Genomic DNA, 144,179 nt, shown 5'->3' with positions numbered 1-144,179 from the left:
ATGAAGACATGTGAGAGGCTGACAATTAGCTGAACATATACTAGTTTAATTAATTAATGACACTCAGCCTACATTTTAAAACCTTTATTTGAATATGGCAACATTTATTAAAAAATATTTATTTGAATAGGGCAACATTTGTATTTTAAAATCTTTATTTAATATGGAAACATGACACCTCATTCTACCATATTTCTTTGATTAAATCGCTGACTCCTCCCCCATCAGCCAATCACTGTGTGTTTACTCCACAGCAACGAGGTCAACCCCGCCCTTACTCTTAGCTTAAGACTTCTCTCTGTTCTTAACTCGTTAGTAAAAGTTGGTCTCAGCAGCTTTGTGAACAGGTTTTAAGAGAAAACTCTTAGCTAAAAACTTTTACTGCCATTTAGGAGAACTCTTAGTGGTAAGATAAAATGTTTTGTGAATACGACCCCTGATCCAGAAGTCTTCAACAGAAGAAGAGCGTCCAGAAATAACCATCAAGCTCTGATTAATCAGATACTCAGGAAGGTAGAGATGTTCTTGAACAACTGTAGATGTGATATTACAAGAAATATCATTTTAAGAAATATAATTTTATCATTTTAAAAATCATTATCATTTTGTTCAGAATCTAATCTCTCATTTTTAGTTTACTCCTTTTCTAATTTTCACATCAGTTGTGCTTGTTTGTCACTTTTCACAATATAAATCATTTTAAAGCAGATTTTCAAATAATTTGTCTTAAAATATACACTGTGACAAATCAGATAGCAATAATATATATATATATATATATATATATATATATACACACACACACACACACACACACACACACACACACACAGGTGCTGGTCATATAATTAGAATATCATCAGAAAGTTGATTTATTTCACTAATTCCATTCAAAAAGTGAAACTTGTATATTATATTCATTCATTACACACAGACTGATATATTTCAAATGTTTATTTCTTTTAATTTTGATGATTATAACTGACAACTAAGGAAAATCCCAAATTCAGTATCTCAGAAAATTAGAATATTGTGAAAAGGTTCAACTTTGAAGACACCTGGTGCCACACTCTAATCAGCTAATTAACTCAAAACACCTGCAAAGGCCTTTAAATGGTCTCTCAGTCTAGTTCTGTAGGCTACACAATCATGGGGAAGACTGCTGACTTGACAGTTGTCCAAAAGACGACCACTGACACCTTGCACAAGGAGGGCAAGACACAAAAAGTCATTGCAAAAGAGGCTGGCTGTTCACAGAGCTCTGTGTCCAAGCACATTAATAGAGAGGCGAAGGGAAGGAAAAGATGTGGTAGAAAAAAGTGTACAAGCAATAGGGATAACCGCACCCTGGAGAGGATTGTGAAACAAAACCCATTCAAAAATGTGGGGGAGATTCACAAAGAGTGGACTGCAGCTGGAGTCAGTGCTTCAAGAACCACTACGCACAGACGTATGCAAGACATGGGTTTCAGCTGTCGTGTCAAGCCACTCTTGAACAACAGACAGCGTCAGAAGCGTCTCGCCTGGGCTAAAGACAAAAAGGACTGGACTGCTGCTGAGTGGTCCAAAGTTATGTTCTCTGATGAAAGTAAATTTTGCATTTCCTTTGGAAATCAAGGTCCCAGAGTCTGGAGGAAGAGAGGAGAGGCACACAATCCACGTTGCTTGAGGTCCAGTGTAAAGTTTCCACGGTCAGTGATGGTTTGGGGTGCCATGTCATCTGCTGGTGTTGGTCCACTGTGTTTTCTGAGGTCCAAGGTCAACGTAGCCGTATACCAGGAAGTTTTAGAGCACTTCATGCTTCCTGCTGCTGACCAACTTTATGGAGATGCAGATTTCATTTTCCAACAGGACTTGGCACCTGCACACAGTGCCAAAGCTACCAGTACCTGGTTTAAGGACCATGGTATCCCTGTTCTTAATTGGCCAGCAAACTCACCTGACCTTAACCCCATAGAAAATCTATGGGGTATTGTGAAGAGGAAGATGCGATATGCCAGACCCAACAATGCAGAAGAGCTGAAGGCCACTATCAGAGCAACCTGGGCTCTTATAACACCTGAGCAGTGCCACAGACTGATCGACTCCATGCCACGCCGCATTGCTGCAGTAATTCAGGCAAAAGGAGCCCCAACTAAGTATTGAGTGCTGTACATGCTCATACTTTTCATGTTCATACTTTTCAGTTGGCCAAGATTTCTAAAAATACTTTCTTTGTATTGGTCTTAAGTAATATTCTAATTTTCTGAGATACTGCATTTGGGATTTTCCTTAGTTGTCAGTTATAATCATCAAAATTAAAAGAAATAAACATTTGAAATATATCAGTCTGTGTGTAATGAATGAATATAATATACAAGTTTCACTTTTTGAATGGAATTAGTGAAATAAATCAACTTTTTGATGATATTCTAATTATATGACCAGCACCTGTATATATATATATATATATATATATATATATATATAAATATAAATATATATATATATATATATATATATATATATATATATATATATATTTTTTTTTTTTTATTATTTATTTACAGTTTTTCTCAGACTTTTTAAGGAGTTTATGGAGTTAATACCATTTATTTATTTATATCTAATTGATTTATTTTAATTTTATTCAATTTTGTACATTTTCATCATGTTAATTTAACATTTAATCATGTTTTATTTATTTTTTTATGTTTTTATCATGTTAATTTAATGTTAAATAAATTATACTTAAATAAATAAATAAAACATGATTTATCTTAATATTTATTTTTTTCTTAATTTTTTCTTTATTCCTATGTGTGCATGAACTCATAAAACTGACTAAGATATTATACAGTAGTTGATCATTAATTGTTTCCTTCTAATTTCTAGTGGCATCTCTCCTAACAAGACTTGTAAAGCTGTGTTTTGAAGCTGATTCATATACCACACGACCATAATCAAATACAGATCGGATCAGTGCCACATAAATAGTTTTTAATGAAGAAAAACTCCACTTACACATCTCATGATGTTTAACACTTTCTGACATTTCTCATCTATTTTGTTTATATGTTCAGCCCATGTAAGTTTCGTATCAAAACAAATATCTAACAATTTAAAAACCTTCACCCTCTCCAACAATCTCTCATTCAGAAGATTCGTAATAGCGCCCCCTAGCATATAACAACAAAACATGGTTTGCTGGAGTACGAGTTTAGGCCAAATATAGTTTTTCTGTCAGTATAAGTCAAGTATACTCTAAAGTGATTTTTAGTATATTTCATACAAAATAGACTGAAAGTATACACTCTTATTTTTACTTTAAAGAAGTATACTAAAAGCACACTTAAATAAACTTTTTTCATAACAACACTTGGGACCCGTTGTGAGGAAATTGCTGACAAAAGTATTTCTGCTGTATTTTCTGTGCTTGTGGAAAGAGGACGGATAGATGTGCCAATAATGTGATGAATACATTGATGAACGGTGCTTTTGTGTTTTTTTTCAGAGAGCTACAGAGGAGGATAATGTGGTGTACGCAGGAGTCTCGAGACGTTGATCAGATCTTGATCATTTGAAAGATTTCCCAATAAGTTTGAAGTTATACATAAATACCGGCCTGCATCATATTAGCTGAATGACATCCAGCACTTGTTTTGCATTGAGCCAGATGTTTTTCTGTTACAGATATTATTAAATTACATTAAATAATTAAATTACATTAAATTACAAATATTATGGAAAAACTATATATAATTATATAATTTTTATTTATTTATTTATTTTTTAAGTCATAATTTTTTAAGATGCAGGGTTAAGTATTAAATGAAATCATATGATCAAAAAAAACAAAAAAACAAAACAAAACAAAAACACCCTGTTGTTCCAAATGTGCTTTTATTTGTGTTTTGTTTAATATAAAGTTTCTGTGAAGGATTTTTGTCAGTTAATGGCTGTGGTGTTCACAGTCCATGTCAAAAGGTCAAATATTATACATTAATAATGTCATATTAATGGATTTTAATTGAGGAGATTTTAACAGTGTTTTTGATTTATTTTATTTATGCTTGTTGTGTTCACGCCACATCGTAATTACTGTAATTACCGTAAATTATAATTTGTAATTTGTAATTTTCTGAGAGCTCCAACTTCTTCCTGACTGCTGGAGATTCATTTTGGGATTAATAATGTTGTGACAGAAGCACATAATTCTGAATCTGATGACATGAACAAATAAAATCATGTGTTTCTCATCTCGTAATAACGGTAATCACGACATGGCGTGAACAAAACATGTTTTCAATAGATTTGTCAGTCTTGATTGTCTCTGTTGAAGCGCCAACTAATGTGTTATTTCACTGACAGCTCTCTCTCTGTCTCTCTCTCTCTCTCTCTACACTGTAAAATGTCAAAGAGAGAAAGTTCTTAAAAGTTTATATGCAAGATATATCTATATTTCACATTTTTCCACATTTCTACATGCCTCCTTTTGTGCAATTATAAATAAATATGCATTTATATATTTTTTACATTTTTCAGCCTCCTTCTTGTCCTTTTCATATGCAATTCTACTCACTGTTTATCTGATTTTACAGATTTATGCTGTTAGTCTTGAAAAATAAATACATGTAAACACAGTTAAAACTATTTCAGGTGTCTTGATTTAGCTTCACATGAGCACCAAGACTGATATAACCACTGAGAATAACAGATCCATACACAATATCCCACTGACAATAACATGCACTGCTTTTCAAGATATTAAACCACTTCGTTTTGTTTCTGGATTCTACATTTACTTACATTTAATCATTTAGCAGACACTTTTATCCATATAATAAACACTAGAGAAACTACCAGACCATTCAAAAGAAAAACTATTAGAAAATTGGTGTAATATTCAGTGAATTCACATTTAAACTTTAAAAATATCTTTTAAAAGCTGACAAACATCGATCTCATCACGGCTGTGGGTGAAAACACACTGTCAAACAGTTCGAAGAAGACGCTGACCACTGGAGTGGAAAAAACAATGAGTGTGAAATGAGACGAAAAATAAACTGATCACACGGTGGCAAAAATAAATGTGTGAATGTGAGTCATTTCTTCAGTTTATATTCCACTCTGCTCTTAGTTTGATCTTTATCTCTCATCACATATACTTGAGCACATTTGTTCACACATGTCGGTTGAATCCACAGATGTTTGGCCTGATCAAGTGTCACTACATTCATCTTTCTGCTGTTAAACTCAGATTCAGTTGGTCGTTTGGTTGAGATCTGTCCACACAAACCACACTCAACCAAACTACAGACGTCAGGTGTGTCGGTCAACCGACAAATATAATATACAGGTGCTGGTCATATAATTAGAATATCATCAAAAAGTTGATTTATTTCACTAATTCCATTCAAAAAGTGAAACTTGTATATTATATTCATTCATTACACACAGACTGATATATTTCAAATGTTTATTTCTTTTAATTTTGATGATTATAACTGACAACTAAGGAAAATCCCAAATTCAGTATCTCAGAAAATTAGAATATTACTAATGACCAATACAAAGAAAGTATTTTTAGAAATCTTGGCCAACTGAAAAGTATGAACATGAAAGTATGAGCATGTACAGCACTCATTACTTAGTTGGGGCTCCTTTTGCCTGAATTACTGCAGCAATGCGGCGTGGCATGGAGTCGATCAGTCTGTGGCACTGCTCAGGTGTTATTAGAGCCCAGGTTGCTCTGATAGTGGCCTTCAGCTCTTCTGCATTGTTGGGTCTGGCATATCGCATCTTCCTCTTCACAATACCCCATAGATTTTCTATGGGGTTAAGGTCAGGCGAGTTTGCTGGCCAATTAAGAACAGGGATACCATGGTCCTTAAACCAGGTACTGGTAGCTTTGGCACTGTGTGCAGGTGCCAAGTCCTGTTGGAAAATGAAATCTGCATCTCCATAAAGTTGGTCAGCAGCAGGAAGCATGAAGTGCTCTAAAACTTCCTGGTATACGGCTACGTTGACCTTGGACCTCAGAAAACACAGTGGACCAACACCAGCAGATGACATGGCACCCCAAACCATCACTGGAAACTTTACACTGGACCTCAAGCAATGTGGATTGTGTGCCTCTCCTCTCTTCCTCCAGACTCTGGGACCCTGATTTCCAAAGGAAATGCAAAATTTACTTTCATCAGAGAACATAACTTTGGACCACTCAGCAGCAGTCCAGTCCTTTTTGTCTTTATCCCAGGCGAGACGCTTCTGACGCTGTCTGTTGTTCAAGAGTGGCTTGACACAAGGAATGCGACAGCTGAAACCCATGTCTTGCATACGTCTGTGCGTAGTGGTTCTTGAAGCACTGACTCCAGCTGCAGTCCACTCTTTGTGAATCTCCCCCACATTTTTGAATGGGTTTTGTTTCACAATCCTCTCCAGGGTGCGGTTATCCCTATTGCTTGTACACTTTTTTCTACCACATCTTTTCCTTCCCTTCGCCTCTCTATTAATGTGCTTGGACACAGAGCTCTGTGAACAGCCAGCCTCTTTTGCAATGACCTTTTGTGTCTTGCCCTCCTTGTGCAAGGTGTCAATGGTCGTCTTTTGGACAACTGTCAAGTCAGCAGTCTTCCTCATGATTGTGTAGCCTACAGAACTAGACTGAGAGACCATTTAAAGGCCTTTGCAGGTGTTTTGAGTTAATTAGCTGATTAGAGTGTGGCACCAGGTGTCTTCAAAGTTGAACCTTTTCACAATATTCTAATTTTCTGAGATACTGAATTTGGGATTTTCCTTAGTTGTCAGTTATAATCATCAAAATTAAAAGAAATAAACATTTGAAATATATCAGTCTGTGTGTAATGAATGAATATAATATAAAAGTTTCACTTTTTGAATGGAATTAGTGAAATAAATCAACTTTTTGATGATATTCTAATTATATGACCAGCACCTGTAATAGCAAGTGATCAATTGAGAGTCGATGAGAGAGAAGAACTGTAAGTGTAGAGACACTTTAACCTTTAAACACACTGTGGTTTAATACGCTTCTGCTAAAACAGATATTCATAAACAGTTTCAGATATCACTGATGCCTTCAAGAGCCACAAGTTTAAAAAAAGGAGGTGATGTTTGTGTGTATTTTTTGCATGTGAATGTGTGTGAGAGAGAGATGAAGTGTGAAAACCAGCAGAAATGCAGTGCACTGGAAAATTGTTTTTAATATTGAGGAATGAAATTCAATTAGAGTAGTGAACCTGCGACAGGGTCATGGGCGGACAAGGCTCACTGATGCACGTGGGGAGCGAAGGCTGGCCCGTGTGGTCCGAGCCAACAGACGAGTTACTGTAGCTGAAATTGCTCAAGAAGTTAATGCTGGTTCTGATAGAAAGGTGTCAGAATACACAGTGCGTCGCAGTTTGAGGCGTATGGGGCTGCATAGCCGCAGACCAGTCAGGGTTCCCATGCTGACCCCTGTCCACCGCCGAAAGAGCCAACAGTGGACACGTGAGGTACTCTCTGGTGGCTGTGGCCTCTTTCAGCAGGATAATGCACTCTGCCACAAAGCCAAAATGGTTCAGGAATGGTTTGAGGAGCACAACAATGAGTTTGAGGTGTTGACTTGGCCTCCAAATTCCCCAGATCTCAGTCCAATTGAGCATCTGTGGGATGTGCTGAACAAACTAGTCCGATCCATGGACTAGTCCGATCCACAGCACACCTTCAGGGGTCTCGAGGGGTCAGGGCTGCTTTGGCAGCAAAAGGGGGACCAACACAATATTAGGAAGGTGGTCATAATATTATGCTTAGGGCTAGCGTAAGGGTCCCTAGCAGGCTGCCCTCACTTAACCCCCAGGAAGCCCTCACTGGGCCCACACAGGGCCCTCAATATTAATCTACAACAATAAATCTGGCAGCAAAGGGTGCCAAACATTTACCATTAATGAAAATAACGATTAATGATCATTAAAAAAAGAAATGGTCAATGACTGGCAGGGGCATCTGCCACTCCAACATTCCCTAAATCATACTGAATCAAATTATCAAAATGTAAATCTCTCTGATTATGACCACTGCATGATGATTGAATCATCAATAAAGTAATCAACTTCATCTAACCAGAGTTTCTCTTGCAATTTTTGTTTAAACAAAAGTGCTTCAGAAACACACAGTTACAGCAGCCAGAGAAACACTGAAGTTAGGAAGTCAAGGGTCAAGAGCCCAACTAAAGCAAACACTGACCTCCATAACGGCGACTTCAAAATGTACTATTTTCAATGAAACGTCAGCATTTAAAAGTTTTGTATGAAACAAATAGTCAAACTGTATTGTAATAAGTGAAGATGCTGAGATCTACACAGATCTGTTAGTGTTTAATGTTCTGCTGCTGATCATGTGACAGTGTTTTCAGCTTATTTAAATAAGGAGATTTTACTTCACTGCCAGTCATTTGACCGTTTTATCATCTAACTGTTTTGTTATTGTATTAATTACAGATTATTTTTGTAATTTTTTTAAGTTGCTCTGGGCCCGAACAGGCTGGCCCACACTGGGCCATCTTGGGCTTAATGTGGGCAGTTCACTAGTGTGGGCTGATCACAGAGAGCCCGCAGTGAGCCCAAAGCTGTGGGCCTCGCCTAGGCAAGCCCGCACTGGGCCTGTTTAGGTTTGTTGTGGGCTGGTCCTAGCCCACTGTGCCCGCAAAAAGCCAGTATGGGCCCCACAGGGGTGTGTTTGCAGGGATGTGAATAGCCCTGTAAATAAAAAAAAAAAACAGCCCCTTCACTCCCCCATGTTGCTAACATAATTTAACACATTGCTATATTGACTAGCAGCTGTTAGCATAATTTAACATGTAGGTAACATGAATAGCACGTTGTTAACTTGATTTAAAATGGCGTTAGCATGATTAACAGGTTAGGATGATTTAACATGTTGGTAGCATGTTAGAGTGTTGTTATGTGGTTGCTAGGGTACGCGGGGTGGTTGCTATGGTGCAATTGCTAGTGTATAGCTATGGTATTCTGAGTGATTCCTGGCATGTTACTATGCGGGTGCTAGGGTATTCTGGGTGGTTTCTAGGTGTTGCTATGCGGTTGCTAAGTTACTCAGGGTGGTTGCTAGGCTGTTGCTGTGCGGTTGCCAGGATATGGGTGGTTGCTAGGGTCTTGTTTTGCAGATGCTAAGGAACTCAGGGTGGTTGCTAAGGTGTTGCTATGCGATTGCTAGGGTGTTATGCAGTTTCTAAGGTACTCGGGGTGGTTGCTAGGGTGTTGCTATGTGCTTGCTAGGGTACCTGGGTTGGTTGCTACGGTGTTGCTAAGGTACTCTCAGTGGTTGCTAGGGTCTTGTTTTGCAGATGCTAAGGAACTCAGGGTGGTTAAGGTGTTGCTATGCGGTTGCTAGGGTACTCAGGTTGTTTGCTTGGGTGTTGCTATGTGGTTGCTAGGGTATCTAAGGTACTCAGAGTGGTTGCTAAGGTGTTGCTATGCAGTCACTAAGGTACTCAGTTCAATTACTAGGGTGTTGCTAGCATGATTAGCAAGTTTTATTATAATTATTACTATATATTATTTATAACATCTTCAATCTCATCCAACCCTCCCTAGGAAAAGCCATTAAATATGAATAATAAAAAATTATGTCAGTCCATTAACATTGAATGGGGTCAAATAGACTCCAATAGGAACGTTAATAACAATGTTTAGCTCACGAGTTATTGATCCAGGAAATTTGAATCTGTGAATGTTGCCAACTTTACTAAACTGATCCAGTTCAGGTGTCTTTCACTTACGTCAAAACCGTGTCCTTGAACTACAGGTGCTGGTCATATAATTAGAATATCATCAAAAAGTTGATTTATTTCACTAATTCCATTCAAAAAGTGAAACTTGTATATTATATTCATTCATTACACACAGACTGATATATTTCAAATGTTTATTTCTTTTAATTTTGATTATTATAACTGACAACTAAGGAAAATCCCAAATTCAGTATCTCAGAAAATTAGAATATTACTTAAGACCAATACAAAGAAAGGATTTTTAGAAATCTTGGCCAACTGAAAAGTATGAACATGAAAAGTATGAGCATGTACAGCACTCAATACTTAGTTAAGGGCTCCTTTTGCCTGAATTACTGCAGCAATGCGGCGTGGCATGGAGTCCATCAGTCTGTGGCACTGCTCAGGTGTTATAAGAGCCCAGGTTGCTCTGATAGTGGCCTTCAGCTCTTCTGCATTGTTGGGTCTGGCATATCACATCTTCCTCTTCACAATACCCCATAGATTTTCTATGGGGTTAAGGTCAGGCGAGTTTGCTGGCCAATTAAGAACAGGGATACCATGGTCCTTAAACCAGGTACTGGTAGCTTTGGCACTGTGTGCAGGTGCCAAGTCCTGTTGGAAAATGAAATCTGCATCTCCATAAAGTTGGTTAGTAGCAGGAAGCATGAAGTGCTCTAAAACTTCCTGGATTACGGCTGCGTTGACCTTGGACCTCAGAAAACACAGTGGACCAACACCAGCAGATGACATGGCACCCCAAACCATCACTGACTGTGGAAACTTTACACTGGACCTCAAGCAACGTGGATTGTGTGCCTCTCCTCTCTTCCTCCAGACTCTGGGACCCTGATTTCCAAAGGAAATGCAAAATTTACTTTCATCAGAGAACATAACTTTGGACCACTCAGCAGCAGTCCAGTCCTTTTTGTCTTTAGCCCAGGCGAGACGCTTCTGACGCTGTCTGTTGTTCAAGAGTGGCTTGACACAAGGAATGCGACAGCTGAAACCTTGCATATGTCTGTGCGTAGTGGTTCTTGAAGCACTGACTCCAGCTGCAGTCCACACTTTGTGAATCTCCCCCACATTTTTGAATGGGTTTTGTTTCACAATCCTCTCCAGGGTGCGGTTATCCCTATTGCTTGTACACTTTTTTCTACCACATCTTTTCCTTCCCTTCGCCTCTCTATTAATGTGCTTGGACACAGAGCTCTGTGAACAGCCAGCCTCTTTTGCAATGACCTTTTGTGTCTTGCCCTCCTTGTGCAAGGTGTTAATGGTCATCTTTTGGACAACTGTCAAGTCAGCAGTCTTCCCCATGATTGTGTAGCCTACAGAACTAGACTGAGAGACCATTTAAAGGCCTTTGCAGGTGTTTTGAGTTAATTAGCTGATTAGAGTGTGGCACCAGGTGTCTTCAGTATTGAACCTTTTCACAATATTCTAATTTTCTGAGATAATGAATTTGGGATTTTCCTTAGTTGTCAGTTATAATCATCAAAATTAAAAGAAATAAACATTTGAAATATGTCAGTCTGTGTGTAATGAATGAATATAATATACAAGTTTCACTTTTTGAATGGAATTAGTGAAATAAATCAACTTTTTGATGATATTCTAATTATATGACCAGCACCTGTATAAGCACTGAACATATTTCTTTATACTTAAAGGATTAGTTCACTATAAAATGAAAATTAGCCCAAGCTTTACTCACCCTCAAGACATCCTAGGTGTATATAACTTTCTTCTTTCTGATGAACAAAATCCGAGAAATATTACTAAATATCCTGACACATCCGAACTTCGTAATGGCAGTGAATGGGATCAATGAGTATGAGCTGAAGAAAGTGTCTCCATCCACATCCATCCATCATAAACAACACGGCTCCGGGGGGTTAATAAAGGCCTTCTGAATCGAAGTGATGCGTTTGTGTAAAAAAAAGTCCATATTTATCAAGTTATTAAGTAAAATATCTAGCTTCCACCAGATCGCCTTCCGTATTCAACTTACTTTTTCGTAGGTTGAGAGGCATCACACTTTTTTCGTAAGTTGAATACGGAAGGCAGTCTGGCGGAAGCTTGATATTTTACTTCTTAACTTGTTTAAATATGGATATTGTTTTACACAAACGCATCGCTTCGCTTCAGAAGGACTTTATTAACCCCCCAGAGCCGTGTTGTTTATGGTGGATGGATGTGGATGGAGACACTTTCTTCAACTCATACTCATTGGTCCTGTTCACTGCCATTATAAAGCTTGGATGTGTCAGGATATTTATTAATATACCTCTGACTGTGTTCATCAGAAAGAAGTTAGTTATGCCTAAAAATACAATTGTATTTTTTAGCAAACTATTTTAACACAAATATTTCAAAGGACGTGTTGGATTTCTTTGTGAGAGTTGAGTGAAATAATTGTATCATTGTCTTGGTGTGAAAAAACGCTAAAACTAGCCTGAGACGGTTAGCAGGTCTTGGTTTGTTTTTGGTCTGGCCTAGCTGGTGTTCAGCAGCACAGCCTGACCAGTAAAACAAAAAGAGTGGTCAAAACCCCTCAAAACCTAGAATACTGTCTAACACTTGATGGCTGCTCTGTTAAGTCTTCGTCGTCAGTTAGGAACCTGGGTGTGCTCTTTGATACCAATCTTTCATTTGAAGCCCATGTTTCTAGCATCTGTAAAACCGCATTCTTCCATCTTAAAAATATATCTAAACTACGACATATGCTCTCAATGACAAATGCAGAACAGTTAGTTCATGCGTTCATGACCTCAAGGCTAGTTTACTGTAACGCTCTCCTGGGTGGTTGTTCCGCTCGCTTGATAAATAGACTACAGCTCGTACAAAATGCAGCAGCTAGAGTTCTTACTAGAACGAGGAAGTATGGACTTCCGGTTATGTCGGGTTGCTGAGCAGTCACGCTTCTCAATGCTCTCTGATTATCCATTTTAAAAATATTTTATTTAGACCCAATAACCCAAAACTACGCTTCCTTTTCTGTTCTTCGCTCTGCAAAGCATTCAACATGTCTTCGCGACCGCAAAGAAAAAGAGATAAAAAAGATAATATGGATACTGCTGTTGACGAAGGTTCCACTTCTGAAGCTGATGTCGCACAGTTTGGCGCCAATGCTAACTCTGAGGCAGAAACTCAACCAGATAACAGTGTAATACTTTCAGCTATAAACTGTCTGAAGAGTGAGTTTTTGTCGCAATACAAGGAGGTTTTGGCAGCGGTGAAAGAAGTTAGAGAGGATTTCTCAACCTTTACTGAGAGACTTACCGAAGCTGAGAACCGAATCAGCCAAGCCGAAGACGACATTAACGGCCTTCAAGGAAGGGTTGACAGACTTGAAAAAACAGCCTCAGACATTGCCTCTGCTCTGGACATGGCCGAGTGCAGAAGCCGGCGCTCTAACGTTCGGATTCTGGGACTTCCGAACGGAGCTGAGGGAAATAATCCTGTTTCGTTTTCAGAAAATTGGCTCCCTCAGGTCCTTGGCGTGGACACTTTCCCGGCCCCAGTGATCATTGAACGTGCACACAGGTTGTGCACAAAAAGTCAGAGTTCTGAGAGCGGCTCGGGAAAGGGGTAAAGTGATGTTCCAGAACCACCACATTATGTTTTTCCCTGATCTATCGTCCGAGGTGCTGAAACAACGAAGGCGATTTGAGGAGGTGAAGCAAGAGCGCCGAAGGAGGAAGATTAAGTACGGGATGATTTTTCCCGCCAAGCTTCTGGTTATCCACGGAGACCGTTGTCATTTTTTCAGTTCTCCTGAAGAAGCAAACAAATTTATCGTGGACCTGCAAAAAGATGTCGGTGACACCGAGCATTCTACTACAGAGTAGCCTAGCTGGGTTTTTTTTTTTTTTTTTTTGGATGCTTTGCATTAAAGTTTGACGGCTCCTTAATATTTCAAAACAAACTTTGGACTGAACTCTATTTTTGTACTAATTTTCTCTTTATTGCAAGATTGCCCTTAGTCTAACAACACTGTAATACGGTAAGGTGGCTCATTTTGGATTTTATAGTCCATAAAGGGCTGGTTCTGATTTAGTTACAGACAGTTAAAATTGAGTAGTCAAAAACCTATGTGTTTTGGTTAAACGGTCATAACATTTAAGGTAGATATATGAGAGCATTTATTTTGAATTTTCACATGTTAAGGTTTTGGATACAATTGTTATTTCTTCTCTTAATTCAGCAACCACGTAGCGTTCCTTTTACAGGACCGTTGGGGTACATAACTGTTCTAGTCGTGGAAGAAGAAATGTTCGCCGCGTGTTTCTTTGTTCTAGCGCATGTGCTGGGGTTATTTTTTTCGTTTCCTAAATTCGTTTGCGCATCTTTCTTTCTTTCTTTTTTTTTTTTTTTTACATTTCAATTTTCTGGTACATTTTTGTATGCTCCACAGCTGTTATGTGGTGTATGTTGGAACAGGTCATTTTGATGTTTAGACTATCAAAATATGTTGAATATTCAATTTTGTAACAAATGTCTAATTCTTCTAGTCTTATATTGACATCTTGGAATGTTCGGGGACTCTGTAATTTAATCAAATTGAAACAAGCGATGAACAGAGTTAAGTATCTACACTCCAAAATATTATTCCTGCAGGAAACACATCTACTGTCTGACGAAGTCGTTAAACTGCGCAGAAGATGGCCAGGTCAGGTTATAGCAGCTTCACATGGCTCACACTCAAGAGGGGTAGCTGTGCTGGTACATAAATCAGTACCATTTCATATAATTAAAACTATTCGCGATCCAGTGGGTAGATATGTTATTATCAGTGGTAGGATGCTCAATGAATATTGCAATCTTTAAGTATTTATGGCCCTAATACAGGTGAACCAACATTTTTTCATAATCTTTTCTTAATTCTCTGCTCTCTTCAAGGCAACTTAATAGTCGCTGGTGACTTTAATTGTACTTTAGAGCCTAACTTGGACCGGTCCACAGGAATTGATACCTCACATTCTCAAAGTAGGAACATAATTAATCAATACATCAAGGACCTTAATTTAAGTGATGTCTGGAGGTTTCAAAATCCAACAAAAAAATAATTTTCTTGCTATTCCGCACCCTTTCATACTTATTCCAGAATAGACTATTTTCTTATTTCAAAAAACTTGATTGACTGTATATCCAATTGTAAATACAGTAGTATTATTTTATCTGATCATGCATCATTATCGCTGAATTATACTCTTAAAACCATAATTAAAAACCCAACTAGATGGCGTCTGAACACGAAATGGTTACATAACCCTGAGTTTCTTGAATTTGTAGGTAATCATATTGACATATTTTTTGAATGTAACACAAACCAGACGTCTGCCTCAATAAGATGGGAGGCATTCAAGGCCTACATTAGGGGACAATTGATCAGCTTCACTAGTTCTAAAACGAACAGATCTGCTCTTAAATTGATTGAATTAGAACAGAGTATTAAGGACTTAGAAGAAGAAATTTTCAAACAAGATACTCCTGAACTGAGACATAACCTTTTACTATTTAAAGCAGATTTGAATGAGCTCTCTACCAATACAGCTGTGGCTAATATAACTAGGCTTAAACAATCATATTATGACCAAGGAGAAAAGGCTGGTAGGCCATTGGCATGGAGAATTAAGGCTCAACAAAATGAAAAAGTGATTAATGAAATCGAAACTATAGATGGACAAAATACCATGATTCCAACTGAAATTAATAAAGCTTTTAGAAACTATTATCAAGATCTTTATAAATCAACACCTCCTGTGAATACCCATCTCTATAAAACATTTATGGACGAAATTCAGTTATTCCCGCTATCTGAGGAAGATTCCAAAACACTGGATCAACCAATTGAAGAGGCAGACTTGAGTGCGGCCATTAATTGTATGAGTAGTGGGAAAGCTCCAGGCCCCGATGGCCTGCCTATAGACATCTACAAGATTTTTCATAACAAATGAATAACCCCAATGATTGATATGATTAATGAATCTTTCAGCAATGAAGAACTTCCTTTTTCCTTGCGTTCAGCCCTTATAACTTTAATTCTTAAGCCAGGGAAAGATCCTGCAAAATGTGCCTCCTACAGACCTAATAGTCTTTTGAATTCAGACACCAAAATTGCCAAAGTTTTAGCCAGCAGACTTAATAAATTTTTACCTTTATTGATTGATCCTGATCAAAATTGCTTAGTAAAGGGTAGACAAGCCTTTCATAATATACGTTGTGTGTTAAATATCATACATGTTATAAAAGGAGCCTTGGATACAGCCTTACTTTCCCTAGATGCCGAGAAGGCTTTTGATAGGGGGCCTATCTTTTTGATACCTTTTCCCGCTTTGGTATTGGTCCTTACTTTAGAAAATGGATTAAAATTCTATATTCAAATCCCACAGCAGAGGTATTGACTAATAATATAATCTCTAAACCATTTCTGCTTTATCGAGGTACACATCAGGGTTGCCCTCTTTCGCCGCTCCTTTTTACATTGGCTATTGAACCTTTAGCCATTGCAGTACGAAGAAATAATGATATATCAGGGATTACGATTGGCAGTCTTGAAAATAAACTGGCATTATATGCTGACGATATTATATTATTTTTATCTAACTTAAGCACTTCTGTCCCTTCCTTACTGAGCCTAATTAAAACTTTTGGAATTTTTTCAGGTTATAATGAAGTGAATGAGTCAAAATCCATGATCTTATTTCTTAAAGAATCAGAGCGTCTTACACCTCCCATCCAGTCCCCCTTTAAAAATGCTCAGGAAAGTTTTAAATATCATGGTATTAATATTACCCCAGACCTAAACAATTTGGTTTCCTGCAATTATAATTATATAACTAAATTAATCACTGAATCAATCAATAAATGGTCATCCTTACCAATTTCTCAGATTGGACATATCAATATATTAAAAATGAATGTTCTCCCGAAATTTTTATACTTATTTCAATCAATTCCCCAACCCCCTCCACATAATTTTTTCAGTAATATGAGGAAGATTTTCACAAATTTCATCTGGGTGAATCTGCGTCCTAGGCTGAGACTCTCTTTTGTATTTACCATATGAAAGGGGAGGGTTGCAGTTGCCTAATCTTAAGTGGTATTACTGGGCAGCTCAACTTAGAGCAGCAATGTTTTGGTTTACAAATGAAAATTGGTTGCGGATCAAGGCGAATACAACTGCTCCTTTACCACTAAATTTGTATTTGTACTCTGCTCCCCTGCCCAAATTGAAAAAAGCCACTTATAATCCTTTTGTTGAAAATACTATTGTGGTATGGTATGAAGTTTTGAAACATCTTGGAGAGATTCCACAATTATCACAGTTTACCCCTATTTGTGGAAACACTTATTTTACACCAGGATGATGCTGGTTTTAAAATTTGGGCATTAAAAGGTTTGAATAAGGTGCTAGATTTATTCAACAATAAAACTATGCTCAGTTTTCAGGATTTAAGACAAAAGTTTGATTTACCTAAAACTCTTTTTTTTTTTTTTTTTTTAAATATCTTCAAATTAGGAATTTTATTAATAAAGCACAGAATCACTCTCCTACCTTGCCGGATCTGTCCCCTTTAGAAAAAATTGTTGTTTGTCTCTGGTGGTAATGTTTCAAAAATCAATAAAGACAGTGTTGAAAAAAGAACTAGGAAGTATGACCATATTAGCCCAGTTCTGTCAACACTGCATTGGCTTCCTGTTAAACATCATATAGATTTTAAAATCTTACTTTTTTAATTACTTACAAAGCACTAAATGGTTTAGCTCCCCAGTACCTGAGCGAGCTCTTAACACATTATAGTCCTTCATGTCTATTGCAATCTCAGAATTCAGGCCAGTTGATGATACCTAGAATATCAAAATCAACTGCAGGTGGTAGATCCTTCTCCTATTTGGCACCTGAACTCTGGAACAATCTTCCTTGCATTGTTCGGGAAGCAGACACACTCTAGACTAAAAACACATCTCTTTAACCTGGCATACATAACACATTATCAATTTATATTTTCAAATCCTGATTGTTAGGCTGCATAAAGTAGGTCAGCTGGAACCGGAAACACTTCCTATAACACCAGATGTACTCGTTACATCAGAAGAAGAATGGCATCTATGCTAATATTAGTCTCTTTGTTTATCCCGAGGTTTACCGTAGTCAACCAGATCCGGGCCGTATCCAGGTGAGACCAAGGACCTGCGCCTTGACACGACCACAACGCAGCCCTGAAGTATCAGCAGAGATTGAGTCAACTAGATCATCCACTGTGAGGGCCTCATCGACACGACAGCCAGTGGCACAGTTCCTCAACAAACCGACCGTCCATAACGGCGTGATGAATACAATTCTCAACTGGATGGAACTGGAATAAATACTTTGAATGTTGCGATCCCATTGGACTTATGATAGCTGCCTGAATCATAATAAAGCACTGTTCGCCAGAAGAGAACTGGCCCCCCGACTAAGCCTGATTTCTCCCAAGGTTTTTTTCTCCATTTTAACACCTATTTGCCACCTGATGTCACCTGTTTGGAGTTTGGGTTCCTTGTCGCCGTCGCCTTTGGCTTGCTTAGTTTGGGACACTTGACATTTGATATTCAACAGTGCTTTGATCTGCATTGACACCATTTTCTTTAAGAGCTGCTGTGCAGCCAAAATTATACGCCAGTTATCACTGTAAAGCTGCTTTGACACAATCTGCATTGTAAAAAGCGCTATATAAATAAAGGTGACTTGACTTGACTCAAAACCAGCCTGCTAGACCAGCTATGACCAGTCTGGAAGACAGCAACTCATCTGATCCTCCAGACTCTAGCAATCCTGTTCAGCTCCAGCAGAGTTACATTGGGGTCAGTGCGTGTGTTCAGTGAGGTTTTGGCAGCCACTAGATGGCGCCCTGGCAGTGTCAGACATCTGAAATTATGTTTATCATTTCTAAAGCACTGAGAACTACAGTGAATAGAAGTTAGTGTGCGTGTTTGGAGATGGGTCTGTGTTCCAGTCAGTAAATTTCAAGTTTTGAAATGAATATGGAAAGTACGAATATAAAGGGGTCTGCAGATGGTTAACTGTTCTAATATAACAATATTATTATTATGATGGTCTTTATTTTTGTTATATCTTACCTCCATATTTAACACATGTATCATGCTTAAACATTCATGGCCTCAAAAATTAAGATCTGAAAAAAAAAAATTACACCCCCTGATAGCACACCTTCATCTCAGAGACGTCCATTTACATCTGTGTTTGCTCAACTGCAATACGTCTCTCTAAGCCTAAGACTGCTCTAAGACTAACTGCTTTTTCTAATATGTTTATCAGTTGTTTTTACACGGCAGATGTTTTCTAGATTTCTAGACCTTTAGCAGACATCTTAGAGAAGTACCTGCATTTGTGGATCAAAACACAAATGATGAAATGACTGTGGTGTCATCAGCCAGTTTTTCCTCCAGAAGACCCAGATACAGTGCTTTATCTCCCCCTTGTGTCTGAACACGAAATGACTTTATTTCAGCACTCTCACTGTAACTAACATGCAGTTAATAAAGGTAAGATACTTCAAATTGTCTGTTATTTTTGTGATTGTTTGGGGTATTCTGCAGCCCTTCATCAAATCTTTCAACACAGAGCCCACCTCAGATTGCTTTTAATCAATGCACAAATCGTAAAAACAGATCAAATCTGTTCCTAAATTCTAATTGGTTGGGCAAGGCAGACGTTTGAGTGGGCTCAGCCCACCCCTGCCCATGCCTAGAAACCGACCATGGGAATAGGGGGGAGCGGGGCACAACCTAACGCTTTTTGACTTTCTCAGTTTGTGTAAATCTACTTAGGGTTCAGAGAATTTATTTTGTTCCACATTAATTTCACATGTCTGGTACAAATATGTGGCTTTGTTTCATTAATACAGTGTATACTTTTGGGGCACGTTGTATGGCCTTTTTGACAGCTAAAAATTTTATCTGACTTAATTAAAAAAACATACATGACTGTTTCATGCAATTTCATGCATTTTGACTTACACTGTTGAAGAGTTGGATTCTCATGCTAAATATGGCCAAAGTTTCAAAACACGAGTTGGACGTATTTCTGTGCCATATTACTACTTCCTCCGAAGGACGAAGCCTCCGAAATGATACAGCTCCTGTCACCAAAGGAGTGTGTTTTTAGTTGTGAGGGAAAGATTACCTTTTTCAGCTTCCCAAAGAACCCAGCGTCAAGGGAACAAAGGATGAAGTTTGTTTTTCCGGGGCAGCAGCGGAGTTGTGCACATGTTTGTTTGTTCCAGGGATTTCGGTGATGAATACTTTGTAAACAAGTCCCAGTTCAGCGCTGGATTTGCAGATCGCGGGTGTTGAGTAAAGCTGCATCAGATGTCTGTGTTTTGTTGGTGCATAAAATGTAAACAACACGAACGCTTTTGTTCTCTTGTATTTATAATGATGTCGCAGCTAGCAGACATCGCAGAAGCTCTTTAGCTCTGCCCGCAGCACTGACGGCAGACACGCCTCCAGGAGCTCGGCTTTTTCCGGAAAGACTCGGTTTAGCGTATCTATCTTTTATAAATATGACAAAACTAAAGACTTTTCGGAGATATGAAGGATGCATTGTTACTCTATATGTACTCAAGATTAACATGAGATTGGCAGAAACTGTGTGTGATACCCCCCCTTTAACACTGCAACTAAACTCAAGCAAGCACTTGGACGCCACCTAATGGATAAGGGACATATTACATATAACAACATTAAACTGTTTTATATATCACAATGACAAACTAAAATATTTTGTCATAAAATTTTTTTCATATAAAATAACAGCATTTTTTTTAGAAATTCAAATTTAAATAATTTTGTAGTTTGACAATGAACACTCTGCAAAACACAGCTGCACAGGACTGGTCAAAACAATACAGGCAAACAGATGAAGAAACACATCCAGACATTCAGAAAAACACAGAGTTGAACAAAAACACTCCTCTCCCTCCATCACAGCTCTCACAGAAAACGAGATGAATAGACGAGCCAGTACAAATGCTGAATATTTCTTGAAATAATATTTTCTGGATGTTCAGGTTCTTCCTCTCAGTCTTTATTCACCTTTTTTTTCCATGGTTTCTCAACAGAAAATCATAAAAGTTAATTATGCCAGTTGTATCGTAACTGTATATAATAGTATAGTTCTAATAGCGGGGCACATTGTAATGCAGTGTTTACAACGAACCCATTCTGTGAAACTGGACTTTAAACCTGGTTAGTGTCTTCTGATAGCTAGTGAAGCATTAAAGAACTACCCAAACTGCTAAACAACAGATTGGAGATGAAAATAATATCAGATTTGTCTAATTTTAAATAAACACAAAAATATAGATGAAAAATTAGCTTAAGTAAGAAATTTACTTTTGCTATTGTTAAATAAATGTTCAGTGATATCTTCCAAATATTTCTGAATTTTGGCGCAATTTTTTCTCTATATATTGTCGATATGGCAACTAGTAAATAGGCTAAGATTTTTCATGCTAGCGTGTGTGGAAAGTATTTAAAGGGGGGGGTATCACACAGTTTCTGTCAATCTCATGTTAATCTTGAGTACCTATAGAGTAGGAGTGCATCCTTCATATCTCCAAAAAGTCTTTAGTTTAATCATATTTATAAAAGATACATACGCTGTACCGAGTATTTCCGAAAACAGCCGAGCGCCTGGAGGCGTGTCCTGTGAGTGGAGCTAGAGTGACGAGCTGTCACGAGCACGCGCAGCTTTTGTGTAGAGATCGTCTGCAAGCTATCAATGGTCAGCTAAACAACTGTATTTAAACACACAATATACCATCGCATTATCCATGGATAACTTTTGAATCACTATAATGAATATAGCATATGAATGATGAATAATGAATTTATGAATTCACTACGTTCGTGTTGTTTACATTATATGCACTTAGGCACCTATTGCCAACAAAACAGACATTTGAAGCAGTTTTACTCACCACCTGCGGTTCTGACTCATAACCGGGATCATTATCGCTGTGACCGCTCCATCTTTCAGTTTCAAACGATCTGTAAACCCAGTGTAGAACTGGGCCTTGTTTATGAAACCATAAGCACCGATCCTGAGGGCTCGAGCAGCCACGGAAAAACACAATATATGCTCCATTCATTTTAACCAATAAAAAAAGTGATTGCAACTATCAGTTGCAAGATAGAAAAAAATAATAATCCATGGCCGTTTAGGGCTTCCGTACCGTAGTAATGTCCGTATGTACTTTAAATAATGTTTAAATGATATAATATTTATGAATTTTACTATGTACTTGCCCATTGCATTGTGTCTGCTGTGCTCTTGCCAAGAGAGCCCGCCCACACTCTTCTGATTGGCTGTGGTTTTTGTTTGATTTTTAGCAGATCGAGGCTTCATGAAACACTGAAGCAGTTGAAGCAAATGTGTCGTAATGTGTCGAGACTTCGAAACAATCTGACACCCGTCTCCACAGTGACCCCTAGTGGTCAGAACAGTGCAAATGCAACAAAACTGAGGCCAAACATGCATGAAAACACCTTTTACAAATGTATTGCAAATGTTTTATTGAAAGTAAAATCTATCAAATGCAATTAACTAATCATCTAATACGATTAAATATAGAGTGTCTGTATAATATGTGTTCTTTTATCAATTTTCAGGGCTTGTTTCTCTGTTCCATGGCTCAAGCTAAACAGGCCAATAAGAGATTAATAACTACCATTATTCATTTTAATTATTCTAATGTCTAATTAAAACATCTACAAATGTATAAAACCATAGGGTAAAGCCCATAGACACTTGTTCAACAGTTCTCAGTGAATCTGCATGATTCATGGGTTCACTTTATCATCGCCCTCTACCGGTGAACCATTGAAATTGAAAACTGTTTATTTATTTTTTTATTGCAAGTATGAACAAGAACAACTTAATCATATCAATATAACAATGGATGACATCAAATATAAATAATGATGGAAGACAAATGCATAAAGTAGCGGAAGGAAAGCAATAAAAATAAATAAATAAAAAATACAGAGGTAATAAAGCAATTTACGTAACGTTCATCAGATCATTATACAGATTCATAAATTTGACACTTTTTTTGTTTTTAATCTTTTTTAGTGTTATAATTAAATAGTTAAGGTCACAGAGAAAGTGGTTTAATTTGGGCAATGTTGAAGAAAATTTACATTTATGAATGTAATATTTTGCCACTAAAATAACTAAATTTCCTATATATTCTATATTTTGTTTACAATGTGAAAAATAGCAGAATATATCACACATAGTGATATCAATGACCAAATTAGATTTCGAAGCCAAAAAATTTGACAGATCGGACCAAAATTCTTTAACAAGGGGGCATTTGAAGAAAAGATCAATTGACTCAATACTAGACTTACAAAAATTACAATTCAAACTAGTGTTACTAAATTTAGAAATCATTTCATTAGTGGGGTATATATTGTGCAACATTTTTGAATGTAGTTCTTTAACTTTATTGGGGACACAACATTTATAAGGTAAGAGCCATGCTTTTTTCCAACTAATCTTAACTATAAAAGAATTCCAGAAAAATGTTCCCCTTGGAGTAATTCTTTTTCTAGACTGAAACACATTTCTTATAATTTTGTTACTACATTTTGGGTCATAAATACTCCTGTCTTCAACCAAAAATTTCTGTTCACTCTTTACATCTCTTTAAATGATAAGTGACATCTCATTAAATGAACAAGACCATTAGGTATAGCTTTTACCATTGTAAAAAATTCCTTATGAACAACCGGTAAATTATGTTTAGACATGAAATCATAATAAGAATAAACATTCCCATGTGGATCTAGCATATCACAAAGATAATCAATACCTTTCTCATGCCAGTTCTTAAAAAAAAATGGACTTGTTCTTAACTAGAATGCTCTCGTTGTTCCACAGTTTCACTTTATGTGGGGAGAAATTGGTGGGAACAAAGTTTCCATGCCAACAGAGCCTGTTCATGGAATTTAGAGAGTTTTATAGGGAGTTTAGAGGGGGAGAAGTTACAAGTTAACAAAAATTTAGGTCCTCCCACTTTTTTATAGATATTGTGTGGAATAAAGTACCAAATAGAATCCGGTGAATTGACACAATTCTTTACCCAGTTTACTTTGAAGGTATAATTAACGTCAAAAAAATCAAACATGTCAAAACCTTCATCAGATTTCTTACCACATATAACTTGTTTTTTCAAGTGCTGATGTTTGTTTTTCCAAAAAAAAAAAAAAAAAAAAAATCAAACAATAAACAATTAATTTGTTTACAAGAATTATCATGGACAAATAATGAGAAAGATGGGTATATAAAGTGAGACAGTCCTTCAGCTTTTATTAAAAGAACTCTGCCAAGTAAGGATAAATCTCTTTGAAGCCAATTGTTGAATATTAGTTTTGCTTTTTTTAATTTTAGGAAGGAAATTCATTTCTTACCCAAGTGAAATTTTCTTAACGATATAAATACCGAGATATTTCACATTATCTTTAATAGGTATATCATTTACAAAAGTTTCAAGGCTATCATATAGACAAAGAATTTCACATTTGGGAATATTTAATTTTAGACCAGAAGCCTGTGTAAAGGTATCAATAGTTTCAAGAACCCCTGCAACCTGATTTGTGTTTTCTAAAAACAGGGTTGTGTCGTCCGCAAATTGCGAAATTCTAATCTCACGGTCGAAAATTGACAACCCTTTAATATCAGTATTATTTAGAATATTCAAAGACAGTAATTCCACAACTAACAGGAACAAAAAGGGGGAAATTCCACAACTCCCCTGTTAATAGGAAATCTCATAGATGTATCAAACTGTAACAGAACTGAGCTATTCATATCTTTATATATCATTTTAACCATCTTTATAAAGTTCTCTCCAAAACCAAACAATTCTAGCATAGAGAATATAAAATTATGCTCGATGGTATTGAACACTTTGTAGAAGTCTAGAAACAGTATGACTGCTTCTGATTTAATATGAGCTGCATAATCTATAAGATCTACAATTAACCTAATATTACAACTTATATGTCTTTTAGGCATAAAACCTGTTTGAGTTTCATTAATTATTTCAGATAGACCAGATTTTAATCCTTTTGCAAAAACTAATGATAACATTTTATAATCTAAATGTAATAATGTTATTGGCCTCCAGTTGTCAAGGGAGAGAAGATCTTTACCTGGTTTTGGTATCAGGGTAATAAGGCCTTGTTTCATAGAGGTGCATAATTGCATTCATAAAACATTCATTATACATTCTAAGTAATGGTCTCTTAATAATTTCCCAAAAGTGTTCATAAAACTCAATAGTAAGGCCATCTGAGCCAGGGGATTAACCTTTCTTCACAGACTGCATTGCTTTGGTAAGTTCTTCTAAAGAAAGGTCATTTTCACAAATAGCTTTAAATTTACTTGAGATCACTGGAGTGTAAGGTTTGATTTTTTTTGTAAAAAGGATCTTGCATAGTTTTCATTATAATTTGAGCAGTATAGTTTGTTAAAAAAAGAACATACATATTTATTAATTTGACAGGGGTTTTTGTTTATATTACCATCGATTTTCAAAGCTGTTAGACAATTCCTTTTAATATTTCTCTTTTCTAGAGCTGGTAACTGGTATTTTTCTCTCCCATTTCCAACCATTTAGCCCTAGATCTTATAAATGCACCCTTAGCTAATTCTAAGTAATGATCGTCTATTTCATTTCTCAGACTAGCTAATAAAGTTTCCTCCTCTGTATTAAGAGTTTCTTTAGATAATAACTTGTCAAGCTCATTGAGAATCTCATGACATCTTTTGGAATTTGCCACTTTAAGTTCTTTAGCAAAACGCATTGCCAATTGTCTGACTTTGAATTTTAAAAATTCCCATCTTTGAGTCTGACTCATAGATTTATCTTCCAAAACAGAAGCAGTTTTTCCACAAATTTTTCATCCAAAAGTAATTTATTATTGAATTTCCAATAACCACAAATTATTTTACAACTGTCTGCCTTACCATCAAAGAAATTGAGATGAATCTATGATCTGATAAAGGTGAATAATCGATTGAAGTATATGGGACAAATTGAATTGCATTAGTAGATAAGAGCCAAAAATCAATTCGTGACTTGCGTGTCATATCATTACTTGTCCATGTATGTTCTTTATCGTGTGGATGTAAAAAATGCCAGACATCAGTAACTTGTAAATTATCACAAAGCAGATCAAAAATTTTAGATGTACTGTTCTTTGGAGAGATTCTATATGGAATCATTGGGAGCTTCATTGAAGTCACCTCCAATCAGCAGATAAGACAAGTTTTTTAAACATACATACATTTAAAGAGCTATTATTGTGTCCACAGACATTACAAATGATAAATTTCGTATCGTCTGTGTTTAAAATTATTATAATCCACCTCCCTTCTCCAGAATAAATTGTTTCCACTACATCTCCCTTCAATTTGTTTAAGAAAACAGCAACCCCTGCAGAATGGTTTGTTCCATGACAGAAAAATACAGAATCGCCCCACTGCGATTTCCAAAACTTTAGGTCATTATCACAAGAATGTATTTCTTGGAATAAAATAATTTGAGCTTCTCTGTGTTTAATAAAAAGAAAAAGTGCCTTCCATTTATCTAAATTCCTTAAACCTCTGACATTAAGAAAAATAAAGTCTAATTTCCCAAAATTATGAACTGTCATCCAAAAGATAAAGAAAACAAAGACAAAACAAACAGACAAAGAACAACAACGAACAAGACCTCCTAAATTAGCTTAAGCTATTTGTTACTGTGAAAACAAATAGACCCACCAGGATCTCATGCAATAAGAAGTCAATCAATATTGCAAGTCCACATTGTAAGTTGTTAGGGACAATGAAATTGTCTGTGTGTGTCCTTTATTCAATCAATGTTAACTAAATGTCAATATTAACTTTTTTACCTTCGATGTAAGCAAAAGTACCGATGAAAGCTTCCTCCAGGAATTTCGAGCCTCTTGCATCCCTCCGTACAATATCTCGAAAGTGATGCATTCTGAATTGAATGATTACTCTCGCTGAGTTGCCGTCTTTCCTCTTTCCAATTCTGTGCACAGAATCCACCACCTCCGGTAATTTCTCAGCAATTTTCGGGGAAATCTTGCCAAGAACATTGATCACCAGATCACAAGTGTTTTCTTGTTGATCTTCCTCCTTCATGCCATGCAGTCTCAGTCCCCATCTTTGTCGATAACTGTTGGCCTCCAGCAGCTGAAGTTTGAGTTGTTTGTTCTCTTCTCTCAAGTCTAAAGTCTTCTTTTCCAGCGCGGAGCTCCTCTCGTTATGGTTGGTGGTATCTTTTCCACCGATTCATTCAAAAAGGTCATGGCATGATCAGTGTTTCTCACCGTTGTCTCCATGGATGTAACCTTTTCAAAAATTACTTCACATTTTGCGGAAAGAGACTGAATGGCAACCATAACCTTGTTGAGGTCACAGTCAGGAGATGTTATCTTTCCTTTTTTTGGCACTGGACTTTTAGCTGGTGTGCACGGCAGTGGAGCTGCCAAGGATTTCTCTGGATTGACTGTGTCAACTGAATCAGTAGTTAAATCAGCACTGTATCATACTGGGCGAATAGTTGGGATGGCACCATATTTCCATTTTTCTCCATGTTCGCCTTGGAGTGATGTTTTGCCTTGTGTTTGCCCATATGACCGAGTTTTCAAACAAAGTTAAATTAGTCCCTATAAAGTCATTGACATAAAAAGCTAAGAATAAAACAATTTTCCTCACTTATTGCATATGTAAATCTCGATGATGTCTGAGGATTAAGATCGCAGCACGTCTGCCCGGAACAGCGCCATCTTGGCCCCAAATTTCGAACTGTTCTGAAACATTTCGAAACAGTGATGCCGTAATGAAGCCTCGTTTACAAAAATCACATGACTTTGCAGTTTGATACACGCTCCGAATCACTGATTCAAAACAAAAGATTCATAAAGCTTCGGAGCTTCATGAAGCAGTGTTTCGAAATCGGCCATCACTATTGATTTTATCGCTTCTCGTTTTCGCGTCGCATCAAGTGTGGACAGTCAAATTGCTCGTCGCTGGAATCTTATCGCATCGCGTCTGGTTAGGACACGGTGTGGTTCAGGAATTATGAGCCATTTCGTACTTTTGACCGCTGTAGTGCCCCCGTCAGGCCAATCGGGGCGAGCCTTGGTGACATTGTAGGCGGTATGAGTACTACCAGCCCTCTACGACTTACGGTTTGGTCTGCCCGATCACTTTAAAGCCCTGGATACACTGCACGATTTTTGCCTGTCCCAGACGAAAGATTGCCATCGTGAAACAATCGTGGTGATTTCTGTGATCGTGGCTCTTAATCGGTCGTACAGTGAGAGAGGTTGTTTTCCTGGTCTTGCGACCAAAGATAGCCTACGATCATTTTCTGACAGTGTCAGAAATTCAGCATGATCATCGCACAGTATGTTTGCTGCTACGACCTACGCCTACTGACCAGCCAATAAAAATGCGACATGAAATCAATGTGACACGGCACTAAAACTTAAAACTGCTTACCTCAAGCTCTTTTCCCTTCTTCTTTCGCCGTTTCTTTTTTTTTTCCCCAGCGCACATAAAATCTACAACTGCCAAAGTGTGATTCAACATGGTTTTTTGTTTACCACTAGCAAATCGAGTTTGTTGCGTGTTCTTATCATTGAAAGTCAACGCCTACAAAAGTAAACATGACGAAAAATATAAAATCATTAATTTATTATTCCAACTGTAAGATAACTCTTCTCTGATTATTAATACTTAAAGATCGTTGCATCAAGTTGGTAGAGTACTGTGATTGATTGATTTCTTTATTTTTACCATGTGTTTTCTTATTTTCATTTTTTTTATTTCTGTAAACTAGCCTACACCTTCACTTCCTATTGCATATTGTTGTCCAAGAACTCAAAACAGAGTTTGAGCAAGAGAAAAAGAGAGAATTGTCTGCTTCATTCAAACAGCAGATGGCAGTAATGCTCTATTTTAGTTTGCTATCCAGTCCTAGATTATGGATGTATTGTGTATGAATCGGCATTTGTAACTATGTTAAAGAAATTAGATATCATACAAGCTAAAGCATTAAGAATCATTTTAGGAGCAGTTAAAACAACTCCAACTGCAGCACTGCAGGTGGAAACATCTGAAATGCCACTGTATAGAAGAAGAGAAAAACTAGCTATGGCTTATTGGATTAATCTACAGGGACAAAGTAATGATCATCCTGCAAAGGGAGTACTTAAGGAAAGTTGGGAAACTATGAATACACCAGGTAAAGGCTTTGCATGGAAAATTAAAAAGTAGGTTAATGAAACTGGGTTAGACATAAAATTATTTGCTCCAATAATTGTAACACCTCCAATACCACCTTGGTTACTTGCTCAACCTGAAATAGACTTAAAGCTACATGAGAAAATTAAGGAAAAAGGAGATGAGGTTAATGTAAAAACATTCGTAGAAGAGTATAAAAATACACATTTTACATAGATGGGTCAAAGAGCATAGAATCTGTTAGAACAGGGTTGCTTTCTATGTTCCAGAATTTGATGTTAGGAAGGCTGGAAGAATATCAGATGGTACTTCTGTGTATACAGCAGAGATGGTAGCACTAGGTTGGGTTTACGAAATAAGACCAGATAAAGTAATGATATGTTCTGATTCAATGGCAGTTCTTATGAGTTTACAATCAATGCAAACAAATAGAAGTGACATTTTAATAGAAATCATGATTACGTTATACAGTATAAAACAAATAGGAATAATAACTCGTTTTATATGGGTACCTGCACATGTGGGAATTCAGGGTAATGAGGAAGCAGACAAAATGGCTAAAGACACTTTAAATATGGATGAACCAAGCTTTAATATTTTAATCAGCAGATCAGAAGGAAAACATTTAATTCTAGAAGCTTGTAATAGGAAGTGGCAAACATATTAGGATTCATGTCAAACAGGTCAACACTTTCATAAAGTTCAAAAGAGTATAAAGAAATATAAAATCATTCATAATATAAGCAGAAGGGAACAAGTTATCCTCACTCATTTACGAACAGGGCATTTGAATCTTAATCACACATTACATAATACAGGTTTATGTGAAGTATGTTTAATAGTGGAAACAGTGGAACATGTAATGATGGTATGTAATGTATATGAAAGAGAGAAAAAAAAGTCTTAAGGAGGAACTGCAGTCACTGGGATACCAAGATTTCACATTAAGTAAAATATTCATTGGTGGATCAAATGCAGGGAAAATGATAAATGCAATTATGATATTTGTTAGGATGAGTGGATTAAAAAATAGAATATAGGAAATGGTTCATTCTTTTCACACTCCATCACAGTAGGTGGCGGTATGCACCTTTGAAGTTGGTTCGCAACCCGCCATAAAATCAAAAGAAGAAGTTTGTGATCTGCTGCAAAGAAAGAGAACCGTTATAGTCTCCGCCATTACAGGTTTCTGTGCTTCACTGCAGTCTTTCAGATCTGGAAACGTGGAAGTTCTTCTTTAGTAGCACATCAACAATAGCCTAATGAAAATGTATTAATCGGTTACAGTCGGTATTAAGGTCTCTTTAGGTATTTAGCGGGTTTTGTTCACACTCATCGCTGTCGGTCGGGAGGGTGTGGTTCAGAAACAACAGCGAGCATTAATGATATTCATCGAAATCAGGTTTTGCTGGAATCTTCGACAGTATGAAGAACAATTTCAAATTATTTCAGATTGTTCTACTAATGTGTGGTAAGTTCATGATTTCTGTTTATTTTTCACACTTTCGGTTTCACTCTGACACCGGAAACAGTAGAGGCTGGGGTGGCCGATATGGACCTGGAAAACCAGAGTCCTGCAGAGTTTTGCTTCAAATTAAATCTCAACAAGCTAATCTAGGTTTTAATACGGGGCAGGAGAGTTTTTTTATTTTTATTTTATTTTATCTTATTTACCATGGTTGAAGATAACTCTGCGAGACTTCGGCTCTCCCTTTTTTAACTAATGATCACATTCATCCAGGTGAATTTGTACATGTTGTTCTCAACTATTTGTAATCACTTGTAGGGCTGCACGATAAGGGTTAAACTGATTCACGATTATTTTGCTCAAAAGATTGTTTATCACGATTATTCTATCAAAAAGGGTAATGTAGTTATGGCCATTTGCACGTTCTTTACCAACCTACACTTCAGCCAAAAGGCCTGTAGGTGGCACACCGACTTCATTTAACCAACTATGATAACTTCGTTAGATGGTGACTGTTTTGTGATATAAGATACAGAATTTTGATTTAATTGTTTTAAATATTCAAATGTCTTTGTATTCCCCTACTGTTGTTTCAATAAAAAAAAAAAAAAAAAAAAACTTCGTTAGATGGTAAATCAATACAAAACACATGGTTTTGGTGAGCGCTGTGTAATCTGTATTCATATTTTTAAAGCAACACAATTCGTTTGCAAATGAGACAAACCACAGGTCCAGATTGCCCTGCAAATTCGTAAAGCAAAGAAATTATATATATATATATATATATATATATATATATAGGTGCTGGTCATAAAATTAGATTATCATCAAAAAGTTGATTTATTTCACTAATTCCATTCAAAAAGTGAAACTTGTATATTATATTCATTCATTACACACAGACTGATATATTTCAAATGTTTATTTCTTTTAATTTTGATGATTATAACTGACAACTAAGGAAAATCCCAAATTCAGTATCTCAGAAAATTAGAATATTACTTAAGACCAATACAAAGAAAGGATTTTTAGAAATCTTGGCCAACTGAAAAGTATGAACATGAAAAGTATGAGCATGTACAGCACTCAATACTTAGTTGGGGCTCCTTTTGCCTGAATTACTGCAGCAATGCGGCGTGGCATGGAGTCGATCAGTCTGTGGCACTGCTCAGGTGTTATAAGAGCCCAGGTTGCTCTGATAGTGGCCTTCAGCTCTTCTGCATTGTTGGGTCTGGCATATCGCATCTTCCTCTTCACAATACCCCATAGGTTTTCTATGGGGTTAAGGTCAGGCGAGTTTGCTGGCCAATTAAGAACAGGGATACCATGGTCCTTAAACCAGGTACTGGTAGCTTTGGCACTGTGTGCAGGTGCCAAGTCCTGTTGGAAAATGAAATCTGCATCTCCATAAAGTTGGTCAGTAGCAGGAAGCATGAAGTGCTCTAAAACTTCCTGGTATACGGCTGCGTTGACCTTGGACCTCAGAAAACACAGTGGACCAACACCAGCAGATGACATGGCACCCCAAACCATCACTGACTGTGGAAACTTTACACTGGACCTCAAGCAACGTGGATTGTGTGCCTCTCCTCTCTTCCTCCAGACTCTGGGACCCTGATTTCCAAAGGAAATGTAAAATTTACTTTCATCAGAGAATATAACTTTGGACCACTCAGCAGCAGTCCAGTCCTTTTTGTCTTTAGCCCAGGCGAGACGCTTCTGACGCTGTCTGTTGTTCAAGAGTGGCTTGATACAAGGAATGCGACAGCTGAAACCCGTGTCTTGTATACGTCTGTGCGTAGTGGTTCTTGAAGCACTGACTCCAGCTGCAGTCCACTCTTTGTGAATCTCCCCCACATTTTTGAATGGGTTTTGTTTCACAATCCTCTCCAGGGTGCGGTTATCCCTATTGCTTGTACACTTTTTTTTTTCTACTACATCTTTTCCTTCCCTTCCCCTCTCTATTAATGTGCTTGGACACAGAGCTCTGTGAACAGCCAACCTCTTTTGCAGTGACCTTTTGTGTCAATGGTCGTCTTTTGGACAACTGTCAAGTCAGCAGTCTTCCCCATGATTGTGTAGCCTACAGAACTAGACTGAGAGACCATTTAAAGGCCTTTGCAGGTGTTTTGAGTTAATTAGCTGATTAGAGTGTGGCACCAGGTGTCTTCAATATTGAACCTTTTCACATTATTCTAATTTTCTGAGATACTGAATTTGGGATTTTCCTTAGTTGTCAGTTATAATCATCAAAATTAAAAGAAATAAACATTTGAAATATATCAGTCTGTGTGTAATGAATGAATATAATATACAAGTTTTACTTTTTGAATGGAATTAGTGAAATAAATCAACTTTTTGATGATATTCTAATTATATGACTAGCACCTGTATATACAGGGTGCGATTTGTGAAAAAACCAGAGGGGGGGATGTTTTGAATATTTTATTTTTTTTTTTTGGTCTTTTTTTCCCCTTTTTGAAAATCCCAAACCACAGTGGAGCTATATACTAATTTTTGGCAGCTGCCTGTTATAGAAACATTTTTACAATAAATATTCTGATTTAACCTTGAGTTTTGAAGTATTAGACAGATTAGATAGCTTCGATATTTGCACCACTATTTACAATGGCACTAATAATTCTTAATTTCTAATAGGAATGCAAAATCATGCAAAATCAATCAGTAGCAATCACGTTTGCTCCTATTTATTTTTGATCACAGTGCATACACAAACGTTTAGTCCCAAAGTGTGCACATTTGGATAAATACACGTTTACCTCATATTTCGTTAGATAAAATAGAACCAGGGGCGTACACAGGGTTTCATAAATATCGAGGTCACAAAATGTAGTTTACTAGTCTAGGGGAGTATGGGTGCATGCTCCCCCGAAAAAATGTATTTCCTTGGTGTAGACATGTGCATTTTAAGACGTTTTAAGGCCAACAAATTGGATAACAATTGCTTTGAAACAATGTCAACAAATAGCCTATGCATGCACAGTTTTGAGGCAGCTTTAATTGCATGTTTGGTAATTTCATGATTTAATTTACAACAGAAGAACGACGGTGCATGCTCGTAGTTTCATTTGTGCTTTATTTAAGCTATAATAAAGTAATGTGCAGCATTTTATATGCTCTATTGGTGGTTTGTGGAGTAGCATCACCCGGCGGTAATATTTTTTTATCCCTACCGGGGATAAAAAATAATTCAGCACAGGCAGGGATACATAAACCAGAAGGGGGGGAAATCCAGTTAAAGAAAAAGCTTATGTCACTTAATGTAGCCTAAGTGATATTAAAAGATCAAATTCTGCACAAACCAATTTTTCTGTATAGTATGCTTTATTAGTATAGTGTATACTAAGTTTGGTCTTTTAATGTCACTGTGATGGAAATTTTGAACTAATTAATAATGAACTAACGTCTTTTCTTCTACAGGCCTAATAAGCTAACTTTGAAATAGAGAAATAGTCACTAGGACTGAGTGTTGTAACAAGTGGAAAAATTCTGCTGTGCTGGCTAGACAGCATCCTTCTAAGGATCAAAAATAATCTTTTAAAAATTGTTTTAACCTATTGAGTAATCTGAACTATTAACCCAGTGATATTTTTTGATGATCTTGTGATTCATTTGTTCTAATCTAAATTTACTCCGCCAGTGAGCAGGACAGAGGAACTGAGATGTTTTTTAAAAAATCTGAACCAATCATATTGAGACTGATGATAATGAGTAATAGATCATGCCATACTGACTGTAAAATGTACCTGAAATCCTATAAAACCTGCTGTATTCCTTTGTTCGGAGAGAGATTCTCTGGATTTGATAGGAGCTCTCCCGGCCGTGATTAAAGCTGTGAAGGACAAAAACTGGAGTCTCTGGTTATTGCTGCAGCAAGTCAGGTTAGGGAACACTAGGTTTTTGAGGGTCAAGACATTGGCCGAGATATTATTGAGTGTCGATTAGGAGACGCTCCAAAAGATCATATATTATTGAGTGTCGATTTGGAGACACACCGAAAAATCAGGAAATTTATTAAGTGTTGATTAGGAGACACTCGGATGTCGATTAGGAGACGCCCCAGGAACAGGTAAACTTAAGTCAGGTGTGTCTTGGAAAATCTACCACATCACTTAGTTAATTAAGCCACGTTAAGCCTTTTCACGTTAGGCATTTTCATGTTGAGCGTTTTAGAATGTCCCAGTGTCGGGATTATTTTTAACAGATTAACATTATGAAAACTGGTAAAACCTTAGGAACGTCAAAAGATAAAACGGCGAAACTCCTAATATTCTAATAATTCAAAATTATGTTCATTTTTCCGAATGAATTGTCACATAGGTTGAAAAAGTGCATTCTGCAAACAGTAAGGTGGAGATCCGTGTTGCATTTGTTGAAATTAATCGCTGAAGGTTTGACCATGGCAGATTTAGTCACACAAATAGTACGAGTGGCTTGTGAAGAAACAAAGACTGGCTGTATGACACTTTCATTGAAGCAGAATTTCGCTGTGGAGATCGCTAAACTCCAGCGCTCATGTTTGTTTTCAGATCATCAGCGCTTCTTCCGCATTTAGAGGGAGCACATGCACAGAGTTGCCAGATTGCACAGATTAGGTAAAACACCGGGAAGAAAGTATATAATTTTAAGGGGAAAAGCTCTATTTGGGGGATTTAAACTCTTTGCATCTGGCAACCACGAGCATATCCCAAAGAAAAAACAAGTTTTCAGGATAAATAGCGAACAGACCAATATCGTGACGATTATTTAAAATCAATCGAGAGAAGCAGATATTGTTATCGCGATTAAAATACGATTAATCGTGCAGCCCTAATCACTTGTCTCCTGCACTTTTATTCAATTGTAGGTGCTCTCTGGCTGAATCGAAGCTGTGTAAGAATAAATTAATTATAAACAAACAAACAGATAAAGCAGTTCAGATAAAGATGAGATGATGGGCTGGAAGGGAAATGAAACACAACTGTCACTGGCTAATCACTACTTTAAATGATCTTTTGACCAAAGATACTTAATTAGTAGCCTAACATTTGCTTAGTTTTCACACCGTGCATTTCAAACAAGCAGTCATTATTCTTCTTTTCTCTCTTTTTTTTTTTTTTTTCTGAAGCGAGCGGAAATGTTTCCAAGACTCTGAGCTAACAAATTCAAACCCATGTCAGAGGACAAGGAAGGGACTAAATAAATAGGTAAAGTTCGTTTTGGGTTTGACATTCGCTGCATATTCGCCTAGGCAGCTTTAGGAACTGCTTTAGTCCAATAATTAATTCAAATGAATGTTTACAGGGTTATAGTAAATACATGCCTAATGGGCAAACTGACTGATTATATTTTGCCAGTATCTCGCTTTAGACAGTACCTCCCCTACCGCAAATATTTTTAGAAAAAAAAACACAGCAATTTACCAAAATGGTTTTGTTTTCATGTTCCAAAGGTTGTAATATATTGCTAGACACAAGACTGGGTTACTACAGGTGAGATTCTGCCCATATCTGTATATACAGTTACACAGATATTTTCATGAAAAAGTAACAGTAATTCACCAAAAGGTTTTTTTTTCGTGTTCCAAAGGCAGTACGTTCCTAGATACAAGACTGACTCTGCTGAAGACTGATTCTTGCTGAATCAAAGCTGTTTAAGAATATATGAATTACAAACAAATAGTTATAGCAGCGCATTCTGAAGCACAGCCAGTTCAGATAAAGGTGAGATGATGGACAGAAAGGGAAATGATATGTGATGATTGTAGTATCAAAATGATTGATAAATGCACGCACAATTATCCATGAACTTGATAAATGTAGCAGATATGTTTTACTATCCACAAACAAATGCCTTTTAACTTGTGTGTGTGTGTAAAATTCAGAATTAAATGAATTTGCAGCAATTTGTACAGAGACATTTGTGTGAATAAAAATGTTTTCTTTTGTATTAGTGTTTCATAATTTGCACATGCAATAAAGAAGATGTGCATTTGTTCATCAGGTGACGCGTGCATCTATTGACGCCTTTTCGGAGTCAATCTAATTTGATTCATTTTGATTTTGAGACTTTCTTTTCGCATTTTTCAAGCATTTCACATCCCCCACACAAACAACTACCAATGAATAAGCCTGGTGCAAATTATTAATGTGTGCACAACTACCAAATGTGAATTACTACATTTAAACTAATAGTTTACAAATTTTGTGTGCAAAATCCAGATTTACGTGAATGTGCAGCTTTTTGTACAAATAGAGACATATATACATTATACAGTGACCATTATTAATATTGGCACCATTGGTAAATATGAGCAAAAATATGGCTGTGAAAATAAATCTGCATTGTTTATCCTTTTGATCTTTCATTAAAAAATTCACAAAATTCTAACCTTTCATATAAGTAAAACAATTGAAAATGTGGGAAAAAGCTCATTATGAAATAAATGTTTTTCACTAGTTCATGTTGGCTCCAATTATTGCAATGCCCTTTTGCCAAGATAACAGCTCTGAGTCTTCACCTCTAATGCCTGATGAGTTTGGAGAACACCTGAGAAGAGATCAGAGACCATTCCTTCATACAGAATCTCTCCAGATCCTTCAGATTCCCAGCTCCATGTTGGTGCTTCTTCTCTTCAGTTCACTCCACTCATTTTCTTCAGGGTTCAGGTCAGGGGACTGGGAAGACCATGGCAGAAGCTTCATTTTGTGCTCAGTGACACATTTTTGTGTTGGTTTTGATGTTTGTTTTGGATCATTGTCCTGATGGAAGATCCAACCACGGCCCATTATTGGATTTCTAGCAGAAGCTTTCAGGTTTTGATCTTTTGATCTATTTTTATCTGTTAGTATTTGATAGAATCCATGATGCAGATTTATTTTCACAGCCGCCTTTTCTCATATTTACTAAGGGTGCCAATATTAGTGGAGGGCACTGTATATAGTTGTGAATACAAGACTTCGATTTTGTATTAATGTAGGTCAGAATTTGTGCGTGCCAGAATTTGCCCATGTTCCAAAGGATGTAGTATTTCCTCGATACAAGACTGACTTACTACAGGTGAAATGTTGCCAATATCTCCCTTACTGTATGTACAGTACACAAGTATTTTTAGAAAAAAATATTGCAATTCCATTTTCTTTTAACACATATTGGTGAATTACTGTAACTTTGTCATTGAAATATTTGTGTACTGTATATACAGTAAGGGAGATACTGGCAAAATTGTAGTCTGACAAATATTAATGTACTACAAGCTTTGAATTTTTTTTAATGTTTAAAGTCAGTTTAATTTACCCAGATCAGATGTTTTTACGCAGTTGTGGAATTGGCAGACGTTCCCTTAGACGTGATGTACTGTTAGTTCATCAAAGCATCCTCAGATAGCGAATTAAAGCCAAACTGTTTAAAAACAAACAGTTGAACATACATCAGCATGATAATAACTACCTAAAATGACAGAAATCCTCTTTGAAAAAAAAAATGTATTTGAAGTGTAATTTGATTGTTTCGTTTGGCTCATGTCCCATTTGTTTACATGGAGGTGGTTTAAGTTGGCTTTTTGCTCACTTATAGACTGAAATTTTAAGAAAACTACACATACAGTAAGAGAACACAAATATAATTTCACTCACATAGCCTATCACTTGAAGCAAACATCCATCCCTCTTTATGTCTCTGTTAAAAGAGCGCATTGTGTGTTTAGTGGAGCTGACTGCTGTAGCCTATATATCCAAGTTATGCATGGAGTCTCCCTTCATTTTTAATTTGTAGATACTATTTGAATGATAGCTTGGTAAATTTGTTGCCGATCAAATATTCAATATCGCTACTTTCCATAATTAAGATACTTGGTAAATTATCTGCACAGTGGTAGCAGTTCAAAACTAATATCACGTTATTCATGAAATTGACGTCTCTATGATGATTGGTTGATATGCCAAGGTAAGATAGATATATCTTTTCTCAACTCTCCTAAACACTTAATGTAAAACACTTGATAGTGATTGGCTATTTTTTTACAGACTGAGGCACAAGACGAGCTCTGCTGTGCCTCCCCCACCCCTTCTCTATCCGCTTTGCAGTTGTAATGACTTCAGCACGTTTGTGAAAGAACAGCGGTGCTTACAATTTCAGTAACATGTTATGGTGTTAAAGCGGTGAAATTACTAACAAAAAAATACATTCTGAGACATGAAATAAAACAAATAACTGGGAATTTTATTAACATTAAATCCTTTCTCTTATTTTCTCCTCAATTTTGGGTAGGCTGTACCTCCTTTGCCTCCCCTGACGAGCCGCCACTGATTATAAGTCAAGATTGATTTCTGTTGAACTCTGTTCAGTAACATCAGCAGCAGTGTTATATGAGTTTAATCTCTGAGAAACTGTTTGTGTTTGTTCTGCAGGAGTGTTCAGTGCTGGAACAGATGAAGTGAAGACAGTGTCAGTGATGGAGGGAGAATCAGTCACTCTAAACCCTGATCTTACTAAAATACCAGGAATTAATCAGATGAAGTGGAGGTTTAGAGATTCACGTTCAGTCATTGCTCAAATCGATTTAAATGACATTTTATATCCCACTGTCCCTGAGATGTTCAAAGACAGACTGAAGCTGGATCAGACTGGATCTCTGACAATCACAAACTTGAAAACCAAACACTCTGGACTTTATAAACTAGAGATCAACCACAAATCTGGGACCTTACATTTGGATTTCAGCGTGACTGTCTATGGTGAGGACACTTTTATTTATGAATAATTAGATGTTTTAAAGTTTGTTGTTTTATTAATTAAAATGAATTAAACTGAGATTTAAACTGCAGCCTGACAATCTTGCAAAAACAATCTTACAGAATAGGGAGCAAACTCAATCAAAACAAATAAAAGATACATTTAAATGAAGAAGTATGTTTAAAGAAAATTAAATTCAGCGCTTAAATTGGATTAAATACCATAAACTAATATGGATCCTACATGCCTTATGTAGTAGCAGCCATGAGATAATTGACTGTTAAAGTTAATATTCTAGTGCCAGTAACTGTGTTTAATGATTAATATCTGTGAATCTGTTTCTTTCAGAGTCTCCAGATGTTATTGATGCTTTTAAAGGTGAAATGAAGAGTGTATCAGAGACGGAGGGAAATCCTGTCACTCTTCAGACTGATACTGAAACACACGGAGATGAGCTGATAGTGTGGAGGTTTGGAGATGAAGGGAAAATCATAGCTAAACAAGATCTAGAGGCCAAGAGTCCACCATTATATGATCCTGATGAGAGATTCAGAGACAGACTGAAGCTGGATCATCAGACCGGATCTCTGATCATCACAAACACCAGAATCACAGACTCTGGAATTTATGAAGTGAAGATCAGCAGCAGCAAACAGACTTTATACAAGAGATTCACTGTTACTGTCAGCGGTGAGTAACTCAAGACTATTAATGTAATGATCGTTTATCAGCTGTAAAATAATTCATAACTTCTCACCCATAACTTTTATTATCTAAAACATCTTGTCTGACACCTGTAAATACAGTAGATCTGATAATGACTTTCTTTATCACTCAGGTTATATAGTGTTGATGTTTATAGTGTTTGTTATAGATCAGACTCATTCACACTAATGACTCTATCATTACAGTATCAGATCTTCACTCAGGTTATATAGTGCTGATTTTTATAGTGTTTGTTGTAGATCAGACTCATTCACACTAATGTCAGTCTCTCTTTATCTGTTCCAGATCCAGGTCTGTCTCCAGGTGCTGTAGCAGGGATTGTTGTTGTTCTGCTGCTGGTATTTTCAGCTGTCGCAGCTGCTGGTGTTTTTTACTATCGTCACAAAGTCTCTGAACTACTAAAGCAAATGAGTAAGTATTACAGCTGATACAGCAAGAGGAAAAACACTGAGCTTTATTGTAGTACAGTACAGATTAAATGTATAATATGTTTTTTTCACAATCAATATTTCTACCTTTTTAGCAGTTCTACTTGTGGTTGATTTAGTGCAGTAATCAGTGATTTGTGTGATTGTTCGGAGTTGAGCTGAATTACATTAATGCTACTGAATCTCTGTCTGTTTAAAATGCTGAAGATCTTTTGATTATGTATTTCATGTAGTTTTGTTCTTTTGCTATCGAAGGTTGAGCAATTTAGCAGAAACAGCCCTAAAATCATCCTGCTGTCCTTTTTCTGTCATTTTGAGTTTTATTGGTTCTGCCTGAGCTCTTCATTCATTTAGACATCATAGACTATTAAAGGATTAGTTCACTTTCAAATAAAATTTTCCTGATAATTTACTCACCCCCATGTCATCCAAGATGTTCATGTCTTTCTTTCTTCAGTCGAAAAGAAATTAAGGTTTTTGGTGAAAACATTCCAGGATTATTCTCCTTATAGTGGACTTCAATGACCTCCAAACGGTTGAAGGTCAAAATGACAGTTTCATTGCAGCTTCAAAGGGCTTTAAATGATACCAGACGAGGAATAAGAGTCTTATCTAGAGAAACCATCACTCATTTTCTAAAAATAAATACAACTGTATATGCTTTAGACTAGAGATCGACCGGTTTTTCTATAACCGATGCCGATGTTTAGAGGTCAGGGTCAGCCGATGGCCGATATGTGCTGCCGATTTTTAGGGCCGATATCTTGAAGTTTTCCCCTTCATTTGCATGCTAAAATGTCACACTAATAATAAGTGGATGCAAACATTTCTAGACTTAACATCATTTATTGAACACTGACTTGATTTACATAAAAGTTTTAGAGCATTTATCAAGCTGAATTTTTCAAGTTTGTTGGAACATAAATGTAAACTTAAATATACATTTAAATAAATTAAATACAACTTTATAAATAAAAATCAATTAAAAACTTTGTCATGTTGCACAGCCTTGTATGCAAGGACAGTGCTAAACTCTTAGTGATTTCTGACATTCTTGACGGTCAACGTTAGACAGGTTTAATGAGGATAATAACTGTGCGACATATATATATATATATATATATATATATATATTAGTCATTGGTCGGAACACATCACTTTATTAGGCTGATGTCCATTTTTATTCGCATTACACAGTTGATGGAAACACACGCAGATGCGCATATTCTTGAGCTGAATTTTCATTAATGCAAAGTTGGATGGAAACCCGGCTATTGTCTGCATCAAACCATGCTTCCGAACAAATGTCATACACTTCTGCGCAGTGGCGTAGCGCAAATCCACGGGGGTTCAACCAAGAAGGGGAGCCAATGGATATCACACAAGAAGCAACGTGCAAACTTTGCGGAAATGTTATGCCAGTAAAAGCTTAACCTCGGTCAGTATTCAAAGTGAAAGTAAAAGTGACGGAGCTGCCTGACGCTGCATTAACGGAGCATTTTCTCTCAGAGACGAATTTCAACATAATATGCTGATAACGGTATATAACTGTCTTAATTTATTCCATTATTTCCTTTGTTGCCCGTACATACAGTGAAAAAAATTAGAAGAATAGTATTTCGTGTTAAACAGCTTGTTTTTGTTTTTTTTATTTTTTTTTATAAAGTTGGTGAAGTAGCCTAAAGCTGCTCTTAATTTTCATTTATGACTGCAGTGTTAGGAAATATTATAGACTGTTAATAATTTTAATTATAGGTCTAATTCATTGTATAATAGACCTAAAAAATGTTTAAAACATTTTCAAAGAGGAGCTGATAGCCTAATCTTTTATTATCCTCACAGCACGTCAGTTATGCAGTGATGCGCTGTGAAATTATTGCGGGGCAAATTTATTATAATATTAATTTAATAATAAAAGTAGCTTACCTAATAGTAATAATAATAGACTAGAAGAATGTAACAGGCTTACATTAATTGGAAATGCCAAATCCTCTTAACATTGCCAATATTTGTCGGAGTAACGTAGCTCTCAATCACGCTGCAGTGTTTGTCAGAGCTGCCGCCTTCTCCACCCCAAGCAGAGTGAAATTCTCCGACTCCGATACAGGAAAAATAAAACAGAACTTATAATATTGGGGCTAATATGTTAGCAAGCAAGCTGCTGGTAGTTCTGGACTACAGTCCTTAAAGTTAACTACAAGTAAGCGAACCTTCAACCAGCTGTAGCATTATGCCAGTTCCCGACGATTCTATGCTATCCGTTGTTTCTTTCACTAAGTGAAGCAACACTTCATAGTTTACTAGTAATATATAGTAAATATATGGCCATAGGACTTTGAAATATCAGAATTTAAGCCTTAGGCTACCTTTATCTCCCAGGACCGTTGTTGAAACTTTTGGAAATTCACATGCGGTGGCAGCAGCACATTCCACCGCACCAATAACACAGGGCTGCCCGCGGACGTGCCTGGCTTTAAATCGGCGCTACTAAACACGGATATCGGCAGATGCCGATATATTAAAAAAAGACAAATATCGGCCCGATATATCAGTCGACCTCTACTTTAGACACACATGATCCCCTTGCAAGTGGTTCCGCCATTCCCCATTCTTCAAAAAGTTTACGCTGTATGTCCTACACCTTCCCTATTCAACTTACGGAACGAACGTGGCGCCAGTTCCAGTTGTATTTTTTTTCAAAAACCTTAATTCTTTTTGACTGAAGAAAGAAGGACAAGGACATCTTGGATGACATGTGGGTGAGTAAATTATCAGGAAATTTGATGATTTATTTGAAAGTGAACTAATCCTTTAATGCAGAAACTCTAAACGGAAAACAAGAAAATGTCAAGAGAGTTTGCGTGTCTATTATCATATCATCTCTGGTCAGTTAGTGTTATTTATTTCATAAAGACTGAGATAGCTCATTCTAAAATATAAATTCATCATTAGCCCAGCTTTGTCAGTGAAAACAGGAGCACTTTACACAATAGTTTTTAGAGCTCATGTTTCTCAAACAAGTGGTAAGTGTCATCTGTCTAAAAGTGTCATGTGACTCGTTTACTTGCTTATTGGAAGTCTTAAGGCATGTGATGGTTTGTGTGTGAACAGACAGAAATATGAGTAATTATTCATTGATTGTTTTCCCCTTCACTAAAGCTCTCAAAAAGCAACACAAAAGGTATTTGGGCACAAACAGACCACCAGATTACCTGTCGTCAATGACAGAGGGAATTAGTTGTTGAATGTTTCATAGGTGAACTTGATGCGTTTTGACTATTCATCATTCAGAATGATTCAGAAATCATTCTAACATGCTAATTTGATACTCAATTATCAAATTTAAAGAACAGCATTTATTTAAAATAGAAATCTTTTGTAACAATATACACTACCGTTCAAAATCTTGGGGTCAGTATTTTTTTTTCTTTTTTTGAAAGAAATGAATACTTTTATTCAGCAAGGATTCTGTTCTTTTTAACTTTTTATTAATCAGTGAATCCTGAAAATAGTATTACAGTTTCCAAAAATATATTCAGCAGCAGAACTGTTTCCAACAATGATAATAACTGAGTATCAAATCAGCATATTAGAATGATTTCTGAAGGATCATGTGACACTGAAATAAATAACACATAACAATTGCTGCAATAAAAATATATTTTACATATTTACTAAATTAGAATTAATAGAATTAATTATTAATAGAATTAATAATTTTCGCGTTTAAAAATGCGAAAAATAAATAACTGTTATTTCATGTTATGACCAAACAAAATGTTTATTTGTTTTTATATGATACATTTTATAAAAATATTATAAATTTCTATAAATTTCCCAAAATTTCTAATTCTCATAAATTCCCGTAAATTCCCATAAATTCCTGTTAAGTTTCCAAATTTCTGTGTAAAAACACACTTCAGCTCAAAAGCCTACAGTAGATAATGTCTGTTCAGATGCATGCTGTGAAAATGGATAGGCCTGTGTCACCTGAGCAGCATTAGGGTAGGGACACTGACACCAAAGAACTAGCGCTGATGACAGCTGGCTGGGTCGCCTGCATTGGGTTGTTTTAAAACAAGAAGGGGAGCCAGTGGATATCATACAAGAAGCAACAAGCAAACTTTGCGCAAGAGTTTTTCCGGTGAAAAAGTCATAACCTTGGTCAGTATTCACTACAGAAAGTGAAAGTAAAAAGTGACGGATCTGTCTGATGTAGCATTAAAGAGATTAATTTTAACACAGGCCTAATATGCTTTTTTTAAAGTCGGCGCTTGAAGTAAAGATGCTCTTAATTTTCATTGATGACTGCAGTGTTAGGAAATATAGCCTACACTCTTAATAATTTTAATTATAGGCCTATAATTCATTTTATAATAGACCTAATTAAAAAAAAAAAAAACATTTTCAAAGATAGCTAATAGCCTAATCTGTTATTATCCTCACAGCACGTCAGTCATATAGTGATGCACTATGATATTATTGCGGAGCAAATTTATTATAATATTACTTTAATAATAAAATAAACGTAACCTAATAGTAATAATAAGACTAGAAGAATGTAACAGGCCTACATTAATCGGAAATACCAAATCCTCTTAATATTGCCAAGATTTTATGCTTTTGACAATATCTCTGGCTATCGTCAATACACGATCATCGTCTGTTGACGCAACCCGGGTTATCACGCATAATTTTAGTTATTCCTGCAAGTTTTGCATTCACACCAAAAACGCGCACGCTGATGTCCGGTTCGTGAACGAATCATTCTTTTAAACCGGTTCTTTTAAGTGAACCGGTCGAACCAGTTCACCAAATCGGACTGAATCGTTCGAAACAGTTCGCGTCTCAAGTCAGCACGGATCCACAATTGTCTAAAGTTACTCACTTTCGGACATTCCTGACAGTCCCTCTGACTCTAAATAAACCAATATATCGGAGTATGTGTTACTCTAGTAACTCAAACACACAGCGTGAACGTAGACAGGCTGTGCTGAGAGAACTGATGAGAAGCTGATACTGAGCAAGCGTGTAGTGTACGGTACAGCGGCTCTCGAATCACCAGTACAGAACTGAGAGCTGCTTCTTTCTGACATGTTCGACATACTGAGAACCGATGAGCTGAGTATGCGTGTAATTTCTTCAGAAGGATGAAATGCATTTTTTTTTTTTTTTTTTTGATCAGAAAGTGTAACAAAATATAACATGTACATTACTGTAAAGATTGGAAACACAATGAATGGATTGTAAAACTGTCAAACCAAATATTTGTTTTATCAATAATGCATTACATTTTCAGGAACAGCTTATTTCATTTTCAAGTTGAAATAAATCTTGACGTAAACTTTTGCTGTGGTGTTTAAAATGTTTATAATCAAAACCGTATAAACGTAGGCTGTTAAACATATAGGCTACATGCTTCGACTTTTTTAGTTTTGTCGACTGCATTCAGGTTGCAGCAGTTCTCAGCTCAGCACACTTACTATACTTAATGCTTTTGCAAAACAAATGTAAGAAACTTATTCAAGATTATGACGATTATTATTTAACTGAAGTTATGATTACAAATCACTTTATTTGAATGTGTTTGAATGTATTTTCATTCACATGTAATGACGTCATTACGTGATGATGTAAGATAACCGGTGTTTTTTTTAAAAAAAAATTTTGTACCGGTTCATTTATTCGTTCGTTTCAGTTAACCGTTTTTTGGAACTGGTTCATTGAAACGAACTGTCCGAAAGAACCGGTTAGCGGAAAAGAACCGGACTTCCCATGGAGCGCACAAGACGCTTCTTAGTCTCAAACAGCTTGTGAGTCACAACAAAGTACCTTTCCAGGAAATTCTGTTCACTTGGCGGCCATATTTGTAGCACCTCAGAGCAGCTGTTTCAGGTATCAAAGACCAGGTCCTATCTATTTGAATGGGGGAATGCTGAAACCTCAAAAACTGCTTGGTGAACTCACAATTAAATAATATATTTCAAATCAGCAACAAAATCTGACATGTTTTGAACTGGATCATTTTTATAAATTCTTTTTTTTTTTTTTTTTTTTTTTGTCTTGTGGACTTTATGTAAACATCCGTTATGTGAAATAGTTTATTAAGTACTAAATAAAAAAACATGCAATTTTCATGATGTTAAAACGATTAACATTTTTGCATATTCTGCAAGGGGTATGTTAACATTTGAGCTCCACTGTATGTCAGTTACCTGTCGGCACGGTGAGCAGTCGACACACCTATCTAACAGTTTCTATAAATCGCTTATCTTGCCTGAACATGCCATAAACAATATAGATAATGTCCAAAGTAACCATTAATAAACAGATAGCCTAAAACAAATCATGTCCATTGACACACTGTGACGCTGCAAATTGGGTGATTTTTGGTCAATATTTGAATATTGCTGAGCTATCAGATAATCCACATTATTGTAAAAATGTATTTGGCTGCTCACATGTTCTTGTGGTTTGAGTGTCAGTGGAGTTTTGTGTGAGTGGTTTACTGACCAATGACAGAGCAGGTGACAGACGTGGAGCAAATGATCAGTGTTGATTTTACACATTTCTGATGTTGTTAGTTTTCTGGTTCTGATTTCTGATCTCTATTTCTCTGTTTCTGTGCTGCTGCAGAACAAGTGTATAAATCAGCGCTGAAGGGACGTCCTGTCACTCTGAACTATGATACTGAAATACAGAAGGATGATAAAATACAGTGGAAGTTTGAAGAGAAACTCATAGCTGAAATGACTGGAGAGAACTGTGAGGACCCTCAATGGTCTGATGAATTCAGAGGCCAAATGAAGCTGGACCCTCAGACTGGATCTCTCACCATTGAAGAAACCAGACCTGAACACTCTGGATTATATAAACTAGAGATCAAGACCAGTGATTATTCAACATTCAGACTCTTCAGGATTATCGTCTTTGGTGAGTAACACGAAGTCTTTCAGTGAAACAGCAGCAGTGTATATGACAGACCTTGTGTCAAAATATGATTATAAAAGTGTTCCAGTTGTGTTATATTAATGATGGAGAAACTCTGACCTGTTCATCATATCACTGCACTGCTGCCATAGCAGATATATACTGATGTAGAAATCAACACACTGTTATGTCAGGAACAAGACCTTCTAGTGGAATTAATGTACAGAGTTTAATCATTAAAATGTGTCTGTAACTATTTTATCAAAGCCTTAAAGCTCAAAAAGGTCATGTGGTATTTTTTTCATGAAGTCAACTGTAAATACAGGCAGTTGCAGTTTAATTTCTGGTTTCTGGTGTTGTAGACAGATCTGGTTCCTCAATGAAGCAGCTTCAGACAGTCTTCTTTCATATGCTGTTGTCTGTTCTGAAACTGTTCTTCACACAGACTGTGTTGCTTCTGTCTGCAGGATTGTTTGATCAACTTTATCAGTCACAATCCTCCTCATTATTCCTGATCATTATTGAACTGCAGTACAGTCATTATCTGATCACAAATCAAACATTCAGAACCGTTTCTTCACACAAACTCAATTCACTCATATTTCATGTCATTTGAGTGGATTTTTACTCTTAGAAACACAGACTGGAGTTCAACACAGTTTCATCAGTGAAACACACATGAGGTGTAGAGATTTATACTTACATTCAGATTTCTACAATGAGAAGTTGAGCTCTTTTCAACTTAAAATAGAGTAAATGATATGTTTGTGATACAGTATGTCAGTGTTTCTTCTGTTTATTTCTGCTGCTGTTGGTTTTCTGGTTCTGATTTCTCTTCTGTATTTTTTTCTATTTCTTTGACAGATGAAGAGAAGTCAGTGTCAGTGATGGAGGGGACGGATGTGACTCTACGTGTCAATCCTGAAATACAGACAGGAGATAAGATATTCTGGATGTTTGGAGATGAAAACCGTCCTGTAGCTAAAAACACAAAAGATAAGTGTGAAGAAGAGTCTGAGTACAGTGATGTTAGATTTAAAGACAAAGTGGATCTGAATCGTCAGACTGGAGATCTCACCATCAAGACAATCAGAGCTATCCACACTGGAGAATACAAACTAAAGATCATCAGAAATGGCAAATCCTCATTCAAGTTATTCACTGTTACTGTTTCTGGTGAGTGAAATATTTACTTTCATTGTCATTATGATTTTATTTTAGATCAACATTGTGTCGTTCTTAAAAGATAGTTCAGCCAAAAATGTAAGTGCATTCATCATTCAATCACTCTCCATCATGTCGTTCCAAATTCACAAGATGATCTCCTCAGCTCACCTTCAGGAAATAAAGCTCTTACACTTTTAGGACAGATCAGTATCTGCTTTCTGTGGACTGCCTCAGTTTTCCTCATATGGACTGAAATTGTTGTGCACAGTCTCCTAAACTAATGAGCAGTTCACCGTATAGACACATGAAAACCTGTCCAAGTCCTTCAGTGACCCACCAGAGCCAAGACTTGAACCCACATCTCTGGAGAGAGCTGAAAATGGCTGTCCACTTTATGACGAAAGCTAGCAAAACATGCTGCTAATGATTCTCTTTAAACACATTTGTTCATTCAATTTCTAATGGTAATTAGATCTCTCGTGTCAACAATTTACTTTGACTTCTCAGAGAATCAACTACAGATCAGGGGTCATATTCAAAAAAACATCTCATGTCAGTCCTAAATTTAGGACTCAAATTTTAGTTAACTTGAACTAACAATACTTTTAAAGTCTTTTACAATTTTGGCTTATGTAAATATGCTCAAATGGCAATTTTTATAGGCTATTAAAATGAAGTTATGTAGCATCATAAGGAACTAACATGAACTAAAATTAGCAATGGACAAAAGGTTTCTTTTCAGTGAGTAATTCACACCCTGACTAGGAACACGTTGAGGGAAATGCAGGACTTCTCTGATCATTTAACTCACTCACATCCTGTTCCTGCAAGCTTTTATACGCTTCACTTACTCGTCTAGTGTGAAACAGGCTGATGTTTGCTTGTTATCTGTCTTGTGATCGACATTGAAAGTTTTTCTGGCATTTTGGGATGAGCAGAGGAACATGTCAGATGCTCTTTGAGCAAATTATTGTTTGTTTGAGGTGAATTCAGACTATTTTCACCTTTTTTCTGTATTTGCTCCTTTTAGTTTAAAAGAGGATCTTTAAATAGTCAAGCTCAACTAAATCTGTAGTCTGATGTTTGTTGTGTGGATTTCAGGCTGTTCTGTTGGTCAAAACACACATTAGATTTGAGGTCGACTCATTTAATTCATTTATATCTTCATGTAGATTTCTATAATATGGCAGAATCAGAGAAAACTGAGTTCATTACTGATATTCATAAACTGAGTGAATGAAACATTTGAGATGTTGAACAATTGATCAGTAATGCTTTGTTGTCTGATGTTGTTAGTTTTCTGTTTCTGATTTCTGATCTATATTTCTCTGTTTCTGTGCTGCTGCAGGACAAGTGAAGACATCAGTGCTGAGGGGAGATTCTGTCGCTCTGTACAAAGATACTGATATACAGAAGGATGATAAAATACAGTGGAAGTTTGAAGAGAAACTCATAGCTGAAATGACTGGAGAGAACCGTGAGAAACCTCAATGGTTTGATGATCAATTCAGAGACCAAATAAAGCTGGACCCTCAGACTGGATCTCTCTTCATTCACCGATCCAGACCTGAACACTCTGGATTATATAAACTAGAGATCAAGACCAGTGATTATACAACATTCAGATTATTCAGGATTATCATCTTTGGTGAGTAACACAAAGTCTTTCAGTGAAACAGCAGCAGTGTATATGACCAGGGTGGCCACGGGTCCTTAAAAAGTCTTAAATATATTTTACCTAATAAAAGGCCTTAAAACGTCTTAAAATGTCTTCAATTCAGATTCGATAGGTCTTAAATATTTTTCGTCGCATTACCGCAAAAATGTCTGTAGTCTGAGTGGCGAGTCTGACAGACCCAATGACTGACAGATTTCTTTATTCTCGCGCGGCGCCATCTGCAGGACAAAGGTCAGCCAAGATGTAGGAATATCTGATCAGAGCTGTACACGGATACACATTTAAATAAATCTGCGGTGGCAGAGCTACTGCAAGTGATTTTCGGTGCTGGAAATCCATATATCCTTTGCTGAAACACGGAGAGCGCAGCTCATGGTTGCTTAGTAACGGCAGACGCCACCGCAGCGCCCGAGCGCTTTGGAAAGGAGAAAGCGGCGCCGACGCGTTTTCCATGCGTTTTTAGACGCGACAAAGAGTTCAAATGGATCAACGCGCTAAATGCGAGTAGAATCAGCGCTGAAACGTGTTACTCGTTCGGTAACTTTATGAATGCTGGTGGGAATTTAAATAAAATTTGCACCGACTGTGATGTAATTATATAAATAATAGTCTGACGCGCCGCAGGCTTGCTGTGTTTTCATTTTCTATTCAGATTTCTACAATGACAAGTTGAGCTTTTTTCAACTTAAAATAGAGTAAATGATATGTTTGTGATACAGTATGTCAGGTGTGATATGTCAGTGTTTCTTCTGTTTATTTCTGATGCTGTTGGTTTTCTGGTTCTGATTTCTCTTCTGTATTTTTCTCTGTTTCTTTGACAGATGAAGAGAAGTCAGTGTCAGTGATGGAGGGGGCGGAGTGACTCTACGTGTCAATCCTGAAATACAGAGAGGAGATAAGATATTCTGGATGTTTGGAGATGAAAACAGTATTGTAGCTAAAAACACAGAAGATAAGTGTGAAGAAGAGTCTGAGTACAGTGATGTTAGATTTAAAGACAAAGTGTATCTGAATCGTCAGACTGGAGATCTCACCATCAAGACAATCAGAACTATCCACAGTGGGGAATACAAACTAAAGATCATCAGAAATGGCAAATCCTCATTCAAGTTATTCAGAGTTTTTGTTTCTGGTGAGTGAAATATTTACTTTCATTGTAATTATGATTTTATTTTAGATCAACATTGTGTCGTTCTTAAAGGATAATTCAGCCAAAAATGTCCTCATGTCGTTCCGAACGCACAAGACTTTTATTGAATTAGATCCAAATTTTAAGAAGTGATGTGATTGATTTGAATGTGGAAATTTGAAACAAAAGTTAAGTCTTTCTTCACGAAAGATCTTCATTGTGTGAGAGCTCTCTGATGCACATTAATGAGAGAATCTCAACACAGTGGTCAGCAGTGCAGATCCTCAGGGTGTGTCATCATTGTATCAATGTCCACTTTTATATGAACTCAAAAAGTCAGTCATACAAGTCATACCACTAACACTTTCTATGGAGCACTAAAGTGTTTTTTATTTCTTCCATGTCATGGTGTCCAATGTTGTTTGGACCCAAACATTTTTCAGAATATCTTCTTTTGTTTCACAGAGGAAAGTCATACAGGTTTGGAATGACATGAATGAACTATCCATTTAAGCACAAATATCATCATGGTGCTGTGAGACACACTAATACATTACATCCATTTCTAATCCATCCATTTAAGAGTTCAGAGGTCGTATTCACAGAACATCTTAAGGCTAAAAGTAGGTCCTAACTTGCCTATTTAGGAGAAACTCTTAAAAATAATGGGCGTCTCAGTCCTAAATTTAGGACTCCAAATTTTTTGCTCTAAGAGTATTTCACAAAGCATTTTAGCGCTAAAAGTAGCTCCTAAATCTGTGAAACATTAGGAGTAGTCAAGAGGACTCCTGAGTCACTAAGACAAAATCACAAACAATCCTAAAATGGCTGTTGTCGGATGTTCTCCTCAGCAATCCGCCCAAAGACACTGAACACCATTGAGTCAATAGTGATAAAGTCTTGAGCTGAGCCTTTTCTTCATAAATGTGATAAATATTATGATTTATAGGTTTTAATCTACGATGACAACATAAAGATTCATTCATGTACAGATAAAATGTATTGAATGATGGAGAATGAAACATTGTGTTCAATCACACGTCAGCTGTGTATATATTATATGCCTCCTCTCGAGTAGTGTTGTTTTTGGTGACCTGTTTTAATTTTAGTTTTAGTCTTTGTGTCAAGCTGTCATTTTAGTTTTTATTAGTTTTAGTCACATTCATACTCTTTTTAGTCTAGTCAAGTTTCAGTCGACTAAAAGTCTGAGCATTTTAGTCTTATTTTAGTCAGAATTATCCATCACTGTTTATTCTAGTTTTAGTCAACGAAAATTGTATTTTAGTCTCTTTTTAGTAATGCAATTGTATTTAACCCAGTCAATATAGTATAAGTACCTAATAGTATAGACAAAACCAACATTTTCTTTTAGCCAAACCCATTTCAAACAAGGTTATCTTATTATATTGTTAGCTTATAGATAATACCTTTATAATGCCTTGAGATGTCTCTTAACCCTTTAAGACCTGAAGGCTTCTTAGAGTTTTTTTCTGAGCGACAAACACAAAAGTAAAGACTCATAACTCCAAAACTGTAGCAAGGAGAGTCAAAAGGTAGGTATCATTTGATAGAACACTTTCTAATTTTTTAGAAAATATAAATTACATTACATTTGGACATTTTCATGTTGAAAAACTGCTGACAAAATATATATTTTTATTTTTTTATTTTTTTATTTTATTTGATATGGAATAACTCGGGAAGGCAATAAGATCAGAGAAAAATATTTTTTGGTGATGCTCTCCTACATGAGAGCTGCATCTGGTTCAAATTTTGTGGTGATAAATTGTTATTCATTTTTTCGCCGCTAGAAGGCGCCCACGGGCGGTAAACTCTGGTTTAGAGGCACTTCTCAGCACTCGTTAGGAGTTTTTCAAAATGGTTAGATGCATTAAAAAGATGAGTTTCTAAGCTTTAAGATGAACATTGGATGCACACTGCATCCTGGAAAGATGAGAGACATGTTTTTAGCCAAGTGTAAATCATTCCATGAGTAATATCTTGTGATCAACGCAATATATTATGTTGATTTTGGATTCAGTTTAATCGTAAGAATCTGCTTTAAATAATAATGTGCATTTTCTATGATCTGTGCATTTTTCATGAAGTTATGAGCACGTGAAATCTACATGTTTCTCTGCGTCAGAGAAAGTAGCGTCGCCTGCGTCTGCGCAGTGCGACCTGATGCAGCCCCTGAAGTGAGACACAGGAAACAGAAATACTGCAAAATAATAATAATAACGCGACTAAACGAGACGAAATAACGTTTAACATCTCGTCTCGTCTTGTTTTGGTCAACAAAATGAAGAGACATTTTAGCATAGTTTTTATTTTGTAAACCACATTTAGTCTCGTTTTTATTCGTCAACAATATTGCATTATTTAATTATAGTCATCATCACATGACCAGCATTTACGTTGCGTCTCGTCTCGTTTTCGTCACGTGATAAAGGTTCGTTGACAACGATATTTAGTCATAATTTTTGTTGACAAAAGCAACACTACTCTCAAATCGATTAGATAGACCGTTTGAACGTGCTGCTCCTGAACTTTGTTTATGAAACATTATTTGTCGCTTTAATTCTTTAATTGCGTCTCTGGAGATTCAGACATGTGAGAGGCTGTAAATTAGCTGAACACATCCTAGTTTATTTAGTGACACTTGGCCTATATTTTAAAATCTTTATTTGAATATGGCAACATTTTATTTTAAATCTTTATTTGAATATGGTAACATGATACCTCGTTCTACAATATTTCTCTGATTAAATCACTGACAGAGACTGTTTCCCATTAGCCAATCATAGGAAGCGTGATGACATCATCCATAGAAAGGAGGTCAATCCCACCCTTTCTCTTATCTTAAAGCTGAAGTCCATAACTTTTTTTGGTTAAAAATGATCAAAAATCAATTTTTGAGCAAGTACATAACCAGCCAGTGTTCAAAACTATCTCCCTATCTTAGCTTCACAACGGTAAGCTTGTAATAATGTTTTATAATAAGAACGACCCGGTGGATTTCCGCGGGAAATTCGAGCATGCAGCCGTTCACCATTGCGCCATTACTTCACGTCTGAAAACAGAAAGGAAGGAGTCCCGTCAAAGCCCCTTTAAGACTTATTATTACTTGTTATTCTAGTCTTTGGTCCCGTCCCGCTGGTCGGTTTTATCATGTGAGGATGCTGCTGGTAGCGGATCATTTATAGCCTGTTCTCACAGCAGCTGAAATAATTAAACTTATCGTTTTGATGGCGGATTGTAATCCAGAAAGGTCCAAATGACAATCATCAGTGACAACTGGAGATTCACCCGTAGTTAAAAAGCAAAAGGCTTTGGACTGTTGAGTGGCTACAGAAATTTAAATCTACAGGTAACACTAACACACACTAACAATTTGAGAACAAAGTATAACAGTAAAAATAATTTGCATGGTTTGGCGTGAACTAAGCGATCGTTAGATTTAACGATTCAGTTGGTCAGAACAAAAGTGGCAGACGTTACTTACTTGTTCAGATGACATTTTCCAGTGAAAATTCTTATATTGGTCACACTTTCAAGACGGAGAATCTGTGATTCTGAAGTACAGTATCCACACTGATCCGGTGACTGACAGCAAACATTAGATTCATCCGCGCTGATGAGCTGTGCCGATGCAGATTCCTATTCCGCATATGACTGCTATTGCAGGTTTCAAACAGAGATGGCGACAAAAAGGAAAAACGGCGGACTGCAGGTTTAATGCTGCGTTCACACCGAACGCGAATCGCGCGTCAAATTTGCGTCTAGTTGGACGCTTGAACATTTTGAGTTTACTCGCTTCATTCACGCGTGAAATTGACTTCACAACAGACGTGAATTTGCGTCATGAGAGGGGCTCTCCCGCTCCTTTATGTGTCCCAGACTCTTCCACTTCTTTCTGCGCACTTTTTCTGAATAAACACAACTCGCCCGCGGGAAAATAGTTGTAAATTACAGCGAATAAGATCAATTTGCCAGCTTTAGCTAGCTTGTAGTCTCAATATGTATATATAGCTCAAATTGAGTAAAGACCGTTTTTTATAACTTACCAGATCCGGCCTCCTCACTCACTTTCTTTCAAGCAAGATCCTCTTTTTTCCTGTTTCTATAAAAGTATGAAGATGTACAGCGACAATGATTTTGTCCGCCATTGTTGTTTCGGATTTCTGCCTCAGCTCGCTATGTCACGTCACTACTAGAGCAAGCTCCTGATTGGTTAACGTGGCGCGAATTTTCGCCAAAGTCCAGATTTTTCAACTCGGGTGTCTAGAGCGCCAGACGCTCGATTCGCGCATCAGACGCGTGACCGCTCAATTCGCACCGCGCCATTCGCACGTCAACGACCGATTCGCGCCGCGCTAGACGCTTGATTCGCGTTGCAGGACGTCTAGACGCACGTTTACATTGACTTAACATGTAAATCAGATGCCCCAGACGCGTTCGGTGTGAACACAGCATAAGACTCTCTATTCCTTAGTAACGTTGGTCTCAGCAGCTTTGTGAATAGGTTTAAGAGGAAGCTCTTTACTAAGACTTTTACTGTTATTCAGGAGATAAAATGTCAAGATAAAATGTTTTGTGAATACGACCCCTGATAACCAGATCTGCAGAGCGATTTTCACTCTTTTTTTTTTTTTTTTTTTTTTTTTTTTAATTAGTACATTTCCATGGCAAAAACTGTCAGTAGCTCAGTTATAACTTCCTTATACTTAGCCTGTCTGTCCTAGTGTACACTACACTGCATTATCAAATCACTAATGCGATACCTTGATTGTGTTGCATTCATGTCACCTCCTGCCACAATACAACGAAATCGGGCCATGCAACACAATAAAGCCACAACACAATGAAAATGCTCCCAGCCACTAGGGGGCTTTCAGAGCTCGGTAAAGTTAGTTGTCCTTGCCACTGTTCTACAGAGTCGTCAGTTTTACAAAGATATCATAGGGCTGTGAATCTTTGAGTATACATATGCATTCATAGGGTTATTGAAATGCTTCTCTGAATGCGTCTAAGTCAGGATGAGAATTATACAGTGACCTTCAGGCGGTTAGAGAGTGGGGACAAAAAAGAAAAAAACAACTTTTTGTCCATTTTTAAAAGTTTAGTTCACCCAAAAATGAAAATTCTGTCATTTATTACTCAATTTCCACAAATGCCAATTTTTATAGGCTATTAAAATAAAGTTTTGTAGCATCATTAAGAACTAACATTAAAGGGTTAGTTCACCCAAAAATGAAAATAATGTCAATAATTACTCACCCTCATGCTGTTCCACACCCGTAAGACCTTCGTTCATCTTCGGAACACAAATTAAGATATTTTTGATGAAATCCGATGGCTCAGTGAGGCCTGCATAGCCAGCAATGACATTTCCTCTCTCAAGATCCATTAATGTACTAAAAACATATTTAAATCAGTTCATGTGAGTACAGTGGTTCAATATTAATATTATAATTAATATTTAATTATACTGTATGTTAATTAATAATTAATATTAATATTTTTAGTACATTATTGGATCTTGAGAGAGGAAATGTTATTGCTCCCTATGTAGGCCTCACTGAGCCATCGGATTTCAACAAAAATATCTTAATTTGTGTTCTGAAGATGAATGAAGGTCTTACGGGTGTAAAACGGCATGAGGGTGAGTAATAAATGACATTATTTTCATTTTTGGGTGAACTACCCCGTTAATGTTAGCTCATGTTAGTTCTTAATGATGCTACATAACTTTATTTTAATAGCCTATAAAAATTGGCATTTGTGGAAATTTACATAAGCCAAAATTTTAAAAGGCTTTAAAAGTGTTATTAGGCCTAGTTCATGTTAACTATAGTGGAGGATAGTGTTAATGGCTACACAACCTTATTAAAGTGTTCCAGGTACATTAAACATACTACTGTAACGCTTACGTGGAGAGACTACCCTAGAATATCATGCGCTTTCCCAACTAATCCTAAACTAATTTTTCTTCAAGGAATAGTAAGAAAAGCCCTCTTTGTCCTCTTTATACGGAACATTTTCCTTATGATGATTCTGAAAGGAAACGCGCTGGGTGCCTACTGTCGCTATAGTAACGAACGCAACTTTAACGCGCATCTGATTGATAAACCGCGCGCTCTTATTTCAGTGTTGTTAATGTTGTAGTTACTGCAGCCGTTTCCTTTGTGCATTCAGTTTAACGACATTCGGTTCATAATTTCATTTATCATTCATTGGAACTGTGCGTATGCATTTAGACACTTACATTATGTGTTTGGTCCGTCCATGCATTAAATGCGCGCTCTTGAATAAGGTGGGTTTTAACGTTCCTTCAACTGCTCATGTAATGTCAATGGTATGACCCATTTCCGTAAAACCTGAGTAGTTTATCTTATAGAAAATAACGGTGACGTTTCCACACAATAAAAGCGTTGACCACGCAATGACTTGGCAGCTTTATCAATGGCTTGTGCAGTGTGACTCAGGACTATTGTATATCGTATTGTATATCACTGTATATCGACCTGAAATATTAAATCAAAACCATCTATGTACATTATAGCTGCATATTTATACCTGTGAATGAACTGACGCACTACCATGGCTCAGGGGAATGACTGCCAATTCCACCAAGTGATTAAAAACATTATAATTTGTATTCAGTAAAATCACTTTTAACATTTAGAAACAGACATGATCCAAAGCTTGTAGTCAGGGTTCCTGTGGATCCTTAAAAAGTCTTCAATTAGATTTTAAAAATTTTAAGGTAATAAAAAGTCTTAAAAAGCCTTATTTTTACTTATGAGAGGTCTTAAATTTTAGATGACACTTTGACTAAGACATATCTAAATCATTTACCAAATTAAAACTATCTAATTAGCATACATATTAGGGGTGTCCCCGACTACGGGTTTACATAGTTGAATCAGATTCGAATCAGATTGCCTATATTCGACTGATAGTCGAATCATATATGTTGGAGGTGGGGGGGCGGCTTTTATTTTCTTTCACACACAGCACAGACTTTCAATAACACAACTTTCTAATAAAGCGACCAAACTGCCTGTCAAGTGATAGACGAAACTGACAATGGTTTTATCTTTTTTAAACAAATGAAAGGCAATGTGGATAAACATTGACAGCCACGATGTACAGACCACCACTCAAAGATATAGAAGAAAATGAATAAAAACATTTTGGATCAATAAAACTTAAAATATATATAAATAACTGCAGAAAGGCCACACTGCAGATAGATATGCATTTGATAAGTCGGCATGTAATTATTAATGTAATAAAAAAATTTAATAATTGTTTAATCAAACATTAATTTACAGAATTGAATTAGAACAGAATATACCGTTCTAATAAATAAAAATTAAAAAGCCTAATTAAAAAAATGAAATAGTCATTATCAAGTCACAACTGCAAAATGCCTGAATTGCAGGGGAACATATATTCAAATATTTAAATTAGATAACCCAGAGTGATCAATAAATAAATAAAAATTAAAGAAATTATTAAAATAACGAAAGTATAGCCAGAATTGTCAACTTTGTCTTTTTTAACTGCGGAGACAATAAACGCTAAACTGGAGTGGCAGTCTTTTTAGCTAAACATTCACAGCATCCAAAAATCAAATTGGAACCGGCTGAAATGTTTTGAAATCACTTGTACCCTACCTGATCGAAAAAATCCAGTCTTTCACGCGATCTGCCTGTATCCGTTTGAGACTTTTTTCAAATAGTGCGCTAGTCAGCTAACATTAGTCAGCTCGTTAGCGTTGGCCGGCAGAAGCGCGCCGCGGTGTTTGTCGTTGTTGAGCGTAGGACATGAGCTGTTGGCACAACTTGCATCATACGTTTTTTGGATAATCTTTTACCATTTCAAAGTGCATCCAATTCTACACTTTAGATTTTCTTATCTCAGACATTGTTAAAGATTTAATCCCTGCTGCCAAGATGCTCCTCTGTCGATCACGGATCATGGAAGTGAAACTTAAAGGGTTAGTTCACCCAAAAATGAAAATAATGTCATTAATTACTCACCCTCATGTCGTTCCACACCCGTAAGACCTTCGTTAATCTTCAGAACACAAATTGAGATATTTTTGTTGAAATCCGATGGCTCAGTGAGGCCTACACAGCCAGCAATGATATTTCCTCTCTCAAGATCCATTAATGTACTAAAAACATATTTAAATCAGTTCATGTGAGTACAGTGGTTCAACCTGAATATTATAAAGCAACGAGAATATTTTTGGTGCGGCAAAAAAACAAAATAATGACTTATTTGAAACTTCGGAGCATAATGAATCAGCGTGTTGAATCATGATTCGGATCGTGTGTCAAACCGCCAAACTGCTGAAATCACGTGACTTTGGCGCTCCGAACCGCTGATTCGACACACTGATTCATAACGCTCCGAAGCTTCATGAAGCAGTGTTTTGAAATCAGCCATCACTATATAAGTTATTTTGTTTTTTTGCCGCACCAAAAATATTCTCGTCGCTTTATAATATTAATATTGAATCACTGTAATCACATGAACTGATTTAAATATGTTTTTAGTACATTAATGGATCTTGAGAGAGGAAATGTCATTGCTGGCTATGCAGGCCTCACTGAGCCATTGGATTTCAACAAAAATATCTCAATTTGTGTTCCGAAGATGAACAAAGGTCTTATGGGTGTGGAACGGCATGAGGGTGAGTAATAAATTACATTGTTTTCATTTTTGGGTGAACTAACCCTTTAAATCTGTCACGGGGTGGTTGGATTTATTCACGCACATTATCATAATTGGCTGCATTATCATAATTGGCTGTATATTAACCTATTGGGAGAGAACCGGTATGTCTATGTAAAATCCGCCATATCTCGTCTCATAACACCTCTGCGGAGATTCGACTGTGAGATTGGTAGTCAAATCAGGCTCCTCCTGTCGAAACATCGAATCGTCGACTATTCAGGGTCACCCCTAATACATATTATTATTATTATTATTATTATTATTATTATTGTTATTTTTATTTTTATTTTTATTTATTTATTTATTTCTTTGTGGATTTGCTAGTTCACGTGACAATTCATGGGTCTCGCAGCATTTACTACAGTGTACAACATAGGTTACTGTCTCCTGCATGTGAAAGGAAGAGAGCAGAGGAAAATGGGTAAATGTCAGTTCAGTAACCGTTGTAAGTTCATTCTTTATGTGTGTAGGGGTGTGTGATAGTATTGTCTATGATGATATCCTAATTGTTTTAACGATGTGAGAGCTGACACTGAGTTTGTCACTCACGCTTTCACTGTGATGTATGCAGTTATATGAACTCAAAACTCAACATACATGGGCATTTTTGCCCTGATGAGTTTTTGTCGTTTTCCCCAAATCAGAACGATTGCAAATGTGATATTTTATACAACAGTTACATGAACAATACGTTAACAGTGACCCTGTTGAAAAAACAGCATATGCTGGTAAGGTAGGTTTTGAAGCTGGGATGCTGGTTTGAGCTGGTTTATACTGGTTTATGCTGGTCACGTGCTGGTCCTGGCTTAAATTTGCCAGTCAAGCAGCACATCAGCCTGGAGAGAGCTGAAGAAAGATGACAGTACACACTTCATATGTGAATTAAGTTGATAGTTGCAGTTGTTCAATAATAATTGTTCATTTATGATACAGCATGTTATTAGCTTGTGCCTATCATTGTTGTTCAGTACGCTGTAAAACGCTGTAAAAAACAGAAAAGGTTCTGGTAATTTTCTGCCAGGGCAAGATCTGTTAAGTTGTAACCCTACAACGCAGAATGCAATGTGTAAATTATAATACAGGTAAAACACCTGAGAAAAATCGACATGGATAATTCCTTCATATTAACACAGTACATTGTGCCCTATTTTTAACTAACTACCAATACACTGCTTCAAACTATAATTGTTCAAAATGTGTAGTTTTACTAGTTAATAAGAAAATAAGAAAATGTAATTGTTCAAAAATGTGTAACTGTTCAATAATTCAATGTTGTATTTAAAAATAAAAATATCTGATCAAAAAGATGTTTATTATTTTTACAAATAAAATAGATTTATATTATTATAAATATATTTATATTATTATAAATATATTTATATTATCGTATTATATTTATATTATGAACAAATCTAAATTAACAGTTGATTTCAAATCATATTTTTATGTGTATTCTATACAATAATGCAGTTTTGCGTACTTGGGTAAAGTTGTTTTTATATTCGCACATTCGGACTTCCGCGTTTAAGAACGTTCTAATAATGTGCAATAAAGTTAATGTTTGCAAATTCTGAACAGCGACACGATATTTACAACCAACGATTGTAAACCTACAACATTTTTCACAATCGATCAAAATGGGCGAGTATTATTTTAATGGCATACTTACTTGTGAACGTCCACTGAATGTCCAATGTAGTGTACAAAGTTATTGTAGCCTATGCGGAAGTCCGAATGTGCGAATATAAAACCAAATTTACCCAAGTGTTTTGCGTCATGGTTACGTGATGACGTCATCCCACAACGTCATTTAGCAACTTTAGCAACAAATTCACCCGTCTTTAGCAACTTCCCTGAACATTAGTTGGCAACACTGGTTCGATTTCATTGTGTTGTGAACTTATATTTGCTTTTTTAATTTCATTGTGTTGTGAACTTATGTTTGTGTAGAATTCAGACTTTTTTCACACATTTTCCCTGTATTTGCTTCTTTCAGAAGAGGATCTTTAAATAGTCAAGCTCAACAAAATCTGTAGTCTGATGTTTGTTTGGATTTCAGGCTGTTCTGATGGTCAAAACACACATTAGATTTGAGGTCGACTCATTTAATTCATTTATATCTTCATGTAGATTTCTATAAACTGAGTAAATGAAACATTTGAGATGTTGATCAATTGATCAGTAATGCTTTGTTGTCTGATGTTGTTAGTTTTCTGTTTCTGATTTCTGATCTATTTCTCTGTTTCTGTGCTGCTGCAGGACAAGTGAAGACATCAGTGCTGAGGGGAGATTCTGTCGCTCTGTACAAAGATACTGATATACAGAAGGATGATAAAATACAGTGGAAGTTTGAAGAGAAACTCATAGCTGAAATGACTGGAGAGAACCGTGAGAACCCTCAATGGTCTGATGAATTCAGAGGCCAAATGAAGCTGAACCCTTGGACTGGATCTCTCTTCATTCAACAAACCAGACCTGAACACTCTGGATTATATAAACTAGAGATCAATACCAGTGCTTATTCAACATTCAGACTCTTCAGGATTATCATCTTTGGTGAGTAACACAAAGTCTTTCAGTGAAACAGCAGCAGTGTATATGACAGACCTTGTGTCAAAATATGATTATAAAAGTGTTCCAGTTGTGTTATATTAATGATGGAGAAACTCTGACCTGTTCATCATATCACTGCACTGCTGCCATAGCAGATATATACTGATGTAGAAATCAACACACTGTTATGTCAGGAACAAGACCTTCTAGTGGGATTAATGTACAGAGTTAAATCATTAAAATGTGTCTGTAACTATTTTATCAAAGCCTTAAAGCTCAAAAAGGTCATGTGGTATTTTTTTCATGAAGTCAACTGTAAATACAGGCAGTTGCAGTTTAATTTCTGGTTTCTGGTGTTTTAGACAGATCTGGTTCCTCAATGAAGCAGCTTCAGACAGTCTTCTTTCATATGCTGTTGTCTGTTCTGAAACTGTTCCTCACACAGACTGTGTTGCTTCTGTCTGCAGGATTGTTTGATCAACTTTATCAGTCACAATCCTCCTCATTATTCCTGATCATTATTGAACTGCAGTACAGTCATTATCTGATCACAAATCAAACATTCAGAACCGTTTCTTCACACAAACTCAATTCAACACACTCATATTTCATGTCGTTTGAGTGGATTTTTACTCTTAGAAACACAGACTGGAGTTCAACACAGTTTCATCAGTGAAACACACATGAGGTGTAGAGATTTATACTTACATTCAGATTTCTACAATGAGAAGTTGAGCTCTTTTCAACTTAAAATAGAGTAAATGATATGTTTGTGATACAGTATGTCAGGTGTGATATGTCAGTGTTTCTTCTGTTTGTTTCTGCTGCTGTTGGTTTTCTGGTTCTGATTTCTCTTCTGTATTTTTCTCTGTTTCTTTGACAGATGAAGAGAAGTCAGTGTCAGTGATGGAGGGGGCGGATGTGACTCTACGTGCCAATACTGAAATACAGACAGGAGATAAGATATTCTGGATGTTTGGACATGACAACCGTCCTGTAGCTAAAAACACAGAAGAGAAGTGTGAAGAAGGGTCTGAGTACAGTGATGTTAGATTTAAAGACAAAGTGGATCTGAATCCTCAGACTGGAGATCTCACCATCAAGACAATCAGAAAAATCAACACTGGAGAATACAAACTAAAGATCATCAGAAATGGCAAATCCTCATTCAAGTTATTCAATGTTACTGTTTCTGGTGAGTGAAATATTTACTTTCATTGTAATTATGAATTTATTTCTAGATCAACATTGTGTCGTTCTTAAAGGATAGTTCAACCAAAAATGTCCTCATGTCGTCCCGAACGCACAAGACTTTTATTGAATTAGATCCAAATTTTAAGAAGTGATGTGATTGATTTGAATGTGGAAATTTGAAACAAAAGTCTTTCTTCACAAAAGATCTTCATTGTGCGAGAGATCTCTGATGCACATGAGAGAATCTCAACACAGTGGTCAGCAGTGCAGATCCTCAGGTTGTGTCGTGAGAATGACCCTTTTATATGAACTCAGTGTTACTGGTATGACTTAGGGCTGTAACGATTCATCGATGAAATTCGATTCGAATTCGATTCGATTTTTTAAAAAAATCCTCGATTTCAATTTGCCCGTGTCGAGTAACTGGTAAAATACCAGAAGTGGCACTTTCCACGGAGGAGAATCCATAAAACACATTATTAGACAGTTTTCTAAGGCTGCACGATATTAAACCCGTGTAAAAATAATAAAGCATAATACTATTGTCAATTTACAAAGATTATTAATTAATGAAACAAATGTGCTGCAAGTTTAATATATTTGTGCTGTTATTTTTATCCTCCTGAGACCCAGGAAAAAAAGTTTTTTTGAATTTAGTTTTTTTCACGTCATTATATTGTTTAGGGCATAAGAACCAAATTAAAATATAACATTTTTGAAAAATTATATTTTATTCATATGTTATGATATGTCCTCTGTAGTGGACACCTGGACTGAGTTGTTTAAAAAATAAAATGACATGTATAGGCAAAAACAATGGGATTTTTTTAAATCACCAATCAATATTTAGCCTTCAGGATTGTTTTTAACCAAACTTTGTATCAAGATGATTCTCAACTATATTGTGAAAGATATAATGGAATTAATTGATATACCATTTTATTTTATGCAATATGTGGGTAAAATTGTCATACATGGATTTTCCCATTCAATACAATGCATCTGTATCTAATTTGCATATTAATGTTTTCTTCAGCAACATGTAATGAAAAAAGAAGTGTAATAATTGGCAACATTTTCATAATAATATCTAATAATCAATAGGATTATTGATATATATATATATATATATATATAATATATATATATATATATATATATATATATATATATAATATCTTTCCCTATTCACTTGTTGTATCTCCTATTATATCTCCTGATAAACATGATTTAAGTCCTGGTGTCCTCTACAGAGGTCATGTATGAAATCAATGTCCTGTTTCGTAACAGAAAGTCGTATTTTGATTTGAAACCCCATAACATTTTCCTGAGATATTGATTCATAACAAACAATTTGAAAATGAATCCGATTTAAATAATTACAAAATATTATCATTTGCATAAGAATGCTAATTTTCATTTTCAGTCATATTTAAAGACCAAGAAGTTGTTGTTGTCATGGCGAAACCTCTAAAAATTTGGTATCTCTGCAAAGCCCTGAATGTGCTCTTTACAGGACATCCAGACTTAAAACTGTGACATGTATGATGTCAGAGAAAATCACTAAAATATGATGTCCACTACAGAGGACAGAAATCTGTTCCCGGGTCCCAGGAGGATATACGTGTCTAGTGCGTCTCGTGCGGCTCCTTTCACAGTAAATGCAGCTTCACGTGAACTGTTATACATGAGTGGAGCGTCTCAAACTCCATCTCTGAATATGCTGTGAGCTTATTGTTATAATACATAAAGAACATTAGTTGTACAATTCAATACATGTATTTTGACAGTTTTGTTCAGTAAAACCATACAATTACTTGTTTTTCATACTTTACTTGAATCAATTTTTATTGTGTTATTGCTATTATATATTTTAAGCCATATGTGTAAGTGAATGTGTTTTGTTGTGTAAAAGCACCTTTATAATGATCGCATTAGTAGTTGAGCTATATGTGCGCGCCATGTTTGTTTACGCCGCGGTCAGGAGATCTGTCGGATTTACACTTGAATTCTTTCACTTCTTTCGAAATACACGGATGGATGTAAGTGTCCGGTGAATTGGGAGAAGAACAGGGTAAACTTTATAGTTGCAGCTTGCCTTCCTCACATCATGAATCAATTATAATGGAAAGGATTATTATTGCAGCTTCCAGAGACATCAGTGTATATTTTACAGACTCTAACTGTACTGTTACTAGTACTTATGTGTATTTAAATATCTGAAACCTAAAATAAACATCATGTGGTAGAAACACTGAATAGTTGTGATAAATGCCAAGCACTGAGTGCATTCGTCTCTGGCTCAGTGCCAGCGCCCGGAGGGGAGGGCGATTACTCCAGTAATCATTAGAATAATCGAACGATTACTCGATTACCAAATGAATCGTTAGCTACAGCCCTAGTATGACTTGTATGACTGACTTTCTTTCTATGGAGCACTAAAGTGTTTTTCCTTCCATGTCATGGTGTCCAATGTTGTTTGGACCCAAACATTTTTCAGAATATCTTCTTTTGTTTCACAGAAGAAAGTCATACAGGTTTGGAATGACATGAATGAACTATCCATTTAAAGTCCCCGTGAACCGGAAGTTGCAAACGACTTTTCTCCGGTGTTGTGACGTATTCCCAAGTGAAAGGGAATATTGAATAGAGGGCAGGGTTTTACTTTAGCGCTCCTCCTCTCCATCTGTCGCTCATAGCAGACTAACGGTTGGAGGGAGTGGTTTAAGCGTTTTATACTTTTCAGATTTTGATTAAAGATTACCACAACAAACAATTTTTTTCTGAGTATTAACTTGCATGGATTAATTGTTCACCACAAGACTAGTAATATGCACTAACAAAGGAAATAGGGTCAATTTTGATTTCATGCCGACTTTATGCACATATCAGAACATGGTGCTGTGAGACACACTAATCCATTACATCCAGTTCTAATCCATCCATTTAAGAGTTCAGGGGTCGTGTTCACAAAACATCGTAAGGAAAAAAGAAAGAAAAAAAATCATACAGGCTTGCGAACACAACCATGCACATGCAAACAATACACTTTTCACTCATACACGCACACACGTTAATTAATTTTTTATTTTAGATTTTTTATTGTATTGACAGCTCAGCTGTATGTGGACACCTTTTGAGTAGAAATTCATATTGCATTTTTTTTTTGCAAATAAAACTCCTATAGTCCATAACTACTGTAGTTTTAACTTTATTTTAATATAAATTCAGTTAAATCATCAAACATTTGTATGACTTGCCAGTGACTTGTTTGACCCAAGCTACGACTTGACTTGACTTCATTCTAACAAAAATTGACTTGGACTTGCTTGAGACTTGAAGGTTAAGACTTGAGACTTACTTGTGACTTGAACATGTGTGACTTACTCCCACCTCTGCTGATCAGTGAGTCGCTTTTAAGTGACCATGAAATAAAAATTCCCTCCATCTGTTTTCTGAATGCATGTTATTGATCTTATTGTGAGTAATTTATAGGTTATTTATTTCTTGACCTTGTAATTTTTAATCAAAATACCATAACCCGTCTTCCAGTGAAACTGCTGACTTCTCTCTGCTGATGAATGCAGGACTTCTCTGATGATTTAACTCACTCACATCCTGTTCCTGCAAGCTTTTATACACTTCACTTACTCGTCTAGTGTGAAACAGGCTAATGTTTGTTTGTTATCTGCCCTGTGATTGTGCAATGAAAGTTTTTCTGGCAGTTTTGGAATGACCAGAGGAACATGTCAGATGCTCTTTGAGCAAATTATTGTTCGTTTGAGGTGAATTCTACGGTGGCCCAGTAGTGCAGAACACAACGAAATTTAAAAAGCAAACATAAGTTCACAACACAACGAATCAAGCCACAATACAACGAAATCAAGCCACAACACAATGAAAATGCTCCCAGCCACTAGGGGGCTTTCAGAGCTCGGTAACGTTAGTTGTCCTTGCCACTGTTCTACAGAGTCGGCAGTTTTACAAAGATATCAATACCACGATTAGTTTTAACAGTATGTAACCACTGTATATTCACATGAAATATTCATTCAAAACCATCTACCTCCATTATAGCTGCATATTTATACCTGTGAAAGAATTGACACGCTACCATGGCTTATGGGGACGACTGCCAATTCCACCAAGTGGTTAAAAAACATAATTTGTATTCATGAAAATGACTTTTAACATTTAGAAACATGTTCATGTTCAAATTCCAAAGCTTGTATAGGTTCGTATTGGTAAGACTGACTTAATACAGGTGACGTTTTGCCAACACAAACTAATTATAGACAATAGCAGCAACACTTGTGATGTTAAAGGGTCAAGAATAAACATAAAATGGAGCTAAAAAAAATCAATACTTTATTTTGCCAACGCGTTTTGGCACAGAGGCCTCAATCAGGGCTAAAATGTCACAGGTGTGTGTAGGTTCCTTTAAATACAGAGACAGAATTCAAACTTACAAAGAACCAATGAAAAACCTGCATATAATATCATCCACCAATCACAACACTTTAAAAGTAAATAATCATACATCAACCAATGATTTCCTTACATCAAACACTGCTGAGGAAAAGAAAATATATACCATGCACACCTTCATTGAAAACTTATAAAAATGTACAAAAAATACAAAAAAATAGTATAAAATATTTTTGTGTATGTATGTAGATAACAACGATCATGTTCTTTTATAAACATATACAATATATACCCTTGTTTAAAAGGCCTTAAAATATATATACACAATGCACATCTTTTTGAAGAACATTTCTATAAAAATTCTTTTAAGACCAATTCTTCATTAATCCCAGTAGGGAACAGACTTTTTAAATAAAAAATCCAAAAGCCTCCCTTCTTTTTCTCATTAAGTCAATGTGATCTCCTCTTAGTGGAATTTTTATATGTTCAATGCCAAAGAATAAAAAGGAAGACATGGATGATTACATCCTTTAAAATGTTTTGCTCCTGGTTTTATATCACCTCTTTTAATAGAGCTCCTGTGTTCTGTAATGCGGTCCCTCAGTATCCCCTCACTGCAGAGCACTTGAGATCCAGGGGGCGGAGTCGGGTAGGTTAAGGGATATGTAAAGTGGGAGGAGTTGGATCTAGACCCCACCCCCTGGATCTTGTGTTCTGCAGTGAGGACCATCTCCCCTTAAGCGTCGAGATGTTTCTCCAACATATACTTTTTTTTACAAGGACACTGAATTAAATATTTGACATTTTTGCTGTTACATGTAATAAATCTTTCAATATGTATATCGTTTTTGTAAACAGGATGTTCAAAACATTTAATATTCCTGGTGTATTGGCAACTGATGCAATTACCACATTTAAAATTTCCAAGAGGGATTGTTCCTGTGAGGGTCTTGATTGTGGGTTTCTTTGGGGAACTAATTTATCCTTAATAGCTCTGGCTCTTTTGTGAGCAATAAGTGGAGGATCTTGAAATGTATCTTTTAGAGATGGATCGTTTTGTAAAATATGCCAATATTTTCCACCACCTTACCTATATTGAAAGTTTTAGGAGCATATGTAGTGCAATATATAATACTGACCCTGAAAATGTCTTCTTGCATTTGTTAGAATTTAGACAATCTTCACGACTTCTAACTTGTACTCTTTGTTCATAAGAGAGCCACTTTTCATTATAACCTCTCTCTTTAAATTTTGATAACATTTGACATTTTTCCATTTCATATTCTTCACTATTTTCACAAATACGTTTTATTCTCGTAAGTTGACTTATTGGTAAGCTTCTTTTTAAAGAGATAGGATGAAAACTGACCGTGTAACAATGTGTTCCTATCTGTTGGTTTCGTATATAAGAATGAAGTGAGGTTTTTACCATATTTAAACAAGTATATCCAAGAAATTTATTTTTTTCCATATTAAAAGTTAAAGAAAATTTTAAACCACCAAGATTCATATTCAGAAATTGTAAAAATTCATGAAGAATGGTAACTTGTCCTTTCCAGAGCAGAAACATATCATCAATATATCTTTTCCAGGAAACAATGTATGGTAAGAAATGGTTGTTCTTTTCATATTAAACACTTTCTTCAAGTAAACCTACAAAAAGGCAAGCAAAACTGGGTGTCTTCCTTTTTATTCTTTGGCATTGAACATATGAAAATTCCACTAAGAGGAGATCACATTGACTTAATGAGAAAAAGAAGGGAGGCTTTTTGGATTTTTTATTTAAAAAGTCTGTTCCCTACTGGGATTAATGAAGAATTGGTCTTAAAAGAATTTTTATTGAAATGTTCTTCAAAAAGATGTGCATTGTGTATATATATTTTAAGGCCTTTTAAACAAGGGTATATATTGTATATGTTTATAAAAGAACATGATTGTTGTTATCTACATACATACACAAAAATATTTTATACTATTTTTTTGTATTTTTTGTACATTTTTATAAAAGTTTTCAATGAAGGTGTGCATGGTATATATTTTCTTTTCCTCAGCAGTGTTTGATGTAAGGAAATCATTGGTTGATGTGTGATTATTTACTTTTAAAGTGTTGTGATTGGTGGATGATATTAATATGCAGTTTTTTCATTGGTTCATTGGTTTCATTGGTTTGAATTCTGTCTCTGTATTTAAAGGAACCTACACACACCTGTAACATTTTAGCCCTGATTAAAGCCTCTGTGCTGAAACGCGTTGGCAAAATAAAGTATTGTTTTTTTTAGCTCCATTTTATGTTTATTCCTGACCCTTTAACACCACAAGTGTTGCAGGTATCGCCTATATTTAGTTTTGTCTATATTCCATGTACCTTGTTAGATGTGTGAAGCTGCACCAGATTAATCATATTACATGTTGCCAACACACACAGGGAGGTACAGTTTCACCTTTAGTAAGTTAGTCTTACCAATAGACCTTTATCACAGCAGAATTGATTACCAGAAGCATTGTTGCCAACTTAGCAATTTTGTTGCTAGATTTAGCAACTTTTCAGACTAGCAAAGCACCTAGCAACAAATTTTTGTCTATGATGATATCCTAATTATTGTTTAACGATGTGCGAGCTGACATTGAGTTTGTCACTCACGCTTTCACTGTGATGTATGCAGTTATATGACCTCAAAACTCAAGATACACGGGCATTTTTGCCCTGATGAGTTTTTGTCGTTTTCCCCAAATCAGAACGATTGCAAATGTGATATTTTATACAACAGTTACATGAACAGCAAGTTAACATTGACCCTGTTGAAAAAACAGCATATGCTGGTAAGGTAGGTTTTGAAGCTGGGATGCTGGTTTGAGCTGGTTTATACTGGTTTATGCTGGTCACGTGCTGGTCCTGGCTTAAATTTGCCAGTCAAGCAGCACATCAGCCTGGAGAGAGCTGAAGAAAGATGACAGTACACACTTCATATGTGAATTAAGATGATAGTTGCAGTTGTTCAATAATAATTGTTCATTTATGATACAGCATGTTATTAGCTTGTGCCTATCATTGTTGTTCAGTTAGGTACACTCAAAGGTCAAGGTCAAAAAGATGTTGTTTATATTACTTTTTCAAATAAAATAGGTTTATATTATTATAAATATATTTATATTATGAACAAATCTAAATTAACAGTTGATTTCAAATCATATTTTTATGTGTATTCTACGCAATAATGCAGTTTTGCGTCATGGTTATGTGATGACGTCATCCCACAACGTCATTTAGCAACTTTAGCAACAAATCCACCCGTCTTTAGCAACTTCCCTGAACATTAGTTGGCAACACTGGTTCGATTTCGTTGTGTTGTGAACTTATGTTTGCTTTTTTAATTTCGTTGTGTTGTGTACTACTGGGCCACTGTATAATTCAGACTTTTTTCACACATTTTTCCTGTATTTGCTCCTTTTAGTTTAAAAGAGGATCTTTAAATAGTCAAGCTCAACTAAATCTGTAGTCTGATGTTTGTTGTGTGGATTTCAGCCTGTTCTGTTGGTCAAAACACACATTAGATTTGAGGTCGACTCATTTAATTCATTTATATCTTCATGTAGATTTCTATAATATGGTAGAATCAGAGAAAGCTGAGTTCATTACTGATATTCATAAACTGAGTGAATGAAACATTTGAGATGTTGATCAATTGATCAGTAATGCTTTGTTGTCTGATGTTGTTAGTTTTCTGTTTCTAATTTCTGATCTCTATTTCTCTGTTTCTGTGCTGCTGCAACACTTCAAGTGAAGACATCAGTGCTGAAGGGATGTCCTGTCATTCTGTACTATGATACTGATATACAGAAGGATGATGAAATACAGTGGAAGTTTGAAGAGAAACTCATAGCTGAAATGACTGGAGAGAACCGTGAGAACCCTCAATGGTCTGATGAATTCAGAGACCAAATGAAGCTGGACCCTCGGACTGGATCTCTCATCATTCAACAAACCAGACCTGAACACTCTGGATTATATAAACTAGAGATCAAGACCAGTGATTATTCAACATTCAGATTCTTCAGGATTATGGTCTTTGGTGAGTAACACAAAGTCTTTCAGTGAAACAGCAGCAGTGTATATGACAGACCTTGTGTCAAAATATGATTATAAAAGTGTTCCAGTTGTGTTATATTAATGATGGAGAAACTCTGACCTGTTCATCATATCACTGCACTGCTGCCATAGCAGATATATACTGATGTAGAAATCAACACACTGTTATGTCAGGAACAAGACCTTCTAGTGGGATTAATGTACAGAGTTAAATCATTAAAATGTGTCTCTAACTATTTTATCAAAGCTGTAAGACTCAAAAAGGTCATGTGGTATTTTTTTTTTTCATGAAGTCAACTGTAAATACAGGCAGTTGCAGATTAATTTCTGGTTTCTGGTGTTTTAGACAGATCTGGTTCCTCAATGAAGCAGCTTCAGACAGTCTTCTTTCATATGCTGTTGTCTGTTCTGAAACTGTTCTTCACACAGACTGTGTTGCTTCTGTCTGCAGGATTGTTTGATCAACTTTATCAGTCACAATCCTCCTCATTATTCCTGATCATTATTGAACTGCAGTACAGTCATTATCTGATCACAAATCAAACATTCAGAACCGTTTCTTCACACAAACTCAATTCAACACACTCATATTTCATGTCATTTGAGTGGATTTTTACTCTTAGAAACACAGACTGGAGTTCAACACAGTTTCATCAGTGAAACACACATGAGGTGTAGAGATTTATACTTACATTCAGATTTCTACAATGAGAAGTTGAGCTCTTTTCAACTTAAAATAGAGTAAATGATATGTTTGTGATACAGTATGTCAGGTGTGATATGTCAGTGTTTCTTCTGTTTATTTCTGCTGCTGTTGGTTTTCTGGTTCTGATTTCTCTTCTGTATTTTTCTCTGTTTCTTTGACAGATAAATTAATGTCAGTGATGGAGGGGGCGGATGTGACTCTACGTGTCAATCCTGAAATACAGACAGGAGATAAGATATTCTGGATGTTTGGAGATGAAAACCGTCTTGTAGATAAAAACACAGAAGAGAAGTGTGAAGAAGAGTCTGAGTACAGTGATGTTAGATTTAAAGATAAAGTGGATCTGAATCATCAGACTGGAGATCTCACCATCAGGAGAATCGAAACTGACCACACTGGAGAATACAAACTAAAGATCATCAGAAATGGCAAATCCTCATTCAAGATATTCAGAGTTACTGTTTCTGGTGAGTGAAATATTTACTTTCATTGTCATTATAATTTTATTTTAGATCAGTATTGTGTCGTTCTTAAAGGATAGTTCAGCCAAAAATGCCCTCATGTCGTCCCGAACCCACAAGACTTTTATTGAATTTGATCCAAATTTTAATGGAAAATTTGGAAAGGCGGGACTTAGCTCACCTGTCAATCATCACCATGACGCAGCCGAATGAAGCGAGAGACAAACTTGCCTGGGACCGGGAAATAACCTCAATTTGTGTGTTATTGTGTGCGTCTGTGATTGATTGTGAGTACCCGTTCTAATCATTAGATAATCTTTGTTAATCGTAGTATGTGATTACAGGTCAATTTGGTATTTCTCTGCAGTTATTGAGTTAATCAGAATGAACAGTGTTAAAGCAAACTAGCGCGTTCACGATTATAATATCGCAGTTTGTGATATCTTCACCCTGTTCCGTATATGTTTATTCATGTCGCAGTGCTACTATGCTGAGAGTTATTCATGTCAAGTTTATATTGGAGTACTGTATGGTGCGTTGTGTGATATTTATTGCCAGTATAAGGACACTTTCAGGATTAGATTACAAGATTAATTGGACTTACAAGATTAATTGGACAGTTGAAATAAATGTTGTAAGCAAATATTAAACAAGGATTAGATCGCGTTGTAAAGTGTGAAAACAATCGTCAGGCCACTGGCGCCCTCTGCAGGCGTTTGTTATATTCAGGGCTGGAAATGGCTGAGATTCACTGGGGGGACTCTATATCGAAAGATATTTTTTTTTTTTTTTTTTTTTTTTTACTTTCAATGACTTTTCAGATGTATTTAAATATAAAATATTGTATAATTATATAATATGCTAACATTAAACAGGCCTATTTCATGTTTCCTCCAAACAATATGTTCTTAATTATCAAGCAGACACATGAAAGGTCAATGAACAACATTTATCAACTGTGTGTGGCACAAACATGTTCATTCAACTGAATCTCTACTTGGAGAAAATTACCTGTTTGATTTTGGCCAAATTAAAGATACATTGTCTAGGAATTTGCATATGGTGCATACTGAATTGAACAGGTCACAAACATTTTAAATACATTTGTCCTCAGGGTAAAGAAAACTGAATGTTTTGGATGGCTACCCCTCAGTTTAGTTTACTTTGAAAATCAACCATTAAACACATTTAAAGGGGAATCCAGTTTTAACAGAAAAAGAAGCTGATGTGCATTCTAAAAAGCAAAATAATTTGGATAATAATGTATCTAGAAAATATAATATTCACTCATCCCTTTTCTTAAACAATGGTTAAAGAGGTTGAAATGTGCTGATTATCATTTTATAAAAACTTTTTGTTTTGTTACCATAGACATGGAGTTTTTTAAAACATTGCTACCTGAACATGCAGTTCTATTCTAATATTCCCTGAAATAATTAATACCCCCCCCCCCCCACACCCCCCCATGCTGTTTTTACTCAATAAATTGAGTCATTTTTTTTTTAAATAGTGTTCACAATTCTCCCATGATTCTGAATAGACAACTAAAAAAAATAACATGTAATTTACTAGAGATTCTGACATAATGTTATTTGCTGCAGTCTATTTACAAAAACCATTAATTATTTTGAATGAATTTTTTTTTATTTTTTTAAATCGGTTTGAATAAATGATTCAATGACTCAATTATAAAGATGTCACTTGTTTCATAGATGAATCAACGTTTTTGAACACTTCTTTGCAATGAATGATTCAATGACAAATACATTTTTAACAATCATTTGTTGCCACCTACTGGTGTAACGATGTAATTGACAATCTTTATTTGAAGTATCAAGTTACTTTCAAAGGTAATTTACTCTATTTTGTTCACTTCCTTTTGGGATGGGGGACTCGTTGTCTCCCTCGGTTGCGAAGAGTTTGGGTTTGCTCCCTCGTGAGGTTTATTTATTTGTTTGTTGCTTTATTTTTGCAAAATGTCCCACACATGCAAAGTTGGTTGAGAACATAACTGCAATAAAGTAACAGCCTATAGTTAACAATTACTTGTTTACAAAGTGCCATGGGAAGTCAAACTATCTATTTAAAATGCTCTTATACTGAACATGTTTATTCTTGAAATACAGCCAGCTGTTTCCTAATGGGCATATCTGTCATATTAGCAGAACACATTTTACACATGAGGAAAACTAATGTTTAATCAATAATTCTAGAAGATCCATGAATCTCACTTGTACTTGGCCTTATGAAAAAGTAGTTCTTGTAATTGTTTAACACAGCATTTGTTATAATAAGGATATAATTACAGCTAGACCACTGATGACTCCTCATTGCATGCTTAGGGCAATGTTAACTTTCTCTCTTTTTTAAAAATCTATTCCCTTAATAGATTATATATTATAAATTCTTTAACAAGTTAGGTCAAATGTACCACAGTAAATACAACAGAACGTGATAAACTCTAGTAAAGGTGGTCATGAGAAGTTTAAAAAGCTTGCAGGATCATCATCATGTTTTCCCCTCTTTTCATGAGTCTTTTTAGTAGCTGTCTCTAGATCATGTTTGACTTTCTCCATAGAGTTTTACTACATTCTCAATAGAATTCAAATGGGTTTCACATTTTATCATAGGAACGGCTTGCCAAATCTTATCACACTTTTGGAGCGCACGGCGCGTCACTCATGATTATGAAAGCTCTGAACGCGCGATTTATACAATTAACAGCCTGATTCTATGTTTCGGTGTGGAGGTTAGAGTACCGGCAACATGTGAGAAGTGCCGGTACGCAAGGCAAAGCAAGGGTAGGCTACAGATTAGGATAAAGACGTGCCGGGGAAGTTGTAAACGACTTTTATCTAGTGTTGTGACGTATTCCCAAATTAAGGGAATATTGAATAGAGGGCAGAGTTTTACTTTAGCGCTCCTCCTCTCCATCTGTCGCTCATAGCAGACTAACGGTTGGAGGGAGTGGTTTAAGCGTTTTATACTTTTCAGATTTTGATTAAAGATTACCACAACAAACAATTTTTTTCTGAGTATTAACTTGCACAGATTAATTGTTCACCACAAGACTAGTAATATGCACTAACAAAGGAAATAGGGTCAATTTTGATTTCATGCTGACTTTAAGCACATATCAGAACATGGTGCTGTGAGACACACTAATCCATTACATCCAGTTCTAATCCATCCATTTAAGAGTTCAGGGGTCGTGTTCACAAAACATCTTAAGGCTAAAAGTAGCTCCTAAATCTGTGAAAAAGTTAGGAGTAGTGATGAGGACTCCTGAGTCACTAAGACCAAATCACAAACAATCCTAAAATGGCTGTTGTCGGATGTTCTCCTCAGCAATCCGCCCAAAGACACTGAACACCATTGAGTCAATAGTGATAAAGCCTTGAGCTGAGCCTTTTCTTCATAAATGTGATAAATATTATGATTTATAGGTTTTAATCTACGATGATATGACATAAAGATTCATTCATGTACAGATAAAATGTATTGAATGATGGAGAATGAAACATTGCGGTCAAGTACACGTCAGCTGTGTGTGTGTGTGTGTGTGTGTGTATATATATATATATATTCCTCCTCTCGAGCCCATTAGATAGACCGTTTTAACGTGCTCCTCCTGAACTTTGTTTGTAAAACCTCATTTGTCACATTAATTCTTCAATCTCTAGACGCAGACATGTGAGAGGCGGACAATAGCTGAACATATACTAGTTTAATTAGTGACACTTAGCCTACATTTTAAAATCTTTATTTGAATATGGAAACATGATAACTCATTCTACAATATTTCTCTGATTAAATCACTGACAGAGACTCCTCCCCCATCAGCCAATCATAGTTAGTAAGCGTGATGACATCATCCATATCAACAAGGTCGACCCCGCCCTTTCTCTTAGCTCAAGACTCTCTATTTCGTTAGTAAAAGTTTGTCTCAGCAGTTTTGTGAATAGATTTTAAGAGAAAACTCTTAGCTAAGAACTTTTACTGTTATTTAGGAGAACTCTTAGAGGTGAGATAAAATGTTTTGTGAATACGACCCCTGATCTCCAGATCTGCAGAGAGATTTTTACTCTTGTTTTTAATTAGTACATTTCCATGACAAAATCTGTCAGTAGCTCAGTTATAACTTCCTTAGTCTCAGCCTGTCCGTCCTAGTGTACACTACACAATGTTTTCTGAATGCATGTTATTGATCTTATTGTAATTTATAGGTTATTTATTTCTTGACCTTGTAAATTATAACCCGTCTTCCAGTGAAGCTGCTGACTTCTCTGTGGTGATGAATGCAGGACTTCTCTGATGATTTAACTCACTCACATCCTGTTCCTGCAAGCTTTTATACGCTTCACTTACTCGTCTAGTGTGAAACAGGCTAATGTTTGCTTGTTATCTGTCTTGTGATCAACAATGAAAGTTTTTCTGGCATTTGGGAATGAGCAGAGGAACATGTCAGATGCTCTTTGAGCAAATTATTGTTTGTTTGAGGTGAATTCTACGGTGGCCCGGTAGTACACAACACAACGAAATTTAAAAAGCAAACATAAGTTTGCTTTTTAAATTTCAGTGAATCAAGCCACGCAACAGCATAAAGCCACAACACAATGAAAATGCTCCCAGCCACTAGGGGGCTTTCAGAGCTCGGTAAAGTTAGTTGTCCTTGCCACTGTTCTACAGAGTCGGCAGTTTTACAAAGATATCAATACCACGATTAGTTTTAACAGTATGTAACCACTGTATATCCACATGAAACATTCATTCAAAATCATCTACCTCCATTATAGCTGCATATTTATACCTGTGAATGAATTGACGCACTACCATGGCTCATGGGGACGACTGCCAATTCCACCAAGTGGTTAAAAACATATAATTTGTATTCATTAAAATGACTTTTAACATTTAGAAACAGACATGTTCAAATTCCAAAGCTTGTATAGGTTCCTATTGGTAAGACTGACTTAATACAGGTGACGTTTTGTCAACACACACAGGGAGGTACAGTTTCACCTTTAGTTAGTCTTACCAATAGACCTTTATCACAGCAGAACTGATTACCGGAAGAATTGTTGCCAACTAAGCAATTTTGTTGCTAGATTTATCAACTTTTCAGACTACCTTAGCAAAGCACCTAAAAGCACCTAGCAACAAATTGAGCTATTTTTAAAGTCAGCCTGGAGAGAGCTGAAGAAAGATGACAGTACACACTTCATATGTGAATTAAGATGATAGTTGCAGTTGTTCAATAATAATTGTTCATTTATGATACAGCATGTTATTAGCTTGTGCCTATCATTGTTGTTCAGTACGCTGTAAAACGCTGTAAAAAACAGAAAAGGTTCTGCTAATTTTCTGCCAGTACAAGATCTGTTAAGTTGTAACCCTGTGTAACCCTACAACACAAAATACAATGTGTAAATTATAATACAGGTAAAACACCTGTGAAAAATCAATACGGATAATTCCTTCATATTAACACAGTACATCGTGCCCTATTTTTACCTACCAATACACTGCTTCAAACTATAATTGTTCAAAATGTGTAGTTTTACTAGTTAATAAGAAAATAAGAAAATGTAATTGTTCAAAAATGTGTAACTGTTCAATAATTCAATGTTGTATTTAAAAATAAAAATATCTGATCAAAAAGATGTTGTTTATATTACTTTTACAAATAAAATAGGTTTATATTATTATAAATACATTTATATTATAATATATTTATATTATGAACAAATCTAAATTAACAGTTGATTTCAAATCATATTTTTATGTGTATTCTACACAATAATGCAGTTTTGCGTCATGGTTACGTGATGACGTCATCTCACAACGTCATTTAGCAACTTTCAGCAACAAATCCACCCGTCTTTAGCAACTTCCCTGAACATTAGTTGGCAACACTGGTTCGATTTCGTTGTGTTGTGAACTTATGTTTGCTTTTTTAATTTCGTTGTGTTGTGTACTTCTGGGCCACCGTAAAATTCAGACTTTTTTCACACATTTTTTCCTGTATTTGCTGCTTTTAGTTTAAAAGAGGATCTTTAAATAGTCAAGCTCAACTAAATCTGTGCTCTGATGTTTGTTGTGTGGATTTCAGGCTGTTCTGTTGGTCAAAACACACATTAGATTTGAGGTCGACTCATTTAATTCATTTATATCTTCATGTAGATTTCTATAATATGGCAGAATCAGAGAAAGCTGAGTTCATTACTGATATTCATAAACTGAGTGAATGAAACATTTGAGATGTTGATCAATTGATCAGTAATGCTTTGTTGTCTGATGTTGTTAGTTTTCTGTTTCTGATTTCTGATCTATATTTCTCTGTTTCTGTGCTGCTGCAGAACAAGTGAATAAATCAGTGCTGAATGGAGATTCTGTCACTCTGAAGTGTAATACTGATATACAGAAGGATGATAAAATACAGTGGAAGTTTGAAGAGAAACTCATAGCTGAAATGACTGGAGAGAACCGTGGGAACCCTCAATGGTCTGATGAATTCAGAGGCCAAATGAAGCTGGACCCTCAGACTGGATCTCTCACCATTCAACAAACCAAACCTGAACACTCTGGATTATATAAACTAGAGATCAATAGAAGTGATTATTCAACATTCAGACTCTTCAGGATTATCGTCTTTGGTGAGTAACACAAAGTCTTTCAGTGAAACAGCAGCAGTGTATATGACAGACCTTGTGTCAAAATATGATTATAAAAGTGTTCCAGTTGTGTTATATTAATGATGGAGAAACTCTGACCTGTTCATCATATCACTGCACTGCTGCCATAGCAGATATATACTGATGTAGAAATCAACACACTGTTATGTCAGGAACAAGACCTTCTAGTGGAATTAATGTACAGAGTTAAATCATTAAAATGTGTCTCTAACTATTTTATCAAAGCTATAAGACTCAAAAAGGTCATGTGGTATTTTTTTTTTTTTTCATGAAGTCAACTGTAAATACAGGCAGTCTCTGTCCTTCCATTAAAAGTCTGGGGAAACAAAACTTCAACACTCCAAAAAAAAAAAAAAAAAAAAAAAAAAACGGCAGAGTGGACGGCAGTGCAGCTCCTCAGGTTTATATCGTGATAATGTCCCCTTTTGTATGCATTGGGTATGCATTTCTATGGAACACTAAAGTTTTTTTTATTTTTTATTTTTTTATTTTCTTCCATATAATGGTGTCCAGTGTTGTTTGGACCGAACATTTTTCAAAATATTTTCTTTTGTTCTTTGCTCCATATCACTTCGCCAAATGTTTTCAGTTATCTCAATAGGTCCTACAGCCTACAACCGCAAAAGAAACAAAACCCAAGCAAGAGTATGAAAACGACAAATTATTGTCATGGTTTTGTTCTGAAAGCGAATTCACTCACACTCACTCACTGGATAAAGTTTTTTTTTTCAAAATTCAAATTCTCTCTCTCTCTCTCTCTCTCTCTCTCTCTCTCTCTCTCTCTCTCTCTCTCTCTCTCTCTCTCTCAATTCAATTTTCAATTCAGATAGCTTTATTGGCATGACAAAAAAATACATTTTGTAATGCCAAAGCATTTAACCAACACAGGAAAAATATTTAAAACAACAGAACATCTGAGTAAAGCCTATGTGGAAAAAATAATAAACTAAATAAAAATAATTTTAGTAACAAAATAATAAAATAATTATAAAAAAAATAATAAATAAAAAAGATAATACAGAAATCATGTAATAACTGAACTTAGAATTTGAATATTATATACATTATATACATGTGTGTAGGTCTAATGGGGGTGTGTTTGTTTACTTCTGGTTGTCCCTCAGGAGATGGCAAGATGCTACAAATCTTGCAGCTATGTTTTTGGGATCTCTGTGGGTGTGAGGTCAGTCAGTCTCAGCACCAGCTGGCACAGGGCACTCTTACTTACGCTCAGCTCTTGGTGTTTTAGGGCTTTGTAATGGTATGTGTTGGGGTTGCTTGTTTTTAGGTGTTTCCAGAATTTGATGGCTCTTTTTTGGATGTTTAGAAGGAGAGGGTATTGGCCTAATTCTGCCCTGCATCTGTTGTTTGGCGTCTTTCTTTGGACTTTGAGTATTCTTTTACAGAATTCTAAATGTAAAATTTCAATCGGATGTTTTTCCCAATTTAAGAAATCAAATTTTATGGAAGGACCCCACACTTCACTGCCATATAAAACAATAGGTTCAATTATAGATTTGAAAAGTTTGAGCCAAATTTGGATTGGGATGTCAATTTTAATTGATCTTTTAATGGCATAGAAAGCCCTTTGAGCTTTCTCTTTGAGTTCATTCACAGCCAAAGCAAAGTTACCTGTTGGAGTTATTTTCAGGCCAAGGTAAGTGTATGTTTTTGCGCTTTCAATGGTTCTGTGTGATAGTGTGAATGTGTGTGTTGGTCCCTGAGATCTGGAGCGTTTCTAGAACATCATTATTCTAGTTTTTTGGAGGTTGACTGTCAGGGCCCAGGACTGACAGTAATCCTCCAGCAGATTCAGGCTGTCCTGAAGCCCCTCTTTAGTGGGCGACAGGAGCACCAGGTCATCTACATAGAGAAGACACTTTATTTCTCTCTCTCTCTCTCTCTCTCTCTCTCTCTTTTCTTGCTGTGCTTATCTGGTATCTTTTGGGTTTTTTCCCTTTCTGTTGGTAGTTGGGCCATGTGCTGCCTGTGTTATCAGGGAAGCGTGATGGCCCCAAGTGTGCAGTTTGGCCTCGTTAACGCGACGCCATGCGATTAAAGTGGTGTCCGCAGCAAGCGTTGAGGAATGATGTATGGCTGTATGGCTGTTGGAGAAGTTGTGGGGCATGATGGTATTTTATCCACCTCTAGAATGAATAATGCCATGGTGATTTTTCTTAACAGTATTGAAAAGGTTAATGAACTAGTTGAGCATGGAGTTGTGATTAGCGGTGAGTTTGTTTCTGTTCTCCCTCTCTCATTGCCATCAAAGAGAGTTACTTTATCTAAGCGTCGCTGAGGCTGGTCCAACCTCGTCGGATCGGGGGTGTTCAAGTGCGACTCATGCTGTAAAGTCTGTTAATGATTCTGTGGATGGGGTACAGATTCTGGGAACCCCGAAAAAGAGCAGTGACGCTGTAGAGAATTCTGTCTTACCGATTTTGCGGAATGTATGTGAGGTGGATTGTGTCGATACAGAGATGGAGCAGAATATGTTCAAAGTTCAAAGAAAAGGAAAAATAGTGATAAACCTCAAATTGTAAAAATCCCCAAAAAAACTGATTTGCAAGGTAGTGATGATCATGAGACAGGAAGTGATAGTGAATTGTCAGACTCCAGCGTAGCGCTCTTTCAGGGTGATTTCTCTAGTCGAAGTTATGATGTCGACGACATAAAGTTGTTTCTCAAATCAACTAAAAATAAGAGAGGTGTTTGTGTTCAGGAATATTTTCCTGATATCAAGCAATTTGTTGAAAAAAAAACAAGAAGTCTAATGGCAGAAGGCTGTTTTACTAATAAAGAAGTTCATCGTTTCAAGAAAATTGTGAGGAATTTAGGCAAAGAATTGAATAATGATGCTTAGAAAATTAAGGGATATTCCTGATCCCTTGTGTGTTGGTGGGCTGTTGGTTTTGTTGTTTATTTTTGCCATGAGTGAGGTACGTTTGGCTACTTTGAATGTGAATGGTGCCAGGGATATGAAGAAAAGAGCCATGTTAAATGAAGTAATTAAACAAAAGAACCTTGATGTTTTAATGTTGCAAGAAACACACAGTGATGGAGAAAATGCTGCTGACTGGGCAAGGGAGTTTGAGGGGATCTCAGTTTTGAGTCATCATACTTCAACAAGTGCTGGAGTTGCTATTTTGTTTGCAAATAGTTTTAGTCCAATTTCTTTTGATTTTGACGAAATTGTTAAAGGCAGACTTTTAAAAGTGAGAGCTGTTTTTGAAAGTAATGTGTTTGTATTTATTTGTGTGTATGCTCCAACTGCTGCAGCTGAAAGAATGTTGTTTTTAGATTTATTATGCTCTACTTTACAAAATTGTTCCTCTGAAGAGTTTTTATTTTTGGGTGGTGATTTTAATTGTACTGAACATATGATTGATAGGAATCACATTGAACCTCATTTGCCTTCCCAAAAACAACTCATTCATATAATTAAAAAGCATGAATTGTGTGATATGTGGAGGCAGTTGAATGGGAGTGAAAGACAATACACATGGGTTCATACGAGGGATAATGTAATATCGTTTGCTAGACTAGATCGGTTTTACGGGTTTAAACATCAGCTCAAATTTTTTAATAGTTGTTCAATTACTCCAATAGGTTTCTCAGACCATGCTATGGTGCAGTGTGTTTTTGTTTTAGGTTCTGTTAAATCTAGAAGTGCTTATTGGCATTTTAACATTTCATTGTTGAGTGATAATTTTTTAGGGAGTCTTTTAAGTTTTTTTGGGAGAACTACAGGAAAACTAAACCTGAGTTTCCAACTTTACAACAGTGGTGGGACTTTGGCAAGGTCCAGATTAGGCAGTTCTGTCAGCAGTACACTCACAATGTAACTAGAGAGCTACAACGATCTTTGGAAAATTTGGAAAATGAAATAAATAAATGTAAACAGCTAGCTGAATCTACTGGTGATAATTATTACTTAGAAGTTTCTTTAAGGAAAAAGGCTCGGTTAGGTGATCTACTAGGCTATAAAACACAGGGGGCACTGGTCCGGTCGAGATTTCAAAGTATAGTCCAGATGGATGCACCATCTAAATTTTTCTTTAGCCTTGAGAAAAAGAGTTACTCTCTGAAGATGGGCAGTTGTTACTAGATCCTGTGGATATTCGAAGGAGAGCGATTCGTTTTTACAAAAATCTTTACAGAAGTGAGTTAAAGTCTGGGTTTGAAGAAGAAAGCGCTTTTTTTGCCTCCCTACCGCAGATGTCCGAAGAGGGTAATGCAGCTCTCTCAGGTGCTCTGAGCTTGGAAGAGCTGTATAAGGCCCTGCAGGGCATGGAGTCTGGGAGGGCTCCTGGGATTGATGGGCTCCCAGTTGATTTTTACAAATCTTTCTGGTCAGAGCTCAGAGTGGATTTGTTGCAGGTACTGAATGACAGCTTAAAGGTATGATGCCGGTGAGTTGTTGCAGAGCAATAATCACCCTCTTACCTAAAAAAGGAGACCTGTTTGATATAAAGAGCTGGCGCCCGGTCTCACTTCTTTGCAGCGATTATAAACTGCTCTCCAAGGCTCTAGCTAACAGGTTATCTGGAGTGTTGGATCAGGTCATACACCTGGACCAGTCCTATTGTGTTCCTCGTAGGTCCATTTTTGATAATGTTTCCTTGATTCGGGATTTGTTTGAAGTTTCAAAATTGTTAAATTTAGATTTTGGCCTGATTTCTCTGGATCAGGAAAAAGCTTTTGACCGAGTTGAGCACTCTTATTTATGGAGAACTTTAAAAGCATTCGGTTTTTGTCAAGAGTTTATAGAAATGGTCAAGGTACTCTATAGCGAAGTTGAGAGTGTACTGAAGATTAATGGCGGTTTATGCGCTCCATTCCAGGTTGGAAGGGGTATAAGACAGGGGTGTTCTCTATCTGGAATGTTATATTCTTTGACTATTGAACCGTTGTTACAGCAGATAAGACTAAAGGTGAATGGGTTATGCTTACCTAATTGTAAAAATAATATTTGTTTGTCTGCCTATGCTGATGATGGTTTTTATTAGTGGACAAAATGATGTGCAGATTTTACTTAAATTAATTGATGATTTTACTCTTTTGTCTTCTGCCAGAGTGAATTGGAAAAAATGTGAGACACTTTTGGTTGGGCGGTGGGCCGATGGCAAACCGAACCTTCCCGATGGGTTAATTTGGGGTAAAGGTGGTATAAAATATCTAGGAGTTTTTTTTGGGTGATAACTTGATTCAACAGAAGAACTGGGAAGGGGTTGTTGAGAAGATTAAGGGTCGTTGATTTCCAATATGTCTTACAGAGGGCGTACTCTTGTTGTAAACAATCTGGTTGCATCTTCCCTATGGCACAGGCTGGCCTGTGTGGATCCTCCACCTGAACTTTTAATGAGAATTCAAGCTGTTCTTATAGACTTCTTCTGGGACAAACTACACTGGGTACAAAAGAGTGTTTTGTACTTGCCAAAGGAAGAAGGGGGGCAAGGACTGATACATCTACAAAGCTAAACTGGCGCATTTCATTTGCAGTTTTTATAGAGACTTTTTGATGGTGTTAGCTGGAGGGCAGTTGCCTGTACCATACTGCAAAATGTTGGGGCTTTTGGACTGGACAAACAGCTGTTTTTGCTGAACCCTTTGAAAATGGACTTGTCAAAGTTACCATCTTTCTACAGAAATCTTTTTAAAGTGTGGAGTTTGTTCCGCATTCAGAAGGCTGAAAACTTATACTCTCTTTATTGGCTTTTGGAGGAACCTTTGATACTTGGAGCTCGTTTGGATATAACTGACAATTGCAACTTATCTGGATGTGGTTCTGTGCTTTTGAAATCAAAGACGTCACCTTAGGTCAGATGCTGAATTTGGCTGGATCAAGCTTGGAGAATGCAGAGATGGTATCCCGGAATCTGGGTATCAGGTCTGTTCGCCTTGTATCCCTTTTTTTGTCTAAACTGAGGTCAGCTCTCACAGCTGAGGAGATTCAAATGTTAAAAGACTCTCCTAATGCTCAGGATTTTTTCCCCTGCCTTATGATTTCACCTAATCTTGATGGGTGCACAGGCTTTTTTTTAAAGTCTTGGGAATCCTTATGGTTGGACTTATTGTCAACTAAAGGGAATGTTTTGTACAGAGCCTGTGTTATGGTTTTTAATAAGAAAAATTTTGATGGAAAGGTTGACACACCATGGCACTCTTTTTTTTGGGCTGGGAGAAAATGTAAAACCTGAGTGGAGATCTTTGTATAAACCGCCACTGTCTAAAAGGGGAGGGGATATACAGTGGAGAATCCTTCATGGTATTATTGCCATCAATTCTTTTATCTCTGTACTAAATCCAGAAGTTAGCTCTGAATGCCCTTTTTGTTGTCAAAGGGAAACAATGTTTCATGCTTTTACGCAATGTTCTAGATTGGAACCTCTATTTATGTGTTTGAAAGGATTCTTCAGCTGTTTTAATGAATTTTTCTCAGTTAAGACTTTTATCTTAGTATAGCCGGAACAAGAGGCATGTTTGCCAGTTGTTGAATTTCATGTTGGGACGAGCAAAATTGGGGATATATGTATCAGTAGGAGGGACAAAATTGAGCAAAAACTTTGCCAAAGTGTCATCGGAGTCTTTTTAAGTCGTTTTAGGTTAAATCAAGAGTGTTGGTTGATTTAAGTTTTATAAAACTATGGATGATTTGCCAACTTTTGAGATGATTTGGTGCAGCAATGGAGCATTGTGTGTTGTTTCTGAAGGTGTTCTGTTTTTTTCTTTGTAATTTTTTTCTTTTTTCTTTTCTTTTCTAAGCTGATTTTTTTGGTGTAGTTTTTTTGGGGTGTTTTTTGAAGGTTATGTTTTTTTTGTGTGTGAAGAATCATTGTGAATCTTTTTTTTTTTTTTTCTTCAAAATTCTAATTCTCTCTCTCTCTCTCTCTCTCTCTCTCTCTCTTTCAAGCACACACACATACAGTACGGACACACACTCGCACAGAAACGTGTTGTCAGCACTGCTCTGACAAATGAATCAGTAAAATAGTTCAGCAACTTAAAGATACAATCCAGATATATTCGGTACCCACTGATAGGGCTGAGCCAGTATTTACTTGAATATGACACGAGTGAAGCATGTTCACAAAAGAAATAATAGGTTAGCAATTAAATGTGACATCGCAGCCATGGAAACATTTTGGTTCATGCCGAATGAGAGAGGTACATGAGTCCATACATTTAAAGGGATAGTTCACCCAAAAATGAAAATTTGATGTTTATCTGCTCACCCCCAGGGCATCCAAGATGTAGGTGACTTTGTTTCTTCAGTAGAACAAAAATGATGATTTTTAACTCCAACCGTTGCGGTCTGTCAGTCATATAATGCATGTCAATGGGAACTCCATCTATAGGAGTCAAAAAAACACAACAGACAAATCCAAATTAAACCCTGTGGCTCGTGACGACACATTGATGTCCTAATCCCTTTTAATCTTTGTATTCTGTTTTGCGAATCGTGATCTGGTCGCCCGAATTTATCAGAATTTAACAATATTCCATTAGTTATTCCACTGAACATGGAATCCCAAATCTTCACTTACGCAGGGGATTATAAACGTTTGTTTCTTTCGTTCGCATTTAGGCCTATTATATATTCGCATTCTTTACTGTGGTAAAGTAGAAAAAACACCGTAGGACAGAAACCTTTTTGCTTGCGCATCAATTTCCATTTAACACAGTTTGTGCTTATTATTAGACTTCATAAGGCGCGTCAAGTTTATTTGTATAGCGCGTTTCACACACTCCGGTGATTTTTACTTTCGCTTTCTCTGGCAGTGCAAAATCAAATATAGCCTGAATGTCTGAAGATAAAACTCGCTCTTCAGACCTTTTACAACAAGTGTCAGTTGCTTGTAACATCAGGAGATAACATGAAGATATTATTAAAGAGAAATGGTCTCTTTCCTGCTCGTGTCCCTCATCCATCTCGAAGAGCAGAGCGGTGGGCTATCTTTGTGTGGAAATAAGAAATTAACGAACTTATTATTTAGGTTACCATTATTTACTGATATTTATTTCATAGTTTTACAGGCTGTAGTGTGTTGTTTCACTGACGGAATAGCTAAAATAAACACGCACGTCTGTTACCCCTGTTGAAATAACAGCATATGCTGGTAAGGTAGGTTTTGAAGCTGGTATGCTGTTTGAGCTGGTCCTACACTGGTTCTGGACCAGCTTTTTTTATACTTCAAAATTTATTTCATTGAGGTAGCCTATATATACACACACAAACATACACACATGCTCCAAATCATATTTAATATGTTTTTAAAATAGGCTATATAAAATAGTTCTAACAGATTTTGCTGTGATTTTTTTTTTTTTTTAATTATGTCCTGATATGGAAAACTATGGAATTGTGTGTGTGTGTGTGTGTGTGTGTGTGTGTGTGTGTGTGTGTGTAATTAAGTCAGTCAGTCAGGTTGATTAGGACACTTTTTCCAAGTCATCTCAATGGCAAAAAGTGTCCCAATCACCCTGAATTCACCCTATATATAATGCTGAATCTATAATGATGAATTAATGATTCAAGTTTCAAAATGATTTAAGTTGCTGCATCACCTCAATGAATTTATATCAGTGCTCTGTAGATAAAGCAAAAATGTATATTGTTTTCTTCTCACCAGAAACAGCAAACTGTCTGAATGATGATTATGTAGTAATGTCAAACACACATTCATTGTTTTTAAGTGCAAAAACACACTTGGTCTAATGGGAACACTTTCCTTGTATTTCTTTGTTTCTATGTGCAGCCGGCACAGATGAAGAGGAGAGGAAACCATTGATGAAGGGTGAGATTCTGTTGTTTGAATATCTTTAAAGCGTGATCATGATCTGATGTGTGAGATGTGGCTTCATTCACTTTAGTTTCTGTTCAGTTTAGTTTTTTCATTCAGTTTTCAGATTTCAAACAGTTTAAATGAACTTTACATTTTAGTTTAGATGCACGAGTTCACAAGTACAATAAATATTGAACTTGTCAAATAAGTGAGATGAACTTCTGACAGTCTGTTAAATGATTTTATACATGTAAATGCTTGACTTTAGTTTTGATGTCTCATATAATATGACTAAATCCAGATCAGTACATCTTTTTAATTTGCCATTGTCTGTGTATTTTCTGACAGATTCCACAGAAAAACGAGAGGATGAATCAGTGACTGTACTGATGCCGCTGCTGAAAGCAGAGGATCTGGATGGAGTGAATGAGCAGGAGAGTTTACTTTAATGAGATAAGACACGCCCACCAGTGTCAATCACTCTGACATCATCAACACTTCATCTCCAGCTACAACAACAAAAACACATTTCTGCTTTCATAAGCCTCTAGAATCCGTCCAGTGAAAGAGAGAAATGAAGCCGTGTCTGTTGAGATGATGAACCTGCATGTAAAAAGCTTCTGTGGTTTTATATGAACCCAGAAACACCGTAATCAAACACTTTCTAATGTTACACTTCATACCTGTACCACTGTTAACATAATACTAGTGTGACTCTCACAGCTTTGATTTTCTGTGATTATCGACAGGAATATGATTTTTATAAGATGTTTTACCACAGTATTTGAATTTGCCGTTTTATGTAATTAACACCAGTGCCAGATTAACGTTCATGTTCAGAACTAATCACGTCTTTGAGATCACATGACCTTCTCTTCATGTGTAGAAGTTCATTAGTGTGAATGAGACTAACAGCTTTGACCATTCAGTGTTATTCAGCTTCACTGTAAGTGACTTTATTATTGTAAAAATAACAATAATTATAACCAACTACTTAAGTTGACAATCTTTTTTATTTATATATATATATTTCTTTTTAAGTTGTAAATGTATGGCTTTTTTTGTTATATGACATAATTATGCTTGAATAAGAGTATATCAAAGATAAGATGTGAAGTGAATCTTCATCTTATCTGAATGATTGTAAATGTGAGTTGAATTTAAAGTGCCTTTATATTCATGCTGAAGCACTTACAGTAGCCTTATTGTACTTCTCAAAAAAAACAAAAAAAAAAACATTTTGTTCGGATTTAATACTCAGTGTCATGATACCACATTGTGGTGTTTGTGTTTTATTATTTTTTTCAGAAGCATGTGATTGATGAATATTATTGCTATACTGCTGATCTTAATGTCTGATCTCTTCTGTCCTCTAGTGGACAAACACTGATACAGCTTTTGCTTCCTAATAAATCTTTTAACATGAATTATTGTCTAGTTGTGTTGATTGTAATGACAAATGCCCAGCAATACAACGAGACTATAAAATCAGCTGTTGTTTTTTGTTTTTTTTTCTTTTTATTGTTAAATCAAGTACTGCATTTTCACCCAGTGCCAAGAAAAGGCTCTCCACATGCACTTCATCTTTTTTCTGTTGTCTTTTTATTAGTTTTGATATTTTTATATAGAAAAAAAAGAGCGAAGAAAGAAAAAAAACAATAGAAACAGCAGCAGATGGAAGAACAATTATGGTCATAATATTAAAAGTAAATAAGTAATAACAGTAGAAATTACATTTAAAAGAAAAAAATACAGTTTCAGCTATGCTCAAAAATATGATCATGCAGTTATTAAAGCATTTCCACCAATGGTGGGCGAACCTCTTCCCAAAAATGTTTGTTTTCTACATTCCCAGAAGATGTGCATAATTGATCCACCTATCTGTGATACATGTGGATACATTTCACTCAGACAAAGTGAGGTGAGGAATTTATAAGTCCGTCCTGTAATTTTGTTAAAGGATATTGAGGTAAAAACAATCTTATATAGAGCACCACTGGTCTTCATCAAAGTTACACTCAAGCTCTGTTTGCCACACATCTTTCAGTGAGTCAGGGGAGAATCATGATGGTCTAACGGTGCTCACTTTTCCTTCTTAGTGTTGCTGAATTCATCAGAATCGTCTCTATCCTAGATCACTCCAGTGAGAGTCACAAAAGTGCTTATCCGAGAATGAATCTGCAAATACTTATAAAACTGTCATGGAACTCTTGAGATTAAATCTGAAAAGGACTTTTCACCCAAAAATGAAAATTCAATCATTTATTACTCACCCTCATGTTGTTCCACATCCATAAGACCTTAATTCATCTTCAGAACACAAATTAAGATATTTTTGATGAAATCCAAGAGGTATGTTGTTTACGTCCAGCGCTGCAGGTTCTACGTCAGAACGTCGACTCATTATTGGTCGGCTCTTGCGTCAGCATCACACACATCGTGCTGATCATGTGACCAGCTTTGGCCAATAATGAGTCAGAGTTCTGACGTAGAATCTGGAAGCACTGGACATAAACAACATATGAGAATGACAGAAGAGAAGATATTGTTGAATAAAGTCATTATTTTTGCGCACAAAAAGTATTCTTGTCTCTTCACAACATTAAGGTTGAACCACTGCAGTCACGTGACTGTTTTAACAATGTCTTTAGTACCTTTCTGGACCTTGAATATGTTGATTATATTGCTGTCTCTGATGAATCAGATACTGCTCAGATTTCATCAACAATATCTTTATTTGTGTTCTGAAGATGAACAAAGATCTTACAGGTGTGGAACGACATGAGGGTGAGTAATTAATGACAGAAATTTCATTTTTGTGTGAACTAACCCTTTAAATGCTTGTCCTGAGAGCGAGTGAGTCTCTGTTCAACTTTACAGAATGAGCTCCAGCAGACGAAGAGCGATAACTCTGACTAAAATATACCTACATGTAAAACGAGTAAATGTACTTTTATGAAAACAACAACAGTAACTAAAGTGTCATTCATTGTTTTTACAGAAGTGATGTAATCTCTTCACTGCACTCTGAAAAATACTGACAAACCAATAAGAGACATGATTTTGGTCACAGAGCTGCTGAAGTTACATAAAACTGCCACTTGGTGGCTCACAAACAGACTGATACCAACTGACAGCAAATTATTATTAATATGTGTATTCATATATTTGTATTATATTTCTATTTAGTTTGAGTATTGTCCATGTGTCAGGTTTTAGAGATGTACACATCACCACATAGGGAGAGAAAGTTAGAAATGATAATGTTTGGATTTGGTGGTAGCTCAGTTTTTTCACCACTTCTCACCATTTTTGTTAGAAATATAAACTGAATTTAGAAATGCTTTTGAAATGAAAAACTCTGTTATATATATATATTTTATATATATTTATTTAATTTATTATTATTAATACATACTGTGATTTCAGACTGTGGTGATGTGGTTTCTCCACTGCATGGATCTTCATGTGTTTCTTCAGGTGACTTTTAATAGTGAAACTCTTTCCGCACTTCTCTCTGCTGTGGATCCTCTCATGTGTTTTCAGATTTTTTGACACACTGAATCTCGTCACAGTATGAACACCAACAAACTTTAACAGAACCGCCAGAGACTCAGACACACTAAAACAAGGTGAATCTGTGAGAATACAAGCATTTGAGCCTCAAAAGATCTGGAGAAAGTGCACAGTCGAGAAGCCCATCGACTCGAGATCCTACAGTGTCCAGCTGGATTCTGGAGGGGTTAAAAAGAGAAACAGGGAACATCTCCGAAGGGAGCATGGAATGACCCCTAGAGACTCTAACCAAACAAAACAAAAGGTAGTGAAACAGAAACGCAGAAACTGCTGACGCTCAGTCACAACTCACCAGCAATATGGAGAATGAGATGTAAAGCGCTGTACAGTCCCATCTGTTTTCACAAAAGCAGGACGTTTAGTAAAGAAACCTCGACAATTAAAAGATGAAAAGGGTGTAAAACTGTCACATGGAAAAAAGAAAAGAAAAAGAAAGATACGTAGAACTATTGTGATGGAAATGTGAAATAACTATATAGATGTTATAAGGAAATGGTTTATTGAATTAAAAGACACACTGAATGTTTTCTGTAAATTGTGATAAAAAAAAAAAAAGTATTATAGTAATTATTTTTTGCTTAGTGTAGCAAATTAGCTCAAGAGAAATATGAATAATTAATTATAACTCATATAAATATTTGGATCCCCTAGAGCAGGGGTGGGCAAACTCAGTCCTGGAGGGCCGCTGTCCTGCAGAGTTTTGCTCCAACCCTAATCAAACACACCTGAACCAGCTAATCAAGATCTTCAGGATTACACGCAGGTGAGTTTTATCAGGGCTGCAGCTGAACTCTGCAGGGACAGCGGCCCTCCAGGACCGAGTTTGCCCACCCCTGCCCGAGAGCATGTAGTCAAAATCTGCATGATTAGGGACTCCAGTATATGAGCATGAAACACGGACAACTTTACGTGTGACACGAACAAGACTTTATTAACTAAACACTGAAACTACTCTAACACTCACACACATGCATACAGTTTACCAAGGGAAAGAGAGCTGAAGCAGAATACAGGAAAGCAAGAAGTTATAACATTGTATAAAATTCAGCAGATCAACAGCCTTGAGCAAACCATCAGTTTCTTAGTTTAACACGCCCTTCTTTAAAAAGGGGTAGGGACGATTAAAGGCACAATATGTAAGTTCAAGTTCAGTTTATTTATATAGCACTTATAAAACAGTCACACAACTGACCAAAGTGTACAGAGCTTCAGAAAGAAGAAGTCAAGTAAAAGATATAGAATCAACAACACAGCTAAAACACAGTTTAAAAAAATAAATAAATAAATAAAACAAGGTATAGACACTTAACAGCATAAAAACACGACAAGAACCACAGAAGAAGATTAATTACAATCCATGGAAAACAAGTACGTTTTTAGGAGAGACTTAAAAGTAGTCAGGGAAAGAGCTAACCTGATTTCTAAAGGCAGATTTTTCCACAAGTATATACAAGGATGGAGTATATGGTTGCAGCAATTCAGATAAATAGATTGAGGCGAGATTACGTAGAGATTTATAAACAAATAAAAGGATTTTAAAATCAATTCTGAATTTAATAGGCAGCCATTGAAGGGTCCTCAAAATTGGAATATGATCGCTTTTACGATGTAAGATTTTTTGTAATAAAATATCCCAAAACACCTTGCACAGTGTGAAATATTTCATCAAGTTGTGTACTTACATTATCCCAAAAGTTCCCAAGGATTTGTTAATTAGGGCTGTGCAAAAAAATAAATTTTTTGATTAATCGTTTTTTTAAAATGTGGTCGATACGATATCGATTTCCAAAAGCCATGTATCGATTTTTTTTCATATTTACGCAAACATTGGACATATCTGATTGACGTTAATCATATTACTAGACTTCTCCACTAGATGTCATCCTCTTATTTATCACAGCGGGGCCGGTGTCGTTCCACTCCAGTTTTAGACACGCACTCGTGAACTTCCCTAAGCACTTCCCCTCGGGGGAATCCCTGCCACCATTTTGAAGTGTGTTCCACTTCGTGAAGTGGACGAGGGAAGTTTATATGGACAGACCCTCGCTCCCTCGATTTTGACCACAATTGTGACATGACCGCATATCGCGTTTAATTTACCCCACCACAAACAACTCTGATATATACATACATATATATATATATTTTTTTTTTAATATTTAAAACACACTTTTATACATAAAGAATGCTGCATTAAACAATTTTGTAAAGGGAAAAAATAAATAATGAATCAGCTCCATTGCTGATTTCAAGTGATCAAGGGCTTAGGCACTCATGCAACGTAAGCAATGACGTACATCCGTGTCAACGAGACTGAGGGAAGTTAGCGAGGGAAGGGCATTTAAAAAAAACGAACTGGAACGCAGCCCTGGACAGCTGAAGGAACTGTCGGTTTCTCGATCGAGCCAGCGCTGCATGGTCATTAAAGTTTATCATTTGCACGCGTTTTCTAGCTTTGCCAATATAAGCATTCAAGTCAAAGAGAACTCGCGCGCGCTGTGATAAGTTTTGTGTGCGCGTCACACACACCCGAAGAGCTCAGAGCTGCGCGCCTCCGACAGCGTGCAAATAAGAAAAATAATTCTCTTTTATCTGTCATTGAGTCTAAAACGGAGAAATTTACACAAATTACTCTCAAAATCTCCACCTTTGCGAGTATCTCGGTAAACATAGTCGGTTACGGTTTTGGTAAACAGTAGAGAAAGAACGCATGTGTGTCATTACTGTATGTCTCAGTGCATTAGTTTTAAAGTGACAGACACCTAAAATTCCAGAAGCTGTCTGTGTTTTAATGTTAATCAAACTAAAGAGAAAATCACTCTGTTCTTCACTAAATAATGTTTTTGTAACTTTAATAAGGATTAACCTTTATTTATTTTGTACAGTGAAGATTATATACAGTGTTTATTTGTCCTATTGCTTGTAGTTTAATTATTATTATTATTTTTTTTTTTATTAATGACAGTTTACTTGTCTTTAATAATCTTTGAAATTTATATTAGTAGTTTTAGCTGTCTTAAATGGAATCAAGAATTGTTAAATTTCACTTCTAAAATATTGGGTGTCATAACCTTATTCATTACAATATAGGTGGGCTATACATGGGTCAAAAACAACAAAAACAATAACTATTTTATTCATTATTTTTTTTGTGGTGGGGCCAGTGGAAAAAAAAAAAAAAAAAAAAACGAGAATCAAATCTGAAAATCGAATCGAAAATCAAATTGAGAATCGAAATCGAATTGAGACCTTGAAAATTTAAATCGAATTGAATCAGTGACATTATTTCTGAGCTATCCTCACCTTCCACTTGTAGAAGCCATAGAGATAGATATACATAGATGCCTCATTAGCGGCCGTTTCAATGTGCTGCTATACGTAAGCTGCTAATGAGATCAACTGAGACAAGCAGGCTTTGGCACAAACGGAAAAATAAAACAAGGATCAGTATCGGCGGCATGGCATTTGAGATGAAGGAGAACTTCGCAGCAAACTTGGACTTGACAGAGACTCCGCTCTCACATGTTTTAATAGACAGGTAAGCAAATATGCATTATTATATATATTAATATGCATTATTTATTATTAACCAACCAAATCATTTGCCAAATAGTCACATATCAGTAACAGAGCAATATAGCATTAAATTTCACATTCCTTGCAGTGAATTTATTACGATGACATAAAATAGTGTGATCAAACATACAGGTAATACAAAAAACAATTCATTACCTCATCCATGAACATGATTTGTGAATTTCATACTTCTCTGTATGGTGAAATCAACATCTCTCCTTCATAGCATCATCAAGCTTCACCTTTGTAATTGTTTTGAAAATGCGACCTCTGGTGGCGAAAACTTACATAGTGTGCCTTTAATGTATCAAATAATGAGACTTAAGTTTGATACTTGCATGTCTCGCCCATTTGAATTAAACTGTCCTGATGCAGTTTGTGGAGGCTCCCGTTGATCTTTCGCTGATGTTGTGTTGATGAGAGAGAATTAGTTGGAGTCAGAGGATCTTTGGTGGATGGAAAGTCAAGGCCGCAGCCTGGCACAAGCTTGAGGGTCTTCAGACGTCTTCTAGTTCAGCATCAGAATTCGAAGTTCTCTCCTGGAATATTCGGGGTCTGAAAGCAAGACTTGAAGAAAAAGATCTACTGAGAATCTTTGCAGAAAATGACATTGTGTGTGGAAGAAAATTAATGCCAAATGTTTTTGAAACAAAAAAGCTTGTTGAATTGCACTAATTGAAAACAAATGCATTGCATTAACCATGCTTGCATTTTAATGCAGGCTGAAATTCAACATGGTTGTATATTTAAGCTGTGAATATTTCAATTTCAAACATTTCACACACATTCAAAATTCAATAATCAATATTCACCTTTCAGATTTCACTTCACAATCATCCAAAATCCCGTTTGTGGCACAGCAAAGTGTCGTGAATCATCTCTAAGACTGACACTTAAGATTTAATCCTACACTTCACTTCAATTACTTGAGATGCCTGATAACTAACTTTTAAGCGCAGCTCTGAGCCAAGAATTTTTTTACTCTAAAGTCAATTCTTAGCAGTGTTCTTGTGAGTAATTCTCAGAGGCTTGATAAATACGGGCCCAGATCTCTAAGCTTTTTTTGCAGTTTTTTTTTTTGTTATTAATTACAATTAATTATTATGAATTATTATTATAATTATATAATTATTAATTAAATGTATATAAACAATAGAGATTTATTAGTTTGTAAAATTAAATTGCTACAAATGCCGTTGAATGAGCTTACTCAATACTACATCCATATTCTTGCACTATTTCACACATCCACCTTTGTAAATAACATTTATTTTGAATTGTTTTCCTTGAATCATTTATTTTTATTGCAGAAGGCAATGATAACATCAGCATAGAAAAAAATAACAATAGATGCAAATTAAATAAACTGCTTTAACATTTCCAGGCACAGTAGGTATACCTAAAAGCAGCATTCAAGTAAAAATTGAATAATCAAATGGAAAAATACATTTACATGAAATGTTACATTTTTTATGTAATTTACTCTTTTTGAATACATTACTAGATATGGAAAAAAGAGTGACATTTCAGTGACCCATATATACATACATATACACTATATTGCCAAAAGTTTTGGGACACCTGCCTTTACGTGCACATGAACTTTAATAACATCCCATTCTTAATCCCTAGTGTTTAATATGGAGTTGGCCCACCCTTTGCAGCTATAACAGCCTCAACTCTTCTGGGAAGGCTTTCCACAAGGTTTAGGAGTGTGTTTATGGGAATGTTTGACCATTCTTCTAGAAGCGCATTTGTGAGGTCAGGCAGTGATGTTGGCGAGAAGGCCTGGCTCACAGTCTCCGCTCTAATTCATCCCAAAGGTGTTCTATCGGGTTGAGGTCAGGACTCTGTGCAGGACAGTCAAGTTCCTCCACACCAAACTCGCTCATCCATGTCTTTATGGACCTTGCTTTGTGCACTGGTGCGCAGTCATGTTAGAACAGGAAGGGGCCATCCCTAAACTGTTCACACAAAGTTGGGAGCATGAAATTGTCCAAAATGTCTTGGTATGCTGAAGCATTAAGAGTTCCTTTCACTGGAACTAAGGGGTCAAGCCCAACACCTGAAAAACAACCCCACACCATAATCCCCCTCCACCAAACTTTACACTTGGCACAATGCAGTCAGGCAAGTACCGTTCTCCTGGCAACCGCCAAACCCAGACTCGTCCATCGGATTGCCAGACAGAGAAGCGTGATTGGTCACTCCAGAGAACACGTTTCCACTGCTCTAGAGTCCAGTGGCGGCGTGCTTTACACCACTGCATCCGACGCTTTGCATTGCACTTGGTGATGTAAGGCTTGGATGCAGCTGCTCAGCCATGGAAACCCATTCCATGAAGCTCTCTACGCAAAGTTCTTGAGCTAATCTGAAGGCCACACGAAGTTTGGAGGTCTGTAGCTATTGACAACCAGAAAGTTGGCGACTTCTGCGCACTGTGCACCTCAGCATGCGCTGACCCTGCTCTGTGATTTTACGTGGCCTACCACTTCATGACTGAGTTGCTGTTGTTCCCCATTGCTTCCACTTTGTTATGACACCACTAACAGTTGACCGTGGAATATTTAGTAGTGAGGAAATTTCACGAATGGACTTATTGCACAAGTGGCAACCTATCACGGTACCACGCTTGAATTCACTGAGCTCCTGAGAGCGACCCATTCTTTCACAAATGTTTGTAGAAGCAGTCTGCATGCCTAGGTGCTTGATTTTATATACCTGTGGCCATGGAAGTGATTGGAACACCTGAATTCAATGATTTGAGGGGGTGTCCCAATACTTTTGGCAATATAGTGTGTGTATATATATATATATATATATATATATATATATATATATATATATATATATATTAGATTTTGTTACCTACCTGTTTGGTACTGAGCCGCCTGTTTTAAGAACTCATCCTCCTCACGTCTAGTGGCTAAATGTGAGAAAAGCCCATTAATAAAAGTTTACAGCAGGGGTGTCCAATCCTGCTCCTGGAGGGCCACTGTCCTGCAAAGTTTAGCTCCAACCCCAATCAAACACACCTAAACCAGTTAATCAAGGGCTGTGCCCGAAATTGTCCCCTATACCCTTAAATAAGACACTAGTTGAGGGGACAGCCATTTGTAGTGGTCTCTGAAACCACAGTGGATGTTATTGAGTGCACTCCTTCAATCCCATAATGCTCTGCAATAATGAGTGTACAACTGATGTACTCATAATTCATTGTGAGGGTCATGCCGAATGAATTGCCACGTCTCCCTTCTGGCGCACTCAGTGTCCGAATTCGCTCGCTTGTTTTCATTCACTGCTTCAAATATACTATATATTAGTGGAGTAATGTAGGGAATAGTGAATGAGGGTAAAACACAGCTAAGATCTCACTTGGCATTCTAGAAACTTCCAGGCAGGTGTGTTGAGGCAAGTTGGAGCTAAACTCTGCAGGACAGTGGCCCTCCAGGACTGAGTTTGGACACTCCTGGTTTACAGGAAGCATCATCTTTATAGCCAATGCAACACTGAATGCATCAAATAATCTCTTGTATCTCCATTCATACAGTTATAAGAATAAAATGTCACTGAAGGCATCAAATTATTTTTTCTGTATTCTGTATATGTGTGTATGTAAATGAGACCTGCTTCCAGCATCAACCATGTCATCCTGGGAAAAATGAGCTCCATTCCTCCTTAGCAATTCTACAACGTCCTCATGCCTACAGACATAGAAAAATGACATATAGAGTCACATGTGTTTAATTGAGTTCACCTTACAGGTCACCTGTTGTGTATAATGGAAGAAAGAAGGTCATATTAGCTGTGTCCCAATTCAGAGGCTGCATCTTTCGAAGGCCAAATGCGTCAGCAGCGTGACGAAGGTTATCTCAATATGAAGGCTCCTTTGAATGCGGCTTACTAATGCGTCCTTCTGTCCCTCTGCCACGAAGGATAGAACAAGTGGATTTTTTTTTAAACAAAATGTTTGATTACACTTTTAAATACAAGTACTGGGTTTCAAATTAATATTACTCAAACGAACTTATATCTTCCTAAGATGCAATTTTATGTTTATAGTCAAGTCACAAATTAGTTTTGTCTCTGAATTAGTGCAAAGCTATTGTTTTGGAATGAGTGTGAGTAAATGCAATGCTAACTATGAATGATTATTTGGCGAGTTGCGTCAGAACAGACTTGCTGTGACTCATTGATGGTTTGCAACCTCCAGTTTAAAACCAGTGGTCTAGATCGCCTTAAAGACTGTGTGTGTAAAAAACACAGCAAATAGTTAAGTCAAAACTTTGAAATTATGGCAATTACTTTTTGTGGACCCAAAAAGCATTTGGACACTTAAACCAGTACTACCTGAAGCGTTCAGCATTGTGAAGTGGTGTATCACCAAAGCGATCTTTGGCATCGACATCAGCCCCTTCATTTAGTAGATACTCCACCACATTCAGATGCCCCTCACATGCAGCGACGTGGAGAGGAGAGCGGCCATCATAGTCTGCCATGTTCAAGTCAGAGCCCTATATAGAAAGATATGAATCATAACCAGTATCTTGATTTGCTAAACTGCATTTAATACTGGAAACCAGCACAGCTGACATGTCTGCATGCTCCTGGACCATTTTTAATATAATAAAAAATATTCAATAACAAAAAAGTTGCAGGCATACACTATCACAAACTGTAAAAAGTTTGGAATAGGCTGCATTTATTTGATTCTGCTTTTTACAGGTAGTGTTAATCTTCAAAAATGGGTGTCCAAACAGGTATCAATATCTTACCATTTCCCTTATGGCCTTTAAAGTGTCAGTGTCTCCGATCTTAGCAGCACCGCAGACCAGAGTGGGAGTTAGTGCATCTCGTATGGCGTCAAGCTCCTGTGAATGCTTCATCACATCATCATAGTTTTCATTAAAATACAGGGCACCAAACCTGAGTACGAGTGTACACTATATAGGGGCTTTCGCACCAGGTAGTTATAGGAACTCAGTTATAGGAACTAGCCACCAGGGTGATCCCTGAACTGAATCTTCCCCTAGAGCCATTTTATTATGTAGACGTACATATAAGTTATGCGACTAAAAGAGCAAAAAGGAGGGCTAAGAGACGAAATCTCATACAACTTTCAGTGCTACATATCATTGAGTCTAAGAGAAGAACACGATGCTGCAGACAAAGGCGACAGGTAAATGCTAACATTAGCTTTCTGTATGTTAGGGAGTAAAAGTATATGTAATCCGTGGAGTAAGTATGTACAGTATGGCATGCGTTCAGCCAATCAGCATACACTTACGTCACTGGTAGTTCCTATAGTGCTGGGTTCGACCTTACTCTGAAGTAGGAGCTAATTTAGTCCCCCCAAAAGGAGTTCCTAGAACTAAAATCATTCCTGCGGTGCGAAGAAAAGCCAGTACTTCCAAAAGTTATATCTATGAAAACTGCGAAAGCTCCTCATGTACACTGTACGAAACACAGCAGTTTTGTTACAAAATGATTCAGTGATTTTGAACGAGTGAATGATTCAATGACCCATTTATAAGGACAGGTCACTGCATCCGAAATCACATACTTCCCTACTATATAATATGTGAAAAACAGTAAGCCAATAGAGTAGTACTGTATGTCCAAATACATAGTAGTCAGAAAAAAGGCGACCATCATGGCCAACTACTTTCTGAAGTGCACGTTCAATGGACACTTTACTATCCCATGAGGCCACAGGAGAGGATTTGTGAATGGGGGATTTTGCTGATAACAGTAATTGGACGATATTTAGTGCTTTTGTAACTTGGCTGGTTAGGACTGTCATGGACAGCTGACTCCCAAAAATATTCTTCATATTCTGTGCAGTGGGAAGTTCACAGCAGTGACAAAAATGAACTTTTACATTTAAACTGATTTTAAATGGACTTTTATACATGCATGTTTTTCCAACCTTATTAGACGTATGCATGATGTTTTGAGTCAAATTTTTACATTTATTCAATGAATAAGGAAAACTGGGATTTAATTTATTTATTTTTATTTTTTTGTTCATTAATAATCACACACCCCTGTTTGTTTAAAGTGAAAAACAAAGTTAGAAACAGAAAAAGTGCAGGTTACATTACCTCGTTACAGCTAACGTTGAGGGACTTGGCCAAGATCTGAATAAAGCGACTGTCGCGGAGAGAAAGCTTTGCTCCGTCCAGATCAGCGGTCATCTCACCTCGCAGGTTACGACACAGCATCTTATGAACAAATAACATGTTTGATTAGGTTATTTAAAATGGGTAATAATTATTATCAAATCAAGTAACATGCCAAAAAAAAAAGACTGTATCAAGGTCAATAAATCTCTTAAAATATCAACAACAACAAGAAATGATAAAACTTACAATGCTTTGCGAAGAGTAAGTGCATGAACCAGGCTTTTTATAGACATGGCGAACAAGCTAATGAGAAACAGCTGCAGACAATCAGTGCTGATATGGGGCAAAGGATGCTGGGGAATGTAGATGGGATGGTAACAGTCTGTGATGGAGTGGAGTGCCCCCTGGTGGCCCTCAAGGGCACTCCAGCTGGTGATTGTAACAGGTAATGTGTGTGTTATTGACCCAAATGTGGTTTAAATGTATTTTTTAAGAGACATTTTCCATACCTTCTTCTTCTCTTCTAGACTGAGATCTTTTTCCAGCACATAGGAGAGTTTTGAAAGAGCGGCTTCTGTGGTCATATCAAACCCAGCGACCAAACCGGCATCACTCAGAGCCTGAGAGGGAATATTATATTACACACTGCTGGAATACCCCCACATAAGGCCTTTAAAGGCACAATGTGTAATTTTCGCTGCTAGAGGTCACTTATTCAAAACAAAGGCGTAGCTTGATGAGGCAGTGAATGAGTGTGGAATCATGGGAGTTGTTGTCTTCACCTCCACAGCTGATGGAAAGCAATCTATTAAAAGCTACGATTAAAATTAAGTTAAATGTTCGCCTCCTTCTTCCCCGAACTTTGTTACAGTTACATTCGATCACTTAAATTAACATTATTTTATTTCATTCTAATGAAATAGATGCGAGTTCTGATTTACTAATCATATAGGTCACTTTACTTGACAAATTAAAATTGAATTTAATCAGGGAAATGCAGCACTGTTTTACTTGGTCAAAACAATCATACTAAAATACATTTAAGTGTGTTGAAAGTTATGTTATCTGATTATATAATATTATATGATGGAGATGGAGAAAATGCTGTATTACTGTTACTGTGGCTATGTTAACCAATTGACAAAATAGCATTGTCTCAGAGGCGTGGTACAAACATGTTATACTTGCAGTAAATCAAGAAAACAAGCGATTCAAACAATAAGACTAACCGTGTTGAGCTATATAACAATGAGTAGCTTTCTGTCGATTAAAAAGTATCCAAACAGTTGCTCACCTGTCTAATAAAACACATAATATACTAAAGCGGGTTTCTACGGAAGTAAAACTGGAAATCGAGGGTAATGCGGATATGATGTCGTTGACAGACAACGTAGTGACATGGAACATTACACTGGTTCAAATAGCTGATTTCCAGTGGTGGAAAGAGTACTGAAAATTTGTACTCAAGTACAAGTACTGTTACATTGCTGAAATAATACTCAATTACAAGTAAAAGTACTGACGTCAAAAAAGTACTCGAGTAAAAGTACAAATTACTCTTCTCAAAAACTACTCAAAGTACTAAAATTACTAATTACTTTTTAGCCGGTGATATTTAATGAATTACCAAACAATATTCAATCAATTAGTAGAAAATAGCTACTTTCAACAAAGCACTTTCACCTTATTCATGAAGTGCATGAATCAGTGGTCACAATACTGGAATTTCTAACTTCAGTACAATACCTTGTAAATGATCAATGTTTAGCATCATTTTAAATACCAATAATATTGATCAATTACCATTACAATAATCTCACTTAAATATTTGCTCACTCTGTGTATTTGTGTCTTTACAATAGGGTAACTTTGTTGCAATAGCTCACATGCAGCACAAAAAAACTTGATTTCAAACTGAATTGAATTTACAAAAAAGACAAGTAAACAGTCAGTAATAAAATAAGAACAAATAAAACAAATTACCTGAATTCCATTGAAGTATATGAAATATAACAACACTGAATTTTTATATGCCCTGTATCTTAAAGGGTTAGTTTCAACCAAAAATGAAAATTCTGTCATTAATTACTCACCCTCATCTTGTTTCAAACTCCTAAGACCTTCGTTCATCTTCAGAACACAAATTAAGTTCCCTTTCAGTCGGTCACGTTCGACGTACGTCAGTAGTGACCGACGAATTGGGATATCGCTAGAGAGCCCTATCAGCTTCGAGTGAACTACAACAGGCCAGTTGGCGTGCGATATTTGCATAATGCGCACCACCCCCGCCAGGTGGTATAAATAGGGGAGCAGATGCCATCGCACTGTCTTTCGCTTCGGAGCCAACCTGTGTGTTCCTGCTATTAGTCTGAGAGTGACTTCGCAAGCCTTTGAAGAGCTTTTGTTCTACAGTGCTGGCTTTATGGCACCTTACAGCGAGGCTGCGAGCTTTCCCAGAGTGAGCTTCTCGAGCTGTTATACAGCTCTCAACTGCTGTTTTCACAGCATTATTTGCCCCGTTTGGTTTGCGATTTGGGCCGGTTCCTCTGTGTGTGTGACTCAGGGAGTGAAAAGTGTACCTGCAGTCACATCGCGGCTGTTCCCTGTGTGCTTCGGCACAAAGAACAAGAGCTTCTAAAAGAGCTTCACAGACAGACACTGCGTCTTTTTCAAGACGTCATTCTGTCGGTGCGTTTCTGGGTTGGTCGAGGCCGCCTCCCATGTTGCCGTGGCAACCCAGCGCGTTGTTCGGCGCTCTAGATGCGTGGTCGAGACTCGAGTGCCTCAAATGAGGTGGAGTCCCCTCACCTATTCCCCGATCTAGTTTCTCTTTCTGAATCAGAAAAGTACTACTTTTGGTGAATAAGCCAGGGTGACCAGAGGATCACAGTGGGGCAATACCTGCTGAGCCAATCTCCGTGGGCCCCCCACTCCTCTAATGCATCACAAACATGTTGTGACTGTGTTCGTGGGTGGTTTATGTTTGGTAAAAACATGGCCACGTCGGCGCTCAGCGCCATGTGTCGTTCAGTTAGACGACCACGTTCACTGTCCCACATGGCTGGTAGCTTCTGGGTGGATTGCTGGTCCTTCTCATGGGGGACCTAGCATCTTAGTCAGGGCTCCAGCAGAGGATCAGATGTCGACTGCTACATTGGAGAGAGGGTTGTTGGGCTCTGGACATGAAGATGAGGCTGAGCGTCCCACGGTTGTGATGTGCTCATGCTGAATCAGATTCAGAGTTAACGACCATGCTTTCCCGGGCCCCTGGGGGCGTGGTGCGACGCATACTCGCCTTGCCCCGCCCCCTGTCTTAGCCTGGAAGTGCATGAAAAACTTGGCAGTTTGGAAGCCTTTTTTGGTGCCAAATATGGAACGCCAAAAGGGTCATAATCTGCATTAAAAGTTTTTTCTCTCTCACTACCCTCTGTGGTGGGGTGGCAGTGCTACGGGCACACCACCTCTGCCCTGCATGGGTCTTGGCCCCCGGCAAGTCTGTGGAAGGCCAAAGCACTCATTGCATATGGGTAGTTCTGAGTCGGGGTTGAGCTACGCATGATGTAAGTCATAGCGCAGGCCCCTGGCCAGACAATGTCCACCATGGTGGTCCGGAAACACCCCTGGCTAGCCTTGCAGAGGTGTGTCATCGTCTAAGTATGCTTTCTCGATGCTCTCATCTCACAAGCTGGCCTAAAATCCAGCCCGCTCAGCCCGCAGCCAAGCCACTTGGCTAGCGAGAAGCAGTCCTGGAGAAACAGGTGACCTGGAGCTGAGGTAAACAGTTCTTCGGGATACGATGCTCGCATCGCTCCCTCCCCGGAGGAGGGCCGGGTGGAGAATTTTGGTTTGTTCCGCCGCTGGCTCTCGGGAAACCAGCGGTACCCACGAAGTAGAACTGTTTTCTAACCCTCCAGGTCCCAAGAGGGCGCGGCTGGCAGTGCGCGAGGCCCCACCTCGCCACTCTCAGCCCCCTCTCACTTCGCCAGCAGGTCCCAGTGTGTTGGTCGAGGCCGCCTCCCATGTGGATCTGCATGTCCTGAATCGGTCCCCTCACAGGCTGCCGTTCAAGATGCTCACGCAGAAGTGCATTTTCAAATGCATCCGACCCCAGGATTGGTTTGTAGCAATCGACCTGAAGGACGCGTACTTTCATGTCTCGATTCTGCCTCGTCACAGACTCCTTCTACGGTTTGCGTTCGAGGGTCGGGCATATCAGTACAAAGTCCTACCCTTCGGGCTGGCCCTGTCGCCCCGCGTCTTTACGAAGGTTGCGGAGGCGGCCATTGTTCTGCTCAAGGAACAGGGCGTTTGCATCCTCAACTACCTCGACGACTGGCTCATCCTGGCCAGCTCTTGGGAGCAGTTGTGCAAACACAGGGACATGGTGTTAGCTCACCTCAGCCGGTTGGGATTCGGTCGCCCGGACTGCGCGCCTCACAGAGGAGCATGTCCAGTCAGTGTTGACCTGCCTGAGTACGCTCAAGCGCAGGACAGCGGCCCCACTGAAACTCTTTCAGAGGCTCCTGGGGCATATGGCATCCTCAGCCACAGTCACGCCGCTCGGATTGCTTCATATGAGGCCGCTTCAACACTGGCTCCGCGGCCGGGTCCCGAGATGGGCGTGGCAGCGTGGTACATTCCGTGTCCCCGTGACACCGAACTGCCGTCGCACCCTCACCAAGTGGTCGGACCCTTCGTTCCTGCGGGCTGGAGTTCCCCTCGGACAAGTGTCCAGGCATGCTGTGGTCCACACAGATGCCTCTGCCACGGGGTGGGGGGCCACGTACAACGGGCATGCAGCATCGGGTCTGTGGACGGGGCCCCAACTGCATTGGCATATCATTTGCCTCGAGTTGCTAGCAGTACCTCTTGCACTGGGCCGCTTTCAGGAGCTGTTGACAGACAAGCACGTACTGGTCCGCTCGGACAGCGCTGCAGTCGTTGCGTACATCAACCATCAGGGTGGTCTACACTCCCGCCGTATGTCGCAACTCGCCCGCCATCTCTTGCTATGGAGTCAGAAGCATCTGAGGTCGCTTCGTGCCATTCACGTCCCATGCGCGCTCAACCGTGCAGCCGACGAGCTCTCACGGCAGCCTCCGCCTCCGGGCGAATGGAGACTCCATCCCCAGGTGGTTCAGCTGATCTAGCAGCGCTTCGGCGAGGCACAGATAGATCTGTTCGCCTCCCCGGAGACTGCCCACTGCCAGTTGTTCTATTCCCTGACCGGCAGCACGCTCGGCACGGATGCCCTGGCAATCAGCTGGCCCCGGGGCCTACGCAAATATGCGTTTCCCCCAGTGAGCCTTCTCGCACAGCTCCTGTGCAAAGTCAAGGAGGACGAGGAGCAGGTCTTGTTAGTGGCTCCATACTGGCCCACTCGGACCTGGTTCTCGGACCTCACGCTCCTCGCGACAGCACCTCCCTGGCCCATTCCTCTGAGGAAGGACCTCCTGACTCAGAGACGGGGCACCCTCCCGACCTGTGGAAACTCCATGTGTGGTCCCTGGACGGGACGCGGAGGTTCTGAGTGATCTCCCGCAAGCGGTCGCAGACACTATCACTTCCGCTAGAGCTACTTCTACGAGGAACCTCTATGCGCTGAAGTGGAACCTGTTCGTCGAATGGTGCTCCTCTCACCAAGAGGACCCCCGATCATGTTCGGTCAAAGCCGTGCTTTCCTTTCTGCAAGAGGGCCTGGAGCGAAGGCTGTCTCCCTCCACCCTCAAGGTGTATGTTGCCGCTATCGCCGCACATCACTATGCATTTGATGGTAAATCGCTAGGGAAGCACAATCTGATCGTCAGGTTCTTGAGGGGGGCGAGGAGACTGAATCCTCCCCGGCCCCCCTCTGTACCCTCTTGGGATCTGACCCTGGTTCTTACATCTCTCCGGGGTCGTCCCTTCGAGCCTTTGCAATCAGCTGAGTTAAAAGTACTGTCCCTAAAGACCGTCCTCCTGGTTGCATTGGCCTCGCTCAAGAGGGTAGGGGACCTGCATGCATTTTTGGTTGACAAATCATGCCTGGAATTCGGGCCCGGTGACTCTCACATTATCCCGAGACCCCGGCCTGGATTTGTGCCCAAGGTTCCTACCACTCCCTTTCGAGATCAGGTAGTGAACCTGCAAGCGCTGCCTTCGGAGGAGGCAGACCCAGCCCTAGCTTTGCTCTGTCCCGTCCGCACTCTGCGCCTGTACGTGGACAGAACGTGAAGCTTTAGGACCTCAGATCAGCTCTTTGTCTGTTACGGAGGCCAGCAGAAGGGAAAGGCTGTCTCCAAGCAGAGGATGGCCCATTGGATAGTGGACGCCATCGCCCTGGCGTATGAATCCCAGAGGAGTGGCCTCTTCCTGGGCACTGGCGCACGGCGCCTCGCTGACAGATATCTGTAGAGCTGAGGGCTGGGCGACACCTAACACGTTCGCTAGATTCTATAGCCTTCGTGTAGAACTGGTATCTTCCTGTGTACTCGCTTCCACCAGCCGGTAGACACGAAGAGCCCGTTCTAGTGTCAGCTTGCAATGCCACTCCCGCCCCCTGGGCCGGATACGTGCATCCTTTTTACTCCAGTCGAGTTCCCCGCTTGGCGAACCCTGTCGAGTTCCTCCGCCTCCCCCTTCGGCTCGGACATTGCGGAGTGTCTGATGCCAGGCCAAACCTCCGTCTCCGACGTTGACGTTTGGCTGGGTTCCACATGTCGTGACCCCTCCACATGAGTGGTCCCATGTGTGTATTTGTCCACGGTCAACTCCCCACGGTGAGCCCGTGTCTTTCCCTTAGCAGGGAAAGCTCTGCTGTCACCTGTCAGATGAGTCTCCCCCTACCCAGGTGGAGCCATCCCAGGGACTCCATATGCGTACTGCCCACGGCCAGTCCATATGTGTACTCTCCATGTAAATTCCTCCCCTACGGGTGGGTAGTGGTCTCCGCAGCATCCCCTATGGGTTCGCTTCCCCAGTGTAGTCTAGTTTACTTAGTGGGTATGTCGGAACAGCAGTAGACTCTCTCAGCGTCAGCTCGCCCCCTTCCCCGTCCCACTGGTGCGCCGGGTGGCTAGAGCTTGCGCTGGGCACTGGAAGGGGTTCATACTGTGGCGCTTTATTTGGGATCCCAATTCGTCGGTCACTACTGATGTACGTTGAACGTAACCGACTGAAAGGGAACGTCTCAGTTACGTATGTAACCCTCGTTCCCTGAAGGAGGGAACGGAGACGTACGTCCCGTCGCCACAGTTGCTGTATCCTCGCTGTAGTGCGGACTAGGTTGTCTCCTCAGCGAAAAACAGTGCAATGGCATCTGCTCCCCTATTTATACCACCTGGCAGGGGCGGTGCGCATTATGCAAATATCGCACGCCAACTTTATTGGCCTGTTGTAGTTCACTCGAAGCTGATAGGGCTCTCTAGCGATATCCCAATTCGTCGGTCACTACTGACGTACGTCTCCGTTCCCTCCTTCAGGGAATGAGGGTTACATACGTAACTGAAACTGAAACTGAAATCTTTTTGATGAAATCTGAGCGCTTTCTGACCCTCCATAGACTGCAACGTTATTACCACTTTTTATGGCCCAGAAAGGTAGTAAAAACATCGTTAAAATAGTTCATGTGACTACAGTAATTTAACCTTAATGTTATGAAGCGACCAGAATGCTTTTTGTGCACAAAATAAACAAAAAAACCCACTTTATTCAACAATTTCTTCTCTTCCATGTCAGTCTCTGACACTGTTGACGTAGTAAACACAGTGCAGCACTTCCAGGTTCTACGTCAGAACGTTGGCTCATTATTGGCCGGCTTCTGCGTCAGCATCACACGCATGTGTCGTGGTGCTCACATGAACAGCGTCAGAGAGTGACACAGAGAGAGGAAATTGTTTAATAAAGTCGTTATTTTTGTTTTTTGCACACAAAAAGTATTCTGGTCGTTTTATAACTTTAAGGTTGAACCACTGTAGTCACATGGGCTATTTTAACAATGTCTAGTAAAGACATTGTTAAAATAGCCCATGTGACTACAGTGGTCTTTCTGGGCCTGCAAAAGTTGCAATTACGTTGCAGTCTGGGGTTAGAAAGCTCTCGGATTTCATCAAAAAATATCTTCATTTGTGTTCTGAAGATGAACGAAGGTCTTATGGGTTTGGAATGACATGAGGGTGAGTAATTAATGACAGAAATTTCATTTTTTGGGTGAACAAACCCTTTAAGAGCCATATAATATGTTGTTTATTTAGATAAAAAGAACATCAGAATGTTTTGACCTGTAATATCTGTATGTAGTGATGCAGTTAGACAAACTAGGTTACTTATGTACAAATCATACAAATGCCCCATTCTGAAACATACATTTACATTGTAAAGAAATAAAAGATCCACCTTTGTTTGTTGAGACTTTCTGGTGCATTTCATTTATAGTCAATAAGATTTCCTGTAGCACTTTCATTGGTCAGGGCTGGAAGTATATTCTGATTGTTTGATAACTTTTGGCAACATTTAATTTAAGAGAAGGGAGAGATTCGCGATTGCACACTACACAGAGCGCGCACTCATCTGAGTGAGAGGAGAGGCAGTTCACTTGTATATTGAGAGCTCGCGTCGTTTTCTGCCATTACATGAATGTGCTCTCGCGTTACAATAATGCGCTTTCGACATTTGTAATTAAAATACACCATTGAAACCCGCGGGTATAATTAAAATTATGCGCAATACCTGCAATCCTGTGTTGTAACTGAAATGAGTGACAGCAGGAGGAGGCAGGTGTGTGTCAAACCAAAGTCCCTTTAAGACAAGTCATTTCACTCGGCGGCCATCTTTGAAACGCCTCTTGGGCATTCAAGTGCAGCTCCTATTTCTTTGAATGGGGAAACATCAAATTCTCCAAAGCTGTTTGCCAAGCTTTCGATTAAATTTCATATTTGAAATCACCAATGAAATCTGACAACAACTGTCTCATAAATTTTGTTTCTAAACGCTCGAATCATGACAAAAAAACAGTATTTTTCAGGCTAGATCAAGCTAATGCGCAGACCTAAATGCACGTCTCGCGTCTCATTTCGGAGGCGTCTGACTGTTTCTATAGGAACCGGAGCTTCTAACGGCTGCTGCGGTGACGCGATGACTTTACCAATCGGCGATTGGCTCTTATTTAGAAGGCGGGACTTATTCCACCATATTGCGCGTTGCACTTTCTCCCATTCAAAAACAATAAGAGTGATGCATCTTGTGTTATTCTCTTTGGTCAAACTCGCTGTCGGGGAGATGAGAGAATGAGAACGCTCCGTAAAATTATAGAATAAAAAAAAATGTACTCAAAGTACAAAAACCCGAAAAAACTACTTAATTACAGTAACGTGAGTAGTTGTAATTCGTTACTTCCACCTCTGCTGATTTCTTTGGATTTAAATATTGTTGGAAACATTTGGGATAATGCAAGTACACACGTATATAAAATATGTAACATTGTTCTAGTGTTTTTTTGGATATTTTAAATATTTGAATTTTTGGATATTTGAATTTACATATTGTGCCTTTAAGCAAACTCCCATACCTGGCCAGTGGCGTATGAGGTTGTGACCGTGCCCCGGAGGCACTGGGTGCAGTTGATCATGATGAGACCTCTCTCTGTCGCTTTACGGATCTCATCCAGCAGCTCGGTGTCATCGTCAGGGGCGTTACCGCTGCCGTAGGTCTCCAATACGATCCCAGCCATAGGAGGCTGCAAGAAGGCCTTGACCTGATGAGAAAATGGATCTCATTTAAACATTCTAAAAGTTCAGCCAAAAATGAAACTTGGTTTCATTATTTAATTAAAATTGTAAAAAAAAAAAATACTTAAGTCGCAAAAGAATAAATGAATAAATAAATAATTACTTGCGACTTGACTTGGACTTGTGAACAACTGACCTGAGACTTGACTTGGACTTAAAGACACGTAAAACACGTGTCATTTTGATACAGCATTTCCGATTATGTTCTCTCTTTACTATCCCACATGACAGGATGAAACACAACATTTTTCTATTCATTCTTAATTCATTCATTCTCTGTCAATATGTGCCAGCATTATTATATTGTGCGTGATGCATCTGAAGGCACACATATTGTTCATCCATTGGAAAGGTGCTGTTATATAAATGAACAACATACAGTAGCATTGGGAAAATTAGGAGAATTCCGCTCATAAATTGGGCCAGTAGTACCTGTCACTCAAGTGACCACGCCCTTAATTATGCAGAACTTAAGGCTTAATATAATTAAGCCATGACAGTTGTCATGAAGGGCAAAATTAGCTATATAGATGAAAACCACAATTTGTACCAGCTGTAAACATGTTTTTTTTTTTTTTTTTTCTGCTGTAAAGTTGGGCATTTTAACATGTGGGTCAATGAGATTCTGCTCTCTTTTGGAGCCTGTCCCTAACGTTTATGAATTGCAGTTTAAGTCACTTCCGTATTGGCTTCAAGAGAAACTGGGGGATGAAACTGGGGGTTGCCGCTTGGTTTACACCGACATGATGAGTTGTGGGTGGGACCTTGATATCGTGGCTCCACTTCACACTCACTACTGCACAGACTTGAGACTCCAGATGTCAGCGCTATATTGGCACACTGGCAGCTTCACTTACTACAATGGAAGAGAGTGAATGGGCTTTCGTCCATCTTTTTTTACAGTCTATGGTTTATGCACGGGTTTTATTACCCGTATTTTCTCGTGGTGACTGTTGTCCCTGAATTCCAAATAGTAATGTTATTAAATTTAGTGTGAAATTAATAGTTTTTTTATTGTGAATAAAAATTAAATGAATGATTTAAGTAATACTTTGTGTGCTTTATTAGACATATTAAAGTAGAAATCAGTTTTGATATTTCAAAACACTATTAATAACTAACTGAAAGAACTGTTGCTAAAAATAGAACAAAGACTTGAGACTTGACTTGACTTGGCCTTTAGGGTCTTGTGAACATGTCTGCCACATGGCCTTACTTTATCAGCAGTGATTCCTGGGAAGAGTCGCAGGAGACCCACATTACGGTTTAGTTGTGTGTTGACAGTGAATCTGGCAGTTGTATTGGCTCGCCACACAATGTCCCAGTTAACTAAAGAGTAAAACATAAAACATACTCAAAACTACACGTCTGAATAAAATAAATAACACTGCATCATCACTAAAAAGGGAGTTGCAATGTGACATAATATACTATTAAAAATGTAACTTTTCTTAATAATTTGTGCGTAGTCATTACATGTGCAGTTTTTATAAACTAATATTAATTTTGAATCTACACAAGACTAATATTTGTACAAATGATTGAAAATTGAAATCAAATTTATTAAAAACTAAATAGACATTAAAAAAAGGAAAAACCAATAAAAATGACAAAAACACAAAACAAAAGTACTAAAAATGTAACTAAAATGTAAAAGAAAGTTTTAATTAATTTACCCATCCCCATGTCATACAAGATGTCATGTCTTTCTTTCTTCAGTCGAAAAGAAATTAAGGTTTTTGAGGAAAACATTCAACAAAAGAAGATATTTTGAAGATTGTTGGTAACCAAACAGTTGATGGGCCCCACTGACTTCCTTTTTTTTTTCTTTCCATACTATGGAAATCATTGGGGCCCATGAACTGTTTGGTTACCCATATGTAATGAAGGCCAGCTAGTAAGAGCTGTGTGAGTAAACCTCACTCCCCTGATCTCAAGAGGCACTCTAACAGATAACACTAGAGACTGCGGTCTTTAGCCTCCTTGTTAGAACGTCTGCCTCCCACACCAGAGACGTGGGTTTGAGGCCCGCACAGAGCAGGCGAGTAGGACCTAGGGGATTACGCTTATACTTCAAAATATCTCTTGTGTTCAGCAGAACAAAGAAATTCATACAGGTTTGGAACAATTTGAGGATGAGTAAGTGCCAAATTATTGTAATTGCATTAAAAAAAGCAACCAATACATAGTGAATTTCTATGGCAGAAAAAAGTAAAAGAATAAAAAAATAAAATAAAAAGAGTAAATTTTGCGTGAATTTTCATTTTTTTTGAAAACTATTTTATAAATAGACCCATATAGGACTAAGACTGTGTATGAATGTTGGCAGAAGAGGAATCACTTTTGATGTCGACATTGCATTGTGCTAATGGCGGCAGGTTTGGAGAGGTAAACGCGTTAAAGCTCCCAGGGTCCACTTTGGTGACACGATTGCCCCTGAACAGCTTATGATGAAAATACAGGCAAACCTGTGAAGAAAGACACAAAGGGCTTTTTTCGTGTCCATTACTCAATTTAAACTGTTTTATAATACATTTTTATAACAATAATAATTATTATAAAATGATTACCAATAAATTCATAATAAAGTATCTTTATTGTGCTTCATTGGCATGATAGAAACAAAATAAACTGCAAAACATATAATCATCTCAAAGGACACTTAAAACCACATTTAATCAAATATTACTTCCTGTACTTTATTAAAAAACTACCTACCATATTTTAAAATTAAATTATTTAAATGCTAAATAGTTTAAATGCTTAAAGTAATTGATAATGAAATTCTGTCAACTATTTTATAACTGCAGTCCTAACATTCTCAAAACACGAGTCTTAAAAACATCACAAATATTGGGCGGTATCTTGTACATACTGCATTTGTAATGGCTACAAAGGTGTCACTCACAGAGAATTAAAAAAATAAACTCACCTCAGGGATGACATACTGTCCTGCTATCAACAGCGCCCCCAAGAGGTTCTCTCTCCCATCATTCCTCATCTCATAGATGGGCACCTGCAACATACAAGATGGTTGTGAAGCTTATAGTTAAGTTAACATGATTTGATGACCACTAGTTAAATGTTAATATTACTTTAAAGGGGGTCCTATTATGCTTTTTTCCTATTAAACTTTCTTTAGTGTGTAATGTTGCTGTTTGAGCATGAAAAAAGTTACAAAGCTCAAACTCCCTCCAGCGGGAGTAGTCTTGATTTTTCTTCCGAGAACAAACACGTCACAATATCCCTCATTTATTTAATTCCCACCCAAGACATGTTCAAAATAAAGGGGCAGGGTCTGGTTAAGTTAGGGGGCGTTTACATGACACCATTTTCAACTAAAAAAGTAAAACTTTTTATACATTTTGTCCGTTCATTTACACGACAACGGCGTTTTGGGTGCCTGAAAACGCAAACTTTTGAAAACTGCTTTCAAAGTGCAAGTTTCAAGTGCAAGTCTCCATGTAAACAACAAAAAACTTGAATCTGTGGAAATGATGACGTCATGCACATGCGTATTACATGTTCAGTCTGTAGTGATTCATCGCCATCTAATGGCCTGGCAGGAGAATACAGCGTTTTTAGTCGATTTCGTGGATCCGTGTGAATGAGGATCATTTTGACAATGATGTTGTCAAAGTAAAAACTTCTCCATTTTAAACGTATCATTGTCGTGTAAACGTACCCTTAGTTAGTAGTGTGTTGAAACACGCGGTTATGGTAAGGGGCGGAACATTTCCGAAACATGCTTGAAGCATTTAATTTGCACGTTTCAGAAGGAGGGGATTCATAGAGACCAGGGGCCGTATTCAAAAACATTTTATCTTACCACTAAGAGTTCTCCTAAATAGCAGTAAAAGTTCTTAGCTAAGAGTTTTCTCTTAAAACATATTCACAAAGCTGCTGAGACCAACTTTTACTAAGGAATAGAGAGAAGTCTTAAGATAAGAGTAAGGGCCGGGTTGACCTCGTCGCTATGGATGATGTCAACATGCTTACTAACTATGCACACAGTGATTGGCTGATGGGGGAGGAGTCTCTGTCAGCGATTTAATCATAGAAATATTGTAGAACAAGGTATCCTGTTTCCATATTCAAATAAAGATCTTAAATAAAAATGCTGTCATATTCAAATAAAGATTTTAAAATGTAGGCTAAGTGTCACTAATTAAACAAGTAAGACATTATTTTCTTTTTATTTATATACACCATATTGCCAAAAGTATTGGGACACCCCTCTACATCACTGAATTCAGGTGTTCCAATCACTTCCATGGCCACAGGTGTATAAAATCAAGCACCTAGGCATGCAGACTGCTTCTACAAACATTTGTGAAAGAATGGGTCGCTCTCAGGAGCTCAGTGAATTCAAGCGTGGTACAGTGATAGGTTGCCACCTGTGCAATAAGTCCATTCGTGAAATTTCCTCACTACTAAATATTCCACGGTCAACTGTTAGTGGTGTCATAACAAAGTGGAAGCAATTGGGAACAACAGCAACTCAGCCACGAAGTGGTAGGCCACGTAAAATCACAGAGCGGGGTCAGCGCATGCTGAGGCACACAGTGCGCAGAAGTTGCCAACTTTCTGCAGAGTCAATAGCAACAGACCTCCAAACTTCATGTGGCCTTCAAATTAGCTCAAGAACTTTGCGTAGAGAGCTTCATGGAATGGGTTTCCATGGCTGAGCAGCTGCATCCAAGCCTTACATCACCAAGTGCAATGCAAAGCGTCGGATGCAGTGGTGTAAAGCACGCCGCCACTGGACTCTAGAGCAGTGGAGACGTGTTCTCTGGAGTGACGAATCACGCTTCACTGTCTGGCAATCCGATGGACGAGTCTGGGTTTGGCAGTTGCCAGGAGAACGGTACTTGTCTGACTGCATTGTGCCAAGTGTAAAGTTTGGTGGAGGGGGGATTATGGTGTGGGGTTGTTTTTCAGGGGTTGGGCTTGACCCCTTAGTTCCAGTGAAAGGAACTCTTAATGCTTCAGCATACCAAGACATTTTGGACAATTTCATGCTCCTAACTTTGTGGGAACAGTTTGGGGATGGCCCCTTCCCGTTCTAACATGACTGTGCACCAGTGCACAAAGCAAGGTCCATAAAGACATGGATGAGCGAGTTTGGTGTGGAGGAACTTGACTGGCCTGCACAGAGTCCTGACCTCAACCCGATAGAACACTTTTGGGATGAATTAGAGCGGAGACTGTGAGCCAGGCCTCCTCGCCAACATCACTGCCTGACCTCACAAATGTGCTTCTAGAAGAATGGTCAAAAATTTCCATAAACACACTCCTAAACCTTGTGGAAAGCCTTCCCAGAAGAGTTGAGGCTGTTATAGCTGCAAAGGGTGGGACAACTCCATATTAAACCCTACAGATTAAGAATGGGATGTCATTAAAGTTCATGTGCACTTAAAGGCAGGCGTCCCAAAACTTTTGGCAATATAGTATATATTTAGCCTACTTATTTTCAATGGTTTATTTTTGGCATTTAGCCTTTTTATTATGATAGGACAGTGAAGCAAAGTGGTAGAGAGAAGCGAAGTGGTAGAGAGAAAAGGGGATGGGATCAGGAAAGTTCCACGAGCCGGAACTGAACTCAGGTCACTCAAGTTGCCCACAAGGCTATCAGTGCTGACGATAGGACATTATTTTCAACTTGACTGCAATGTTTTATTCTTTATCATTTAATACATTTTCCTTTATTTCACCACAGATTAAAATCTATAAGTAAACCAGAAACCCCAAAACTGAGCCTCAGCAATCCGCCCAAAGACCCTGTACACAAGTAAGGCAGGTGATAGAGCCTTGAGTACTGAGCCTTTTCTTCATAAATGCAATAAATATTCTGATTTATAGATTTTAATTTGCAGCAGTTTATTTTTTTTACACAAGGGTTTGTTTTACTCGTTTTTTTGCAGTTCCTGACTCTGTTGTTTTCGCTTGCAACTTACTGTCCACAGGCTTGCAATGCTTTTGGCCGCATTTCAGCGGGAAAAAAAAAGTGCCAAAAGTGTTAGTGTGGAAAAATGGACGTAAGAAGAATACAGATCATATTTATTTTGCATTAGCATAAAGCTGCAGTTTCACAATACACGATTTACACTTACAAAAACAGCAAAATGCTACAAATCTGTTTTTCTTACACTTGAAAGATGATTTACACGTCCACAAATCTTACCCTGTGCATGCAAATTTTTTATGCATTATTTTTCCTTCATAAAGAGGCACTCTTTGGTTTTCAAATATGATAACTATTGTGCTCACAGAATCTGACACTGCTGCTTTATATATAACACATTTCCTGTTATGAATTATGATACCGCTTGGTTCGTTGGTCTGCTGACCACATAGCAAATTTTTTTCTGGCCCAGCTCCGGTCCACAAATCCCCTTTTTCCACACCTGAGCCTTATCTACACTGTAAAAAAATCGTGTTAAAAAAAAACAAACAAAAAAAACAGTCAATGACTGTCAGCTACGGCTGCCAAACAAAAAATAAGTAAAATTAAAGTAAATTATCCTAATTTAAATTAAGTGCTAAAAACACTGTTACTTTACAGGTATTTCCTGAATTATTACTAACAAACACATTCACTGTAAAATGAGAATCTCTTGCAGTTAACTACATGCATGAATTAATGAAACTATATGTTACTGCCTCTTAAATGAAGCAACATGCAGCATAACACTAATGTTTACTGGCCCATCCTGGACTGAAGCACAGGCTCTACTCTTCAGCACAATGGTGACCAACCCTGGACCACAACCCTTTAAATCCCAACAGAACATTAAACACTAACAGATCTCACCATCTTCACTTATTACAATCCAAACTTTACTTTATTCATTCTCAATTTCTTATTGAGAATTATCAGAGGTTTTTGATGTTAATGTTTTATTGAAAATAATAAAGTTTGGTCACTATTATGGTGATCAGTATTTGCTTTAGTTGTGCTCTTGACCTTTGACTTTATAACATTAGTTTTTCTCTGGCTGCTTAAACTGTGTGTCTCTGATACATATTTGACATAGCAAAAAAAAAAAAAAAAAAAAAATGCAATAGCAACTCTGATCAGATAATGTTGGTCACTTTTTATTGATGGTGCTGTCATCATTTGCCTGAATCACTGTTACCAGAGTCTAATCTCTGATTGAACTGTTTAATGTTAGTTGTTCATTTTTTCATGCCAATACTACTGCAGAAATTCCTGAAGTTCTATGATACTATGAAAGATTTTAAGTCATTATGTAGAAAATGTTTTGACAGGATCATGTAAACTCACACAGAAATAAAGAATCAGAGTATGAATTGCAAAAAGGGTGACAATCAAAAAAAATATTCAGATCAACTCTGAATGTCACAAAACAAGAAAAAGCTTTGTTGATTGTCACCATTGTTGAGATTAGTATGTTGATTATTGATGTCTTTGTGCACCTAAAAGACAAAACTCAAAACATTTTCTGTATGACTTAAATTCAGAATACCAGATTATCATAATACTGATGGCACAATAACACAAGGCTACTGTAAATGGTGTGAAATTAACCGCTAACATACACCGAGATCTGACTTTAAGTGATATCAGTGAATCAAGCCCCTACATGACGATATCATCACCAATACATGACCAACTTCATCTGATGAGATTTTGTCCTGCATTTTTGCCATAAAAAATGTGTATCAGAAACATACAGTTAATGCAGCCCAATTAAAACAAACACAGATCACCATAATGATCACCAAACTTTTTTTCCACAATAAGACATAAACACCTAAACCTCTCAATAAGAACTTTTGTATGAAAGAAATAAAGTCAAAATGGATTGTAATAAGTGAAGATGCTGAGATCTTGAGAGATCTGTTAGTGTTTAATGTTCTGTTGCTGCCAGTCATTTGAATGAATTCAGGAAATACCTGTAAAGTGTTACGTGTTGGTATTGTAGAGACGAGGCGAATACGGAAATCCACAATAATAAGGGTATTTAATCAATGAAGGAGCAAGAAACACAACCATACACATTTAGAATAACATTAGAACTGACAAAGGAGTGCAGGGAGTGAGTCCAACTTAAAGGGAGTGCTGACGAAGACAACAGGTGCAGGGAATCCAGGGAAATGGCAGGAAGGCTGATGAGGGAAGTGAAAACAGGAGTGGAGCAAGGAGGATTCTGGGAAACGGAGTACGGGAAGGCGTGGATGTGACATTACCTCCCCCTCCCCGGAAGGCGTGTCCTCACGCCTCAGATGAAACAGCGGGGAGGGGGGGTGGGCGCCCTGGAGACTTACAGGCAGGTGCGGGGGGTGCAGGCGGGTGTGGAGGTCTCCAGGGCGGTACTAGGTCCTTGGCCGTCATGGGGTCTGAAGCTGTGGGTGGCCATGGCGGGTCAGGGACCGTGGGCGGCCACGGCGGGTCAGGAGCCTTGGCAGGCCACGGCGGGTCAGGAGCCTTGGCAGGCCACGGCGGGTCAGGAGCCTTGGCAGGCCACGGCGGGTCAGGAGCCTTGGCAGGCCACGGCGGGTCAGGAGCCAGGGATGGCCACGGAGGGTCAGGAGCCTTGGCAGGCCATGGCAGGTCTCCGAGCCCACCCCCATCTTTCCCACCCACGGATACCCTTCCCCCCCAAAAAAATATTTTTGGAGACTCGGGGGTTCAAAGGGCTCGCGAGCTACCGGAGTGGGTTCAGCAGCGGTTGGGGTGGGCTCGGCGGCGGCGGCTGGGGCCGGAGCGGCTGGCTCGGCGGCAGGAGCCGGAGCGGGCTCTGGGGCGGGCTCGGGAGCACGTGGAGCGGACTCGTTGGCAGCGGGAGGGGAATCGTTGGCAACCGGGGGCCGACTCGTTGGCAGCTGGGGCGGACTCGTGACAGGCTGGAGCGGGCTCTGGGGCTGCTGGAGCGGGCTCTGGGGCTGCTGGAGCGGGCTCTGGGGCTGCTGGAGCGGGCTCTGGGGCTGCTGGAGCGGGCTCTGGGGCTGCTGGAGCGGGCTCGGGAGCATGTGGAGCGGACTCGGCGAGGGCTGGAGCGGGCTCGTGGGAGGCTGGAGCGGGCTCGTGGGAGGCTGGAGCGGGCTCGTGGGAGGCTGGAGCGGGCTCGTGGGAGGCTGGAGCGGGCTCGTGGGAGACAACTGGGGCGAGATCGAGGAGACTTGGGGCAGGTTCAAGGAGGCTAGGAGCAGGTTCAGTCCAAAAGTCTATTAGCCAGTCAACCTCCCTTGGTGAGGGCTCAGACTGGGCGACAAGCTTTGTAGGGGGTTCTGGCTGCTCAGCGGCAGAATCCACTGGGGACTGGGGCTGTTTTGCGGCCTTCTTGGGCCGTCTGGACTTAGCGGTGGACTTTTTCTTTGCCGGCTTGGGGTTTGGGTCCGGCAGGACACCAGGAGAACACCCACTGGAGGGGTAGACGGAGGAAACCGGCGGTTGGCGAACTGGCCAGGCCACCTGTATTTCTGCGGGGACTGAACGAGGAAAACACGATTCTTTTTGAACCTCTTCAATTACAAAATCAGAACAATTCAGAAAGAGAATCAGATTAATTGTCTCGACTAGGGAAAAAAAACGAATCATGTTCTCGTCCAGCCCCGCTAGAAAACAAGCGTTTAACGGGGCATCTGGCCAGTTCACCAAATAAGCAAGCTCTGTAAATTCCTCCACATACCTCTCCAGCGGGCGACCGTCCTGCCGGAACCCACACAGGCGATCCTCCGCTGAAGCTTGCTGGGGAGACTCGGGAACCAGGAATAATCCCATACTTTTTGTAGATTTCCAAAGGTAAGGTCAGTTCTTCTTTTACGTGTTGGTATTGTAGAGACGAGGCGAATACGGAAATCCACAATAATAAGGGTATTTAATCAACGAAGAAACAGAAAAAAACAACCATACACATTTAGAATAACATTAGAACTGACAAAGGAGTGCAGTGAGTCCAACTTAAAGGGAGTGCTGACGAAGACAACAGGTGCAGGGAATCCAGGGAAATGGCGGGAAGGCTGATGAGGGAAGTGAAAACAGGAGTGGAGCAAGGAGGATTCTGGGAAACGGAGTCCGGGAAGGCGTGGATGTGACATAAAGTAACCGTGTTTTCTGTAAAACATCTAAGGAAAATTTCTGTTAAAATTATTTGCACTTTATTTAAATGAGGATATTTTACTCTAATTTTACGTTTTTTGTTTGACAGCTGCTGCCAGTCATTTTTTTTTTTTTTTTTTTTACGATCAGTAGTGAGAATGGAGATAAATATCCAATACAGGAATAAAATATGGTGTATTTTTATGACAGCGTATTAATAAAATTATGCCCCCGTGATAAACAAAATTAATGAAATATTAAATGATTATGGTTAAATGATCACATAAATTTTAATCAATTCAATATTTTAAACTGTAGTATTGTTTAAAATTAATCTTTGAAATGCCAAGTCATAACAAATGAAACATTATCATTACAAATTAAATAAATTGTAAATCAGTCAACTGCATTAAAGTGCACTTAATTGGCTTAAGGTCACAGTCTTGATTTGGACCAGATGATCACTGGATTGATCTGGGCCACACTCCTCCCACCAGCATTCGGCCCTCATGTTGTTTGCCGTGATCCATGCGGTGCCATCACTGCCACACATGGCCCAGCTCTGGCTGACAGGATACATGCCATTGCGGTCAGGGGGCCAGCAGTGCCAGCTTGAGGACACATTCAGGCAAAGATCGGTTGCTATGTGGGTGGGTCGGACTGGTTCTTACCTCAACCAAACTGCCTCAGAGTTTGATTTCATTCAGACAGAGGCCTCTCAGAGGTCTCACCAGGTTCAGAAACAAACGTTACAAATGAGCCAGGTGTTCTTTAAAATACTGTTCTTTAAAATGCTCAATTTGTGCAACACAAAGGTGAGTAAATTGTCCACTTAAAATGTGTTACCTGTGAGCCAGTGAAGATGACAGGCTTTCCCAGATTCTCACACATGAAGGATAAGGCAGAAGCGGTGTAAGCCATGGTGTCTGTGCCGTGCAGGACGACAAAACCATCATATTGCTCATAGTGTCTCTGTGAACATGATGGAAAAATCTTTGAAAATCTCAGTACTGATTTGACATACCAACTAAAAAAAAAATGTTGACCTGTTCACTGATCTACCTTCAAGAAATTCGTTTCAAGAAAAGTTCCTTTTTTTGTAAAAAAAAAAAAAAATTCAGAATCAGATAGTTCTGTTCACAAATCAGTATTTAAATCAAAAATCATTTTTGCGTCAATGGAAGAGTAAATGTTGTGAAGTAGCAGACTTCAGACTTTGCTCATCACTTTGGGCTGGTTCATAGTGTTATTGTAATGAAGAGGGGAGTGCTGGGGGATTTTCCATAATTTAAGAACAGAGAGTGACCAGATTAGTATGACCGGTCTTAATTAAAAATGGACGGCATATCCTAAAACCACACACATATTCATGCTGCTGTTACATTGGGCCGCCTGTGTTAGTAGCACAGATGAGCTAATAGAGCAATAGATCTAAAAGATTTACCAAAAAAAAAAAAAAAAAATCCCAACCCACATGACATCTACTAAAGACATGAAGGAGGGTGCAGCCCAGGCCTTGTTTAGCAGTGTATGAGCTATAAAGACCCTTAAAGTGCCCCTATTATGCTATTTTAAAGGTTCCACTTTTTTAAGGTCTCCTACAAAAGCTTTACATGCTTCCAAGGTCAAAAAACACTTTAATTTTCTCACAATATACATTGCAGCATCACCTCTTTTCTAAATGGCTCGATCAAAAATACAGTTTCTCTTAACCCGTCGTTTCCAAGAGCCTACTTCAAATATGATAACTATGTGCTCATTTACAGAATCTGACACTGCTGCTTTATATATAACACATTTCCCGTTATGAATTATGATACCGCTTGGTTCTGTTGGGTCGGATTGCTTCTCACCTCAACCGAACCGCCAACAGAGGCCTCATTCAGGCAATCTCTGAGAAATTCCTTTGGCGTGGATGAAAGGTTATATTCGAAAAAGCATAGAGGCATTTTAAGATTTGCAAATATGTGAAAAAAAAAAAGTTATATATAAAATTATTAGTTACATTTTTTTTTTTCAAAGTTAAAAGTTTTGCATTGATGCATCTCTAGCATGCTTCACACAACCATGACCTATAGTCCATATAACACATGTAATATTTAAAAACATACACTACACTATATTCTATATAAACTATATAAACATGATGGTTATTGTAGTTACAGACTAAATGTTAGCATGCATTTACTTGTTTCACTTGCTCAGAACAGATTCAGCATCCATTAGAACTGTAATAAAAGTAGAAAACAACAATTCAAACCTGTATTTTGTGTACAAATAGATGAATGCATCTAGTGTCTGGATCTATAAATAGGACAGCACCTCCAAACTTCTAACTTGATCCCATATATGTGTGCATCTGCATGGGAACTTACGGCAGCACCAGCGTGTTCTCCTGAGGTGAACCGTACTGCTCATCATGCAGAATAGAGAGATTACGTAGAGTTTCAACAAAAGCATTAGGTTCTGGAGACAGAACTGCAAATATAGAAGAAAAGTCTGTAAAAAGTTATGAACAAATGCATCAAATTCATACACACACCATACAAACATATGGATTTTCATGTTTGCTTGCCTCAAGTTTCTTTGACCAGAATTCAGCATCAGCTATGAAGCCAAAAAGACCATCTTGAATATTTGATACTGCATATGCTAATATTGTATCATTTTGCACATTTTCATATTTTGAACCACATTCCTTTTTTACAGGGTAGAATAAAAAAAATATTGTATAGTGTTACTAATTTTATATTATTTATGCTGGAAGTTCAATGAAAAAAATGGCTTACATATGAAATAACTATGTGTAGACCTGTCACGATTATTGATTAATTGCATGATAGTGGTTATTCGATCTAATCGATCTAATAATATTTAATAAACACAATAATCGTGCAGTTTAAATTTCAATCACATTTAGCAAAAGATTATAAAAAAAACTATACACAAAGTACAAAGATAGTCAAAGGTCTTCATACAAAATGAAGGTTTGTGGTTAAGGTTAAACCTTTTTTGTGGGGTAACGCATTACAAGTAACTCACGTTATGTCAGATGACTTTTTTTAACTATCTAGTAAAGTAACACACTACTTTTACATTTACAACAAAATATCTGAGTTACTTTTTCAAATAAGTTGCTTTGTTTTCCATTTATTGACTGACGGCTCTCTTGTTGAGAGGTGTTGTGCACTATATAAACATGATGTTATTGTAGTTACAGACTAAATGTGAGCATGCATTTACTCAAAACAGATTCAGTTTTCATAGAAATTAATAAAAACAGTGAAATGCAAGCCTGAAATGATTAAATGTTTAATAACACAAATATGTGTATTTAATCTCACTTTATTAGCCAGTGTCTTTAATGTGACCTTTGATGATCCAATTTTACCATATAAATACGGAAAAATTACTTTAAACATAACATTTGTGTGGGTTTTTTATTGCTGAAGTGTTATTGTTAATTTTTTTGTTTGTTTGTTTTTTTTTGTTTTTTTGTTAGCAAGCCCAGCCCAGGTGAGAAAAAATAATGTAACGCATTAGTTTTCAATTAAAAGTAACTAAGTAATGCAATTAGTTACTTTTTTAAGTAATAACACAATATTGTAATGCATTACTTTGCATTACAATGCATTACTCTGTCCACATATGAAGGTTGATTTTTACAGAGCCTGTATTTGTGGCAGAATGAAGATAAAATCAAGTTTGGGGTGGAAAAAAAGTCAGTGTTTGTTGTATTTCTGTTGTGTAGTACACTCTCTGTCCTTGAACTCAGATAAACTACGTTTTTAATAAAGCTGGAAGTTTTTGTGTTTTGACCATGCAAATTCTTTTTTTGACAGTGTTTGTTTTAGAGAAGATACTTTTCAAAGTTAAAGATTAGTTTTTGTAAGTCAATTCAAGTAGCATTGTGCAGGAAATAACACTAAAGCCCAGTGTCGGAATTCTTGCAAAACACCAACTGTTTACAGGAGGCAAATATTTGTCTGTTCATATAATTTGCTAAACAAGATCAGCATCCTCTTCAAGTGTTATTTCATGTTACATCATGGGCAGTGTTGGGTGTAACGCGTTACTAAGTAGTGTTACTGTAATTAAATTACTTATCCACTGAAAGGTAAAGGGATTACTGTTCATTTTTAGGTAATTTAATTACAGTTATTATAATACTTGCATTACATACTGTAATACCAGTTGGCTGTCTGAAGATGCCGGCAGAAGCGAGTGGCTGTTTTGCAGAATGGAAATAATCCAATTACTTCACTTTTTGACACAGGTAGGCAAGAACATTATGGTCAAATGTAAGCTATGTCCTAGGGAGAAACAAACTGCGCGCGCTCTCAACCAAAGCGCGCACACATAGCCACCTCTCGCGAGTGTCAGATTTCCGCGGTTTATTACACATAAACGTTCAAATACACACACAGTTATGTCAAAATGCCCGTCTTGGCGTATATTCGCGTTGGTTATGTGAATGTGAACAGCATGTGTAACAGCATATTGTCTCCGTCCATTAGGTCTTAGTGACAGTAGTCTTTAAAACATGCTACTATCTACTATTGGCTGTCTGTATTATAAATGATAATCAAACAAAGTATTATAGTGTATGTTTTAATAAAGTTAAAATGTTTTCATACACACACCATACAAACATATGGATTTTCATGTTTGCTTGCCTCAAGTTTCTTTGACCAGAATTCAGCATCAGCTATGAAGCCAAAAAGACCATCTTGAATATTTGATACTGCATATGCTAATATTGTATCATTTTGCACATTTTCATATTTTGAACCACATTCCTTTTTTACAGGGTAGAATAAAAAAAATATTGTATAGTGTTACTAATTTTATATTATTTATGCTGGAAGTTCAATGAAAAAAATGGTATTTGTATTGTACAATATTGTATTTTAAATACAATATTGACGATGGAATTAGTAATTAGTAATTAATTACTCTTTTGAAGTAACTTACCCAACACTGATCATGGGATGCATGCTCAGAAAAATTGGAATTAGACAAAATCTAGAAAGGAGCATCATTTATTTACAGATGCCACTTGGTTTGATATTTATCACATTAATAGATTCTAGGTTTGTCCAAAAGATAATAATTAGACTACTTTCCAAAGACCCAAAGACCCGACCATTTAAACTGCCCCCTTTTTTTTGGAATATGAGATCAGCAAATAAATAATCCCACAGTATAAACATATCATAACATATTTGTGTCATAACATATTAATTCATAAATCATATGTATATATGTACCTCATGTAGGCAGGTGTACCTACCGTTATTATGATACGTCATTCCAATGGTTCCACCGGTGTTTATGACCAGGACCCTCGCCTCATCACTCTGACCCGCGCCATCCAGACTGACAGATTTCTACAACCGAAACACATGAAACACAGACTGACTTAACCTGCTATGAGAAAGAGCTTGACCCAGTGAGGTCATGCTTGTTGAAGACGGAGCCAAGCAGCATCCAATCTGCCATATCGGACTCACTTATGACTACCCAAAAACTAAACCAGAGATTGTCTTGTTATATACGGTGACTGGGAGGGGACATGTTCGGTGCACTTAGTTTTGTCATGGCCACAACATATTAACTTGTGGAAACGTGATAATATTTCGTGGCCACCAGATAAATATTTATGGGAACATCATATTAACTCATGGGAACATCATGGCCACAATATAATTTTTTCGCGGTAACAACAATCTTATTTCATGGCCACGCGTTGTAAAGTCGTGGCCTTGAGATCCTATGTTGAGGGAACAACATATTTTTCTCATGGCCACGACTTTGTAGGATTTGAGGGTGAAACAGACACAAATGAATCTTGCAGATGATTCATTCAAACAGAATATCCCATGGTATTCTGAATCAACACTCAGGACCCTAATTCAGAGGATCTTTCCATTCAGTCTACAAAACCCCCCAGCTTAGTACTTTATGGCCTTCCAAGCTTGTGAAAGTTGAGCCTAGCTGAGGAAGATGTCAACCTTAAGCAGTTTGTAAACGACGGATTGGATTGAAGAGGGCACAGCTCGAGCCCCACCAAGATAACGCCAGAGGTTGTTTGATCCCCGAAATGGAGATCCAAAACAGGCCTTCTTCTTCTGAGTGACCTCTGAGTGACACAAATCCACTGAAAATCCCACAGGAACTGTTTTATATATAAACTGCATTGAATTGTTCCAAAAACAATTCTAAACTGACTTGTAATCAAACATCGTTCAACTGCATAATTCTATATCATGTCTAAAACCTATACTTGTGACTAATCATGCTTGGATCACTCACAATTCATGTAATTGTTATAACTTTTTATAACAATTTCAAAACAATTATGAAGATTCTGTGCGCTACACTACCCTCCCCTTAAGAGACCCAGTTTCCATAAAAGAACTCAGTAATGCGGTAAGTAACTTCCAGTTGCAACAACTTTAGTCCTTCATCAGTACTTCTATACGAGCAGCGTCACCAATGTCACCAAAGAAGTGTGTTTTTGGTTGTGAGGGAAAAATAACCTTGTTCAGCTTCCCAAAGAACCCAGCGTTAAGGGTTCAGTGGATGTAGTTTGTTTTTCCAGAGCAGCAATGATGTTGTGCAAGTGTTTATTTCCGGCATTTCGGTGACAAATGTTTTATAAAACAAGGCCCAGTTCAATGCTGGATTTACAGATCTTTTTAAACTGAAAAATGGAGTTGTCTCAACGATAAATGATCATGGACGGAACTGCAGGCGGTAAGTAAAACTGCATGTGTTTTGCTGGAAATCGGCATGTAAGGGCATATAATACAAACAATAGTATAATGAATCAAAAGTTATCCAGGGATAATGCATGTTGTGACTGTTTTTGGAAAGAATCGGTACAGCGTATCTGTCTTTTAAAAATCTGATAAAACTAAAGACTCTTCGGAGATATGAAAGATGCAGTACTACTCTATAGGTACTTAATACTAACATGAGATTGGCAGAAACTGTGTGTTATGTCCTCTTCAATGTATTTTCAGTTGATTTCATCTAAGGCTGTGGCTGGAAGTTAGTAGTAGTTTTTGTGTTTCTCTTTTCTTTCAGTGATTCTTCTCGTTATCATCAAGTGTCTTCAATAATCGAACAATCATCACTCAGTTAATCACTTAAGTATCTAATTAACTCTAACACCGATTCAGTGTTACTTTTAACACCCTGCTGGCGGTTCCCATATGAACACGGAGCGGTGTTAATTTAAAGGGTTAGTTCAACCTTAATGTTATGAAGCGACGAGAATATTTTGTGCGCCAAAAAACAAAGTAACGATTTTATTCAACAATATCTAGTGATAGTCGATTTCAAAACACTGCTTCATTAAGCTTTACGAATACTTTGTTTCGAACCATTGAAATTTCGAAATGCTTATGATGTTTGGCAGATTGATACGCACTCCGAACCACCGAAACAAAATATTCATAAAGCTTTGAAGCTTCATGAAGCAGTGTTTTGAAATCGCCATCACTAAATATTGTTGAATAAAGTCACACAAAAAGTATTCTTGTCACTTCATAACATTATGGTTGAACCACTGCAGTCACATGAACTGTTTTAAATGTCTTTAGCAGCTTTCTGGACATCTGAAAGTGTTAATGATCTTGTTCTCAATGGAGGCCTCACTGAGCCATCGGATTTCGACAAAAATATCTTAATTTGTGTTTTGAAGTCTTACGGGTGTGGAACGACATGAGGGTGAGTAATTAATGACAGAATTTTCATTTTCGGGTGAACTAACCCTTTAACACCAGGTAATTTACTGTGATAGTACTGCTCACACCGCCACCTGGTAGCTCTAGGAAAACAAGAGCATGGTGGGCAATATGCGTTTAATTATTGGAGGACTACCTCAAAGTCATTTGTATTTTCCTGCTGCCAGTTGGTGGCGCTATGACTATAACTGTTGTAAAACATCACTGCTGTAGACAACACATATGTACCATTTACCTTGTGTTCATCATCTGCCTGATTTTCTCTTCCCGGTGTATTTGTTTTAGGACTGTGGTCTGTGCTGTCCTTGGCTTTAGTGGTTTGAACTTGTGATGTGACAGGAACTGAAGTTTGCTCCATATTAAATGTTTCTTCATTATCTTTCTTTTTAACCGGATCATGTGGCCTTTCTTTCTCCTTATTCTTCTTCTTCTTGTTCTGCCAGAAGCAAAGCCTGGACATCATGTTGATGTGGATCTGCTATTATTTCACTGGAGAGAAAAGTAAATTTGGTAACTTTTCTAAGCCTTTATTTATAATGCATCATAAGGGGCCATTCACATATCGTGTCTAACAAAGCGTAGAAAGCATGGCCGCTCCGCTTCTCCTCCTTTTCCACAAGCGTCGCTTCCATTATAAGCACCTGCCGTGCGGCTACGTTTGAAATAACTGACTTGCGCGTGGAAAAGACGCAATATGTGAACAGCCCCTAAGGGTATTATAATTCATAATACATGCATAATGCTTCTGCACAGTATCATACTACATCTTATGCGTGGTCTTTTACTACTTAAAATAAAGTGACAAATACAAAGTCTTCTTTTAAACATCTAAAAAGCTTTATAATGTGGTCATAATATTTATAAGTGATCTTTGTCAGCTTTCAGTAAAGTAACAAAAGGTAAGTCTTCTTTTATAAGATATCATGAAGTGTTTATAAGACATTTCCCCTAAGGTAAACTCAAAGTTGTGTGGAAAAGTACAAAGAAACAATACATACACAATGCAAATCATGTTTTATTCAATAAACATATGTATGTAATACATATGTAGTAGTAATATTGAAAAAAGCATGTAGATTTAATATGTAGCTTAATATTTATATATACAAAAAGAAACTAGAAATCAGAAGGTCAATCCCATTTTAACATTTTAACCTTTTCAATTGATATTTAGAAGTGTTATAACACAAGTGTGTGTGTGCAGCTGTTATTTTTTTTATTTATGTCCAGCTTATTGGTTATTTTTGTTCTTGTCCTGAAAATGATAAGCAAAGACACATTTAAATATACAATATAAACATTTATATACAATTTAAGGTGCACAAAAATGTTTTATTTTACAGTCTGGTTAAGCACATTCATGAAAGTTGTACTTTCTAATGTCATGTATAAGGCGGCCAAGAATGCGTGAGGGTGGTTCCTGACAAGCCATTATTCCCATTCAATTACGAAGTGCTCTTTCAAAAGTTTAGTTATCCTGTTGCCATGGTGGTGCCATATATCCTTTTTTTGCATCTTCCTTGTGCGTTCTAAATGTTGCATTGTATATGTTGTATATAAGTTTGTTTTTAAGGCATTATGTGTGCATTATAATGCATTAAGAATAGTCTTAGAATGCATTATAAATACACTCAAAAAACATTTATGTCTTAATTTAATATTTATGTATTTTGATTTGCATATATACATTTTCATCCATTTGGATTACATAGGTTTAACATAAATTAATAACTGGATGTGATTTATATTTTCTGTCAGTCATACATAATTGAAACAGGTCAGATTTATGTAATTGTATTAATAAACTGAATGTGATTCAGGTTTGTCAGTCATACATACATGAAACCTATAAGATTTATGTAATAGTACACAGCAAAATGTCTATGTTAAATTAACATAGAGAAATCTAACAATTTGGCGAGCCAGCCAGGAGAGACTGACAAGACAATTCACCAACTGCAACAAAAATTGAACAGACGAGTCTTGGATTATACAGTTTTTAAGCTGAAAATCAACAGACTGCGTCTTAGGACAATTTATGTGAATATTATTAGTCATTTAAAAGTATACATTGGTATCTTTTCACTTTTGTACCTTATTTATACCTACTTCTGTAAATTTCACAATTTTGTGACACTTCAAAGGATGGCCATTGATTGTAATAATAAAGCTTCTATACTCATTTACATTAACATTTATTCATTTAGCAGACGCTTTTATCCAGAACGACTTACAAGTGAGGAGTACAATAGCGAGTCATCGCGGAGAGGCAAATAGACGCAAAAAGTGCTCAACAATACAAGTTTCAGACTTTGCTTAGAATAGCATATGCTAGAATAGGGAGGGATTGAAGGAAGAGAACGTTTTTATTTATTTTTTTTTAAATGAGATTAAGTGCTCTCAAAAGAGAGATGAGTTTTCAGCTGTCTTTTGAATATTGCCAGGGATTCTGCATTCCAGATGGAGGCGGGGAGATCATTCCACCAGCAAGGAACAGAGAATGTTCTGAAGAGCGATTTAGTGCCTCTCTGTGATGGTACCACAAGCCTTTGCGCATTTAGCGATCGCAGGCTTCTGGTAGGGATGTAGACTCGTAAGAGTGAGTGGAAGTAGGAGGGTGCTGAGCCTGTGGTAGATCTGTAAGCAAGGGTCAACACCTTGAACTTGATGCGAGCAGCAAGTGGTAGCCAGTGCAGAGAGATGGATAGAAGCGTGACGTGGGCTCTTTTGGGCTCGTTAAAGACAAGACGTGCTGCAGCGTTCTGAATCATTTGTAGAGGTTTGTTTGCACATGATGGAAGTCCAGCCAGAAAAGCATTGCAGTAATCAAGCCTAGAAATAACCAGGGCCTGGACCAGAAGTTGTGTTGCATGTTGTGTTAGAACAGGCCTGATTTTCCTGATGTTGTGTAGTGAAAATCTGAATGACCGAGCTCGTCTTTGCAATGTGTTCTTTAAAGTTCAGTTGGTCATCAAAGATTACTCCGAGATTTCTGGCCGACCTTGATGGGGTAATCAATAAAGTACCTAGCTGGATGGTAAAATCGTGCTGTAGAGTTGGATTGGCAGGGAAGACAAGAAGCTCAGTCTTTGCCAGGTTGAGCTGCAGATGATGTTCCTTCATCCATGCCGAGATGTCCACCAGACAGCTTGAGATTTGTGCAGCTACTGTGGGAAATGAAAGGAAGAGCTGCGTATCATCAGCATAGCAATGGTAGGAGAAACCATGTACCTGTATGATGGGGCCCAGTGATGTAGTGTATATGGAGAAGAGGAGGGGTCCATGAACTGAACCCTGAGGAACTCCTGTGATCAGTTGATGAGCTTTGGATACCTCCCATCTCCAGACAACTCTGAAAGACCTACCTGTGAGATAAACCAGTGAAGTGGAGTACCTGTGATGCCCAGCAATAAGAGGGTGGACAGAAGGATCTGATGATTCACAGTATCAAAGGCAGCAGACAGATCTAACAGAATGAGAACTGATGATTTGGAATCAGCCTTCACAATCCGCAGGGATTCAGTGACCGATGGTAATGCAGTCTCAGTTGAATGACCGCTCTTGAAGCCTGATTGTTTGGCATCCAGTTGGTTATTCTGTGAGAGGAAAGATGACACCTGGTTGAACACAACCCGTTCAAGTGTTTTTGCTATGAATGGTAGGAGAGAGACAGGTCTGTAACTGTCTACAACTGTTTAATGTGGGTTTTTCAGCAGTGGGGTTACTTGAGCCTGCTTGGTAATGCGGTAAGGAAAATGCCTGTGTGGAGAGATGTTGATAATGTGTGTGAGTGCTGGTAGAAGTGTGGGAGAGATGGCTTGTAGAAGGTGTGAGGGGATGGGATCTAAAGGGCAGGTGGTGGGATGTCTGGAGAGGAGAAGTTTAGATACTTCTGCCTCAGTGAGGGAATAGAAGATTTGTGGCTGTGGATGTGGAAGGTCTGAGTTCCTGTGTGTGTGGAACTGAGAACTGACTGCTGATGTTTGTTGTTTTGTCAGTGAAGAAATGAGCAAAATCATCAGCAGTTAAAGAGGTGGTGGGGGGTGGTGGAGGGGAACATAGGAGAGAGTTGAATGTTTTGAAAAATGTACGTGTGTTTGAAGTGCTGTTGATCTTGTTTTGGAAATATGTAGATTTAGCGGCATGAACCTCATCAGAAAAGGATGAGAGCAGAGACTGATACTTAACTAGGTCAGATTGGTCTTTGGATTTGCACCACTTTCTCTCTGTCGCCCTGAGTTTGGTCCGGTGTTCACAAAGAACATCAGATAACCAGTGGTTAGAGGGAGTGGCACGTGCTGGCCTGGATGAGAGAGGACAAACATTGTCTAGAGAAGAAGCTAAAGTAGAACATAAAGTGTCTATAGCTGTATTCACATCCAGAGATGAGAATTGTGTGGGTGAGGAAAGGGAGGATGACACGACAGAGGAAAGATGAGCAGGAGAAAGAGAGCGCAGGTTATGTCTGAAGGTATCTGGTAGAGGGGTTGGTGGTGCACAAGTACTCATTGGTCTTGCTGTGGATCCTACGTCTATCGTGTCCAGAGCTGGGTAATCAGTTACATGACAAAATTTGTAATCAGTAATATAACATCATCTGACTGCTTTTGGATTACATTTAGATAACTTTTGTGCTAACCCTTATTTGATGTAATATATTGTAGGATAATCTTGTACTATTTTGACAGAAAAATATATTTCAAAAAATATATTCTATTCACCAACAAGAGCCTCAACAGATTCTTTTTAAACTGCAATGTATGGACAGTTAATACTTCAAAATACTAACACTAATGTACCTGTTAGTGCTTGCTGATAGTAACACTGAATAAAACAAAATCATATCTTATGATTTTAAAACATCTTTAAATTAAGTAAATTTAGAAAACAGCAACATTACAAAAACAAATATTGAAAAACATGAAATTGACAGCAATATTACTACTAAATCAAATATTTCATCTATATTTCAATTATTATTATTATTATTATTATTATTATATTATTTCAGATACATTTCATTTATATTTAACTATATTTCATCTATATTTCCCTCTCACAACCGGAAAAATCTCGAAGAATCACGAACGTATATAAGCGGCAGGTTTATTATGAAAAAAATAGAAATGTTAAAAAAAATTAAAAATTAGGAGAATCAATGTATTGTGAACAACTTACTGCCATTGTGTAAATAATATGTAAACATGATTGGCAATGTCACTTTGTAAAGAAAGACTACGAGCCTGTGCACATAAGCATTCAAACGCACATGCCTATAGACCGAACACGTAATACACGTGCATGCCGTCACCATTTTCACAGATTTGCATTTTTTTAACTTTACACAGAAATGATAACAGTATCTTTTTCAAAAACTCACACTTTGAAATCGGTTTCAATTCTCAGGCTGGCAAAACGCAGTTGTCATGTAAAATGACTTACATTTTGACAAGTATTTGATCTAAAATAGTTCCACACAAATCCACAGCAGAACTGTTGTGTGTTTCCCAGCAAAACACAAGTGGTGTTTCACTGCTGAATTAATCAAGTGCTTTAAAAGAATCGGTTGAATAAATGATTTGCGACTCACTCACTGAGTAATTTACCGCTACCTCTTGGCGGTTTTAGTGTCATATTAAAAAGTATAATTGTATTTGTTTTACCATCATATTTCTATATTCAAAAATGTATATTTGAAACTTCTTATAAAATAATTTGTGCATTTGTAATTGTAGTTCAAATTAATGTTTATTATTTCATCAAGACTTTTCTCAGACAGTGGATGTTTCAGATGAATGTGAGGAGTGCTGGTCTGGTCTTGGTCTCTGTCTCAGCCCCTCAAAGTCTTGGTCTGGACACACTCTGGTCTTGGCCTTGACTTGGTGCCTTCTAGGAGGCCTTTCTTTTAAACTATATAAAGTTTAATGCCAAATGTTTTATCAGTGTTATACATCAGGTGAAAAGTTAAGGAATTAAATGTGTAAGATCCAGTCTTCACTAGACCTGACATATCAGATTTTGGCCTATTCAACACCATGTCAACAGCTTGCCATGTTAACTCTTTTACAAAAGACATGCAGACAGACAAATAACAGAAAGCAAATTTTTATGAAAAAAAAAAAAAAAAATTATTGAATGATCTTAGGTGAATTTTATCAGACCAGATTAGTCTTTGTCTGACCAGCATAAATTCTACAGTTGTTATCGTATAATGTAACATTGCCAAAATAAAAAAAGGAAATGAATGAGTCACAACTGTGAAGTTGAGATGACAATACAGCACACAACATATATAGGCTTACATATACATAAGTAAATAAAAAGTAACAGTAAAGTAAAATATAATGAAAAGTAATGAGTAAATGAATATTGAATATTTTAAGAAATTAGTACATAAGGAAAGATAATGCATATAAAAAAGAAAGAAACAACATGAATGAAGATGTTTGTGGCTGCCATCCAGATGTCACACCAAATAGTGTGTATTAATTTAACACTGCATTCTGTTGCACAAATGTTACCCTTAATATAGGTCTATTCACTATTGAAAGAAAAAATACAGGACAAGTGGCATTGGAAACACTGTATCCTACAGCCACAGGCTTACATCGGTCTTTCCCTGTAAACTGTGTTCGCAAGCTGATGACATAATGCCACTGCAGAGACACGCCCGTGCTCCTCGAGTTGTAACAGTTTCCCAGAAGCCCCTCACTGCACGAGATCCAGAGGGCAGAGACTGGTAGGTTTAGATCCAGGGGGTGGAGACGGGTAGATGCAGGGATATGTAAAGTGGGAGGAGTTGGATCCAGATTCAGGGGTTGAAGATGGGTAGGTTTAGATCCAGGGGGGCAGAGGAAGGTAGGTTTAGGGATATGTAAAGTGGGAGGAGTTGGATCTAGATCTCGTGTTCTGCAGTGAGGACCATCTCCAGTCTTCAGATACATAAATAAAGTAAACAAATGTAAAATAACACTGCATATACTTCACCGTATAAATGAAATTCATATATTATTATTACATTGCGTTGATTCCATATGCGTTTTCCGCATTGCGGAAATCATAGGGCCCTATACATATTAATTCTTTTTGTCTTTTGTTGTTTGATTAACATTAAAACGCAGACAGCAGCAGAGTGGGAATAATAGGATTAATCTTGGATTATGCAACAGAAATTATACAGCTCAGTGCCTTAATTAATAAACCATTGGTTTGTTATATCGGCCTTTTCATGCTATAGCCGATATACCGATGGTTGTAAATTGATCAAAAACCGGTCCATAAATATCGGCGGCCGATGCATCGGTGCATCTCTCGGTGAAGATAAGCAGATAGTAACATCACTATACGATTAACGCTGCATTCACACAGCGCGTCGGCGTGAACGCTTGACGAAGGACGTGTCTGAAGCTTAAGCTGACGTGACTATAGTACAACAGCCAAACACATTACTTTCCAGTGTTGCATGAACGCAACTGTCTAGCAACTGCTCTAGGGTGTTTGCATAAGGCAATCAGATTGGCTGCGTTGGCGCTTGAAAAGTTGAGAAATCTTTAACTTCTGCTGCAAGCAAAGTGAGTGAAGCGAGGCAATGGAACCCACAATTCAGTTCGGCAATGCATGACGGCACCCATTCAAAGTAAATGAGAAGCTTTAACGCTGACGGCCCGTGTGAATGCAGTGTTATGTTTACATTTGTTGTTCAGCTAAACAACATTTTCAACCAATTAAAAAATAAAAAGGAAGAAAAAACATTTACATTTATAAACTTAAATATAGTACATTGATTTGGCGATGCAATTTCTGTCTCTGTCAGATTTAAAAACATTTTACAGCCGACAGAAGATGCAACTCAAATGAATAGTGTGCTTTAGTAGGCTATATTAGATATGTAAAGATTTCAATTCTTCTTTGGACAATATCTGCAGAAGGGTTGATTATAAGTGACGCTCCTTCATACGTAAGTCAGAAAATTGTTCATGCATCAATATGCGAGCTCATGTTTAGGGTGGCAGCTGTCACTGGCTACCATCAGTCCCACTGGATGCTTTTGCTATCAATTGTGTGTCATGTCTTTTCGAAGCCTGTCAATATGCACCAAGAGTAACCAAGAACATAAGAACCAAGAACATAAAATAAATTATATATTCAAATAATTAAAAATGAAAATAATTACAATTAGTAAAAGTGTAATACATAACAGTTGAAATTAAAGTGATAAAAAGACAAACCTGAGCGTTGATTTCTGTATCTTCTGTCCACCTTCAGAGGTCCAAATAGCAAATGAAACCTCTCTACTGTTATTTATATAGCACATGACACAGGATTTCTTTGAAATAACATCACAGCAGTTCCTTGAAATCACATGGCAATGCAGAAAGTGAAAGTGTTTCAATTTGTACTTAACTATTTGTGGTATATATTATAGAAGTAAGTGCAAACACACACACAGAAATCAATCTTTATGCCATTTATTTTACAGATTCTCAACTTTCAGTCATATCTCCTTCACTTCTAAATGTACTGAAGATATTGAGTAATCATTCACAGTAGTAGGTCCCCTTTTAAGGAAATAAGATAAATGTGGGTTGTACATGTCAAATCTGTCAAAATCTGTTCTTCTGAAAATAGATTGGTTAGTGTGAACCATCATCTATCCGGACAATATTCACAGGACCTAAAGACACATTATAGAGATGCAGAAAGCTGGAAAAAACTACAAAATCATGTCCAAAGACCTGGGTGTTCATCACAATAAGACAAATAGTCTACAAATGGAAAGAAAATACAGAGCTGTTGCTACTGTCCAGCAAACATTATATTACTCCAAGCACAATGGACATTGTTTAAAAAAAAAAAAAAAAAAAAACCACTTTCACTATGACTTCAATGAACAGAGACATTTTTTATGCTGATCTGTCACAGAGACGAACTCCGTGATTCCCTCCTCTGGCCATCAGAGGGCGCCATCACCCGAATACTAACGCATTCACACATCTCCATACACGCACTACATTTCATGTGGCACTAATTACCACACCCAGCTGCAGCGCATCACCTGGACTATTTAAGCTGCTCTCAACCTTGCAATCATTGCGAGGTCTTGTACTACTACGGTTTGCATTTCTGAGCTTTCTTTATTGTGTTTGTCTGCCTGTTATTGACCCAGTCTGCTACTCGTTTACGATTCTCTGCTGCCTGCCCTTTGGACTATTTGCTCTGTATTGGACTTGTGATTGATATCTGCCTGCCCTGATCTACTGCCTGTTCTACGACCACGATTCTGTCTTTTCCCTGCTGTACCTGTTTGCCACTGTTTGACCCTTGCCTGTTTGACCACGAGAACTGTTTAATAAAGCCTGCTTATGGATCCCACTTTGTGTGACGATTCGTTACATTATCTATGTACAGGTGCTGGTCATATAATTAGTATATCATCAAAAAGTTGATTTATTTCACTAATTCCATTCAAAAAGTGAAACTTGTATATTATATTCATTCATTACACACAGACTGATATATTTAAAATGTTTATTTCTTTTAATTTTGATGATTATAACTGACAACTAAGGAAAATCCCAAATTCAGTATCTCAGAAAATTAGAATATTACTTAAGACCAATACAAAGAAATGATTTTTAGAAATCTTGGCCAACTGAAAAGTATGAACATGAAAAGTATGAGCATGTACAGCACTCAATACTTAGTTGGGGCTCCTTTTGCCTGAATTACTGCAGCAATGCGGCGTGGCATGGAGTCGATCAGTCTGTGGCACTGCTCAGGTGTTATAAGAGCCCAGGTTGCTCTGATAGTGGCCTTCAGCTCTTCTGCATTGTTGGGTCTGGCATATCGCATCTTCCTCTTCACAATACCCCATAGATTTTCTATGGGGTTAAGGTCAGGCGAGTTTGCTGGCCAGTTAAGAACAGGGATACCATGGTCCTTAAACCAGGTACTGGTAGCTTTGGCACTGTGTGCAGGTGCCAAGTCCTCTTGGAAAATGAAATCTGCATCTCCATAAAGTTGGTCAGCAGCAGGAAGCATGAAGTGCTCTAAAACTTCCTGGTATACGGCTGTGTTGACCTTGGACCTCAGAAAACACAGTGGACCAACACCAGCAGATGACATGGCACCCCAAACCATCACTGACTGTGGAAACTTTACACTGGACCTCAAGCAACATGGATTGTGCGCCTCTCCTCTCTTCCTCCAGACTCTGGGACCCTGATTTCCAAAGGAAATGCAAAATTTACTTTCATCAGAGAACATAACTTTGGACCACTCAGCAGCAGTCCAGTCCTTTTTGTCTTTAGCCCAGGCGAGACGCTTCTGACGCTGTCTGCTGTTCAAGAGTGGCTTGACACAAGGAATGCGACAGCTGAAACCCATGTCTTGCATACGTCTGTGCGTAGTGGTTCTTGAAGCACTGACTCCAGCTGCAGTCCACTCTTTGTGAATCTCCCCCACATTTTTGAATGGGTTTTGTTTCACAATCCTCTCCAGGGTGTGGTTATCCCTATTGTTTGTACACTTTTTTCTACCACATCTTTTCCTTCCCTTCGCCTCTCTATTAATGTGCTTGGACACAGAGCTCTGTGAACAGCCAGCCTCTTTTGCAATGACCTTTGTGTCTTGCCCTCCTTGTGCAAGGTGTCAATGGTCGTCTTTTGGACAACTGTCAAGTCAGCAGTCTTCCCCATGATTGTGTAGCCTACAGAACTAGACTGAGAGACCATTTAAAGGCCTTTGCAGGTGTTTTGAGTTAATTAGCTGATTAGAGTGTGGCACCAGGTGTCTTCAGTATTGAACCTTTTCACAATATTCTAATTTTCTGAGATACTGAATTTGGGATTTTCCTTAGTTGTCAGTTATAATCATCAAAATTAAAAGAAATAAACATTTGAAATATATCAGTCTGTGTGTAATGAATGAATATAATATACAAGTTTCACTTTTTGAATGGAATTAGTGAACTAAATCAACTTTTTGATGATATTCTAATTATATGACCAGCACCTGTATATGCCAACTGAGAACTTTCATCTCTTTTTAGCCTCTAAAATACAATGCAGACATATTAAAGTCTTTATTTTAACAGCTTATTAAACCCATTTCTAGACTACAGATATCTGTGTATAGTTGTACACTATTATTTATTTATTTTTTAAAAAAAGGATAAGTTGCGTGTATCATGGGATGCTGGCAAAGGCCACAAACTGTCTTTGCAGAGGGCCCAAGATTCGGCACTACGCCCCTGAGATGCGCATGCAACAAAGAAGATGTGCATTTGTGGATCAGGTGACACATGTATTCATTGACGTCTTTTTTGAGTCAATCTAATTTGATTCATTTGGATTTTGAGACTTCCTTTTCATGGATTTCAAGCATTTCACATCCCACACACAAACAACAAATTATTAACTACCCATCTTTTTGACAAATTCACAAATGTGCATTGCTACATTTAAACTAATACTTTACAACTTCTGTGTGCAAAATCTAGAACTACGTGCATGTGAAGGCTTTTGTACAAATAGAGACATAGTTGTGAATACAAAACTTTGATTTTGTATTAATGTAGGTCAGAATTTGTGCGTGCAATGAGTAAGATCTGCATTTGTGGATCCACGACATGCATACATTCATTAACTAGATTCCAAGTCGATCCTGTTTGATTCATTTGGATTTTGAGACGTTCATTTCTAGGGATGGGCAGATCGATATGAAGTATCGATATATCGATACTGACGTTGAGTATTGAAAGTATCAATACTCAAATTAAAATATCGATACTAAGGTGTTTTTTTTTTTTTTACTAGTCACTGCCGACACTACATTCAAACAGGGTTGCGTTTAGCATCGTAAGAAAGTATCGTTTCCCAAAAGCATCAATGCAGCCCAGAACAATGCTTAACAGCAGACAGAAAAATATAATATTATTATTATTAGTTATTTCACAATAAACAAAATGAAATAGTAGCCTACATACTTTGTGCAATTACATTTATTTACATTGAAGGTTAAAAGTTCATATTGATGTTCTGTCAGAATACAAATGTTGCATTGAATGGGTGCAACAGCCTGTCACTTGTAATTGTATCATTACAGTAATAAATGCACAAAATGTATTGACATATACCTCATGGTTATTATGATAGCTTCGTCCTTACATCTACTATAATTCAATATATTGTTAGTCTCGAGAGTATTTACATTAACTAATAAATACGTGGATCTGCTAGTAATATAAGGATGTCTTGGTAGACTAGTGGTGAAATTTTTGTTCAGTGTGCAAGAGGTTCTGGGTTCTAATCCGCCCTCATGTAATTTATTTTTTTTTTTCTCATTAAAACCAAAGATGTTCATCTGTGATTTATGTGTATTTTGTTTTGTGATTTCACAGGAAGGAATAGAGTCTCCGGCCGCAACAGCGTTAAGCAATAGATTGAAGCGCTCGTCCATATGAAGACTGCTCAGTGTGCACGAGCGCCAGAGAACACTGTTGCGCTACTGATAACAGCGGCAACGAGCACTCGACATGATTTCAAAAACAACACATCCCAGCACCAGATCGCCAATTATTTAACACAAACGAATGAATTGCTAATCAATTAGAGAAGTTTCTTTTGTATTAGTGTACATTCGTGCCGCGAGATGTTTCAAAAAGTGGTGGGGACAATATCGGCCCTGGTCCCCATCCGTCCCACCCGCAAAATACGCCTATGACACAGACGTACATCTGTCTCGAACATTAACCACTCAACAAGCCATATTATTTGATGATAGAATGAAATAATCCCGAAAAAAGCACAAACAAATCAGAGATGCCAATTTCAGCGGCTGGAATTAGCTGAGGTAATGTGACAGCTCAGACAAATGGCTAGTAGTGACAGCAATGTCAATCCACCTGTCACTCAAGTGGCCATGCCCTTAATTATGCAGAACTTTAAGGCTTAATATAATTTAAATCGATGAGGTATAAAAAAATTCATCCCCCTCAAAGTTGTCATGAAGGGAAAAATTAGCTGTATAGACAAAAAACACAATTTGTACCAGGCTGTAAACATGTTTTTTTTTTCTGCTGTGAAGTTGGGCATTTTAACATGGGGGTCAATGAGATTCTGCTCTCTTTTGGAGCCTGTCCCTAGTGGCCAGTTGATGAATTGCAGTTTAAGTCACTTCCGTGTTGGCTTCAAGAGAGACCACGGGAGGTTGCCGCTTGGTATGTACTCAAAGTTTACTACTGTTACACTTGAAGTATACTTAAGTATCCTTTTATACACAAAAAAGTCGGCCAATTTAGTCCAAAGTAGTATTGAAATAGTACACTCACAAGTATACTACTAGTACATTGATATTAGTATACTTACTACATAAAGTATACTTAAAATATACTTGAACTTGAGTATAGCTCATAAAATGAGCTCTAAGTGTACTTATTTTTTGTAAGGGGAATCTCATCTAAAACGGTTAGCCTATCTAATAATTCAACACTTGTGAATGTCTGCTTTATGTGTGTGGGTTCACACTCTGAGTGTCTGCCGTAAAAGTCCATATATATGTCTATGCCTTTCCTCCACGTCAGTCGTACTTTGAGTTCTTGAGAAAGAGCTGCTGATTCCTCTATATGAAACACTTAAGTCACTGTCACTGATGTTGAGAACAGATCAGAAAGATCTCTGGTGTGAAACCACTTCCCATAATCTATAATCAGCCATGAAGCTGTAGACATTGTATTTCTTGTCTATAAACTCTTTTGCCTTATTATGACTTTAATACAGTGCAGAACTTTACAAACTCATTTCCATTCACAACAGACACGTTTGCCATGTCAAAACTCTGCAACACTGGTATCGTCTGAATTCACAGTTTCCCACTTGTAAATACGACTTCCCTCTGTCATTCATGTGGCTGAAACACATAAATATGATTCTTCTGGCTTCACTTGAGCAACATGATTCTTGATTATTTTGCCTCAGCTTCATTTCTGTTGCACTCATGTTGATTTGATTGCTTCTTTTGTTCTCATTTGTAAGTTGCTTTGGAAAAAATGACTAAATGTAGAAGAATAAAGAATGTCATTCAGGTTTAAACAACACAAGGGTGAGTAAATGATAAATGACAGAATTATCATTTTTGGCTGAACTAACATTTAAGTTCATTGAACAAATGAAATGTACGTATATAGTGTCTTGTCACAGATGTATTTATCTCATTATGAGGCTTTTAGCTATATATAGATGCATCTGCTCATCTGTTAATGCGACACTTCTCAATGTTGTGT

The 144,179-nt window shown here is 37.6% G+C and overlaps 3 protein-coding genes and 1 long non-coding RNA gene across 9 annotated transcripts in view; 2 read left to right on the top strand and 2 right to left on the bottom strand.

The window, feature by feature from the left end:
- Positions 1 to 3,796, top strand: part of LOC127510012 (hepatocyte cell adhesion molecule-like) — a 40,232-nt gene extending 36,436 nt beyond the window's left edge. Inside the window, exon 6 of the mRNA XM_051889490.1 lies at positions 3,494 to 3,796. Within this exon, the coding sequence (XP_051745450.1) occupies positions 3,494 to 3,544 (51 nt within the window). The 3' untranslated portion in view covers positions 3,545 to 3,796. The remainder of the gene's footprint in view (positions 1 to 3,493) is intronic.
- A 26,439-nt stretch (positions 3,797 to 30,235) lies between these two features.
- LOC127509870 (uncharacterized) lies at positions 30,236 to 90,464 on the top strand. 5 transcript variants are annotated; one of them, XM_051889052.1, is made up of 13 exons: positions 30,236 to 30,585; positions 38,991 to 39,317; positions 39,664 to 40,005; positions 40,327 to 40,452; positions 47,106 to 47,402; positions 48,264 to 48,575; positions 49,915 to 50,214; positions 63,564 to 63,875; positions 72,082 to 72,372; positions 73,257 to 73,562; positions 79,916 to 80,212; positions 89,011 to 89,049; positions 89,386 to 90,464. In XM_051889052.1, exons 1-13 carry the CDS (start codon positions 30,540 to 30,542, stop codon positions 89,484 to 89,486), a joined length of 3,096 nt encoding a protein of 1,031 aa, XP_051745012.1. In that variant the 5' UTR covers positions 30,236 to 30,539; the 3' UTR covers positions 89,487 to 90,464. The 5 variants fall into 5 exon arrangements, with proteins under 5 accessions (XP_051745012.1, XP_051745011.1, XP_051745014.1 ...); XM_051889051.1 differs by lacking the exon at positions 49,915 to 50,214 and adding an exon at positions 62,387 to 62,683 and having other exon boundaries at positions 48,252 to 48,575; XM_051889054.1 differs by lacking the exon at positions 48,264 to 48,575 and having other exon boundaries at positions 47,106 to 47,135; positions 49,945 to 50,214.
- Positions 90,465 to 93,376: 2,912 nt separating this feature from the next.
- On the bottom strand, positions 93,377 to 124,041 carry LOC127509963 (60 kDa lysophospholipase-like). The gene is made up of 12 exons (XM_051889381.1): positions 122,991 to 124,041; positions 115,011 to 115,094; positions 114,420 to 114,546; positions 113,295 to 113,407; positions 111,859 to 112,044; positions 102,824 to 102,934; positions 102,294 to 102,413; positions 100,965 to 101,069; positions 100,540 to 100,703; positions 99,816 to 99,893; positions 99,062 to 99,115; positions 93,377 to 96,756 (listed from the first exon to the last, which is right to left on the bottom strand). Exons 1-11 carry the CDS (start codon positions 123,063 to 123,065, stop codon positions 99,109 to 99,111), a joined length of 1,170 nt encoding a protein of 389 aa, XP_051745341.1. The 5' UTR covers positions 123,066 to 124,041; the 3' UTR covers positions 93,377 to 96,756; positions 99,062 to 99,108.
- An 11,586-nt stretch (positions 124,042 to 135,627) lies between these two features.
- Positions 135,628 to 138,220, bottom strand: LOC127510074 (uncharacterized). 2 transcript variants are annotated; one of them, XR_007929456.1, is made up of 2 exons: positions 138,127 to 138,220; positions 135,628 to 136,830 (listed from the first exon to the last, which is right to left on the bottom strand). It is a non-coding gene; the product is annotated as an uncharacterized LOC127510074 (long non-coding RNA). The 2 variants fall into 2 exon arrangements; XR_007929455.1 differs by having other exon boundaries at positions 135,628 to 137,979; positions 138,127 to 138,185.
- Positions 138,221 to 144,179: the final 5,959 nt, after the last annotated feature.

The sequence above is a fragment of the Ctenopharyngodon idella genome, chromosome 3 (genome assembly GCF_019924925.1).
Source record: "Ctenopharyngodon idella isolate HZGC_01 chromosome 3, HZGC01, whole genome shotgun sequence".
NCBI lineage: Eukaryota > Metazoa > Chordata > Actinopteri > Cypriniformes > Xenocyprididae > Ctenopharyngodon > Ctenopharyngodon idella.
The sequence above is the reverse complement of the archived record's forward strand: the minus strand, read 5'-3'. Positions and strand labels throughout refer to the sequence as shown.

Excerpts from the sequence above, each read along its gene's own strand:
- LOC127509870 (XM_051889051.1), top strand. The coding sequence starts at position 30,540 with ATGAAGAACAATTTCAAATTATTTCAGATTGTTCTACTAATGTGTG. Across the intron at positions 47,403-48,251 it reads CTTCAGGATTATCGTCTTTG|TTTCTTTGACAGATGAAGAG; the intron begins GTGAGTAACACG and ends TATTTTTTTCTA. Across the intron at positions 62,684-63,563 it reads CTTCAGGATTATCATCTTTG|ATGAAGAGAAGTCAGTGTCA; the intron begins GTGAGTAACACA and ends TTTCTTTGACAG.
- LOC127509963 (XM_051889381.1), bottom strand. The coding sequence starts at position 123,065 with ATGGCTTACACCGCTTCTGCCTTATCCTTCATGTGTGAGAATCTGGGA. Across the intron at positions 112,045-113,294 it reads CAGGAATCACTGCTGATAAA|GTCAAGGCCTTCTTGCAGCC; the intron begins GTAAGGCCATGT and ends TTTTCTCATCAG. Across the intron at positions 100,704-100,964 it reads TAAAGGCCATAAGGGAAATG|GGCTCTGACTTGAACATGGC; the intron begins GTAAGATATTGA and ends CTTTCTATATAG.